Raw genomic sequence first — 144,179 nt, 5'->3', positions numbered from 1 at the left:
GCCTGCTGGAAGGGACAGATCAGCAACCTGCCAGCCAATGCAGTCCCTGGAGCCAAGTAAGTCTTCCCCTGCCAACGGGAGCCTGCAGTTAAGCCCCAACGACAGGGCCACTGAACTAGCAGGGCCATGCCCCAAACTAGAGAGACTTTAGTAGGAATTCAGGAGAGAGCTCCATCTCCCCTCTTTAGGACTTGAACTACACAGGGTCTTGGGCTTGGACCTGGGGGGAAGGGAAATCCTGGGTATCCCTACTACTCTATCTGATTAATGATCTAGCCACTTGGCTGCCCAGCCACAGAAGGCCCTATCACACCACCACCCCCTAGACATCCCAAATGCTCCCAGTGCCTGTGTACTCTTGGACTGTAATTCATACCATAGGAGCACAGAGTGTGAGAGGGGAAAAATTGTACCTGGGTAGAGAACCAGACCAGGTTCTTATCCAGATCAATGTTCATTGGGACATGGCTCATTTGAGTCACCCAGACAAGCCAGATACTCTCCAGAACCCTGTGGAGACAAACACACACAAGGCAGTCACTGATTCTCTCTTGCCAAATCCACTAACACACATATAGATCTACCTGAATACTACAGTACAGACAAGTGAAAATCCTATGGACCCAAGCCAGCAACTGTTGAGTTAAATGTCTGCCCAAACAGTCAGACTCCAGAAAAACATTTGCATACTCCAGCCAGCCAATGGTAAAAGGGATGGCACAAAGGGAGACCATGCATTTTTTGAGTCAGGGTCAGGGCCCATTGTACTAAGTTCTGTGCAAACACAGAAGTTACAATCCTACCCTGAAGAGTGTACAGTCTAATTGAGGACAAAACACAAGATGATGCATCAAACAAGCAGGGAGGATGAGGATAGGAGGAGACACAGAATAGGCATGTGCCCAATTTGCATAATGAAGGTTGTTTTGAAAAACCAATAGTTTGTCCTGCTGGTCCCCTGCCTTGCTGTTGGGAGCTGGTGATTTACTAAAATAATCCAAACAGATTTAGGGCCTGTAGAGGACCTTAAAACCAAGCTATTTTTGTCATGAACAGAGCATATTTTATCAAAGAATTGGATGTAGAAACTCTGCATCCAGGCCAGGTCCTGCCAGAGAGGAGATGAAGAATAACAAATCCATTCCCCTCCCCTGTCTCCACATAGGTTCTAGAAACTGCTGGATTCTGTTGAACTTTTTCTTCTCCTCTGGTGACTGAGGTATGACCAGTGGGTACTCACCCACAGCACACCTGAAAAGTGTATTGCTTAGGGTTGAGAAACAGTGGACTGCAGCTTTGCAGCCCGCCCCCTCCCCAACAGCATCCTATAGCAGCAGGCACCCTGCTTTGCTCCTCCCTATCTGCACATCCACTATATAGCTGATTTATTTACTAACATTTGTGCCTATCACCATGATCAAAGGGCACATCCGGATAACTAAAAGAGAGCAAACTGGTGCTGGTGAGTGATTCAGTTCAAAAAAGTGGCCCTGAAATGAGAGATTTCCAGAGCCAGAATTATCCGCTATTAGAAATGCCCTGACACCCACATCTCACTCTAGAGGTCTCCTCCCTCGGTACTGAGGGAAGGAGCTTTCCATCAGAATGAAGATGCCATGGCCACAGCATAGCAGGTGAGAGGCAGACTCAGGGACACTCAGCTCCCACTTAGTCAGAGCTTTTATAGAGGATAATGAATAGGGAGCAGTGCAGAGTTACTAGAGCGCAGTGCGCTGAACATCCTACACACAGGAGAAATTTGGTGGAGGGGCTGTGAAAACTTTCTTTAATTTGAAAGCTAATCACAACATTCACTGTGGAGAGAGAATTTAGTAATATCCATCTTCACACCACTACACAGAGAGTAAATACTCTATTATGAAACCGTTACAGTTGCTACACACTCAATATACCTGACACAAAAGCAAAAATAAAAAGGTAAGCCACCTGCCAGTTTATCATTGTTTATGGGCACACGCCTGGCCTCTACCACAACTCCTGTACCCCAAAGCAAGGTTCATTGTGCCCCCTCTAGGGATGCCAGGCTTCCAGCACCCTCTTCACCAAACTTCCCTCACCAAACACACTACACTATACCAGAGCCGCTCTTCTGCTATCCTCCCCCGCAACACTGCTCACTGTGCATGTTTAGTGTCATAGTCTGGGTGTTTGGAGGAAATAGCTTGATAAGAGAGGTCCGGGATGGTTGGCATCATTAGGGGATCAGAATGAAGGTTATGGTTTGTGTGGTCTGGGAGGATGGAGACCAGAAAACAGGGGACAATTACATTATTGTCATGGAGGCAATGAAACCTGGATTTCCACAAGAATCATTGTATACCCTGAATTAGTGATGTCACCCGAGTCAGAACAATAAATCTTAAGAACTCCAGGCCCAGTCCCAACAATAGCTCAGGCAGTAGAGTACTTAGGATTGTACCAGTATTCGTACATACTTTTACCTCAAAGTCATAAAACAGATGTCACTGTGAATCGAATGTTCTAAGGGTGCAACACCTCATGAGCTCCTGGGTCCTTCAAAGTTCTTTGTACATCCACAGTTGTGATTAGGCAGCACTTACCACCCAGTCTTTTCTCTGGATTGTCTTGGGGAATGCAAAGTACTGGAAGTAGACAGGAAACAGGAATGGGGGCATTTCTGGAAGAGGGTATGAGGAGAACATAGAGACATTATTAATCCCATCAGCTAATCATTGACACCAGCAACAAAGGAGGGGTCAGCTGCTGTTTACCATCCTCCCTATTTACTGTTGCAATATAATATGGTTTATTATCACAGTAAGATGTGAATACATCATCTTGCTTCTTTCCAAATCCAGACTGGAAATACACTTTGGCCTTCCTCATCATTATTGACAATTTTACCATCCCTGTCTGGTAATACAGCTCAACTCTTGCTAAGATTTCTCTTGTTCCTGATATATTTCAATAATTCCTTCTCATTGTCCTTAATCTGACTGGCGGTATATTTTTGTTCATTGATATCTTTAGCTTTCCTAATCAATTGTCATTTCACAACTGCTAATTTCAATTTATTATATATTGTTCTTATTTTTTATTTCTTCATTCACTTTCTTTCTTAACCAGGATGATTTTTTTTAATCTTAAGAAACTTTCTTTCATGAATGTGAAATTGTGGGGGTTTTGTGCATAGAATAATATTTTCTAACTCAACTTCCAGTTATTATTCACATTATTTTGTTTAATTTTCCTCCCAGTAAATTTTGTTTTCTACTTCATAAAATTGTCCAAGTCCTTCTATTACTGGGACTATAATCAGTTTGTACAAAATGAATATAATGAGGTCATGCTCATGTGCACTGAGGCAACTACTGATTCTTCTTTAAATATGTGTAAACATGGATCCCACTGTAGGTGCACATGTGCCTTGTGTTTATGAACTTTGAATTTGTTCTGAAGTAGTCGTGTCTGTTGTGGTCACACATGCTTCCTTGTGCTACCATGTGACAGCATAAAGGCTAGAGATATTGGGACCATTCCCTCAGTTCCTTCTTACTGTCCATGGCAGCGAGACAGAACTTGGACAGTGCCTGACCTGCTGTTAATTATTAGACTCACATTTCAGTGCTTACTGAATTCTGTGAAGTTCTATCTTCCTTTATCTCTTTTTGTTTTCTAATTGGATTTAAAAACAAAACAAAATACGCAAATCATCAGACCCCTGTACACCTTCCTGTATGGCAGGGTGAAGTTTCATCCCTGTTGATTGTACAATATTTTAATGTCCTTGATTGATAGGCATGGCAGATCTCTGTTCTGTGTCACTGAAGGACATAGCCCAACAAATGCTCAATCTGCCTCTCCTTATCCTACACCCAGAAATCCAGGGATGTGAGGCTCAAATTACATTTCCTTGGGCAATCTATGAAAGTCACATCTGATCCTGAAGAGGTAGGAACCACTAAGATGAAGTTGAGATGACTAATTCACGGCAAGTGTCCCCACAGGCAGGCATTATACCTTGAGTTTGAGCAAGGAGAAGAGGATGTACATAACGCATAAAAATCCACAACACTGGCCCTGGAATCCTCGATACCAACTTCATTAGTACCGGCACCCTCAACATGAGCAGGGGCTGACATCAGGGCAGGCAGGTCTGATGCTGTGCCTTCCGCTTTGAAAGGTGCCAAGGGGCAGACCTGCATCAATCATATGCACAGCTCTGGGTGTTCCATGGGGCCATATTGCAGGCAGGACTCAAAGTGAAGCTCCAGAGACAAACCATCCAAAAGCACATTGACATCAAGTGCTGCGATGAAGGCCCAGAAGACACATCTGGTACCAACTCCATTGCTGAGACTCAGACTGATACTGACTCCAGTACTCATAAGCAAGCCCATCTTGTTACTGAGATACATATTGCCAGAAGAACAGCCAACCCCTCTTCAGCATTAAGACTGGCACCACCTGGTACCAGGACAACATCCAATGGCACCTCTGTTCTAGATGCACTTTTTATCACCATCTCCTAGCTGCTCCTTCTGTCCTATACTGAGTGGAGAGCTTTGTCCCCTCAGGCTAGCAAGGCATGATACAGGGAGTTCCAGAGATGCCCTGTACAGTGTACTGCTACACAAATGGCAATGGGCTAGGCCAGCCCAACCTGGCCAGCATCCCTACAACTCACCTCCTTGGCCTCCTGGGCTTTACTGGGGTTCACCCTCCCATACATCTAGGAGCAGATCTCCACTACATGCCTTAAGGAAGATGAGGAGGTCTCAGTCACTGGTAGCTTCTGTGGTTAGGGCCTCTATGTCCAAAACTGAGGGGAACTCCATAACCAGGCAGAGAAGATTCTGGAGAAACAAAAAGAATCTTCATCTTCACCTGACAAGACATTCACATCAGCCCCAACATCTGCTGTCAAGGACTTCCAGGATTTGGTTACAAGAATAGCCTAAACTTTAAACACCAAGGCTTTGGGGATCCAAGAAAACACACAAACTGTTTGACATCCTTGGCTCCTTGGCCATAATGAATTGCTCTCCTGATGAACTAGGGTTACTGGAATCAGCAAAAGCATTTGGGGGCACTCCAGCTTTACTTCCCCCAACACTGAAGCAAGAAGAAAAATACTGATCAGATGGTGACCGAAGGATTCAAATGCTTTTACACTCATCCAGTCCCAGGGTTTCTGGTTGTGTCTGTGGTGCAAGAAAAGACCAGGTCCATCAAGGGGTGCTAAAGTATGAGGACCCCAAGAAACTGGACCTTTTCATCTTCCTTCTGCCAACTTTGGATCACAAACTACAAGGTCTTTTTAATGATTGCAGTTTTTTGACGTAAAAGGGCATTATAGTTCCCATCCAAACTCCCAGAGGAATGTAGAGAAGAGCTGAGGAACGTCATCAGACAAGGCCAGATGGTTGCAGAGACAGTACTGCAGGTATTGGATGCAGCCAGCAGGTCCATGGCCCTTGGTGTTACAGTACCGTGCCTCTTGGTTGCTGGAATCCAGTATTCTATAGAAGAAGCAGATAACTAGAGAATTTGCCCTTTGAGGAGATGTGGCTCTTCAGCAACAAGATGAGTGAAGTACTCCAGTCCCTCAAGGATTCAAGGGTGATGCTGAGTTCACCAGAGATCTATGTTGCAGCACTGTATTGTGTTTAGCCTAGAGAATAAGGCTGATTGGGGGTGGGCGGGGTGACATACCAGGGTACAATCCAGACTGAGTAGCTGTGTCATCTCTGTCCTCTATCTTCAGCCCTGTGTGAGATGGATGACACCAGACAGGAGATCAAAGTACTCTGCTATTGAATAGCAGAGTGCAAGTGCTGATGTTATAAGCATCTGGTCACTTGCACGCCAGGTTCAGCTGATCAGTTTTCTGAGCACGTTGTTCCGAGTGTTTACTTTGGCTGTTGTCTTCTCCAAGTGGTTGAGGTACGGCAATGACCTATACAAGGTCATGCTGAGGTAAACTGAGTTTGGGTTGTTGGAGAAAAACTCAGTTCTCGCTTTTTGTTTGGGTGCAGCAGAGTCAGATACTTTATTCTGTTTAGCAGCTACAACAGGGAGAGAGTGCACTAGGACATAGGGTCTCCCCTTCCTAGACAGATCTCTCAACAGGTAAACAATTACAGCAAGCATTTATACTTTTGTTATAGACAATAATAAGCAACAGCTGCATTTTGTTTATACATAGGTCATCTTGATATCTTGTTTTTCTCACTTAAGAGACGTCAGTTTACATATTGTATTATCTACACACGGTCGAAAAACAACTTCTCACACAGTTCTTTTCCACTTGCCTCACACAATCCTTGCTTTTACAAATCTCGCGTTATTAGGGTTACAGCTAGCCTGTGGCTAACAGAGACTGTCATGCATTAAGATGCCCTACAAATCCATGTCAGTTCTTTCTGTACTTCCACAGTGTCATGCTGCAGGCATTGGCCATTTAAGAAAATATTTAATTCGTGGCTTGAGCTTGCATTATGCAGATGGAATTCTCTAGAAACCATCTTGGAAAAGCCCAGCTGCTGGTGCCATCAACTACAATCATCTGCCATGAGCTTCATATCATCATTCAGGTCCATGTCAATTACTAAGAAGGATTGAGATTGATAGCTGTAGCAGACATCGGTATAGATAAACATGCATGAGAGTGTTGCTGGTAAGTCACTATGTGCACATTGAACAGTACTGGTGAAAGAACCTTGAGGAAGACTGTTAATCTGACACTTCCAGGAACTGCAACAGTTGCCCATATATACTCTGAACCACCTATTTTGGAGGAAGAGCTCTACTACTTCGATGATCCAATGCAGAGCAACTTAAGAGAGTTTACACAGAAGGCCTCTGGGCCAAACCGTGTCATAAGTGACTGTCAAATCCAGAAAGACGGCTCCTGTCTTTAGATCTTGTTGAAAACTGTTTTTGATAAACGTGGTCAAGGCCAAGACTAGGTCACAGCTGCTACATCCTTTCTTGAACCCAGCCTGCTCAACCTGAAAGACATAATCCAGTTTGGGAGTGATTTGTTGTATGATCAAACGCTCAAATACCTTGAAAAACACTGACAGTAAGGATATTGAGCAGTAATTTGCCATGTTGTTTGTGCCCTTACCTGGCTTAAGCATGGCAATAATCTTTGCTTGACGCCAAGTGTGTGGTAGCTTCTTCTCATTAATGACCCCCCCATATATAGAAATTAGTGAGCAACTGTGATGCCTTTTGACCAAGGTGGCTCCTTGGAATTGGTGGTAGTTTTCATCATCTGGCATACAATGTGATGGAATGGTAACCACACTACATTCCAGTGCATTGTAGAACTTTTCCCAATTTGTCTTACGAAAATTCCATCGATGCTTGATTGAACTTCAAATGATGGATAGCTGGAGCCTGACGAGGATGAGTGATGGTGGATGTTGGCTGGGAGGGAAGTTAGGAAGTACAATACAACGCACTGATTGTGGATGGCAGTCTAGCGAACTGACACAACAAAGATCCAAGTCGACTACTCTTTAGATCATCTGATTGACCACTCTTCCAAATGAAAAAAATTCTTCACATGTGCTACCGAACATGGCCTAGACCCAGTGCAGGCCCTGGCAAGAAAGATTCTCAACTATTTGCTGCAGTTAAAATGCTGTGGACTTTCCTTTAGCTCAATCAAGATCCACATAGCTGTAATATCAGTATGTTTTCCACTATTACAGCTGCTCTTTCTTCTCTCATTTGATGGTGTTGAAACTTCTCAAGGGCCTAATGTATACTTACACAGAGGAAGAGATTCCATGCCAGCATGCGACATCAACATCATCCTTCTGAAGCCCCATCATATGGAGCCCTACTATAATACCCCCTCAGAGTGATCCATCTACCATCTCACCCTAAAAAACAGTCTTTTTGGTGGCCATCACTGTGGCTAGGAAAGTGAATGAGTGGGATCTGCACAGACTACCACATCTTGAAGAACCAGTTACTGGAGGTTAAGGAACCATTCTCTTTTGCTAGTTTAGTAATCAATTTATCTTGTTCTGTTCGAATGAGGTTTAATAAAAATTACCCCAACTCTGGTGTTAGAAAATTATCATCTACAATTTTTAGAAACTCCAAGTAAGTTTTACTAGTGGCAGCATCTGTCCCCCCAAATTGAAATCCCCCATGGTGAAACTGTTTTGCTTTCTATACATTACAGATAGGGGTTTGAGCTGTTCATCCTGTTCTCTACTCTGACTGGGTGCATTTAAATAGACTCTCACCTATGTCCTGTATTGTGATTTGTCACTTTGAACATTGATCCATGAGTATTCCAGTTTCTGTGCTTCTGAACTGTCAATTAGTCTAAAGCAGGTCATGATATCTCCAATATAGAATGCCACCTCCACTTCCCTTTCACCCTCTCTGTGTTTAGAAATTGTGTGCATCCAGCAGTTACAACATTACAATATTATGAATCCTTCCACATGTTTCAGTATAACTTATGTCAAATATATTTTTATAAATTAGCATTGCTAATTCCTCCTGTTTATTTTCCAGACTTCTACCATTGCTGATGGGTAATTAAAGAATAATTTACATATTGCATATCGTGACACATTGATCCTTTATGTTCATGATACCTTGAACCTGAGATCTTTGTGTAAATTTTCTATGTTTACCCATAGCACTCTCCCCTTCTATTACTAGTTGAAGACTGACAAGGGAGTCTGAATTATAGAACAATGAAGTAGGGGAGGAGAGAAAAAGGGTTGCTTGTCAGGACCAGAAGAGATCATATACCAGAGAGGTGACAACAAAGGAGGACAAGAGGGATGAGAGAGGAGGATCCTGTGCCCCACGCTCTGTAGCTCACACATTGTAACCCATCAGACTGTACAGGGGAAGGGGAGTCCTGTCTCTGCCCCTTTCCCACTGAGAAGAATAATTCAGGCGCCTGTGGCAATTGCTGTGTGAATGCCCTAGGGGAAGTAGTGATACTCACTGACAAAGAAGTACTTGTGCTGGTGGTTGTAAGGCATGAACGTCTTCTTCTTCATCCCAAGCTGTGAAGGGAGAGAGGACCATGGCAGGTCAGCAGGGCTCAAGACACCTAGGCACATCCTTTCCAACCCTACCCCACCCTGAGACTTACCCATTGAGCCACTTCCCAAGGTAAATGACCTTACAGATAACGACAAGATGCACAATTGCAACCCAAATACAGTAACCTTAGGTGTTTGTCAGAGGTAAGTAGAAGACAATATGTACCTGCCTGGGATAGGGTTCCAAAGTGTGTAGGGTTTGTCTCTTGTTCATTCCTCAATATTCTCCTTTCATCCCTTAGCCTCTCTGCCAGAGGCACTAACCCATGCAGAATGGGCAGGCAATGGATTTGTCCAGAACTAATTAAACACAGGAGCAATCTCAGATGGGGAGAAATGGGAGATGGGATAGGTGCGTGCCCCTAGCAGGGAGAACCCTCTTGTTGTGGGAGTTGCCATAAAAGAAAGGACTTTACAGCTGTTCAGATCCCTGCTGTTGGTCCTTATTTGGACATGAAAACTGCTGCAGGATATGCCTACTGCAGCCTCCATGTTACACTGTATTTTAAAAAGAATGGCTCAGCTGTTTTTGCTCCAACTTTCCCAAAATATTCACCTTTGTGCAGAGACCATCTCTGAATAATACAGTTTGGAAGATGAACTTTTGAGAAGCTGTGATAAGCAATTTAAATGGAGTGTAAGAAAGGAAACATGAAGGCAACCTAAACTATTTGCATAAATATCGATGTGGAAGTAGAGAAAGAACTGACAGGGATTTGATGGGGATTTCAATGCAAACAGTCCCCTCTGTGAGCAATTGTCAGGCTAAACTGTAACCCTAATAATGTGAGATTTGTAGAAGCGAGAATTGTGTGAGGCAAGTGAGAAAGAATTTCATGAGAAGTTGTTGCAACCTTGAGTCAGATAAGTATGGAATGTAAACTATAGTCTAAATTGGTGAGAAAAATAAGATATCAGGATGACCTATGTATAAACAAAATGTAGCTGTTGCACATTATTGTTTGTAACAAAAGGTATAAATGCTTGCTGTAATTGTTTATCAGGGAGAGATCCGTTTAGCTCTCTCCCTCCACACAGTTGCTAGAGATAATAGAGTATCTGAGTTTGCTGCACCCAACCAGAGAATGAGAACTCTGTTTTTCTCTGACATCACTAACTTTCCAGGGGTTTCTCCTTTCCTCTCCTTTCCTCTCTTCTGCCCTCTTTTTCTCTCTGTTTCTGTTCTTTCTTCATGTATATCTGCATGCCCCACAGGAACAAATGAGATTTTAAATCACAAGGCCATGTACCCACCAGCCCTTTCCCAGAATGCCTGAGATGCAGGTAGCACAGCTTCTCTGAAGCCTTACAGAATAGACACTTTGTTTCTATCCATGTACAACATCTCAAATTTGGAATCTTTCTTTAACCCAAACTGTCCTTCATGTTCACCTCCACCAGAAGATACAAAAAAGGAATGATCTCATCCATTATTTCTTCTCCCCTCTTTGAGTTAGACCATGTTCCCCTCCTTGCTGTATATATAGAGCAGACCCTCAGCGAGACTTTTTCTGAAGTCAGGTGGATATTTCATATTAATCAGTCCTATTGAAGCTCCAGTTAGCACTCCTAGGATAAGGATCAGGTACTTACCAACAGTTGGCCTGTCACAAACTTTTGAACTACGTGGTTCCATTTGAACTTGCTGAATACCGAGAGGTGTCCAAAATCATGTTGCAGATACCCAGCTTGAGACTCAAGTATCAGAGGGGTAGCCGTGTTAGTCTGGATCTGCAACAAAGAATCCTGTGGCACCTTATAGACAAACAGACATTTTGGAGCGTGAGCTTTCGTGGGTGAATACCCACTTCCTCAGATGCATGTAGTGGAAATTTCCAGGGGCAGGTATATATATACTAGCAAGCAAGCTAGAGATAACGAGGTCAGTTCAATCAGGGAGGATGAGGCCCTGTTCTAGCAGTTGAGGTGTGAAAACCAAGAGAGGAGAAACTGGTTGGCTTGCCAACTACAGAACCAGTTTCTCCTCTCTTGGTTTTCACACTTCAACTGCTAGAACAGGGCCTCATCCTCCCTGACTGAACTGACCTCGTTATCTCTAGCTTGCTTGCTAGTATATATATACCTGCCCCTGGAAATTTCCACTACATGCGTCTGAGGAAGTGGGTATTCACCCACGAAAGCTCATGCTCCAAAACGTCTGTTAGTCTATAAGGTGCCACAGGATTCTTTGCAGCTTGAGACTGGAAGGGAAAAGGGATCACTGAGCAAACAAAAGCGAAGGTAGTGAAATGTCCATTTTCTACATGTTCATTCTAGAGACTCCTCTCTCATTGTCTTGTCAGCATTCCCTCACCCCACAGTCCTATCTGGGTGAGATATCTTCCGTCTGCTGATATTAGGGAAATATTTCCAGTTCTTGCACAGTCAGTGCTTGTTAGGTATGTAATTAGGCCAAAGGACACAGGAACTTGTAGACAAACTGACCAGTGGCTGAAGTTAAATTCAATCTGGCCATTGCATTTGCAGAAGTACCGAAAGACTCTGTCACTGTTTGATACCAAAAGCCAGACTCTGTTACCTTGCACCTTGTGTAGTATTTATACTAGTGCAAAGTGGGTATAAAATGTTATCAAATCAAATTTATTCACTCACTCACACCCATAGCAGGACTTACATTCAATGCAAACAGGTGTAAATGACTACTTAGGGCAGAGGAGAATCAGATCCCAAGGTGAGAAGGAGTTTTTCATTATAGAAGAACGTATGGAGCAAAATACATTAGTGATAGCAGGGTGCTTTGTGGCAAAGGCAGAAAATTGAAACATAACAACTTGGAGTACCCCTATTCCACTGCTAGTGAACCCTCCACCTCAAGCTCATAAACTGGCAGAGAACTGTTAGGTTGTTTTCATGAACAGAGGAATGAACAGGTGTCACCACACTAGCTGCTGTTATTTTCAGGTAAATGAGCTAACAGCCTGGGGTGAATGTACCAGGTTTATATACAAAAGCCCTAGGAGAGCTACTAGCAGGAGGAGCAGCTGTGGAATAGGAATACATAACTGGTGCTTAGAGTATGGAAGAACTGGCTTGTCCACAGCTATATACTGTAGAGTGGGGACTTTACCAGGGAGGTTGTTGCAGCACCGCAGAGATGAAGAAAGGTAGTAGCGAGGTTCCAAAGTACCAGAATGAACCAGCTGGCAGCCTCTAGCAGCAGAATTTGCAGGAAAATCAGGAAGAAGAGGCTGTTGGGGTTCAGAAGTCCCATCCTCTTGATGGTGGCACGTAGCTCACAGAAATCCTCTACCAGCAGTTTCTGGGGAAGACTCAACATTGCACACTCTGTGCTCTGGATGTGCTGCACAGAAGTCTCAGAGGTGGGGGCGTTTCTCTGCTTACTCTAGAAAAGCCTTTGAACTCTGCTCCCTTGGAGGGTGTGGCTGGACATTGTGAGATAAGATGCACCTGACAAATTGTGCTTCTTCATGGGATCTCTCCAGCTGTGGGAAAAGGTTATAGTTGATGAATGCAGCTCACTTACCAGGAGAGCAAGGGATGTGTGTGTGTGTCTGGGGTGGGGATGTCCCTGTATCACTGGGATTAGCCTATGACTAATGAGCTGAGTCCCTAACAATCCAGTTTACTTCAAGGCATACAGAAATCAACAACCAATGGGTCCCTCTCCCCCAGCAGGCTCCATGTGACTCCATGAAGCCATGAGCCCAGTGCTACAGTTGAGGGTCCTGGAAGCCAATAAATAACTAGAAACCCAGATTTGCATTATTTTACCCTGTACCTCCCTATTTGGGATCCCAACCTGCAGCCACCCTCAGGGCACTTACATTTTTGCTGGGCTCCATGCTGATTTGATCTGGTGCTTGCTCCCTGATCAGCAGTGAGCTCATGTATTTTCTCACCAGTGCCTTGTTGATGTGGAATGTGACAAAGGCCTCCTGTGGATACCAGAGGAAATAGGAGGAGAAAAGCACACACCTGGGATGAGCACAAGCCAGATACCATGTTAACCCTTTACTGAGGGAGATCACCATGGTTGCTAAGCGGCTCTGACTGGTCCCCTCCTCCTTTCTCTGCCTAAGCTCATGCTGACTATTTTTTTCTTCTTTTCTTTTGGCTTTTGTGGTGAACATTCCAACATGAAGAGTAGAGGGAAAATTCGCTCAGTGAAAGGAAATGCTGGAAAAATACAGAAAACAAACCATTCCTGCACAGTTCTAGTTGAAAGGGGATCATGGACCTGTTCCCTTTAACCTCCTGGAAAGCTGTTTCTTTGACTGGGTTCCCTTTTTATTGGAGACCACTGGTCTTGGTTTCTGCATTGTGAGTGATAGGTTGGTGGAAGGCAGTAGAATATGGGTATTAACATACTGACACAAATGTTGAGAAATTGAGAGTCCGTCTAGTTCCCAGTGAATCATTAGACAAACTCCTACCTTTTATACCACCTTTGCATTTCCCTAATCTTGATGCTCTGGGGGCTGGCGCAGACCATGGCTCAAGTAAGTAGAACAGTGTATGGCTGCAGTCTAGGATAGTATTGTGACCTCTCTCTCATCCACCTCCAGCCACAAGCCTACACTAGGAGCGATAGAGGAGGGCAGTGTAGGGCTTCAGGGCACCTTGGTCAATGATCTTCTCTCAATAAGCAAAGTTCACATGTACATGCTGGTCTTATTAGGACACATGAGTGTGGCCTCTGTAAAGTTGTGACTCTCCGGAAAACTTTCAGCTTCTCAACAAAATAGTGGATAAATGAGCCAGTTTATATATTTGATCTGCATTTTCAAAAAACCTTCGACTAAATCCTGCATGATTGGGCAGTAAGGAAACTAACTTGTTCTGGAGTGAGAGGTAAAGTCTAGTCATGGATTTAGGAACTGGCTAAAAATAACAGAGAACAAAGACTAGGGATAAGGATCCTTTTCAACATGGGACAAGGTTAACAGCAGGGACCCAGGCGCTTTTCCTTCTTCCCTCCACCACCAGTTCTCATTATGGCAGCCTGCCCTGCAGAATGTTTGATAATCTGGGTTCCCCCCACCCCTATATCTCACCAAGGCATCCTGTCCTGTGTAATGACTGATGATCTGGGCACCCCCCGGATGCTGCTGGTAGAACGGGCTGATGTCATAGACCTTCCTGTCAATCACCAGCAACTGCTTCTGCTGCGGGTGCCCCTGGCCTGTGTGAAGCTCAGTCTCCTCCCAGGTGAAGAGCTGCAGGTAGGAGCCCACACCAGATTCTGGGTTCTTTTTAGCCACCTTGCCTTCAGGTTTTGGCTGCAGCGCCATCACTACACTTCACATTTAGACCCACTGATCCTCCTCCTGCCTGCCTCATCTGACACTGCGTAGGCTCTGTCTTTTTACACTAGCTGTGTTTGGAGTAATCAGGCAGCCTGCCAAGCACCCTGACCTTCTGATTGCCAAATGGCTACAAGGCTCCATAAATCTTTCTCCCTTTGTTCACCTTCCTCCCACAGAGAGCACATTAACTTCCATAATCCCCCAAGAGCACTATGCTCCAACTGGGATGATACAGATCAAGATTCTAGCTATCAAGCCCTGGGAACAGAATATTGTCCCTATCAGAAAATAATCGGACTGAACTCAAGCCTTGAAATATTTTGATCACAAACTTAATCATACCTGCTCCCAGCCTGGCTGCTCCTGATTGAAAAAGAACCCTGCCCTCCTTCCCCCATGCCTAAAAAAAAGACCCAGCTAGTGAAGCACGGGGTGGACATGTCTGTCACCAGAATCTTAGTTGGTTTGGGGGATAGAAAAAGGACCCTTTGCATATTTTCTGAGGGCCTAACTGCCAACATAGGGACTGGATTACTCATGCAGGTAGGTGAACAAGCATGAAGAGGTCATGTCTGCTTGGACAATATACTGAGTGAAGTCAGACTTGGAAACATGCGGAAAGAAGGTTATTGCATGGAGGGACACTGGCGCACAAGTGTCAACTATCCACCAAACCCTAGTGAACCCTAAATTCATCAAACCAGAGGCTCCAGTGACAATTCAACCCTTCATGTCAAACTCTTTAAACTTGCCTACACCCAAGTTGCCTGTCCAGTACAAGGGCTGGTCAGGAGTGTGGACTTTTGCAGTCTATGAAGATTATCCCATCCCCATGCTTCTGGGGGAAGATTTGGCCAACCATGTGACGCTAGCTAAGAGGATGGGAATGGTCACCCGCAGCCAGGCTAAGCAAGCTTTCACACCTATCCCTGTACCTGAGCTTTCCACCAGGGCCCTGTCTGTGTTACCAGAGACCCAGACAGAGGTGGTGGAGCTGGATCTTCTGCCCACAAATGCTACAGCATAGTGGATCCAGTCCCAGAACTGGCGAAGCAACCAGAATCAGAACCATTACCAGCATTGAATACAGTTCTTGCAACCCCGTCGACAACTCCAACACCAGAGGGCACCAGCGAGCCTGAACTGGCAGAAGCCGCAGATAATCCTACCCAAGAGGCTCAGCCAGAGCCTGAAATACCACATAGTGCACCAGCGGAGAGCGGTTCACGGTCAATGGAAACAACCCCATCACCTGCATCGCTTCCAGAGGGACCAAGCCCAAGTCCACAGTCCAAGGAGGAGCTGATTTCTCCAGCATCAAGGGAACAGTTCCAGACTGAGCAGGAAGCAGATGACAGCCTTCAGAAAGCTTGGGTGGCGGCATGGAGCACCCCACCACCTCTCAGCTCTTCTAACCAATCCCGGTTTGTTGCAGAACAAGGACTTTTATATAAGGAGATTCTTTCTGGTGTACACCAGGAAGACTGGCATTCTCAAAGACAGTTGGTAGTTCCAACTAAATACAGGGTAAATCTCTTGAGCTTAGCCCATGATCATCCTACTGATCATTCTGGGGTTAACAGAACCAAAGACCAATTGGGGAAGTCCTTCCACTGGGAAGGAATGGGTAAGGACATTGCTAATTATGTCCGGTCTTGTGAGGTGTGCCAATGAGTGGGAAAACCCCAAGACCAGGTCAAAGCCCATCTCAGCCACTCCCTATAATTGAGGCACCCTTTCAGTGAGTAGCTGTGGATATTCTGGGTCCTTTTCCAAAAAAGATACCCAGAGGAAAGCAGTACATACTAACTTTCATGGATTTTGCCACCCGATGGCCAGAAGCAGTACCCTTAAGCAACACCAGGGCTAAAAGTGTGTGCCAGGCATTAGCAGACATTTTTGCCAGGGTAGGTTGGCCCTCCAACATCCTTACAGATTCGAGAACTAATTTCCTGGCAAGGACCATGAAAAACCTGTGGGAAACTCATGGGGTGAACCAATTGGTTGCCACCCCTTACCACCATCAAACCAATGGCCTGGTGGAGAGGTTTAATGGAACTTTGGGGGCCATGATATGTAAATTCATAAATGAGCACTCCAATGATTGGGACCTAGTGTTGCAGCAGTTGCTTTTTGCCTACAGGGCTGTACCACATCCCAGTTTGGGGTTTTCACCATTTGAACTTGTGTATAGCTGAAAGGTTAAAGAGCCATTACAGTTGGTGAAGCAGCAATGGGAGGGGTTTATGCCTTCTCCAGGAACTAACATTCTAGACTTTGTAAGCAACCTACAAAGCACCCTCCAACACTCTCTAGCCCTTGCTAAAGAAAATCTAAAGGATGCTCAGGAAGAGCAAAAGGCCTGGTATGATAAACATTCCAGAGAACCGTCCTTCAAAGTAGGAGACCAAGTCATGGTATTAAAGGCGCTCCAGGCCCATAAAATGGAAGCATTGTGGGAAGGGCCATTCACAGTCCAGGAGCACCTAGGAGCTGTTAACTATCTCATAGCATCCCCCATCTCCAAAATAAAGCCTAAGGTATACCATATTAATTCTCTTAAGCCCTTGTATTCCAGAGAATTAAAGGTTTTCCAGTTTACAGCCCAGGGAACAGATGACGTGGAGTGGCCTGAAGGTGTCTAACATGAAGGAAAAAGTGATGGTGGCGTCAAAGAGGTGAACCTCTCCATGACCCTTGGATGTCTGCAGTGACAGCATATCAAGGAGCTGTGCACTAGCTTCGCTCCAATGTTCTCAGCCACCCCAACACAGACCGAACAGGCATACCACTCCATTGACACAGGTAATGCTCATCCAATTAGAACCCCACCCTACCGGGTGTCTCCTCACGCCAAAACTGCTATAGGACGGGAGATCCAGGATATGCTACAGATGGGTATAATCCAACCCTCTACCAGTTCATGGGCATCTCCAGTGGTTCTAGTTCCCAAACCAGATGTGGAAATATGCTTTTGGGTGGACTACCGTAAGCTAAATGCTGTAACTCATCCCGACAACTATCCGATGCCATGCACAGATGAACTATTGGAGAAGTTGGGACATGCCCAATTCATCTCTACCTTAGACTTAACCCAGGGGTACTGGCAAGTACCACTAGATGAACCTGCCAAGGAAAGGTCAGCCTCTGTCACCCATGCCGGGGTGTATGAATTTAATGTGCTGCCATTTAGGCTGTGAAATGCACCTGCCACCTTCCAAAGACTTGTAGATGGTCTCCTATCGGGACTGGGAGAATCTGCAGTTGCCTACCTCGATGATGTGGCCATTTTTTCTGATTCATGGGTAGAACATTTGGAGCACCTGGAAAAAGTCTTCGAGAGCATCAGGCAGGCAGGATTAAGTGTTGAGGTTAAAAAGTGTCAAATAGGCCTAAACAGAAGGACTTACCTTGGACACCAGGTGGGTCAAGGAACTATAAACCCCCTACAGGCCAAGGTGGATGCTATACAAAAGTTGCCTATCCCAAAATCAAAGAAACAGGTCCAATCCTTCTTAGGCTTGGCCAAATATTATAGGCAATTTGTACCACACTACAGCCAAATCGCTGCCCCACTGACAGACCTCACCAAAAAGACACAGCCAAATGCAGTTCAGTGGACTGATGAGCATCTGAAGGCCTTTAACCATCTTAAGGTCACACTCATGTCTGACCCTGTGCTAAGGGCCCCAGACTTGGACAAACCATTCTTAGTAACCATAGATGCATCCAAGAATGGAGTGAGAGCAGTTTTAATGCAGGAAGGACCAGATCAAGAATTCCATCCTGTCGTGTTTCTCAGCAAGAAACTGTCTGAGAGGGAAAGCCAGTGGTCAATCAGCGAAAGAGAATGCTATGCCATTGTGTATGCGCTGGAAAAGCTAAGCCCATACATTTGGGGAGAGTGTTTCCAGCTACAAATCGACCATACTGAGCTGAAGTGGCTTCATACCACAAGGGAAATAACAAAAAACTTCTTTGGTGCAGTTTAGCTCGCCAAGATTTTGATTCTGAAATATAACACATTTCAGGAGCTTCTAACAAAGTGGCTGATGCACTCTCCCGTGAAAGTCTCCCAGAATGTCTTTGAAATGTGAAAAATCTTGTTAGTTTTTGCATAATCAGTAGTATATGTAAAGGTGTGTGTGTTTATTAATCTGTTTATTCTAAAGTTCTAGGAAGCAAATCACAGCCAGTGTGGTCCAGCACTGTCTATGATTTGGGGGGCGTGTCATAAACAGACAGTAAAGGGTTAAGAAGTTCACCTAGCCTAGCTTACACCTGATCAGAGGAACCAATGGATGGACAAGATATTTCAAAAGGAAGGAGGGAAGTTTTTCCTTTGTTCTGTTCTTTAAGTTCCGTGCCGGAATGAAAAGATCAAGGAATCACCCAGGGTAGTGAGTATTAGGGTATGTCTACACTACGGGATTATTCTGATTTTACATTAACAGGTTTTGTAAAACAGATTGTATAAAGTCGAGTGCACATGGACACACTAAGCACATTAATTCGGTGGTGTGTGTCCATGTACCGAGGCTAGCGTCAATTTCTGGAGCGTTGCACTGTGGGTAGCTATCCAGTAGCTATCCCATAGTTCTCACAGTCTCCCCTGCCCATTGGAATTCTGGGTTGAGATCGCAATGCATGAGGGTGCAAAAACAGAGTCGCGGGTAATTCTGGGCAAATGTTGTCACTCAATCCTTCCTCCGTAAAAGCAGTGGCAGACAATCATTTTGCGCACTTTTTCCCTGGATTGCCCTGGCAGACACCATAGCATGGCAACCATGGAGCCTGTTTTGCCTTTTGTCACTGTCACCGTATGTGTACTGGATGCTGCTGACAAAGGCGGTACTGCAGTGCTACACAGCAGCATTCATTTGCCTTTGCAAAGTAGCAGAGATGGTTACCATCCCTATTGCACAGTCTGCCATTGTAAATTGGCAATGAGATGAAGGTTATCAATCATTTTGTACTGTTAGCAATTGGAAATTGTCGAAGATGGTTATCAATCATTTTGTACCATCTGCTGCTGTCATGGGTGCTCCTGGCTGGCCTCGCTGAGGTCAGCAGGGGGCGCATGGAAAAAAATGGGAATGACTCCCCGGGTCATTCCCTTCTTTATGTTTTGTCTAAAAATAGAGTCACTCCTGCCTAGAATATGGGGCAGGTCTACTAGAGAGCCAGAGAGCACAGCCCCTTCGGGTCAGAGCCCCAGAGATCCCACAGAAATGATGAGCTGCATGCCATTCTAAAGGGTGCCCCTGTAACAACCCCACCTGTTGCTTCCCTCCCCCCACACCCCTCCTGGGCTACCATGGCAGTGTCCCCCCATTTGTGTGATGAAGTAATAAAGAATGCAGGAATAAGAAACACTGCGTGATAAAATGAGGGGGAGGCAGCCTCCAGCTGCTATGATAGTCCAGGCAGGACATTAAAGGGTCGGGGGGAGAGGAGCGCAGCCTCCTGTTGCTGTGATAGTCCAGGGAGTACAGAATCTTTTCTTTAGACACGAAAGGGGTGGGGGCTGATGGAGCTCAGGCTCCAGCTGCTATGATGAGGACAGTTACCCAGCATTTTTTACCATTTGCCAGGAATGACAGGGAGTCATTCCCATTTTTACCCAGGCGCCCCCAGCCGACCTTACCAAGGCCAAACAGGAGCACTCACGGGATGATGACGGTTTTCCACCATTTTGTACCATCTGCCATCAGGAAAGGAAAGGGAGGGGATGCTGCTGTTCAGCGCCGCAGCACCGCGTCTACCAGCAGCATGCAGTAGACATAAGGTGACATTTAAAAATGGCAAGAAACGATTTTTTTCCCTTTTCTTTCACGGTAGGGGAGTGGGGATAAATTGACAAGCTGTACCCTGAACCACCCCGGACAATGTTTTTGATCATTCAGGCATTGGGAGCTCAGCCAAGAATGCAAATGCTTTTCGGAGACTGCGGGGACTGTGGGATAGCTGGAGTCCTCAGTCCCCCCTCCCTCCCTCCATGAGCGTCCATTTGATTCTTTGGCTTTCCATTATGCTTGTCACGCAGCACTGTGCTGAGTCCCTGCTGTGGCATCTGTCTATCATAGCCTGGAGATTTTTTCAAATGCTTTGTCATTTCGTCTTCTGTAATGGAGCTCTGATAGAACAGATTTGTCTCCCCACGCAGCGATCAGATCCAGTATCTCCCGTATGGTCCATGCTGGAGCTCTTTTTGGATTTGGGACTGCATCACCACGCGTGCTGATCAGAGCTCCACGCTGGGCAAACAGGAAATGAAATTCAAAAGTTCGCGGGGCTTTTTCTGTCTACCTGGCCAGTGCATCCGAGTTCAGATTGTTTTCCAGAGCAGGCACAATGGTGCACTGTGGGATACCACCCAGAGGCCAATACCGTCGATTTGCGGCCACACTAACCCTAATCCGACATGGCAATATCGATTTCAGCGCTACTCCTTTCGTCGGGGAGGAGTACAGAAACTGGTTTAAAGAGCCCTTTAAATCGATATAAAGGGCCTCGTTGTGTGGATGGTTGCAGGGTTAAATGGGTTTAACTCTGCTAAATTCAGTTTAAATGCGTCGTGTAGACCAAGCCTCAGAGAACGAATGAATTAGTTTGTTTATTTCCTTTTATGACTTTGTCTTTTTGCATTAGAGGGATAATGAAATTGGGTTTTCTTTTGTGTAACTAAGGTTTTTGCCCAGGGGAACATCCTCTGTGTTTTGAATCTGTTGTCTGTGAGAGTAGCTTGTATGCTAATCTTGCAGAGGTATTTCTTTTATCCCTTTTCCTTAATTAAAAGTCTTCTTTTTAAGAACCTGATTGATTTTTTCCCCTTGTTTTAAGATCCAAGGGGTTTGGATCAGTGTTCACCAGGAAATTGGTGAAGTCTCTCAAGGTCACCCAGGGAAGGGTTACAGTACTTGGGAGGGAGAGATTTTTTTTTGGGCGGGGGGGGAAGACAGAGTTTCCCAAATGATTCATAAACAGCTGTTTTAAATGATTTGGGTGGTGGCAGCAACCAGATCTAAGCTGGTAATTAAGCTTAGGGGTTCTCATACAGGTCCCCACATCTGCACCCTAAAGTTCAGAGTGGGGGTGAAACCTATGACAGGGCCCCCTTACTTTTCTTCCATACAAAAGATCAAATGGGGAAAACCCTGTGAAATCTTGGGGTACCTCCCTGTATGCATACAACAGAAATGGCAATAACTCATCCCAATTTTGGATCCTTTTCTTAGTGTACATCCCTAGCATGGATTTTAAGGTTCCATTGAACCTTTCCACTAAGTCATTGGCCTGTGGGTGATATGGGGCAGTTGTAAGCTGTTTCACCCCACACAACTTCCACAGCTCGTTGAAAAGTTGTGACATGAAATTTGCCGCTCGATCAGATAAAATCTCTTTAGGGAAACCCACTCTGCTGAATATAGCGAGAAGGGTCCTTGCCACAGTCTCAGCTTCAATATAAGTCAGAGCAACTGCCTCAGGATACCTGGTGGCAAAATCCACTACTACTAAGATATACCTGTTCTCTCTCTGGGTGGGATGCTGCATAGGGACCACTATGTCCATGGCTACCCTTAGGAATGCTTCCTGTATCATGGGCAAGTGACACAGAGGAACTTTCTGAGGTCATACAGGTATCACAATACACAAGACCTGCAATAATGTTTTACACCAGTCTGTATTCCTGGCCAGTAGAAAATTCTCTTTAGCCTGTCATGTTCTCTGCACCCCCAAGTGAGGAGCAAAAGGACTATCATGTGCTAGCTGCATTAGTTCCCCACAGTGTGGATGGGTACAACCAACTGCTTAAAGGGCTGCCCAGTGCTTTTGTTCTTCCCCACAGGAGCCTCTCTATACAATTTCCCATGCTCCTCAAAAAACTTCTTATCCCCCTCGGCTGGGGTTCCCTCTAGAAGATATTTCTTTATGCTTTCTAGGGTGGGTCCAGGGTTTTGCAGTTGAGCAAAAGACAGACAGCTAACAACTAGGACAGCATCCTCAGTCAGACATTTCCTCCGCTCTTTGCCCTGAGGGTGTGCTGTCTTCCTCAGGCATGGAGGAGTTTGTCCCAGCCCCTCCTCCACCTGAAAGTAGGCTGCTGCCTTCTGTTGCAGGAGAAGCAGAGAGACTTTCTCCATTCCCCTCAGCAGTTTCTGAGGCCTCAACCCCTTCCTCCAGGAACCCAATATACTGGCATGATATATACCAGTATATTACCTGGCCAAAGGGTAGAGATTGTGGGGTGGGTGAAACCACATTCCCCGTATCACTAGCTAAAATCCACATGGCACAGGAAGGTCTGGTAAATTATCTGACTGTGGGAGTAATGGACATGCTACTGGAGAACGACTTCTTCCACAAGGCTAGGACTGTTAGTGTGGTGACCCATAGCAAGAAGGAATATTGTATTGGGTCCCCACAAAACTTGCTAGGTAAGATGTGGGTGTTCCTGTCTGGTTTCCCACCAGGGCCTCTGTGCTGAGGACAGCTGCACTAATATGAGCTAGTGGGAGCTTACTTTCCCTCAGCTTGAGCATCTATTCTTCAGCTACTCAGTGGAATTACAGAGGTAGCTCTTTCTGGGCTCCTCTGTCTTGATAGGAGGTTTGGGATAGGAATTATCAGTAATGGGATGTTTTTGGGGAGGGGAATGTCCAGACTCCTAACCCCTCTCCTTTTTGCTAGGGATAAAACGGGACCTGCCCTTCCCACCAGGTTTAAACCCCTCTTTTGGTGATTTGCTTTCAATAGATGCCTGTGTCTGTTCAAAGGTATCAGCTAGAGATGCCATCTCGTCCACAGACTTAACATTTTTGTCCCATAGACACCGCTTTACATCTGCCTTATATGCCTAGGAAATGCTCTTGAGCAACAAGATCAAACACTCCCTCACTGCTTGTAACACCTTTGCCCCTCACCCATTTTCCCATCAATTTTTTCATTTTGTTCACATATTCCCCATTATTCATGCCAATATCCCTCTTTCATGCCAATATCCCCTCATTACTCATGTCAATATCCCTGATACTTGACAATATCCCTCTTAAGATTCCTAAATTTAACTCTATATGTTTCAGGGCTAATCTAAAACCTTTGCAAAACAGTGTTTTTGAATTTATAATTGCCTAAAGCCTCCTCAATGGGCATTTCATTCAATACATTTAGAGCTTTATCAGTTAATTTCACAATCAAGGTAGAAACTCTCTTGGTGTAAGGGATTTCATGCACTTCACACAGCCTTTCAGAAGTAGTTAAATATTCAGAAACATCATCTGCTTCATTGTCTGCAGGACATAAATGGTCTCAATTGAGGATTTTTGGAGTGGTGGGAATCATTGGGATCAATGTGTTCTGGTTCTGCTTCTCTAAGTCCAGTTGGTGTTTTCTATCTCTTTCTTTCTCCTCAGATTCTCTAGCTCTTAGTTCTGGGGCCTTTAGATGCAGGGGCGGCTCTAGCCATTTCACCGCCCCAAGCACGGCGGAGCCGCGGGACCAGCAGACCCTCTGCAGGCACACCTGTGGGAGGTCCACCAGAGCCGCCTGCTGCCCTCCCAGCGACCGGCAGAGTGCCTCCCATGGCATACCACCCCAAGCACGTGCTTGGCGTGCTGAGGCCTGGAGGATGTGTTTGTTCTGGTTCTCAGATTCTCTCTCTCTTTTATCTTGAGATCCTTTAGCTCCAATATTCTCTGGGGCTCCCTTTCTTATTCTACAACCTGCAGTCTAAACAGCTCCAGCTTCATGGTGGCTTCACTGCTTTCACTTATTTTCCTGCTTTTCTGTCCCTCCTTCCCTTTCCCAAAATAAGCAAACAGAAAATAACAAACTGGTGCCTCCTCCTGACTGTCCTTAACCACCATATCTGTGTTGTGTGTTATACCCTTAGTCCCTGTGCTTGGAGAACATAAGTCCACCAGGAATATCTGGTGGGCATTGCTGAGCCGCAAGGTGAAGCAATATCCCAGTGTGTCTCCTGTGAGCGAGTCATTGAATTGTAACTCCTCTGATGGACAATGGCTGGGGATGTCTGTTTGGCACTTGCCCGGGCATTGGTTACCTCCCTTGCTATTGTCTTGGGGGGAGCTAGTATCTGGATCTTCCCAAACCCACAACATATTTTGGTGACAACCGTACAACACAATTCTCATAACTTCATATGCATTAATGATATACATATTTAGTTGGAACAGTGGGTTTCAAAGGATCATAACCTTTCTCATGATACCTTACAAGGCATGTTTTATATGCATGTGATGGGGTGGAAGAGACCCCATCCACCGCTCTTGGTCTCCAGGCCATGAGGCCTAAGGGCAAGAGTCCATAGAGATGCCCTGATCTGCAGGGTTTTAAGGCCTACTGGCTGGAGTCTATATAATTGCCTTGCTCCACAGGGCAATCAGGTCATGTGACCCACATCTGGGGGGCAGCCCTTCTCTGTGAGGCAGTAAGGCCTAGCATCCAGAGACCACAGGGGTACCCTGGGGTTTGCAAGGCAATAAGGCCTGATGGCCAGAGTCAATAGAGATACCCTGGGTCTACAGGGTGGTAAGGTGTAGCAGCCAAAGTCATTAATGATCCACTGGGTTCCTTGGTATCCAGGTCTAGTGGCCAAGTCGATGGAGATACTCCTGTGGGCACAGCTGTACGGCCCAGTGGCTAGAGTCAATAGGGTGGCCCTCTGGGTAGGGCTGTAGGGCCTAGCAGCAGGAGTCAATAAAGTCATTCTCTGGGCAGTGTTGCACAGGCTAGTGCCGGGATTCAATAAAATTGCCCTCTGAGTGGGGCTGCAGAGTCAAGCAGCTGCTTGGGGTGGGGGGAAGTGTGGGACGCCTCCCAGAAGGAGGGGGGCACAGGTACGGGGACCCAGGCCCTCCCTGCTCCACCAGGTCCCAACCCAGGGCCCTTGCAGTGGCGAGTGAGTCTGCTACTGGGTCAGTGGGTATCCAATCCAGCAACATGCTGACCAGCCTCAGGACAATGACTTGTCCCCCCTGCGCTACTTGCTATCTTGTCACTAACGTCTGTGATCTGTGCATCTTTGCCATCTCTGGGTTCTTCAGCCTGTGCAACTTCCTGTAGCCTGGACCTCCCTGGGGTGTCCACAGGTAGCTGGGCATCCGTGTGGGTCTCAGCGCCTCTGGCTTCTACAGTCCGGGGCTTCAGTCGTTCCTGGGCATGAGCCAGCAAGGAGCATCCTTCCTCTCTGGCACTCAGCCCAGACTGAGCTGGGTTGCTCCCTCTTATACTACTGCTACACCTGGAGCATGCCCTGTAGAGACTTGAGGGCGTGGCTTCCTCTACCCACAGTGAGGAGTTAACCCTTCCCCTCCAGTGCAGGGTGAGATCACTCCATCATACACCCTCTCCCTCAAGAGGGTATCTGCTGGGGGCTCTTTCTTTCTCCCCTCCCCTGTTATCCTAAAAAAAAAAAAAAATTGGCATTGGCATGTAGTTTCCCAGGGTGATGTGGTACCTGAAAGTCATGTAGTTGTAGGGCAAGATACCAGTGCATGATTCATGGGTTTGTACCCTTCATGCTCTTCAACCATCACAAGGGCGCATGGTCAGTGATCAGTCAGAATGTATTTCCTAACAGAAAATACCGCAGAGCTTCTATGGCTCACTTAATGGCCAAGGCTTCTTTCTCAATAGTTGAGTAGTGCGTATTTGGGGTCTCTGGGTTCCCTCTTATACTGCTGCTACACCTGGAGCATGCCTGGTAGGGACGTAGGTGTGTGGCTTCCTGTACCCACAGTGAGGAGTTAACCCTTCCCAGTCCAGTGTGGGGTGAGTTCACCCCGTCACAATGCAATATCATAATGATATGCAGGTGATTAACATGGGGGATACAGGGCATTCCCCTGAGGTATACAGTGCCACAAACACCAGATAAACCACTACATTACTAACTACACTAAATTAAGCAACAACTACAGACAATATGAGAATTCCTGAAGGCTGGTTAACCAAAACTCAAAGAGCGACAGTGAGCTCCAGCTCTTCCCCACAGTGGTCAGAAGGAACTGAGAAAGAGGCAGCAACCATGCACCTTTTTATCCTCGGCTTGGTGCATGAAGACAGAAGGGGCGCATATGCTGCTGCAGATGTAGCTGAAAGAATCTGACTTGAGTGCATTGGGTGCACATACACCTACAGTGGAATGTATAAGTGCTCAGTCATTTGAAGGAGAACATTCTTTTTTTTTTTAATCCCTTACATGTTTCTGGATGCAATATTTGCTAGTAATGAGTTCCACAGGTGATTTCTGTGTTTGAAACAAATACTTCCCCTTTGATCAGTTTAAATGTGCTGTTTTTCAGTGTCATTGAATGTCCTCTGGTTTTTGTATTATGAAGGAGGATTTGTGCATAATGAGAGCATGACAAAGGACCTATTGAGAGCAAAATATAGTGCTCAGCAGCTCTTAGGATTTGGCCTGATTTGAATCAAGTATTAAGGATGATCCTTGGATTGGGCTGAGTGGTGCTTGGGGCAGGACCAGTGCTGGATTAAGGAATAACATAACTGAGCTACAGCCTAGGGCCTCACAATATGAGAGGCCTCTAAAAGAGAAAAGAACTGACTCCATTTCAAATTTTATCAAAATCGGTTGATAAATAAAGGAGATATGAGAAAAAGAATATTCTTTCTATATAGAGACATTTTCATTCAAATATGACAGAAATATGCATATCTGGCTACACAAACACTCATACCCTTATCCTTCACTAATTGTTCATTATTGACAGGCGGGAGGCCAGGGCTGAGAAAAAAACAATAATTGCACTTGTAAAATTACTATTTCTACAACTAATTCTGCTATCAGTATCCCAAGGCAGCATTTTGTGGCCACCTGCTCCTGCTAAAATTCTGACTGTCTTTTCATAACTTATTTAAATAAATAAAAAAAATAATGTTCTCACTGCTGATAAAATCGGGAAAATTGTGAGATCAGAGAGGGCAGTGTCGTGAAGCAATCGTGCCAAGCTCCTACTCGTATGTTAATGTGTTCTTTCTCCTTTGGATCTGTACATATGTACAATTGTATATTTTAGTGCGCATGCTACTTTCTGCTTCATGAGCTACCCATGCTTCACATGATTGAGTTTGCAGGTGATCGTCTTATAGGCTTGAGTCAAGTGGATCTTGAGGAGGATAAATTTGTGTTGGCTTCCCTCTGTCAGTTTCGGGAACCTTCACAGTAAATGTCAGAGTGCTGATGAAAGGATAAATAGAGGGTTTTGAGTGAAGTGAAGGAAGATATACATATATATCAAAATACTCTGAGTACTTGGTGAGCAAGTTATTTCAAATTATGTGCATTTATGATTTATAAGCTATTAAAGCCTATAAATTTCATTTATATTTGCTTGAATATAGGCTAGTTTTTCTCACTTTCTCAATGCCTATCTAGAGATTACCAGTCTTTTTTCTGGTAAATTCTTTCCTTCTCTTTCATGCATATAGCTTGTTGTCACTCTCTGTGTCCAAGATGTTTACACAAAATTAATTAGTGGTCTTCAGGGAGACAGAGGATAGAGAAGCGAACATGAAGAGAGATGTCTGCCTAGAAAAAAGACTGGGATTTTCTGCTTGGCAGCAGGGCCGCCCAGAGGGCGGGGGGCAAGTGGGGCAATTTGCCCCAGGCCCTGGGCTCTGTAGGGGCCCCCATGAGAATGGCTGAGGCTCCTGCCCCGACCCTGGCCCTGGCCCTGGCCCTGCCACTGACCCAACCCCACCTCAGCCCCTCTCCTGGAGCCTCAACGCATCCAGGAGCGTCCCTGGACAGCTGCAGCATGGCTCGGGTGGGGCCTGTGTTCCTCCTGCTCAGAACTGTGTGGTAAGGGGGCGGGGCTGCCAGCTCCAGGCCGAGTGGATGGAGCTCAGGCCCCACTGGAGCTCGCAGCCCTGCCCCCTTACCATGCGACTCTGAGTGGGGAGTAGCTTAGGACCTGCCAGAGCCATGCTGCAGCTGTCCAGGGACCCTTCTGGATGCGCTGAGGGTCCAGGTGAAGGGGTACCTGGGGTAAGGGGCTGGGGGGGTTGGATAAGGGGCAGGGAGTCCCAAGGACATTCAGGGGACAGGGAGGGGGGGTCAGATTTGGGGGGGGCAGTCAGGGGACAGAGAATGGGAGGGTTGGATTGTGGGCATTCTGGGGGTCTGTCAGGACTCAGTGGGGGGGAGGATAGGGGTTGGGGCAGTCAGGGGACAGGGAGCAGGGTGGGTTTCTGGTAAATGTTGAGGGGACAATGTGCAGGATAGGTCAGGGATTCTGAGGGAGGGCAGGCAGTCGGGGACACGAAGTGGGTGGGGGTTAGATAGGGGTCAGGGCCAGGCTCATTCAGCAGTTTGAGGCTTGCAGAAGACCCAAGCTGTTAGCTTTTCCATTAGGGCTACCATCCTTTTCACTTCTCAAATGCCAAATTATCATCTATATTTAATTTCAGTGCCATAAGGAGATTCATGTCACAGGAGAGTAGCTTCATTTAAAATTAGCCAGTACGGGAGGGATCACATGAAAAGAGCAATATCCTACATCACCTACCTCCTTCCCAACCCTACCAAGGGAGACCCGTCCCCCCTGCATTCCCTGAGGCTTCAGAGGGGTTAATTCAGTGGTTCTCAAACTTTTGTACTGGTGACCCCTTTCACATACCAAACCTCTGAGTACAACCCCCCCCCCCCGCTTATAAATTAAAAATACTTTTTTATATATTTAACACTATTCTAAATGCTGGAGGCAAAGCGGGGTTTGAGGTGGAGGCTTACAGCTCGCAACCCCCAGTAATAACCTCGTGACCCCCTGAGGGGTCCTGACTCCCAGTTTGAGAACCCCTGGGTTAATTTAATTTTAACACCCTGTGTCCATTCACATGCATGCGCTATTTTGAGCATTTCAGTTTTCACAACATAGGCTCATCCCAGATTCTGGAACAAGCTCAAATGCTCAGTTCCTGGAATATGTACATAAGCTATACTAAAGACAAACCCACAGTAACCCTCTCCAGTTTGTGAGGGGCCTCATGGAGCCAGTCTCTAGGAAACAGATAAATGCATGGAGGTTAAGTCCATTAATGGCTATTAGCCAGGATGGGTAAAGAATGATGTCCCTAGCCTCTATTTGTCAGAGGGTGGAGATGGATGGCAGGAGAGCAATCGCTTGATCATTACCTGTTAGGTTCACTCCCGCTGTGGCACTTGGCATTGGCCATTGTCGGTAGACAGGATACTGGGCTGGATGGACCTTTGGTTTGACCCAGTAAGGCTGTTCTTATGTTCTAAGCTAAATGAATCCAAAGTTATGGAGACAGATATGAAGCAAGGAAGCCAGCAGAGTATCAGAAACCTGGGCTCAGGCATTTGGTCACAAGCTGAGGTGGTTCAAAAGTTTTAGATTTTTTTTATTGTTTCTTTAAACAATCAAACACAGCAAGCAGCAAATATTTGGCCACACGCTTCTGAAACCCAGGAGTGGCGTCAGGGTTTCTGACGCCCTAGGCGGACGGCCATTTCGCTGCCCCCCGTGGGTCTGTTGGACCTACCGCAGTCATGCCGGCGGTCGGTCAGCTGCTGGAAAGGCTCCGGTGGAGCTGCCGCAGGCATGACTGTGGTAGGTCCGCCGGAGCCTTTAGACCAGCACACTGTCCGTCGAAATGACTGCGGCAGCTCCACCGGAACCTTTCCAGCAGCGGACCGTCCACCGGCATGACTGCGGTAGGTCCACCAGACCCGCGCGCCGCCCCCCCGGCAAAATAGTGCCCCCCAAAAATTCTGGCGCCCTAGGCCATTGCCTAGGTTGCCTAAATGGTAGTGCTGGCCCTGCTGAAACCCCAAACCATGTTCAGATTTTGGCAGACTAATTTCAGCTTTTCAATTAAAAAAAACCTCAACAAATTTTGAAGGAAAGCAGACATTGGCCATGATTTTTTTCTGCTTTTTAAAAACCCCTAGTTTTCGATCCAAAAAAAGTTTTAATGGAAAATATTTGTCCAACCCTTTTAATGAGCTTTAGTACCTTTTAGCACTACCTGATTCTGAGGACCAGTGATAACTTGCAAAGAAATTTGCTCAAAACTGGGTTTGTGCTGAGCTGCGGAAGGTTTATTTTTCCCCAGGCCGCCCATGTGGGGGGAGTAAGTGGGGCAATTTGCCCTGGGACCCACAGGGGCCACCATGAGAATATAGTATTGTATAGTATTGCAATTTTTTTTATGGAAGGGGCCCCTGAAATTGCTTTGCCCCAGACCCCCTGAATCCTCTGGGTGGCCCTGCTTGGTGGGTTTGGAGCATGCAAGATAATATTTTATTATAGGCAGTATGTGATGTAAAAATTCTTATATAGACTTGTAAATCACATATCATATGCATAATACATTGCATTTTTATAGTATGGCAAAAGAAATATCCCAACAATTCATTGTTTTGTGGTGAAAATTAAATCAGACTAAACATTTGTAAATATATTTTATATATAATGTGGATAAACTTTGTATTTCCCTAATAAAATTAATCAATTTGTTTTTCATTTATTCACATGAAAAGAAGGATAATTTTCCTTATTTATGGTGAAAAAAAAGTATATATCCAAACGCACACAATTTGTTGTTGTATAGATATAGATTTTTTTTACTAGTTTCAATAAAAATTTTCTGATACTAATTTTAGTACCTATATTAGATAATTCAGCATAATTGTCTATAAAAAAACAAATCAATTTATTGGAAAAATACATCGTGCATACAATTTTCTGATGGTTTGCTTATTACCTAGGTGTAATTCATATCAATATAACTAATAGTTGAGCTTTAAGCTTGTGGGTTATTCGAATCCTATATCCTCTATTGCCTCTCATATCCTTTATTGCCCTCTTATATCCTCTAAGATAGGGGTGCCAACCTCTTCAGAAGTTAATATCCGGCTCCTTGTATAGGCACCGACTCTGGGGTTGGAGCTACTGGTGCCAACTTTCCAATGTGCTGGCGGTGCTCACTGCTCAGCCCCCGGCTCTGCCACAGGCTTTGAATCAGGAGAGAGGAACTAGTTCTAAGGAAGAACTTGCTGAAACCTCAGTGCAAACCCAATCTCTTTTTTAAACCTTTCAGATGTCAAGTAGTCAAATCCAAGTCACTGCTCTTATGTTTCAGTATGTATGACGTGTGGAGTGACACAGTCCTCCGAAATGCATTCCTCTGGCCTTCTGTGAAAGAGCCTAGAAAAGTGTACTCTGATCTGGGATGATATGGTCAGCACATTGAAACTCACGTGATCTATGGTATGGGAATTCCATCCCTTGCATAGATTACTTCTGCCCATGGCTAGAACAGTCTGTGCAGGGAGCTTTCCCTGGTTGGATCAGTATATACTCCCATAGTAATTCTGCTTTCACAGCATTGAAGTATACCCATTTTCACCTCACAAAAGGCTGGCATCTAAATTTAGACCATGGTGTCTGGGGCCTGCAGAGAGGCCAAAATTTCAAAATTGAGCCTTGGGCAATTGTGACCCAGAGAAGTCAGAGACTGCTAAATGCGAGGTTTCAGCATTCTAGATTCCTAACTGAGGGTAGTAAAAGAAACCTCTTGCATGTTGTTTGGCATTGGATCCATCCTTGAGTGTTTTTCTATCATATCCAGAACAGCATGAATCTCATGGTGGGGCTACAGACCTTGATAATGCTTCGCATTCAGTAACTAGCATTTTCCTATTGTGTTCATTTTCTGCAAACACTTTTTCCAGTGGAAATATTTCCAGTCACCCAAAAGTAACCCAGGTTGTCAGTGCACCACACTGGTGTTTAATTCCCATAGTCTGTGGACAGTTCAGTGCTCAGTTTGCTTTCATCTACGAGAAATAAATGTACTCAGAATGTTCCCTTTTGAATTGACAGCAACAGTCTGGGAAAAACTTCACGATAGATACTATCAAGGATTGTCTTGGCCGCCATCTACAGTTGCTGTGAAGAAAAACAATCTCACAGATTGTTAAATGGAGTGTAAGGAACCTTCTGTTCAGTGTTGATTCACCTTGCGGTTTCAGATCCCGCCTCTCTCAACTCCCCACCTATCATGCCTAGGTACCATGATGCTGGACATCTAGTAAAGAGTTTATAACATCTTATTATATTTTCCATTTATAGTGCATTATGCGCCTTTTCAAAATTAGGGGCACGATTCCCTTTGCACACTTGTGAGAATAATGAGTAAGTGGAATTAAACTGGGTAAGACTAGTGTAGGTGGGATGGGAATCAAGACATAGGTCATAATATACTAGAGAAGTAAGGTTTTTCACCCACAAAAGCTTATGCCCAAATAAATCTGTTAGTCTTTAAGGTGCCACCAGACTCCTTGTTTTTATACTAGAAGAAGGAATCCATGTAATATCTAATATAAAGAGAAGACACTTGTAACAGGTCATGGACACTTTCAGGTTCTACTGATCTAAAATCTATACCTTTGCCTTACCTTTGTAGGGACAAAACTCACCCATTTCCTGGGACTGAACTTTATCAAAACAAAGAAATAAGATTAAATCTCAACCAGTTCTCTTCCTCAGGATTGGCTCATTTTAGGGTTCTTAGTGCTTAGACTACTCCAGGTCTTTTCTGCCGCAGATACAAGACCTTTCCATCAGGGCCGAACATACTTTTTTCCCTTTTATTGCATCTAGGCTTCATATTGCTGGCAGGGTCTATTTCCAGGAGAGACCTGTGATGTTATCATAGAATCATAGAATATTAGGATTGGAAGAGACATTGGGAGGTGATCTAGTCCAACCCCCTGCTCAAAGCAGGACCATCCCCAACTAAATCATCCCAGCCAGGGCTTTGTCAAGCCTGACCTTAAAAACCTCTAAGGATGGTGTCATAAACAGATAGTTAAGGGTTAATGTCTCTTTTACCTGTAAAGGGTTAAGAAGATCAGTAAACCTGGCTGACACCTGACCAGAGGAGCAATAGGGGGACAAGATACTTTCAAATCTTGGTGGAGGGAAGTCTTTTGTTTGTGCTTTTTGTTTTGTTCGTTGTTCGCTCTCGGGACTGAGAGGGACGGGACATCAATCCAGGCTCTCCAAATCTTTCTGAATCAGTCTCTCATGTTTCAAACTTGTAAATAATTAGCCAGGCAAGGCGTGTTAGTCTTATGTTTGTTTTCTCAACTTGTAAATGTTTCTTTTTGCTGGAAGGATTTTACCTCTGTTTGCTGTAACTTTGAACCTAAGGCTAGAGGGGTTTTCTCTGGGCTATATAAATCTGAGTACCCTGTAAAGCATTTTCCATCCTGATTTTACAGAGATAATTTGGTACCTTTTCTTTCTTTAATTAAAAGCTTTCTTTTTAAGAACCTGATTGATTTTTCCTTGTTTTAAGATCCAAGGGGATTGGAACTGGACTCACCAGGGATTGGTGGGGGGAAAGGAGGGGGGATAGCTAATTTCTCCTTGTTTTAAGATCCAAGGGGATTGGATCTGGACTCACCAGGGATTGGTGGGGGGAAAGGAGGGGGATGGTTAATTTCTCCTTGTTTTAAGATCCAAGGGGTTTGGATCTGTGTTCACCAGAGAACTGGTAAAGTCCCTCAAGGCAACCCAGGGAGGGGACGAAGTTTTGGGGGGACAGAGAGTGCCCCAGACACTGGAATTCTGGGTGGTGGCAGTGTATACCAGATCTAAGCTAGTAATTAGGCTTAGAAGTGTCCATGCAGGTCCCCACATTTGTACCTTAAAGTTCAGAGTGGGGAAAGAAACCTTGACAGATGGAGATTCCACCACCTCCCTAGGTAACCCATTCCAGTGCTTAACCACCCTCCCAATGAAAAAGATTTTCCTAATATCCAACCTAGACCTCCCCCACTGCAACTTAAGACCATTGTTCCTTGTTCTGTCATCTGCCACCACTGAGAACAGCTGAGCTTCATCCTCTTTGGAACCCCCATTCAGGTAGTTGAAGGCTGCTATTAAATCCCCCCACTCTTCTCTTCTGCAGACTAAATAACCCCAGTTCCCTCAGCCTCTCCTCATAAGTCATATGCTGCAGCCCCCTAATCATTTTTGTTGCCCTCTGCTGGACTTTCTCCAATTTGTCCACATCCTTTCTGTAGCGGGGGGACCAAAACTGGACGCAATACTCCAGATGTGGCCACACCAGTGCCAAATGGAGGGGAATAATCACTTCCCTCGATCTGCTGGCAAAGCTCCTATTAATACAGCCCAATATGCCGTTGGCCTTCTCAGCAATGAGGGCACGCTGCTGACTCATATCCAGCTTCTCGTTCACTGTAATCCCGAGGTCCTTTTCTGCAGAACTGCTGCTTAGACAGTTGTCCTCAGCCTGTAGCGGTGTATGAGATTCTTCCTTCCTAAGTGCAGGACTCTGCACTTGTCCTTATTGAACCTCATCTGATTTCTTTTGGCCCAATCCTCCAGTTTGTCTAGGTCACTCTGGATCCTATCCCTACTCTCAAGCATATGTACTTCTCCCCCTATCTTAGTGTCATCTGCGAACTTGCTGAGGGTGCAATTAATCCCATCATCCAGATCATTGATAAAGATAATTGATGAAGAAAACTCGCCCCAGGATGACCCCTGGGGCACAACTCTTGATACTGGCTGCCAACTAGACATAGAGTCGTTGGTCACTACTCGTTGAGCCCGACAATCTAGCCAGCTTTCTATCCACCTTATAGTCCATTCATCCAATCCATACTTTTTTAACTTGCTGGCAAGAATACTGCATGAGGGCTGATTTGAACACAGGCTGATTTTAGTCTTGGTGGTGACAGATCAATATAAGGAAAGTGGCCTCTTTCCATACTCTGCCATTACAATATTTCCATCACTTTAAAATAACATGTTCCTGTGATATTAACAAACTGGCTACCAGTTTCACAGTGTTTTGAGATACGATGAAATTACCTCCTCTCATCTTTACCATACATTGAAAAAAACCCCTCAGTGTTATTAGGAGGCTACAAATCTTCATGTTTATGCACAAAAGTTTGAGCTTTAAGATAAAATCATTCCTGTGATGCTCACAGGCTCCTCTCTTCTACAAATCTAATACAGATTTTGCAATACTAGTTAATAACGGGAGTTTGCCAGAAGGAATCTAGTGCCCTGCAGATACTAATAGCTATGTCCATCCAAAGTGTTGGACTATCACAGCCTGGAAACCTCCATCTGTCTCACCTCTTCCTCTGTCCCTTTACAAAGAGAAGTGAAAGTGAATAATTCACACTTTCCCCATCCATCTTTCGACACAGCTGATCCAACCTCCTTCAGTCTAACCTCCAAAACATGTTCAACTCTCTTGTCCTAACACTTTGTCAAGGCCTAATCGCCCTGTGGCGTTTTCACATGGAAGTGGTCTCAGTTCTAGTTTTCTGAGTCTTCCAAGTTTTTTCAGGCTGATCCATTCAAGACTTTGGCTTCCCAGGCCCAGATGTGCCCCAGGAGGCATTACTCACATTTTTGACCCTGGAGAAGCCCTCATGGTCACCACAAGATTTGCAGATTGCCTGCGCAGTCGAGACAGGCTAGTTTGAAAAATCCCAAGATAGGTTTTTTTGTTTGTTTTGGTTTTTATTAAAGGAAAGTGCTTGTTGGGGAAAGAAGTGGGGGCTGTACTCCAAATTTCAAACAACAGCTCAAATTTGATTCAAAATTGAACTTCAGTTCAAACCATCTATTTTTCTCCTCTGGTTCACTCCTCCTTAGCATATGGAGTCTGTGAAGTATACTTAAATGCAATGTAGAGCAAAAATTGGATCTTTAAGTTATTATCATTGTGATGGAGTATCCTCTGGATTCTGAGAACTATGTGGGTTTTAGAGTTGATTGCAGACATGTTTAACATTTTTTGAAATATGTGGGACAACCCACACACTTAGAATTAAACGTAAGTGTTTGCAGGATAGGGTTCTTAATATGAAAGTGTGAGGTGGGAGGGAGCACCTGTGAATTTATAAGTAATTTCTAATGAGGAAAAAGAAGTACCCCAAGTATAACACTGAGTCTGAGCAACGCTTGTAGAACAGAAAGAGAAGGTAAGTAGTACACTTTTCAAGGAGTTCAAGAAGGAAGAGAAAATACCTAGACCCTGCTGTGCTTAGAATAGCAGAAAGCCCACATCTACCTATCCAGAACCTTGAGTGATGCCCTATTTAATCAAGCTTCCCCAACAAATATTGTCAGATATTTACTGACATAGAAATTACCATACTTGATCAGAGCAGTGGTCCCGCTAGTCCATCATCCTGCCTCTTAGTGGCCAGTCAGGTAGAAGGTAGAAGAAACCCCATAGTAGGACAATTACTGAATAACTTGCTCGTAAGGGAAGTTTCATCCCAACCATATCAATTAGTGGTTGGCTAATGTGCTGAAGCTTGGGGGTTTCCATCCTCTTTTGAACACTATTCCCTTTTATGAAGCCAGCGAGGGAGCCGGTTCAGTAGCATAAAACATGCTGAATAAATCATTCAATGGGAAATAGTTACAATGTCATGAATAATGTAGTACATGACTATAGTGGGAAAGGGAGCGGGCTCTTGTATCTTATGAAGAAAGCTCTGGTACGTGTCTCCCTCTTTTACTAGTTTATTACTGTGAACACTCCTGAACTCTGCAGCTAAGACCTGATGCCTTTGTTAAGGAGCTATAACAATGATCAGCGCAGTCCTCAGGGAAAAAATGCACCTGCACTTTTAAGGATTATTTCTTCTCATTTCTACAATTTAACACTTTTTCCTGCTTCTTAAAACAATAGGGCATTCATGTATTTTTGTCAAATGCAGAATAAATTAGTTAGAAGTTAGGCCGTGCTAGTTGTGTCTCGCAGTTCACTTCAGTGATTGATTGTGGAACCTGTGTGTAGAGGGAAGGGGAGTTTGGGCCTGAGTCTGAGCCTGGGCTTACAGTGCAGTGCAGACAGGCCCTAAGTTCCTTTTTCATGGTCACACAGGAAGATGTCGACTGAGCAAGAAATTGAAACTGGGGTCTCCAGAATCATGGTCGAATCCCTCCACTGTTAGACCATCCTTACTCTACTGCTTGAGCTAATTTCTCACCTTCAGCTGACGTGTCTGGTGCCAGTGAGACAGAGATGGCGCCAGAGTCTTGAGCAAAGCAATAAAAAAGGGGTGGCTCCCCCTACCACAGCAGAGCAGGCTAGAAAATGCAGGCATCAATCCCATCACCGCTCTGATACAAAGCAAGCACTCTATCATTTGAGCTAATCCACCTTAAAAAAAAAAAGGCCCTAATCTGATGTCATCTCATTGCAGCCTGTTGCTTGTATCTGAAATGGCTGTAGGAGGTGTCTTTCTCTAGGGCTGGCTAACTGAGACTGTGGTGCTACTAACATCAATATTGTAGGTTTGAGTCTCTATGCTGGTTACTATCTACCTGATCTGTAGACAGGCTTTGGCTTCTAGTTCTTGCTCTTGTCCATGACTGCTATGGGCAAAGGGCCAAAAGAAGGAGGTGGCCCAAGTGAGAGCTGTTCCCCAGCTCCTAGAGAGCCCTGACCTGCCCATGTTGTTCCAGAGGCCATATAGTACCCTCAGCGGCCTGTTGCTCCTCTCCAAAATGACCAAGAGAGCAGCACTTCTGGTGGGCCAGCTACTTCAGTAGAGTGTGGTTCTAGTGACCCTTGCAAAATCCCACTGCCTCCAGTCTTGTTCTCCATGACCTCCAAGGAAATGGTGACGACATCCAGCTTTGCTCTCTATGACACTGTATAACCCCACTGCCTCCAGATTCACCCTTATTGACCCCTTCCATGACTGTAGCTTTCTCCAAATATTTATTTGTTGACCCATTTTTTGGTTCCCACTACATAAAGCTTCACCATCAGTCTGTAAGCAAGGATTGGCCTGTCTCCCAAGGTCTGCTCCCAAGGTCTGTGAGAATGAGGGATCGTCCTTCAGGAAAGGTTGTACAGTCCTTGCTTACAGACAGCCTCCCAACCTGAAGCAAATACTCAACAGCAACTACACACCACACAACAAAAACACCAACCCAGGAACCAAACCCTGCTACAAACCCTAGTGCCAACTCTGTCCACATATCTATTCAAGGGACGCCATCACAGGACTAACCACATCAGTGACACCATCAGGGGCTCATTCACCTGCACATCTACCAATGTTATATATGCTATCACATGCCAGCAATGCCCCTCTGCCATGTACATTGCCCAAACCGGATAGTCTCTATGCAAAAGAATAAATGGCCACAGATCAGACATCAAGAATTATAACATTCAAAAACCAGTCAGAAAACACTTCAACCTCCCTGGACACTCAATAACAGACTTAGAAGTGGCAATTCTTCAACCAAAAAAACTTCAAAAACAGACTCCAATGAGAAATTGCAAAACTGGAATTAATTTGCAAACTGGACACCATCAAATTGGGCCTGAATAAAGACTGGGGGTGGATGAGTCACTACAAAAACTAAAACCTAATTTCCACATGCTAATTTCCCCCTACTCACACCTTCTTATCAACTGTTTGAAATGAGCCACCATGATTACCACTACAAAAGTGATTTTTTTGTCCTTTTCATGTACTGTTATATATTTCTTCCTACTATATTTTCCACTCCGTGCATCTGATGAACTGGGTTTTAGCCTACAAAAGCTTATGCCCAAATAAATTTATTTGTCTCTAAGGTGCCATAAGTACTCCTCATTGTTTTTTCTGATACAGACTAACATGGCTACCACTCTGAAATGTAGGCATAGTTAATGAGGCCATTGTCAGCAACTTGCATTGGTGTACTAAGGACCTCTGCTTATTTATTCTGAGTAGTGGTGGAGGTCATTTGAAAAGTGAAATTAACACACACAAATTCATTTGGAGTTTACCTAATGTAAAGTAAAGATCATATTTTATTTGACTTCACAGAGTGCAAATAAGTCTGGTCCTGACTACCCTAAGGCCTGGTTTACACTTGCAAGTTTTTTTTGCCAAAAGACAGCTTTTGGCAATGAAACAGCAGAGGAGTACACACTGCAAAGTCACTTTTTGCCATGAAACTCCTCAGTTGCATCGCTATAATAAAACCACCTTGAGGAAAGTGATAAGACTTTTTATGCAAAGGTTTTAACAAAACCACCTCAAGGAGAGTGATAAGGCTTTTTGTGCAAAGGTTTTATCGCCAAAGTGCCAGTGTAAATACCTTGCTTGCTTTTATCTTTGTAACTGGCATCCAGGGGTTCCCACATGCCTGCAGTGACAACTCTGCTCATTGTTTTGAACTCAGCAGTCCTGCAGGCATGCACTCCTCCCCTTTCAAAGCTCCATTCTGACAGCCAATGCTGTGCTGCTCTGCTCCGGAAAACAAAGAGCTATCAGGGGTTGATGTCTGGGTTTCCCCCTGCCCTGCCTCAGGACTGGTTGCTTTTGGCAGCTGTCTGAACTTAGGAGACAGCATGCTGCTCTCCTCGAACACACACTGTCTGTCTCTGCCCCTCTCTCCCTTACACACACGTTCCCTGTCGTACACTCTTCCCCCCATCCCATATCAGTTGAAAAGCAGATGACAATCTAGTAGGATGCCCATGGAACCATGGGATTGAGAAACCTGCATCATGTGACACTGGCCTTGCCCCATGAGGCACTGCAAACCCTTCCCAAAACACCCTGCTGCCATTTGTATGGTGGGATAGCTACCACAGTGCACTGCTTTCTGAGTTGTTGCTAGTGTGGATGCGCTCTAGTGACACAAGGAGCTGGTAAGCACACGCAACAATCATTTTAATTAAAGCTCTTTAATAAAAATGGTATAACTTTTGGCAAAAAAACTTGGCAGTGTAGATGTAGCCTTAGGATCTTCCACACTGGAAAAGAGAAAGAAAAACTCCCGCCTACCATCTCATAGCTACTTTGATCTTAATTCAGCAAGGTACTTAAGCACCTTTGAAGTCAATGGGATTTTAGCATATTCTTATGTGCTTTCTTGAATCAAGAGTTCTGTTTTCAGGGAGTCTTGAAAAGAAGCAGTCAGTGCAGAAGAAGTCTATATTTACTAGCTAATCTAACTGCACCAAAGAGAGTCTCTCTGAGAACTGATCTGTCCCTTCCCCTGGATATTTCCTGAAACAAGCAGCAAAGAAGACTCTCTCAGAATGCCGAGGGAATTGGCTGATGTGATTGCAGAGCCATTGGCCATTATCTTTGAAAACTTGTGGGGATCAGGGAAAGTCACGGACAATTGGAAAAAGGCAAATATAGTGCCCACCTTTAAAAAAGGAAAGAAGGAGAACCTGGGGAACAACAGACCAGTCAGCCTCACCTAAGTCCCCGGAAAAATCATGGAGCAGGTCCTCAAGGAAACCATTTTGAAACTTGGAGGAGAGGAAGGTGATCAGGAACAGTCAACATGGATTAACCAAGGGCACGTCATGCCTGACCAACCTGATTGCCTTCTATGATGAGATAATTGGCTCTGTGGATATGGGGAAAGCAGTGGACATAATATATCTTGACTTCAACAAAGCTTTTGATACGGTCTCCCACAGTATTCTTGCCAGCAAGTTAAAAAAGTATGGATTGGATGAATGGACTATAAGGTGGATAGAAAACTGGCTAGATTGTTGGGCTCAATGTCTAGGGATCAATGGCTAGTTGGCAGCCAGTATCAAGTGGAGTGCCCCAGGGCTTGGTCCTAGGGCTGGTTTTGTTCAACAACAGGATGGATGGCTGAAGAGAGATCACTTGATCATCACCTGTTAGGGTCACTCCCTCTGGGATACCTGGCATTGGTCACTGTCAGTAGATGGGATACTGGGCTGGATGGACCTTTGGTCTGACCCAGTATTGTCATTCTTATGTTCTTAACAGCTTTATTGATGATCAGGATGATGGGATGGATTGCACTCTCAGCAAATTTGCAGATGACACTAAGCTGGGGGGAGAGGTAGATGTGCTGGGGGGTAGGGATAGGGTCCAGAGTGACCTAGGCAAATTGGAGGACTAGGCCAAAAGAAATCTGATGAGGTTCAACAAGGACAAGTGCAGAGTTCTGCACTTAGGAAGGAAGAATCCCATGAACGCTACAGGCTGGGGACTGACTGGCTAAGCAGCAGTTCTGCAGAAAAGGACTTGGGGATTACAGTGAATGAGAAGCTGGATATGAGTCAGTAGCATGCCCTTGTTGCCAAGAACGCTAACGGCATATTGGGCTGCATTAGTAGGAGCATTGCTAGCAGATCGAGGGAAGTGATTATTCCCTTCTATTTGGCACTGGTGTGGCCACATCTGGAGAATTGCATCCGGTTTTGGGGCCCCCACTACACAAAGGATGTGCACATATTGGAGAGAATCCAGCAGAGGGCAATGAAAATAATCAAGGGGGCTGGGGCACATGACTTATGAGGAGAGGCTGAGGCAACTGGGCTTGTTTAGTCTGCGGAAGAGAAGGGTGAGGGGGGATTTGATAGCAGCCTTCAGCTACCTGAAAGGGGTGTGACGTTGCAGTCTATATGATTTTATAAAAATATGCTAATGAGTGAATATAATGTAACTGGAATATGCTTCATGCAAAAGGTCTCTTGTGAGGTATCATTACAAAGCTTATGATTTACTGAGTGTGATTATCCTATATGTATAAATGTACCACCACTCTTGTATCTGAACCTAAAAATATGAACTATAACTCTGAGGGCCTATTATAATTATGCAAAGTGTGGGCCATTAATGGTGGTTTGGAATCTTGATGACTCCCATTAACCAGGACAATTGACTGCAGATGGCTCTGTTTTATCTGTAAGACTTCCTGTATATGTGTGTGCTGGCAAGTGAGTAATGAAGTCTTGCAGTGACATGTGATCATGTCACCTGAACTGGAATCCATCTATAACCTAGTGCTTTTCCATTGAGAAGGGGCAGGAGGGGAGGAACCCAGAGGGACAAAGGATTCCTGCCTTATGCAAAAGATATATAAATGGGTGGAACAGAACAAAGGGGGGGCATCATGAAGAATCCCCTAGATACTACCTGAGCTGGAACAAGAGCTGTACCAGGGGAAAGAATTGTGCCCAGGTCTGGAAGGTGTCCAGTGTGAGGAAAAAACTTACTGAAGCATCTCTAAGAGTGAGATTATCTGTATTCAACTTGATTAGACATGGATTTGCGTGTGTTATTTTATTTTGCTTGGTAATTCACTTTGTTCTGTCTGTTGCTACTTGGAACCACTTAAATCCTGCTTTCTGTATTTAATAAAATCACATTTTACTTATTAACTCAGAGTATGTGTTAATACCTGGGTGGGCAAACAGCTGTGCATATCTCTCTATCAGTGTTATAGAGGGCAAACAAAGAGGGAAAGGGATAACTCAGTGCAGGGGTCAGCAACCTATGGCATGCGTGCCAAAGGTGGCACAGGAGCCAATTTTTCATGGCATGTGGGGCGAGCTGGGCTGCTCAGCCCGCTGCTGCTCTGGGATTCCCACTTGCCAGCCAGGGTCCCTTCTGCCACAGCCCCACTCAGGACCTGCTGCTGGCCTGGTGGAAAGAACCCCATGCTAGCAGTGGGCTGAGACCCCAGCTGGCAAGGAGCTGGTGGTGTAAACCCCAGAGCGGTGGAGGTCAGCCCACGGCTGCTCTGGGGTTCTGGCTGCTGGCCGCTTGCCAGGCAGGGTCCCCTCCGCAGCCCCACTCACCTTGCTTCCAGTTGGAGTTCCAGTGCAGCCTTCCTGCCAGACAGGGTCCAGGCTTCTGGCCCTGCTCAGCCCTACCACCGCCAGCTCCACTCACCTCAGCTGCTGATCTGGGGTTCCAGCCGCTGACCTCCTGCCAGCTGGTTATCAGCTTATAACTCAGAAGCCTGTGTGCAGCTTAAAGTATCTAAATAGGTGCCACCAGACATTGGAAAACTCAGCAAGGAAAAGCAAGGGCAAGGATCACACTAAACTAATAAGATCTGCATTTTAATTTAATTTTAAATAAAGCTTCTGAAACGTTTTGAAAACCTTGTTTACTTTATATATAACAGTAGTTTGGTTATACAGTATAGACTTATAGAAAGACCTTCTAAAAAACGTTCAAATGTATTACTGGCACCCGAAGCCTTAAATTAGAGTGTATACATGAAGACTTGGCATACCACTGCTGAAAGGTTGCCGACCCCTGGTTCAGTGGTTTGAGCATTAGTCTGCTAAACTCAGTGTTGTGAGTTCAATCTTTGAGGGGGCCATTTAGGGAACTGGGGAAAAAAATCTGTACTTGGTCCTGCTGCAAAGGCAGGGGACTAGACTTGATGAACTTTCAAGATCCTTTCCAGTTCTATGAGATCAGTATATCTCCATTAAAAAAAAATTATAAGTTTACCTTGTATAAGCTTTATACTAGGTAAAACAGCTTTATTTGGGTTTAGACCCCACTGGGAGTTGGGCATCTGAGTGTTAAAGAAAAGGACACTTCTGTTAGCTGCTTTCAGGTAAGCCTACAGCTGTTAGGGGACATGGTTCAGACCTGGGTCTGTGTTTGCAGCAGGCTTGAGAGTCTGGCTCAAATCAGGCAGGGCACTGAAGTCCTAAGCAAACAGGGCAGGGGCAGAAGTGGTCTTGGCACATCAGGTGGCAGTTCCCAAGGGGGGTTCTGTGATCCAACCCATCACAGGCGGGTTCCAAAGAGGATGGAGCTCAATTGTAGTCAGTGGTGGTAGATAACAGAACGAGGAGGAATGATCTCAAGTTGCAGTGGGGGAAGTCTAGGTTGGATATTAGGAAAATCTATTTCACTAGGATTGTGGTGAAGCACTGGAATGGGTTACCTAGGGAGGTGGTGGAATATCCATCCTTAGAGGTTTTAGAGGCCCTGCTTGACAAAGCCCTGGCTGGGATGATTTAGTTGGTGTTGGTTTTGATTTGAGAAGGGTTGGACTAGATGACCTCCTAAGGTCTCTTCCAACCCTAATCTTCTATGATTTCTTGTAGAACAAAGTGGGAACGTGATACTTATCCCCATCAATGTCTCAGCATGGAGCCTTGGTACTGAATTTAAGGCCTTGTCGACACTACAAAGCTTTGTCGGCAAACATTATGCCGCTTTAATTAAAATTGCTGTTGCATGTCCACACTATGATCCTTGTGTTGGCAAAGTGCATCCAGAGTAGCAGCTCTTGCATCGACACAGAGAGCAGTGCTCTGTGGTAGATATCCCACTATGCAACTGGCTGCAGGGTGCTTTGAGAAGGGTTTGCAATGCCTCATGGGGAAGCCACAGTGTTACATGCTGAAGGTTTCTCAATCCCATCATTCCATGGGCATCCTAGTAGATTGTCAGCCCCTTTTTCTACTGAAGCATCGGGGGGTGGGGGAGGGGAGAATGGAGTGGGGTGTATGTTGGGGGGGGAAGACAGCAAGCTGACCAACCTATCCTGAGGCAAGTGGAGGGGGACTCCTCTCCCCACCTCTGCCTCTGGTTCTGCTTGGCACAGCAGTGTCTCCCAAAGCAGCACGCTCTGCCTGCCTATGGTTCTGTGATTCCCTCTGAGTTTTCCCACAGCCTCCTCAGCTGCCAGGAGTAGCACCCTGAGCAGCTCTGTGAGCTCTCCATGCTGAGCAATGTCAAAGCACCACAGCAGTCTCCCCCCGCCCCGCCCCACCCACAGCAGCAGGCTGTCTGCTGCTGTGTGTCTAGTGCAGGGCAGAACAGGAGCATTCCAATGATTTGCTCTTTGTTCGCCAAAGGGAGCAACACACTCAGCTGTCAGATACTTCCCGGAGCTTTGAAAGGGGAGGGGTGCATGCCTGCTGGGCAGCAGAGATCAAAACAGTGAGCAAAGCAGTCAGGGCAGGCATTGCGGGATGCTGGCAGAAGCCAGTTCTGTCGATGAAACAAACAGCAGTGTCTATACTGATGCTTTGTTGCTTGAACTTTGCTGCAGACGTCTTTATGCCTCTCAGAAAGGTGGTTTTATTTTGTCAGTAAAAGAGCAGACTTTTGCCCCCGAAAGTAGCTCTGCAGTGTGTACTCCTCCGGTTTTGTCAGCAAAAGGCAGCTTTTCCCACCAAAACTCTGTAGTGTAGACAAGGCCCTAGGTCTAACATGCCAGAGAATACATGGAGCTTTGACTATGACCCAAAGGAAATAGGGCATTTCTTATCTGTTGAGTCATTCATTCCCTTCCCTCCTACATCCCTGTCCTCCATTTATGTTTCTCCAGCCTGCTTTCCTCTTTCTCATCATGCATCTTTACTATGCCACTTGCCACTGTCAGAAGACAGGATACTGGGATAATAAATGGACCTTTGGTCTGACCCAGTATGGCTGTTCTTATGTTCTTATCTGCAGTAAGGGAGATTTAGGTTAGCTATTAGGGAAAACTTTCTATCAGCATACTTAATTTCTGCAATAGGCTTCCAAGAAAGGTTGTGGAATTCCCATCACCAGTGGTTTTTAAGAACAGGTTGGACAAACACCTGTCAGGGATGGGCTAGGTTTACTTGGTCCTGCCTCAGTGCAGGGGCCTGGATCTCATGACCTCTTGAGGCTCCTTCCAGCTCTAAATTACTAAGATCAACTACCTGATATAGTGTTTTCCCTTTGTTGTCCTCACTTGTGTTGTGTGGACCTTCTACTGACCATTCACTAACTGGACTATACAGGAGACATTTAACTAGATGGCTACTGGGTTTGGCAGGCACAAGGGCCTTTTACTGGGAGTTGCTGGTTTAAGCTCATCACCCACTGACAGCCCTGCTGATCAGTTCCTTCCTCTGCCCCCACAGAGCCTCCCACCTGCTGGAATGATCACCGCCTCTCCCTCCTTTCCAACATCTCCTGGCCACCATGATGAGCTGTTCAGCAGCATGCAGGAGGCGCTAGTTGGGGGAGGGGAAGGAGCAAGGACAGGAGACTGCAACTGCTCATTAGCAAAGGCTTTTGTGAAGGGCTGGGTACACTTACCACCCACAGTTTGCATTGAATTGCAAAATACAGTGAATACAATGTGAAGAATGGAAGCAGAAGCATGATTATGACTGAAGAATGACCCAGGAGAACACAAAGCATTAATGGCATTATCCAATCACAAAGTCACTCACAAAACCAAAAACAAAGGATGAATCAGTGTAACTGTAGGAAGGTCTTGAGGTTAAGGTACTAGACTGGAACCCAGGAGATCTGGGTTTACTTTCTGGTTCTGCCACAAACTTCTTGGGCAAGTCATTTAGTTTCTCTATGCTTCAATTCCCCATCTGTAAAATGGAAATAAATAATATTTCTCTGTCTTGAAGGGGTGTTGTGAGGCTCAATTCATACAAACTCAGTAGGTGTTCATATATGTTCAGGATGGTCTAGGTTTAACTTGGCCCTGCTTCAGTGCAGGGGGGCTGGATTTGATGACTTCTTGAGGTTCTTTCCAGCCCTACGTTTATATGATTCTATACTGCAATGAATGGGGGATGCTATCTGTTACTTGACACCAAGCCATGCTCATAGGGGAGCTTCCTCCCTACTTCATCTTCCCCTTTTCTCTCATCATCATCATCATCATCATCATCATCATCATCATCATCATCATCATCATCATCATCTCACCCTTGCTGTCCTTTCACTCTGAGGTTGGAAACAGCTGATAGGCACCCATATCCTATACTGGCACTTCTCTGAAACTATTGTCTTGTTCTCTGGAATTGAAGCTAGCTAGCTATCTTTCTCTCTCAGGCATGTATCTAACTGCTGTGGCTGTGAAGAAACACTCAGTTCACTTTTTGGAGGTTAACTGGCATAGAGCGGAGTCAGCAGAGAGCTTGGAGCAATAATTTTGAGATATACAATCTGCCTCATTCATCTCATTGAGGGTCAGCTCAGATGGCCAGTAACTATTACATTCCTCATGTCAGAAAAGAGAGGCAGGGTCACAGAGCGACATAATTTACTGTGAGTGATGTTATATTTTGGTGCCACAAGTGGGGTAGCATTTGGGAATCTCACCTTTTTCCCCCTTGTTCAAGAAGAAGCCAAGACCAAGGAGCCCTGCAGGGCCTGTGGGTATATTGAAGCCCCAATGAGAAGGAGCCAAACTCAAGGAAACTAGTTGAGCCAACAGCACACATGATCATATTTTGAATGTCTGCATAATTTACTTTGAGAGGTGTCTCATTTTGGCAAATCTCATGGGCACGCCATCACCATTTTTTCTCAGTCAGCTTTCGCCCCACTATCTGTTGTACTTGTAACATATTGACTCTGCCCTTTTAGCACGAGCTCATATTTCTTCAGATACATCCTGTGATGGGTTCAGTCACAGAGACTCCCTTGTGACTGTCACCTGATGTGCTGAAATTACCTCTGAGCCTGTTTTTCCTGCCAGCTTGGGACTCCCAGAACCCTGCCTTGTTGAGCCAGACATGCTAACCTGCTTCAACACAGATCCAGGTTCTGGGCCATGCCCCCAAAGCTGCAGGCTTTAAGTAAAAACAGCTCTGCAGGTTACCTGACTCCAGCACCCAGACACCCAGCTCCCAATGGGATCCAAACCCCAAATAAATTCGTTTTACTCTGTATAACGCTTATACAGGGTAAATTCATTAATTGTCTGTCCCCTATAACACTGATAGAGGGATATTCACAGCTGTTTGCTCCCCCAGGTATTAATCACTTACTCTGGGTTCATTAATAAACAAAAGTGATTTTATTAAGTATAAAAAGTAGGATTTAAGTGGTTTCAAGTAATAACAGAACAAAATAAGTTACTAAGCAAAATAAAGCAAAAACATGCAAGTCGAAGCCTAATACATTAAGAAACTGATTAGGTAATATCTCACTCTCAGAGATGTTCCATTAAGCTTATTTCACAGACTAGACTCCTTCCTAGTCTGGGCCCAATCCTTTCCCCGGTACAGTCCTTGTTAATTCGAGCAGCCATCTCAGGAGGTAACTAGGGGTTTTCACATGACTGGAAGCCCTTTTGTCCTGCTCCACCCCCTATACATAGCTTTTGCACAAGGTGGGGAGTCCTTTGTCTGTGCTTGGCCCCCACCCCTCCCTGAATGGAAAAGTACAGGGATTAAGATGGATTCCAGTATCAGGTGACATGATCACATGTCCTGTGAGACCCCACCCTCCATTCTTCCTGGCCTGGCCCACACGTATACAGAAAGATTTTCAAGTAAACTGAGCCATTTACAGTTCATTGATTCTGAAGCACCCTTAATGGCTTCCACTTAATATGTTTACATCAGTGATACAAGTTTATATCTTATTATCCTAACTTCAGACATAGAAATAATACATGCAAACAATTACGATGAACACACTCAGTAGATTATAAGCTTTGTAATGACACCTTACAAGAAACCTTTTGCATAAAGCATATTCCAGTTACATCATATTCAAATTCATAAGCATATTTTCATAAAGCATATGGAGTGCAACATCACACATCCCATCTGAAGCTCCTGTAGATGTGGTACATCCTATACAGCAGTACAATCTTCTTCCTCATGTATTTAAATATCCCACCAGGCTAGGAGGAAAAGTCCTCTCTGTCTGCTTTCTTGGAGGAATTAAACTGGGAGGCTGTGGCAATTGCTAGGTGTGAACTCGCTCATTCCACATGCACATGCCAGCTGTGTTGAAGGCCACCCTTACGGGAACTGGCTTGCTTGGTTGAAAGGCTGTGAGGAAACCTCACCACTGACTTCTTGCTGCCATCCTGCCTCTCACTGGGGGAGGGGAATGCCATTCCAGAGGGGAAACTCAGCCCTTCCCAAAGAGGGACAAGGGATTCATTGTCAACCACCTGGTTGGCTCTGGTCTAACTGCCTGGCATGGAAACAGGGCTGGGAGAGAGCCATAGACTTGGGCAGTGAGCATTTATTGCTGCTGAAGGCAGCAGGCTCAAATGCAGCTTGAACCCAAAGCTAGGAAATTTGCTCAGGGGGAGGCCACACCCCAATTTCAGCTGGGCTAGAAGAGTGAGCCAGACCCTGCAGTGGAACCATGACCAACATAGCATCACAAGGGTGGATGCCTGGTGATGCAGCAGAAACTGGGATTCAGGACTCCAAGCTCACACTATGCCTAAGCAGCTTGGGTTAGATAGTATTGCTCTGTATCTTTAAGCGTTAGAGACCCGGTATATTGTACTATGCTAGGTGGTACATGTAATTACATGCAAGGACCTTGAATGGTCCCTTTTATTAGTTCAGGTTTTGTCCCTGCCCAGATAAATGCACTGATAATTAAATCAGAAACCAGCATTTATCTGAGGTTAATTCCTGCCTCTCCAAAGGTTGTGGAAGGGAACCAAGAGACTTGGGGGTAGTGGGAGGCAACTGGAGTTCTCTACTCTGCCTCCAGACACATGGCTTGGAATGTGAGGCCTACACAACAAATGAGGGTGTCCCTACCACACTAGGTGAGGGCCTGATGGTTGTGCAGGAAAGAGGAAATACTCACTGATGAAGTATTTGTGCTGATGGTATCAATTTCTTCTTCATCATCCCAAGCCGTGAAGGTGAGAAGACCACAACAGGTCAGCTGGGCTATAGAGATCTCCTATCCTTCCCTGAGAAACACCCACAGAGGCACTTCCCCACTTCTATTTCCTCCTTGAGATGCACCTTTTTAGACAGCTCCTAACTCTCCCATTCCTCAATCAAATAAAAAACTGTATTGCCATGACAAATGAAACTGATGCTACCAAAGTGTAAGAGGGATTTAGAAGCCTCTGATTTCTCTCAGAGGAAGATATGGTCTAAAACTTCTCACCAGGTTAAGGCGTGATAGTGAGTTTGGGGTCCCTGTGCTCATTTGTTGTTTCCCCATTCGTGATTTACTGGCAGGTTGCTTCATGATGTGATGCTGTCTCTGCTCCTGCTTTCCTTTCTCCAGGGGTGAGGAACAGTTTTTTCCTCACCAATCTTTTTCTTTAAATATATTTTAGCATCTCTGATAGTTTGAGGAAGCAACTGTCTTACTTTCTGTGGAGTAAAAATACCTTTGTTTTAGTCTGTCACCTTAGCTAGACAGTCCAGTTTCCATGGGTTTCCACGTTACTTTGCTCCTCCCACTTTACTATTCAGTTTGTGATTCCTGATTCTGAATTTGGTGAAAGTCTGCCTGTTATTTGCATATTTCACAATAGTAATGTGGTTCGCGTCTGTGAAATTTCTGTTTGGGGATCTGTACCAGCCTAAAGCAGCAAAGAATCCTGTGGCACCTTATAGACTAACAGACGTTTTGGAGCATGAGCTTTCGTGAGTGAATACCCACTTCGTCAGATGCATGCCAGTAAATCATGAATGCATGCATCTGATGAAGTGGGTATTCACTCATGAAAGCTCATGCTCCAAAACGTCTGTTAGTCTAGAAGGTGTCACAGGATTCTTTGCTGCTTTTACAGATCCAGACTAACACGGCTACCCCTCTGATACTTGCACCAGCCTAGCTATTTAATATCTTTTAAAATCTGTTCTTCCTTACGGTTTGCCTACTGATTTTTCTTCTCCCAGTCCCTAACTATCATTCAGGTTTGGGTGTGGTTTTTGGTTTGTTGTTCAGAAGGTTAGTGGTATAGAGTGACACCTGAGAGTACTGCTATGAGGACGAAGTGGGTTTCATCAGGTTGGCTTGGGTTCTTGCTGGTTTGATTGAGACGCCTCTTATTTTGGTACCTAAGTAGAAACTAAGCACTTTCCAAAATCTGGCCTTTAATGCACCAGTGATGAAGAAGGATTTCTAGGATGTTAGGTATATTTCTATTACTGTCCCAAACCAGGCTCTTGGGAACACTGATTTCTTATGGAACAGTTTTGAATTTCTGAATCACATAAAGTTATATAAAATAATCATAGCCCTGACTAAGCTACTGGACACTTTCCCCTGCAAACTATACTCCCCGTGCTGAATGATTAATACACCCACACTGAACAAACAAGGTGAAACTCTTTGTTTCTCCAGGGAACCACTAGTGTTCCAAGCAGCAAGTATGTCTCAGCACCAGCCCTTTTCCAGAATGGCTGCAATCCTGCAGTGACTCAGAAGCTCCAAAATCACACACACTGGACAAGTTACTTCCAATACACTACAGCTTCCTGACTGCTAGGTCTTTTAGCACTATATCCTTTCAGAAACCAAGTTTGTTCAAAACCATTCCCTCACACTCACCTCCACAGAGAGTGTCTTTCCCAAGGCAAAAGGGGAGGGATGTAGTAGAATATCAGGGTCCTTCGGGAAGCAGTTGGTTTTGGTGTGATGCTGGTTATGTTGGCAATTCCGCCACATGGATGACAATCCCTGCAGGAATCAAAACACACTGCTGCTAAATATAAATGGCATCATTTATTATTATTTTATCATTTGAACTCTGGTAGTGCCTAGAAACCCCAACTGAGATCAGGCCCCTGTTGTGCTAAGCACTGGACAAACAGTCCCTACACTGAAAGGCTTACATTTTAAATAGACAAGACAAAGGGGTAGGGATGGGGGAGTAAGAAATCTAATATACAAGCAGAGTGAATAATATAATGGCTGCAAACGTATTAGTTCCACAAAATAAATAAATAAAAATGAGTTCTGAGTGAGGTTTTGTTGGGGAGAATTAGGTGCACAAAGGAAGTGAAAAGTGACTTAGAAAGAAAGGGGATAAAAGAAAAAAAGGGAAAGAAAAAAGGAGTGAAGAGGGAGAACAGGGAGGGCCATCTGAGTGAGACTGAAGTGAACTGCCAATAAACATAAAGGAAGAGCATCTGAAGGTCTCTGCTGTGGTGCCTTGCATCTACTCCTGTTGGATGAGTTTTTGAGTGGTCCTTCTAGCAGTTTTTCTTCCATGAGCTCACATGGCTGGGGCATGTGGGAGCCTGCATGAGCCTTATCATTATTTGTTCACCCTTTCCTTGAGAATTGTGTCATGTTCTCCTCTCTGCTACATTTATGGGGCAGACTATCCATGAGAGACTTTCTGAATAGAAGGGGCTCACTCTTTTAACCTACCCTGCTGAAGTTCCAAAGGGTACCCTTAGGCACTTACCTTTAGATTGAACACCACACACTCATGACACAAGTGGTTCCATTTGGACTTGGTGAAGACTGAAAGGTGCCCCAAATCATGCTGGAACCACCAGCCCTGGAACTGGAAGAGAAAATGCATCACTGATAAAATAGGGCCAGGGTTCCTTGAACTTCTGTAACAGGGCCAGGGCAGGGCTATGTCGTCTTTGCACAATCAGTTCTAGATGATGTGGTGGTCACTTCTCGCTTTAAACTCTATAAAACCAGCCTCTGTCAATTAACCCCAGCTCCAACAGGATGGCAATACCTCCTGATGATACCAGGAATCAATTTCTACCCTCCACACTCACAGTGCAGGGTAAAAGATGTCCCTAGAACTATCATTTAAACAACCTAACTTGATGAATGTGCCCTTTGCTATTATGGGTGACATCTTTTGTATCCACTATACACTCAGTCCTAAAGAACACCCCAACCTTATTATCAGTGCATCCCAAGCCCATATTGGGGAGAGCACAGTGAAAGGACCAGTAACACATTTGTCTCTACCCATGAATTCCTGGGGACTCCTCTTTTCAGTGCACTCTAACCTCAACCTGGTGAAGGTACAGAGCACTACCTGACTTGGCTGACACACACGGCTTGTCTACATGTGAAAAGAGGTTGTCATTGGTCAGCTAACCTCAATTTAACTGCAGCCTTTTTCTGAGTGTAGATGCAAAGTAACACATTTAATCTTGAGTGATTTATTCGAGGGATGACCTCAACCAGCTCAACTCAGTTGAGAAAAAGTATGTTCTCTATGTCTACAGATGGGGAAAGCTTGTGATTAGGTGGAGTTCAGGTAACACACTTGAACCTAATCAGTTCCACCCGTAAAGTGTCTCTAGGTTCAGACACAAAAGATTACACACAGGCAATGCCATGTCCAGTGTGGGAAGAAGACTGGGAAGAGGAGAGGACCCAGTAAACTATAGATAGGAGAAATGTGAGCTGCTAGTTCTAGCTACACTCACCCAAAAAGCACATTACAGACGGCTGAGTTCACTTCATGCAGTACTTCTCTTGTATGTGCGTTCTGAGACAGATAGGGACTGGAGTTGGTCTGAGCTCCCTACAGCCACTGTTTCTCTTCAGAACCTTTTTCTGAGTCAGGGTGGCAACTTAAGAGGTATGAGTTTCCCACATCCATAGCTTTTACAAGACAGTTCCTCCTGCAGATTAAAAAAGCTGTGAGCTCTCTGTTCCCAGCAGTATTACAGTATTTTTAGTTGTTCTGAACAACTTTGCCTGAACCATCCAATAAACCATCATTGCTGGACACTGCAGACACTCCATTGGAGAAGCTCACCTTATGAAACAGGGCAAAGGGCCATAGCAGAGTCAGCAGCTGAGGAAGTGACTACAGTAGGACTATATAATATGTGTCCCTCACAACAGTGGTTGGGCAGTTTACCTGAGCTGCTGTTAGCAGCAATGATGCAGTGAGAAAGGGCATGAAGGATGTTCCAATGTACTAGAGGGTGAACCAGCCAGCAGCCTCTAGCTCAGAACTTGAAGGAAATTCAGGAAGAAACAAAGGGCTTGGCTACACTCGAAACTCCAAAGCGCTGCCGCGGGAGCGCTCCTGCGGCAGCACTTTGAAGTGCAAGTGTGGCCGCGGTGTCAGCACTGGGAAAGAGCTCTCCCTGCGCTGCAGGTACTCCACCTTCCTTTTGGAAATCTTGCTGAGGGCAGGCAGTATTATGGCGGAGCAGTAGTGACTTCTACAGTTAAGGTTGTATAGAGCTTTGTGTTTACTTTAAAAAATTGGCTACTAATCTAAAATCCACATGTATGGGGAGACTGTTTTGAAAACTGGTATTTCACACAGATTATTATGTATAGTAGGGTCATTTAGTCAAGGAGGATCTGCTTTTAAGTTTCAAAGTGCTCTAAATTCCATGTGCATGGCAAGATGGTCTTGAACATCATATATTTTTTGTGGTGCAAATTTGATGTCATTAGTGCAAGTGGTTCCTGAGATGCAGCCTTCCTCCCATTTAAAAGGGGGGGAAAAAGCTTCTTTTAACAATTTTAAATTGTTATACCTTCTTTTCACAGAGCCATGGAAAAAAACTATAGCTTCAACTCCCATAAAATGTATGTCACTGAACTGCCCCTGAGTTCAGCTATACAAGAGTACCAATGACCAATTTAGAAATATTTTGAAATAGATTGCAGTACAAAAGTTTTAGCATTTCTGTTTACCACAGTTCACACCTCTGCAAATTAGTGTTTTCTCAGAAACAACCTATTGAGTGACACATACTGAATAACATGCTCACAGGATGGGTTAAGGGAATGGGTCCTGATCCTTACATCCCAACAGCGTGCATTCAAATTCTTTCCTGAGGAAGTCTAAAAGGCGTGTATGTTTGTGTGCTCTGCTGCCCAACATCTGGCCACAACGGAGCCCCTTTTGGAAGTGAGAGAGGTGTGCAATTATGAGGAAGCTCCGCACCTTACAAGTGAACCCTCCCCCCCCGGTATCTACCTATCTGCCTAGCTCAGGAGTGGGCAAACTTTTTGGCCTGAGGGCCACATCGGGTTTCCAAAATTGTATGGAGGGCCAGTTAGTGGAGGCTGTGCCTCCCCAAACAGCCAGGTGTGGCCCGGTTCATTTCAGAAGGCTGAAAAATAGTTTCCCACCCACCTCTATTCTTAATCCCTAAAAACTGTGACCACAGCTGTGCCACAGCTGAAAACATTTATGCTATGTGCAGTGGCAGCCAAAAAGGCTAACGGAATGTTAGGAACCTTAGGAAAGGGATAGATAATAAGACAGAAAATATCATATCGCCTCTATATAAATCCATGGTACACCTGCACCTGGAATACTGGATGCAGTTCTGGTCATCCCATCTCAAAAAAGATATATTAGAGTTGGAAAAAGTACAGAGAAGGGCAGCATAAATGATGAAGGGTTTGGAACATCTTCCATATGAGGAGAGATTAAAAAGACTGGGACTGTTCAGCTTGGAAAAGAGACGACTAAGCGGGGATATGATAGAAGTCTATAAAATCACAACTGGTGTGGAGAAAGTGAATGAGGACGTGTTATTTACTCCTTCACATAACACAAGAACCAGGTTCACCCAATGAAATTAATAGGCAGCAGGTTTAAATGAAAAGAAGGAAGTATTTCTTGACACAACACACAATCGACCTGTGCAGCTAGTTGACAGAGATTGTTGTGAAGGCCAAAAGTATAACTGGTTAAAAAAAGAATTAGATAAATTCATGGAGCTTAGGTTCCTCAATGGCTATTAGTCATGCTGGTCAGGGACACAGTCCCATGCCCTGAGCGTCCGTAGCCTTGCATTGCCAGAAGCTGGGAGGGGATGACAGGGAATGGACCACTCAGTAATTGCCCTGTTCTGTTCATTCCCTTTGAAGCACACAGCATTGGCCACTGTTGGAAGACAGGATACTGGGCTTTATGGACCATTGGTCTGACCCAATATGGCTGTTCTTATGTTCTTAGCTCTTCTCAGGGCAGCTTGGGCTGGGGTGGAGGACAAGGGAGCTGTAAGTCCTTGTATTCCCCTGCACGTCTGCACTGTTAAGGGCCAGGCCAGTCCCAGACATAATTTAGACCTCCTTTAGGCTGCTCTACATTATGGCTGGCTGCAGTAGCCTCAATGAGGCATTCCACAGTGTGACCAGAAGCAATCGTGTATTCACGAACTACCCACTCTGTAATAATCTTTGTACAAGATATGCCTTGTGAGGTATTATTTGAAAACTGCTGGTCAATAATATAGTGAAATATATGTAGCAATATTATATGTAAAGTTATGAAATCTCCCTTATGATGTTATTAGTATATGTTCAAAATCACACAGCCCTGCCTCTGGGAAAAAGTTGTTAAACAGATCTGTCCTAAACAAAGAAACGTGTGTGTGTGTGTACTTCAGTTTACATACGTAGTACACAGAGTCCTCATGACAGCAAAGGCAGGAGACCAGGGAAATCTGCATTTCAGCAAACAGAAGAGGTGAGAAGAAAGAGCATGGAGCCACCTTCACCACCAGTGCCTTCTTCACTGTTTGAATAAACTTTGCTTTGAGGGATAATCATCAGAAGAATCCACTTCAAAGGGTGACTCGACTATAAAAATGATGGGCAAAAACACCCCAAGTCATCTTTCTTTCCATCTCTCTCTTTCACAACAAGGGAACCAGCCCTTTGATTTTGGGGAAAGGGGAGAATCCCGACCTGAGAATTTGGTCAGTCATGTTGCTGGAAACACCTGGTAAGGACTTAACAAGCTAGATTTGGTTCAAAGTAAAGTTTTAGCTATTAGAAAGTGTTTTATCTGTATTTGTCTTGTAATCATTGCTGACTTTAATACTTTATACTTGTACTCACTTAAAATCCTATCTTCTATTGTTAATAAACTTGTTTTCCAGTGTTGTCTTTAAACCAAAATGTTTGGTAACTCCGGTTAAAGTTGAATATTGACCCACTTACAGGGGCAAGGGACCTCTGTTCTCCAAACTACCCAGGAGAGGACTGGACAGTAAAGAACACAGTTTTGGGAAAATCCAGGACTGGGAGTGTGTTATTGTCACCCTGCAAGTAGTAACCAAGGCTGGTGGGAGCCAGAGTGGGATTGGTGCTTGCTGATAGGCTGCTGGACCAGGACTGCTGCTATTCACAGACATTTCAGTGTGACCTGCACAATGGCAGGCTATTTGTGAGCCACCCAGGTGGGGAGCTACAACAGCAAAGCATTGTGAGGCACCCAAGGTTGCAGGGCAGGCAATGACACAACCCTTCACTAGTCTAGATTGTACCTAGGCATGTGACATACCATTAGGGGTCATTCAAGTCCAGTCAGTCCAGCCCTGTCCTATTCCACTTGATTCACTTGCAAATAGCCTCCTAAGATCTGGGGAAGGGGTGGGGAAGGCATAGAGCTGACCATAACATCTCTGTAGTATTTCCCTTGGATTCATTCATGACACAAGAAATCCCAGCTGGCATTTTAAGCCAGTTTTCCAGCCCTTGATTGGTTGGTCAGGTCACACCTTGACAAATCTCCTGGGCCTCACCATGGTATCCTGTCCCACATAGTAGTTGACAAGCAACATGATCCTTCCCTTCTTCTCAGTTCTTACCATGGCATCTTGCCCTGCACACTGATACCTTCTGCTACATGTCCCCTACTCCCCCTCCTGGCTCATACCGGGGCATCTTGCCCTGCATAGAGACTGATAAGCCATGCGTTGCCTGGGTGCCACCAATAGAACTGGTTGATGTAATAGACCTTCCTGTCAATCACCAGCCACCGCTCCTGCTGCGGGTGCCCCCAGCCCGTGCGGAGCCCTATCGCCTCCCTGGTGAAGAGCTGCAGGAGCCTGCCTCCTCCACTGTATCCCTCAAATGCACTTTAGGAGGCCTTGACTCTGAAGCTATCCCCAGCTGCCTCAGCACTGAGCAACTTCACTCTTCTTTCTGCTGCCGTCACACTCCTGAGCTGGTACTGAGCTAGCTGCCCTCTCTGCACTAGCCATATTGAAAGTGACCTCATCCAGTCTTGCCCACCCAAGAGCCAATTGGCTACTGCATTCCTCTCAGTTCAGCTCTCCCAGGGCCCTGAAAACCCACTGGTCCTGCCAAACTTTCCCCTGTTCTACCCCTATTAGAACTCCCTTTGCCATTGACCTCTCTCCCTTGGTAGTTTGGTAGTTAACTCCAAAAAGGATGATGCAACTGGATAAACACAGATTCTGACTCAGGTTCTGGGAACAGAACATTCTTGGCAGCATGATCTCAGCTGTCAAATGCCATGCCAGAACAAATTAGATTAAGAAAAAGCCTGACTGCCCATGTTTTGTCAATAAAGCCTTCCACTGGGATGAAAAACAGAACAGCAACGAATTCTACAACCTTAAGTTTTGGCTGTCCTGCACTACCTGTAAAAACAGAGATGAACAAATTATGAAGCAATAAATCTGTAAGCACCTAGAGGACAATAGGGTTATAAATAATAACTAACATGGATTTGTCAAAACAAATCATGCCAAACCAGCCTAATGTCCTTTCTTTGACAGGGTTACTGGCCTAGAGGATGGGGGGATGGTGTCGACATGTTGCAGCTTGATTCTAGTAAGGTTTTTGACACAGTCCCATATGACATTCCCATAAGAAAACTAGAGAAATGTGGCCTAGAGGGAGTTACCAAAAGATGGGTGTCCTACTGGTTGAAAGACTGTATTCCAGAGTAATCACCAATGGTTTGCTGTAAAAGTTGGGGCATAGCTGTAGTGTGCCCCCCCCCCAGGGGTCTGTCCTGGGTCTGGGTATGATTCAGTATTTTCTTTGGAGACCTGGATCATGGGGTGGAGTCTGCTTATAAAATGTGCAGAGGACACCAAGCTGGGAAGGGTTGCTAGCACTATGGAGGATAGGATTACAATTCAAAATGACTTTGACCAGCATCCCCACATGAGAACAACCTGACTTCTTCGATTCCCCTCCCATACACACTTCTGGCAGTCTATTGGCTCGCACCCTCTCAGGAGCCCTTTGGATGCTGAATACCCCAGGTGCTGCCTACGTCATGCCCCTTCCCTTACATGTGCTCTGTTCCCTCCAGGCCACTAGTCTCACCATCAATTAATTATCCTTGGGGGAGCAGGTCCCACGTCCCTAGTCCATTTTAAAACTTGGCACTTTAACAGGAAGAGGTTTTTAATTATTATTTTTAAATGGCTCCCACCTCTAGCCACAGGGGAGATGGTTTATTTGTATTCCCTTTGTTTTAAAATTCCATTGGTCCTTCCCTAATGTCTACAGTTACCTATTGTCTCACTCACTGTTAGAATGGCAAACAGTGCTCTCCATAACAAAGAGAAGAAATCAATATCCCAGATTACCCCCCGGTCCTAATGCAAGGAAGGGTTACAGAAGGAAAGTGTTATTAGAGCATTGTGAAATACTGTTATCAGGGCTTGTCTACACCACACATGCATTGCTGAGCCCCCTGGTAGAAACATGGCTTAAACAAGCAGGAGTTTTTCTGCAGGCATAGCTAAACCACCTCCCTGGAAGACATTAGCTTTGCTGAGTTGCACCGACACTGGGGGTAATGCCAGAATAGCTACTTTGGCAAAGAGTGTGATTCTCCCCCCACCCCCCGCCTCAGCTGACATAACTATGCCAGTGAGACTTTGTAGTGTAGACAGTGGGTATAAGTACTCTAGAAATGCTGTAGCAGAGACATTTATGCTGGGTCTGCACTAGTGAGTTTACAGTGGCACAGCTGTACTGATGCAGCTGTGCTGCTGTAAGATTGCTTGTGTAGCTGCCCTATGCTGACAAGAGAGAGTTCTCTCGTCGACATAATAAAACCGCCTCAATGAGTGGCAGTACCTATGTTGGCGAGAGAGGATTTCCCACCGACATAGTGCGTGCACACCGATGAAACTTATATCACTCAGGAGGGGTGTTTTTCTTCACACCCCTGAGTGACATAAGCTTTGCTGGCATAAATGGTAGTGTAGACATGATTTTATACAGCAACAGAAGGAGTTCTTCCATCGCTATAGTAAATCCACCTTCAGTTCCTTCTCTGCCATTAAGTTCTATAGCCGAGAACTCCAGAGCAGAGGGGAAGGAGGGAGGGAGGGTAGTGGAGCACCCATAAGGACACACATTTTGAAGAACTGCAGATACTGTACAGGGGGAGTAACCTCTTCTTCTTCGAGTAGTACCACTATGGATGCTCCATTCTGGATGACTATTGAGCAGTTCACACTAAGGAGGAGGGAGCTTTGGAGTCAAGTCCAAAACTGAAGATAAAACAGCAGAGCCAAACATAGCATGGGAAGCTGAGATCTGGGTTACTGCATAATGTTCCGAAAATGGTATGTATAGAGGTCCAAGTCCCGGACCTTTACATTTCAGTAACAGGAACATTTTTCAGAAAGGCTATCCAAGTAAAAAGATCTCATTGAGTGCACTTGTACACCTGAAGGAAGTTGGAGACCCCAAGATTGATAGTGACAATTCATGCAGCCCTATATCTGCCTAGTGTCTCTGCTTGGAGACAGCAGACCCTTTAGATCTGTCTACAACAGAGAAACAATTTGAAAGACTTTCTAAAAGATTTAGTCCTCTCAAGTTAAAAGGTCAAAGCCCTCCTATCACTATGCCTCAGTGAGTCACAGCTGAAGATGCCAGATTCAAGATAAACTGCTGAGAATTAGGGCAAACTCACACCAAACTGGTGGTTATTCTCTCATTAGATTATACAAAGCCAGTAACAAAAGTAAGTTTCTGTCTCACTACATTGGTTAACAAGAAGTCAAAAAATGTAGTCTCTGGGCATTCCAGCTCTTCCTTCACCACCCAGACATTGGATTCTATGATGAGTGGTTACTGAAGACCAATTTCATCAAACGGTCCTTCTGATCTCAAGAGATCAGCCATGTAGCCAGAACATAGAGACTGGGGGGAAGGATTTGCCTGGCTTCTCGAGAGAAAAGATGAGAGATGGTCTGGAAGGTGATCAGAGAGCAAACAGCCAGCTGGATGAGGTTAGAGAATGTCTGTCTGTCTTGGCCACATCAGGACTACTAGGATATCCCTGGCCTTGTCTTTCCTTATCTTGATCAGAACCAGGAGTGGCAGAAGCGCCCTGAAAGTGGGGGAGTAGGACCACAGATGCCCAAATCATGGCCATGCTCCCATTGTGCTGCCTAGCCATAGGATTCCCAACTTTGGATGTATTCCTGAAGGTTTCATCACATGACAATTTTTAATTAAGGATGAATCTTTAATTCCTAGAGACTCCAAGGCAATCCTGGAGGGTTGGCAAACCTACCCCCCACAAGGTCCCGTTCCTGCACCACCCCTTCTCCCCAAATACCCACCTTCATGCTGCCCATCCCCCTCTGAACCTCCACCCCACACCGCTTCTTCCCCTGAAGCCCCACTCCTGTGTCACCTCTTCCGCTCAAGATCCCACCCTCCATTTGCTCCTTTCTGCCACTTCCCCCTCATCACTCACCCTTATGGCCAGTAAAAATGGGGGGCATGGTCTCCTGACCCCCCTGTTCTGCTGCCCTGGATCAGAACTTTTGATATTAAATGCTTTACATCTTTTAGGAAACTTGTAATTATAGAAACCATTGTTTTTGTTATAGCTCTAGTGCGGGAGCCGTTCTCTGGCACTTGCAAAGCTTAGGTTTCCATTGAGATGAATAGTCCTTTTTATTTTGCTTTAATCTTGCTGTTTATATAATGTTGTTATATAAATCAATGGCTCACCCTTCCTGGAATACTGTGTTCCATTCTGGCACCCTATCTCAAGAAAGATATAACAGAAATAGGAGTTCAGAAACAGGGGATGAGAATATTTGGAAGAGTGCAGAAATTTCCATATGAGGGGACATGAAAAGATTGGATCCATTTAGCTGAGAAAGGAGTTCAGTAAGAGGAAACATAATAGAGATATGCAAAATAACGTATAGCATATGGACAGTAAAGGGGGTGCTCCTGTTTATCCTCTTCAATAATACAAGAACAAGAGGACTGTCCCAGCTTACCTCAGCCAGGAGTGTCTTCCAAAGTGAGCTCACCTAGTTTTCAATAGTCCAGCCAACATCCAACTTGCACAAAATGAATCTAAAAGGGGTCTCCATGACCTAAAACAAAGTGTGGTCAGTAATAGCCCCTGACTTGACCTGACTTCTTGGATTGTGGTAGAGGGAAGATCCATCCTTCCTCCCCTGGCTTCTTTATCTGTAATTGCATCAGAGACCAAGCACTGGTGATTATTTTTTCTATTTTGTGCTGTTTCTGATTTATCCAGGCTGATTCTGATCTAATTAATACTGATGCAAGAAATAGCATGGACTATTCAGAAACAGTCACAGAGGGATGGGGCTGGATAGAGATTGACTAGACGGCTGTTCTAACCCTAAGGGGCAGATAGAGTTAAGGAAGGCACAAAGTTAAGAGTAAGGGAAAGTTAGGTGTAGGTATGAGCACTGGGGGCTGAGGGAGACTCATTGCCTGCCACCTCTAAATTTTTGTTGATTGAATTCTTCCATATGGCTTTACATCTCATGAATTCTCAAATTGGACTCCCTAAGTATTCTTAGGTGGTTGAACCTAGGACCCTAATCTTCCCTTCCTTCCTTTGCCAGGAGAGTAGCTGCAGGAGGTCGGAGCAATGACTTACCAACAGGAGGAGAGGCCATTTTCTCAAACTTGCTGCCCCTGCAATTGCCTTATTACTGACATTTACATGGAACTCATTATCTAGTTAATCACCTTTTTTGCGATATGTAGTTAGTGATGCAGTGTCTTGTGGGCCAGGAAGAGAAGAAACTAAAGAGGGGGTGGGAAAATTAAGGCGGGGACATGGCAGGAAGTTACAGTTGGTCAAAATGGAAATAAAAGGGGTGGGCTCAAAATAAGTAGGGGAAGGGATCAAATAGAAAAGGTTTCAAACTAAAAATGGAGCAAATAGGTTAAAAAAACCCAACACCCTCATGTTTAATCCCTTTCCTGTCCCTAGTCATCTATCCTTTCTCTATGTAGCCCTTCTGCTAGGTGCAGTTGGCAGCAAGAAGGGCTGGGTTCAGTATCTAGGGTTTCCTCTTAGCAATACAATACAGAACCAGCTCAAGCCTCCACTCTGTTATCTGGGAAAACTGACCACCACCTCTGGGCACCTCTAAGAAGGAATACTTCCTCTTGCAAACACTGAGTCCCCATATAGCAAAGAAAACTTTGAATAAAAAAGAGAAAAATAACCTGACTTTAATTCGGGAAAAAACCATAGCCATGATTCAAAAGCATATGACCACGTGTAAAACACCTACCCCAGAGTATGTTGGGCAGTGTCCTTTGCCTCAGTTTCTCTCCTTGTGGTGTGAAAATCTGACAAATGTTCCTTTAACATGCCACTCCCTGCTCCTACACTGCACCCCATTCACACTTGCTGTCCTTGGCCAGCGAAGACCCAGAATTCAGAAGTACATTCATGTGTGTTTACCTCCCATTGAGGAGGTGAAGGAGGGGGGAAGGGAGCAAGGCATCAAGCAATGCCTCAGATGCTGCTGCCAGGCCATTTATTCTGCGTCACTGTCCATTGTCATGCAATCGTTCACTCTGCCGCTGACCACTGTGCTGTCGTTCACTTCACTGCCATTGGCTGCTTGTGCCATCACTTTTTCTGCTGCCACCAGCCTCTCTACTGCAACCTCTGCAAAGTCTTGAGGTCCCACCACTTAATATAGTTCTCATGGATTTCAGCAATTATTGGGGGAATCGCACTGTTTGTGCTGGCTGAGTAGGTTCTTTCACTGAAAATGCTGTCCCAAAGCAGATCCAAGGGTTAGTACCTCGTTATCAGCAATTTCAGTTCTAGGGATCACTGAACAGGGCAGTACTGTGGAGCCCTTATTTCACTGAGGGACAAATTCAGACTACACTTCCACATCTGTATAAATTCTCTGTTTCACCCTGCTTTCAGCCCTGAGGCTTTGGAGGCTATTTTTTGTAGTTCTTGTTGCACAATGATTTTATGGCTGAAGTACAGTTTTATTTCATTGCTAAATTTATTCACCATAAGGCTGGTTACACAACTGTAATCTCTCGCTGTTCAGTGAAGTTGAGCTTTTGCCAACAACTCCACCCACTTGTACTGCACCCACCATGCAGGTTTTCATTATCGGTGGCTGGGTAACAGTTTCTGTTTGTCTGGCATTTATTTCATTGCCTCGAGTTTGAGGTTGTATCAGAAGTGAAAGAATTAAGTTTAAAGTACCATGCATACCTTAATCAGGAATTTAGCCATTTAGGTGAGTGGTAAAGGCTTGAATGGTGGCTTGAGCTGAATTAAGAACAAGAATAAAAACTTCTAGTGGTCCATCATTGTTTTCCATGGAGGGGTGTTTTAATAAATGATCACTGATGCAGAACTGTGCAAAACAACCCTTGTTATGTACTTTAAAGTCACTGGAAGCTGTTAAAATTTCAGCGTGGAAGGCATGGCTAGCTAGTTTGGTATTATTTATTTGTAGTTTAAATGCTTGCAACTGGTGTGATCCAAGAACTATCCAGTTGGGACTAGTAACACCATGAAAGGAAATGCAAGTCACTGCCTGTAGTGAGTGTGTGTGTGAATGTGAGTCAGTGAGAGAGAGTGGGGGAATCTGAATGAATGAACCAGAATGGTTTTTCATATTGTTGGCCAGCAGATACTTCATGTATATGGAAGTAAATCTGAAACAAACAAGCCTGGCCCTGTGGCAAAGAAATGTTTTAAAGACACTGTCCTTTTAAATGTTATTTTCTGTCTCTGGGAGGGAAGATTGTTAAAAGACTGATTATACAATTATGCAGCCCAAACAGGGCTGCACAAAACTTGGCAGCTGTGGTAGGTGTATGGGTACTCAAAAACATCTGGGGAAGCTAATTTTGTGGGGTTGTCTAGACATAAACTAGGAGGCTGGGTAGACAGAAGTGGTGGGGGAAGCTGGGGGTCAGTTACGAGAAGCTGGGTTTGTGAGGTTGACAAGGGGCAGCTTGGTGGAGGAGGAGGCTTGGAAAAACTGAGGGTGTACTTAGACTTGTGGGGGGAGAATTTGAGGGTGGTGTAGGGGTGCGTGTGTAGGGGAACACTGGGTGACTGGGGAGGGAATTTTGAGGAAGCTGGAAAGGGTCTGGGGTGGCTGGGTCCCGTGGACCTCCCTTCACTTGCTCTTGCTTGCTTGATTCTCCCCACTGCTCTACCCCTGCACAGATCCAGCAGAGAGAGCAGTGAGACAGATGCTGCAGGACTGCAGTCACCACAGTGGCCTCTAGTGGCTGTGAGCTGAAATTGCAGGCTATTCCATGTGACTGGGGGACATAGAGTTTGGTCTATGCCAGAGGGGGGCAAACTACAGCCCATAAGACTCATAGACTCATAGACTCATAGGTCAGAAGGGACCAATCTGATCATCTAGTCTGACCTCCTGCACAAGGCAGGCCACAGAACCCCACCCATCCAATTTTATAACAACCCCTAACCCAGGACAGAGTTATTGAAATCCTCAAAATTGGTTTGAAGACCTCAAGCTGCAGAGAAACCACCAGCAAGCGACCCGTGTCCCACGCTGCAGGGGAAGGCGAAAAACCTCCAGGGCCCCTGCCAATCCGCCCTGGAGGAAAATTCCTTCCTGACCCCAAATATGGCGATCAGCTAAACCCTGAGCATGTGGGCAAGAGTCACCAGCCAGCACCCAAGAAGGAATTCTCTGCAGTAACTCAGTTCCCATTCCATCCAACATCTCCCCGCAGACCATTGAGCAGACCTATCTGGTGGTAATCCAAGATCAATTGCCCAAATTAACAATCCTATCATAACATCCCCTCCATATACTTATCAAGCTTTCTCTTAAAGCCAGGAAAGTCTTTTGCCCCCACTACTTCCCTCGGAAGGCTGTTCCAGAACTTCACTCCCCTAATGGTTAGAAACCTTCGTCTAATTTCAAGTCTAAACTTCCTAATATCCAGTTTATACCCATTCGTCCTCGTGCCTACATTAGTACTAAACTTAAATAATTCCTCTCCCTCCCTAACGTTAACCCCCCTGATATATTTATATAGAGCAAGCATATCCCCCCGCAGCCTTCTTTTGGCCAGGCTAAACAAGCCAAGCTCTTTGAGTCTCCTTTCATAAGGCAGGTTTTCCATTCCTCGGATCATCCTAGTAGCCCGTCTCTGGACCTGTTCCAGTTTGAATTCATCCTTCTTGAACATGGGACACCAGAACTGCACACAGTATTCCAGATGGGGTCTCACCAACGCCTTGTATAACGGTACTAACACTTCCACCCTCCTGCCTGGCCCCTGAGCTCCTGCCCCAGGAGGCTAGAGGTATCAAACTTACACAGAGCAAAGAACATGCCTGGCTGTTTGGGGAGGCACAGCCTCCGCTAACCGGCCCTCCATACAATTTTGGAAACCCATGTGGCCCTCAGGCCAAAAAGTCTGCCCACCCCTGGTCTATGCAAATGAAGAGGCTGGTTTGGAGTGGCACTACTAGGCATAAGACAGACTAAGTAATTGCTTAAGGCCCCCACACAGCTCAAGAGGGCCCTAATTTGTGGAGATAATGCAGTTAGAATTCTCAGGGTGTGGGTAGGGACCATTCATCCCCCATTATTCCTGCGTAGGGCTCCCAATGGGCTAGCACCGACTCTGGTGGCTTGCATGTATCAGTGGCTTACAAGGTGCATGAGATGTAGAAGATCTGCTCTTCGGGTAGGTTTCAGTTTCTGCTAGAGTTAATAGGAGTGCAATATAAAAGCCTGTAGGCCAGAAATATTAATGCTTGTTTTATGTTGTAGTTTAACAGACTATGGTAGCTCTTTAAAGTAGGAGTAGATGATGGCTTATAATATTTTGCTATTTTTTTCCCCATTATAAATTCTGAAATAAAAAGCTGCAAGCACATTTTCCTCACTTCATGGCATCCTTAACTAGTTCAGTTGTTTTCAGGATATAATTACCCTGCAATCATTATAGATTCAAAGCGGTATCAAACTTACACAGAGCAAAGAACAGTTATTTATTGATACTGAAAGTTACATACAGTAAGAATTAAAACTTTATGCTATATATTGTATGCTTGTCCTCCACAAATAAGTCAATTTAGATCCATCCTATGTCTTTGCTGTGGGTGGTGGTGGTGGTATATTTTCTTGTATATCACAATAAAATATTAAAAGTGTGTGGGTGTTGGGGGGGGGGAGTAGAATTCTTATTTTCTGCCTGAAGAAAAGGTTACTCACTCTGTGCAGTAACTGAGGTTCTTTGAGATGTGTGTCCCTGTGGGTGCTCCACTTCAGGTGTTGATGTGTCCCAGTGCCCCTGATTGGAGATTTTTGGTAGCAGTGCCTGGTTGGGATGTGTGTGCACAATAGCCATCTCATGGTGCCACTGGCACTTCATCTAGTGCTCGCACATCTTGATCCCCTCAGTTCCGTCTCTACCATACAGTCCTCAAAGCGAACTCTGAAGTAGAGGGGAGGAGGGTGGGTAATGGCACACCCACAAGGACATACATCTCGAAGAACCTCAGTTACTGCACAAGGTCAGTAACCTTCTCTTCTTTAAGTGCTGTCCCTATGGGTGCCCCACTTCAGGTGAATGTAGAGCAGTGCCCTCATAAGGATGGAAGGGACTTTGGATTGTGGTTCATTGCTGAGGCTAGTACCATGAGGCCTCATCTTGTGTCTGAGCTTGACCTGAGATTAATGCATAGTTGTTTGTGAATGTGTGTTTGGAGGTGCAGATAGCTGCCCTGCATATGTCTAGAATGGAACTGTTGTGTAGGAATGCTATGGAGGCAGATAAAGCTCTTGTTGACTGGGTTCTGATGGCCGGCGGGGCTTCAGAGTTGTGTAGTGAATAGCACATGTGGATACAGATGGATATCCATTTGGATAATCTTTGCGTGGATATGGTAGAGCCTTTAGACCATTCTGTTGTTGATACAAAGAGTTGGGGTGATTTTTAAAAGGGTTTCATTCTGTCCAGGTGAAAAGCTAAGGCACAGCACACATCCAATATGTGAAGGGTCACCTCTTCTGTGTTAGTATGTGGTTTTGGATGAAATGCAGGTACATGGATCGGTTGGTTGGGGTGGAACAAATATGAAATGTTTGGCCTAAATTTAGGGTGTGTTCTAATGCTTGAAGAATATTGTGTATGGGGAGTGAGCCATGAGAACCCTTATCTTGCTGACTGTCCATGCTGATGTAATGGCAACCAGAAAGGTCACTTTCATAAATAAATGAAGTAATGAGCATGTGGCTAAAGGTTCAAATGGGGCTCTGGTTAGCCTTTGGAGCACAAGGTTTAAGTCCCTGGCTGGTGTGTGTTCTCACATGTCTGGGTACATGTTCTGTATGCCCATTAGAAATAGTTTAGTAATGAGCAAATATTGAGGTCCCGTCTACCTCTTGATGGAAGCCCGTGATGGCAGCAAGATGAACGTTAAGTGAGCTCATAGCAAGTCTTGAGTTCTTTAGGGATAATAAGTATTCCAGGATTAGTGGAAGCGGTGCCCGTCTTGCAGATATTTGTTTGGTCTGGCACCATAAGAAGAACTTTTCCATTTTTGGAAAAAAGTAATATGTGTCTTCCTGCTGTTTATTAACACTTGTTTTACTTGTTCTGAGCAGGTTAGTTCATCGCATTGGAGCCATGCCTTCAGGTGAAGTCTCTCCAGGTCTAGATGGAAGACTTGACTGTCATGCTGAAAGAGAAGATTCTATAGGCAAGGGAGTGTGAATGGTGTGCAGATCACCATGTGTGACAGGCAAGGGAACCAAGTCTGTCTGGGCCATGTCGATACTATGGAGGATTATTTTGGCCCTGTTGGTTCATATTTTGTGTATTACCCTGGAGATCAGAGGTATCAGTGGGAATGCATATAGGAGGGGAGCATTCCATTTGATGAGAAAGGCATCTCCTAGGAATCATGCTCCCAGTCCTGCTTGTGAGCAAAACTTTGAGCACTTTGTATTTATTGTCATGAACAGATCTCTGTGCAGGGATCCCACACATGAAATATGTGTTGTAATATTTCGTTCATTTCCCATTTGTGTTCTTGGGGAAACAGTCTGTTAATGTGTCCGCCATTATGTTCAGTCGACCTGGGAGGTATGCTGTGGTAATAGTGATGTTTTGTTTTATGCACTAGTTCCATAGTTTTAAGGCCTCTGTGCATAAGGAAAGGGATGTGCTCCACCCTGGCAGTTTATATAGAACATACATGCAATGTTATCCGTCAGGACGCTTATCGTTTTGCCACATATAATAGGGAGAAAATGTAGGCACATGTTGCGGACCGTGTGAGATTCGAGCAGATTGATGTGTAAGTGTGTTTCTGTGGGGGAAAATTTGCCTTGGATTGTATGTTGGTTCAGGGGAGCTCCTCATCAGATCAGTGAAGCATCTGTTGTGATTTGTACGGATGGAGGATCTTATTGAAATGGGATGCCTGAGCAAAGTTTTACTGGGTTTGTCCACTATCGGGGTGGCCTCTGGGGTCGGTGTGAGTCTTTTGTTTAGAACGTGCTTTCGTGGGATGTATTCCAAGCTCAGTAGTACTTGCAGGAAGCACATGTGTAGTCTGGCGTGTGTTACAATGAAAGTGGAGGCTGCCGTACATCCCAAGAGTTGAAGGCAGGTGCATGTAGACACCCATGGGCTGTCTGAGACCACTCATATGAGGGAGGTCATTGCTGTGAATTGAAGCATTGACAGTTATGCTTTTGCCTCCACTGAGTCCAGTGCTTCTATGAAGTCAATTGTTATATACTGGAGTTAGAGTAGATGGATGGTAATGTAAAAATATGCATTTTGTAGGTCCATAGCTGAGAACCAGTCCCCCTCGTGCAGCATTCACTTTGTGGCTTACATACTTAGTTTATAGATTTTAAGTGTATATTGTAGCCTTTAAAGGCTCTTCCTTTTCTTTCTCAGCACTGGCTTTTCTCCTTATTTCTCCACATTCTTCCTCTCCCCAGAATTTACACTGTCCCCATTTTCACTTTGACTCTTTCACACTAGGAAGAAGTTGGATAGGATTCACTGCCACGTACACAGCAAGGGAAATGTCAGCAGAGAGAAGGGCTGCTGTTCCTACTGCTAAAGCCACCTTCCCATAGTAAGGTTAATCCCTAGTGGTCCCCATATACCCATACCAAACCTTACAGAGGTAGAATAGGAGAAAAAGTATATCATAAAACCCCACACTCACACTGAAACTAAGCCCACCAACTCTCCCACTGCAGCAACTAGGCCCACTCATCTCTCTGAACCTGCTTGCCCTCCACTGCTGTGTACTACATCTTCATGGCAGTAAATACCAGGTAACTCCTCCATAGGAGCTGCTGCTGCTTATCCATGCAGATAGGCATCAAGCCAGAGTTCCCCCGAATCCTTCAGAGAGCTGCAGAAGGGAGAGAGTTGGAGCCCAATTAGTCAGCAAAGGAGACTGAATATAAAATCAAGAGAAAAAAAATACAGGGGTGAGACAGAAAGCAAGAATCTAGTGTGAAGCCCCATCTCCCCTGTTCAACTCTGGAAGGACAAGAGATGATGGGCTCAGAGCATGCGTGACAGCATTCGGCCTCTGGACTACCTGAGAATGCTGCCTCACAATATGAAGCTCCTTTTGAGGTCTCTACAGAGCTTTCTAGGCCATTTTGCCACTGTGCTGACCAAGAGGTACTGATTAGGGAAGCACATATACCAAAGTGACCACAGGAAATAAAGCATCAGAGCTCTGACACTCTCCAGTGAGAGAGATGGGGCAGGAAGAAGAAATAAAATTTCATTACTGCCTAGAAACAAACCCAAACATGTAAAATAAAGTTAAAATCAATACAGGCAAAAAGAGGCCTGAACCTCAGCTTTTTCCACAGGGAGACAGAACTCTGCTGAGCTGTTTTGAATACCCACACAGACCAAAGTACAGACCAACAGCGATAGGGGCTGATATCAAGATCCAGAGAATTCACACTCCTTCTCTGAGGGATTAGGTGAATTCTAATAGATAACCCATATACAAAACAAATCCAAGTAAATTTAAAAGACCAGTGATAAATCGAGTACAAACTTATTCAATAGTAGCACATTATTGCACATCTAAATGGTTTGCCTAAGGTCAAATCCTTGTGTAGTAATTATGAAACCAAAACTATATGGCAGGACCCTTAATTCTGTTCCTTTGTTTCTCCATCTTAGGCATTGAATGAGGCAAGGGTCAGGGGGGAGGGGGAAGATGGGACGTGGGACGACCGTATGTGATCATACAATTAAAGACTTTATCATAATGCATATGGAAAAGATTAGAGAACTATGGTTGTACATTCAACTGCAAATTTGGTATTTCCTAACTTTCAAGTTCTTGACTTTGCAAACTAAATGACCTTTTCGTGTGTGTGTGTGTGTGTGTGTGTGTGTGTGTGTGTGTGTGTGTGTGTGTGTGTGTGTGTGTGTGACTGATTTCCTAGATTTTTCTTTAAAAGAAAGTAAAAACCAAATTCCATTATGTGCAACTCTGATCATCTACATCCCTCCCCCAAAACCCATCATGAATGATCAACAGGATTTGAGCCCTAAACCTTCACAGGGCAACACAGCATATGATTACTCAAGTTACCAGACTAACAACATTAACTGGCAGCAGGAGAATGTAGTTTTCCCAGAAGAGGGAATAGGGAGACAAACCTGTCTCTCTCCCCCACTTCCCCAAAGAAGAAGTAGCTCCTGACATATGTATTCCCTCACAGGAAGGACTGGCCACTGGCACCCTGTGCTGGGTACAGGATAATGTTTGGCGAGAGCCCAGCCTCTCCCTTCCTGCCCATAGGGGGAGTTGGGGGAGCTTCTGGCCCATGTGGGACCTCAGTAAGTGTAAATAGGCCACTGTGGCCTTACACTGGCCCAAGGGACAACACAGGGGAAGCCAGGCTATCTTCACTGCACACCACTACCACCACTTCAAAAGCTCCAGCTGTTCCCAATGCACAGCAGGTGAGAACCTAATCTTGGAATGTTCAGTGATTTTGGCAGGCTGCCAACATTTCATGAGGAAGACCAGTGAGAAAAGGGAACTTTATATCTGAATGGAATTTATGAGACAAAGAAACGGCATTTCTGTAGCTCAAGATGATTCCTTCTGCTGAACATTAAAAGTCTGATGCAAAAAAAAAATGGAGGTGTGAAAGCTTCTTAATGAAAAAGTTGAAAGAATCCTTTATAACAGAGATTCTCAAACTGGGGGGGGCACACCCCTGGGAGGCACACAAGTATTCTGAGGGGGAGGGTGAGAAGCTTAAGGAGAGTGGCAGCTGCTGGCTGGCTGGCCATACCATGACACTCTTACTTCTGTGCTGCTGCTGGCAGCAGCGCTGCCTTCAGAGCTGGGCACCCGCCCAGCAGTTGCCACTCTCTCTGCTCTGCCTTCAGAGCTGGTCAGCAGTATACGAACTTGTGCAGTGGGAGCTGTGGGGGAGGGAAGGAAGAGCATAAATGACTACAGACAAAGAAGGGGAGCATGATAAAATAAGCTTGAGAATCACTGGAACAGGCTGGGCAATGTAAGAAGAGAGATCACTACCAACTCACTCATATAATTATTCACATGCAATACGCACACACACACACACACACACACACACACTCCTTTTATACAGAATGCTTGTAACAAGAGGTGTTTGTTCTCACTGTTTAGTGATCTTCCTCTCTGTCTCTTAATGTTCTTTTAAGGGCAGCAGCATGGTACCAGGCAGAGGAAACCCAATAAGCTCCCCTTATGGAGAAACACAGAAGAAACAGACAGACAGAGAAGAAGGATGCAAAGATAGGTGGAAAGAGCTGGAGGAGGGTAAAACAATGGACATTCTGTAGATTTATGCAACATGCACACACAAAGGGACTTGCATAATGTCATTTGCTGCTATTTGCACAGCTGCCTAGTTGTATCATACAGACCTAGGCCTAGACTGGAAGCTATGATCTAGAACTGAAAGACTCAGTATCCCATTCTAAGGCAGTGGTTCCCAAACTCTTTGCCGCCCCATGACTCCATTTTAATTATTTATTATTATTTATTTCCAGGGCCGGTGCAAGGAAGTTTCACGCCCTAGATGAAACTTCCACCTTGTGCCCCCTTCCCCCTCAGCCCTGCGGCAGCTCCCCGCCACCCCCTCCACCCTGAAGCGCCCCCCCCCTCAGCAGCTCTCTGCCCTGCCCTGAGGCCCCCCCGCACCCATGGCAGCTCCCCCTACCCCCTGGGGAGCCATGCGGTACCTCCCGACCCCAGCTCATCTCTGCTCCGCATCCTCCCCGAGCACGCTGCCCCCACTCTAATTCTCCTCCCAGGCTTGCGTTGCCTGGAAGGCGGGAAAAGCAGAGCAGCGACCGTGTGCTCGGGGAGGAACCGGTTAAAAAAAAAATTGGGGGCACTGCTTTTTCGCACCCCCAAATCTTGGTGCCCTAGGCAACCACCTCATTCGCCTTCATGGTAGCACCGGCCCTGTTTATTTCCTTCCAGGACCCCAGACAACATGGAGGATGCTATTTTGAAAAGCAAAATGGTGTCCTCTAAACAGCATGACCTTGCACGCATGGTACATGTAAGGTCATGCCACATGGGGAATGTCATTTCACTCTACAAAATTGCATTTTCTGCATTGCATGACCCTGTATGTATGGTGCATGCATGGTCACACTGTGCAGACTAAAATGGCGTCCTCCACACACTAGGATCGCTGCAAACTCATCTGCTGATGGTGTGATTGACACAATCTTTAATGTATTTGTTCTTAATATACTCCTGAGAGGTAGGGCAGTCCTATTATCCTATATTACAAATGGGGAACTGAGACACAGAAAGGCCAAGTGACTTGCCCAAGGTCACTGAGGAAATCTGGCAAGATAAAAATTGAATCTGGTTCTCCCAAGACTTAGGCTAGTGCCCTAAACACTGGACCATCTTTACTGTGAGTCATTCACTATCTTGCGTCATCCAGTCCCAGCTCACATATATCCTGCATCCCTCTGTCTCAACACCTGACCCCATTTTGCCAGCAACTATTGCACTAATCCTTTCTGTTCATACTTACCGCAAAATATCTCCAAAGCCAGTGAGCAGAGGCTTGCTCTGGTACTCGATGCCATGTTTGGCACATAGTGACTTCACCAGGGGAGTCACTTTCCAGTAGTTGTGTCGTGGCATCCTAGGAAAAAGACTGTGGAGAAATAATGAGGCAGTTTTAGTGGGATCTAAACTCTTCAGAGCTCTGTAGAAATCCCATCCCTCCCTCAGGGGCCAGTACTCACTGGTGCTCCATTGAGAATTCCTGCCCTTTCTGCTGGATGCATTACCCAGTGGTGCCCCTGGGAGTTCCTTCCCCCTCCTGCTGAGACCTATTGCCACCAGTGCCCTCTGGGAATTTCCTCTCCTCCTGAGGTGCCTATACTCACTGATGCTCAATTTGGAAGTTCAGGTGCCCAGTTAACCAGTCATTGAACAGGGACTGATCCACGTTGCATGTCGCCTGGAGCTAGGAGAGAAAAATAGAGAGAAATGGAGTGTGGATCTACGGAAGTGGATTAATTGGTACCAACCCTTGACCTCCACTTTCTTCTAACTTGAGCAAAGTTGCCTGGGGGTGGTGTGGGGACTACAGTTCCTTGTTCATTAGAACAGGGAGACCAGGCCTGGGTGAGAATGGCATGCTATGATATGGAGTAGTTACTACATTAATCAGGCCCTCACTCGATTGGAGTGACATGGCCTTGTCAGTTGGACTGGCATAGGCTTGTTCTCCCACTCCTTATCTCATATCTTCTGTTGGGGAAAAATGGCCACAGGGTCAAGGAAGCAGAAAGGAGAAGAATATCAGAGCCTCTTATGCAAGGATAACTGTATGTGAGTGCCCTGGATCAGGCAGCTTTTACCTGCCATTCTCATTCTGGTTTTTACATCAATGCAGTCTCCATGTAACCCCCAATCAGTCCAGGCTTCATTCCCAACCACCCCACACAGATGATCACAAGTCTCCCAATATCTCATCATGCAGGGGCTCCTGGTTGACCTTTATCCCACTGCAAAATTTCATGTATGCTCCCAGTGTCCCTGCCCTGGGATTCATACTCACAGACCCTGGTAAAAGAGAGTCTCTTACCTGTGTAGAGAACCAGTCCATATTGTTATCATAATCAATGTGCATAGGGATGTGGTTCAATTGTGATATCCAGGTAAACAAGATACTCTCTAGGACGCTGTGCAGATACAGACAAAGCAGTCATTGCCACATATAGTCACAGTAGATGGAGACCCACACATGAAGTCAGCCCAAGAACTGCTCAGTAACTTGCACCCAAGCCAAAAGTTGCCAGATAAGATCCCCAGTCCAAACTGGCAACAGATAAGTAACTGGCCACCACACCCAAAGCACTGACTGCTAAGTAAAATGCCCATGCAAACTGGCAATGGCCAGTAAGAGGCCTGCAATCCCAAACCAATGTCTGTGTGGTAAAGCGCTTTCTGGCTAGTAAAAGGCCCCCTCAGACCCACCACAATGAGTGGCTACCAAGTATAACTTCTCTCTTATGTTCCACCCAGTGAGTCGTCAGTAAAAGGCCCCCACAAAAGTGAGGGCAATGTATGGAAAACATAATTTGTACTCTTATTAGAGAAATCAATGATGGGAAAGGAGAAAAGCAGAGTGGCTAGAAGCAATCACAGATGGGAAGGAATGAGCAATGAGGGCCGAGAAGAGGGGTCAGTCAGTCAGGTGTGAATACCAGTAGGCAGAGGGAGTCATGCCTAAAGTGAGGATTACTTGAGCAGCAGGAGGAATCCCAGGACACCCGTTACTCCCAGTAAGGGCTCGAAGAAAAGAAAGAATCGGATGAAGTAGGTCAGAGTCCAGGCAAGTTCCTGTGAGACAGAAAGAGAGAAACCTTCATCAGGACAGCAGTTTACAGCAGAACAGTACTGCTCCACCATCCCGCAATGGGAGGAATAGAAGTCCCAAATCCCCCCAGGTAAGGGTCCCTCTGTGTCTATCCTTTGCAGCTCCCCTCAATTCTCCACATCAGTGAGGACACAACTTGGGAAATTTCCTTGTAACCTGCACTAATGGTCTGTGTATTGTGGATTTCCCCCATTACCTCAAACCAGAGAGTGCCCAGGTGAAAAAAACCTCACCCAGAAAGGCCCACTCACTGTTCTTGCACTGAAACTTCCCTCAACTACAGTGGAGTAACAGGAATCCAGCTCAAGAAATCAAGTCTCTAAGCCCCGCTGGCTGCTCCTGCATTCTAGTTCCCTTTCATCACCTCACAGCAACATGAATCCAGCCCCAGAAGATGCCTTGGATCCATATGCTGTAATTCTCCTTCACCATTCTAGCCAAACAAGGGCCCGGTCCTAAAACCTCCTCAGTTAGAAGAGCAGCTGTCCGTTTGCAAAGGTTTGTGGGAAATACTGAGTGCACTTACCCTCCATAGTTTGCGCTGGAATATGAAGTACAAGGAGTACAACTGGAACACTGGAACCACAAGCAGGGGCATAGCTGGAGAAGAAAACAAGAAGAGCAGAGAAATTAACAGTCTCACCTAGTTAACGAACACCCTGGAAACCAGAATGAAAGGAGAGCTCTGTGCAGCTCCGGGGCTTTCTAGTGCTCATCACTGAACTATGCTTCCCAAGAGATTTCGCTCCTCATCTTCCTTCCTTACTCTCCTCTTTACTCCCCTTCCTTTCTCCCTTCATTTTATAGATTCAGAGGCCAGCAATACATAGACGACTCTCAACTCTGCACCTGCTTCCAACTAAATGCAAATTATACCATCTCCCTGCACCTGAGAGTCAGTAGGTGAACCTGATGCTACACACCATCTTTCTGAACTCGTCAATGCTTCTGAATACCCAAATAGCTACAGCAGTGAAATTGCTCTCTTCTACCCACTGGTAGCCTGGAGAGTGCACTCCTTTCTGTCAGATTTGGACTTGATCATGATGATCCACATTTTCATGACCTCCAGGCTTGACTCCTGTAATGCAATATATCAGAATGAGAGCAATATCTTGTAAAGTATTCCCACTGGCTCAAAATGCAGCAACACACACACACATATCAACACAGATCATGGACAGTGCATGACTCTGGGATTACACTGTATGCCATCTGCCTGTCAGATACTGAATGAAGTTCAAGGTTTTGATCCTGATCTTTAAAGCCCTCCATTGTATTGTTCCTATCTCCCTGACAGACCACCTCACTCTCCATAATCGCCATCTTGCATTAGGGCTACATTTGTCTGTAATAATGGAATTATCAATCACCTTGGCAGCACCTCTTCACCTCTGGACAGAGACAAAGGCTCTTCTGATTTATAAAATTTGCATCAATAAGGTGCTCAGATAGCATAGTGATGGTAGGGAATAGATGGATTCTCCCTCCATCCCCCTCATCTCCTCTCCTCCATAACTACTCCTCAGTTTCCTTTCATCTGTCCCTCTCATCTTATCTCCTTCTCATCTCTCCTCTCTTTCCTTTCACCTTTTTGCCATTGCTTTGTGTCAGCTGCTTTAGTAAATGAGGTGACAATTTCAGCCATAGATTGTGTACCCCAAACACTGTAATCTCCTATAAGACTGTCATGGGAGAGAAGTCCTCTCAGCCCCTGGGATTATTTAATAAAGGAGTCGGTGGTGAGTGTTAGACAAGGACCTGTTGGGCAAAGTAGGTATACTCACTGACGAAGAAATACTTGTGCTGATGATTGTAAGGCATAAACTTCTTCTTCTTCATGCCGAGCTGTTAAAAAAGAGGGGATCAGCCGGTCAGCTGAGCTAGAGAAACACTCACTCAAATAAATTTCATTGCCTCCTCCTTCTCGAGATACACCTGCTCAGACATCTAAATCCACTGAATTACAACAGCGTAAGGGAGATCAGAAGAGGCCTCATTACATTATAATATACTATTTCACAAACAATGCAATCTAATAAACATTTTCCATACAATCTCAAATACATACATGTAGCATCTTGTAATTTTTTCCCCCACTCTTGCATACTTAATGTCAGTGAAATACCAGTCCAGAAACTTTACACCCAAAATTGTCTTCTGTCTAAAGAGTATATTCTAGTAGAAGACCTTCCAGATACAAGACCAAATGTTTTCCTACAGAAAAACCTGAAGGAGGGCCTCCAATTGGGAGGAATACTCCACAAGATTCCAGTTGAGGAACCTTCTCCAAATTCTTCTCTTGTGATGCAGGGTTCACCACCCTCCAGAAGAAACTGGAGGTTCAGAAATTGCGGATATTGGAGATCTGCTGGCAGCCATCACCATTTGTGCTAAGGCCCTGTGCCTCCACATTAGCTGTGGGGCACCTGCCCCAACTCCACCCAAGTTTTCTAGAAGAAAGACCACCATTTCTGCACAGAGGGGGCTCCATGAATAAGTTAATGCAGTATCTGCCCACCACTTTCCCTGCAAAATTGCTAGCACAATGCTGTACCTGACCTCACCTACTGATCTCAGGACCCATGTGGAGGGACACGTAGCTGCAGAGGTGGCTGACTTCCCCACTCTTCCATGTGAAGTAAGTGAGAATCAAATGTGAAGGGGACCCTCCATGTGCAAATCTCAGATGGCTCATCATGATTAAAGGCAATAGTGGGTATTGGCAGATCTTTCCTCCTGCTGCTAAGAATACACTCTTGATCTTCTTTTGGGTTAATATGGGTACCTCTACATTGCGGCTGGGTGTGAGCTTCTCAATGCGGGCAGACAGACATGCACTAGCTCTGCTCAAGCAGCAAGCTAAAAATAGCAATGTTGCTGTGTGCAGCTTGGATGGTGGCTCAGGCAAGCTACCCAAGTACCCAGGGGGTTCAGGTGGGTTTGTACTCAGGCAGCTGCTGCCTGGGCTACACTGACTACACTGCTATTTTTCATGCACTAGTTCAAGCAGAGTTAACGCATGTCTGTCAGCCCATGCTGGGAAGCATGTAGATGTCCCTTTGTCTCTAAAAATGTCAGTGATATAGGAAATATATAAAACATAGTTCTGTCACAGTGAAGTGATAATAATATCACTCCAGCAGTTAATGAAGTTAGGCTGGAATTGTTAGATAGGTTTATAAGAGGGAAAGGTAGCAATAAGTAGCATTGTGCAAAGCTCTAATACAGTGGGTGTTAGATTGTGGCGCATGGAACACAACCAGGTGATCCACAGAGCTGCTTTTGTCACAGTGGTGAAGCACCAGGAGGTGTCACTGCTTGAATACTATCTGTCTTGATTTTTATACTAAGCCCATATTTTTATGGACTTCTTTTTATTGTGGGAAGGCTAAGCCATATAACTGAGTGCTGCACTTTGTCCTGAAGATAGTGAGATTTGTCATCCTCACATGTTCCAGGGCTGAGAGTTCTGTCTCCAATGGTCAATAATCTCATCCTTGAAGCTGACAGTTCCACTGTATCACAGGAACATAGCAGTAGTGAGTAGTTAGTCTCACAGAAAGAAACAGGGCTAATCCCTGGAGAGCTTTGAATATTGGGACCAAAACTCCACAAATCATTCTATATTACCTGGAGAGCCAACACAGAGAGAGGAGCACAGGGGCAATGTGCTCTCAGAGGCCTTGGCTGATGAGTAGGCAGCTTCTGCATCCTGAACCAAGTGGAGCTTTTTGCGGGGTCTGTGGTTTATTCATAGATACGATGAATTGCAATAATCAAGCGTGAAGTTCATAAATGTATGGATCACTATGGACAAACCAGTGTATTATACGTCTGGGTACACATTCTGACCAGTCATATAGACAGAAGAGGGCATTTTTAGCAGTCAGTTATTTGAGTTTCTCAAAGTAGTGGGTGGGTCTTTGCTTACTAGGTGGCTGTTCATTGGCAGGAAGGGAACATGGGCAAGGGTCTGCATCTTAGCAAAGAAACAACAAAGTTCCTGTCCAAGGAGAGTGCCTGATGCCCTGTTCCCAGCTGGAGAAGCTTCTCAAAGGAAGGAGAGGACTATAAAAAGAAAAGCGGGATGCCCCAAATGATCTTTCCCCTTGCTCTGCCCACGGCATTCACATCATCTGAAGAACAAAGGAAGCAGCATTGGACAGTGGGAGGGATCCTAACTGAAAGAAGTTCAGCCAATAGAACTGCTGAAGCATGTGGTGAGAGAGACTTTGCTTTGAATTTACTCATTTGTTAAGTTAGGCATCAGTTGCATTTTACCTTTATTTTACTTGTAACCAATTCTGACCTTTATGCCTTGTTACTTGTGTTCACTTAAAATCTCTTTGTATTTAATAAACTTGTTTTATTGTTTTATCTACACCAGCGTGTTTGGATTGATGTGTTTGGGAAACTCCATTTGTGATAACAGGCTTTGTGCACATCATTTTCTAGTAATAAAATGACAGACCTTCTATGAACTTGTGTTGTCCAGGAGAAAGCTGGGCAGTACAAGATGTACATTTCTGGGAAAAGCCTGGGATTGGGAGTGTGCTAGTGTCACACTGCAGTGTGGTTCAAGAGTGCCTGCTGCAGCACTCACACTATATAGCTGGGATTGACTTACATTCTGAAGGCTGTGTCAGAGCACATGGGGAGTGGTAACTACTGCAGGAAAACAGTCTGAAGGGTACCCTAGGAGAGAGGGCTTAGGTGACATAGCTGTTCATCAGTCTAGATTGTACCCTGGGCATGTCACAGCAAGGAAGTGGGAAAGGAAAATTAATCTGGTGTCTTAAGGGGACCGGGGTGAGAATCAGGTGTACCACATATCAGGATGGGCTATTTGATATAGGCAAATGTAGGCCACAACAAAAGCTCTCCCTCATTTGCTTGTTGCCTTTTGCTCTCACTGTTTTTCTTTCATCTTCTATTCTCTGTTTCACTCTTCCTTTTTCTGTTTCTGATAGAACCCAAAGAGATTTCAGGCAGCAGATCTGTATCCAATCCTTGCCCCTTGCACGATCCAGGGATTAGCTTTTTCCCAAACATACAGTCTCCTCATTTCTTTTAGCATCATATCTTTTCAGTGGTCTAAATAATTCCTAGCCCATCCCCACACTCACCTCCACAGAGAGTATCTTTCCCAAAGCAAACAAGGAAGGATGCATTGCAATATCAGGGTCTTTATGGAAGCAGTTGGGCTTGGCATGGTGCTGGGAATGGTGGAGAGTCCACCACTGTGCTGAAAGCCCCTGCAATAAACAAGGAGACCACAGGAATCAGACCACAACACTACTAAATATTAAAATCACCTCATCTGTCATATATTGATCATCTTTCCAATGCTGCACCACATTCTTCTAATTATATGTAGAGTGCAGAATGTCAGTGTAATGCTTTCTGAACTGAAAGGGGACCCCACCATGCTTGATCAGTTCTGCCAAAGCTGGGTGAACATCCCCAGTATCAGGCACTTACCTTCAGATGGCTCATCACAAACTCGTGAACCAAGTGGTTCCATTTGGTACTGCTGAAAACTGAAAGGTGCCCCAAATCATGCTGCAGGAAACCAGCCTGGGACTGAAAAAGAATAGAGATCATTCAACAAACAGGGCCAGGTTTTAGTACACAGCTGCATCAGGGCCAGGGTGGTGGTATGCTCAGTTCTACTGATTCCATGAAAATTGGGAGGTCTGTGCTCCCCAACTCAATGAGACTTCTCTTCCTAGTACCTGGGAGATGTCCATTCTCTAGAGGGATGTCCTCTCCCTGTACAGTCAGTGCAAGCCAACCTGATGAAAATGCCCTCTACTGGTATGAAGGAAACCTTTGTATTGTCAATATACTCTGTCCTAAGGTACCCCTTCGTGTGCAGTGTCCCCTGCCTGCAATCTGTTGAGACTCCATTCAGTGAACTCTAGGGCAATTGCTCCATTTTCACTATAAGAGCATTCGACTCCAGATTGGTAAAAACATGTGTTCCTGTAATCAGTAAAGGATTTTTTTCATGCTACCAGCTACTTTGGTGGGAAGAGAGTAGTGGGTGAAGCGAGGGTTGTGAACTAAGACTGGAGCTAAATCTATAGGAGTAGTCTGAACTCTGTAGACGAGTACCCTTCCTTTGAGAAGAAACCTCCTCTGGTTTGCTGCCATCTCCTCTGAGCATTAGTAACGCCAAAGGACCAACCAGGCAACTGTGTCTTTCAGTGCTTCTGTGTCCTCTGCTCTGGGGCACCTCATGCTCCCATTTGGGACACAAGAAAAAGCTTGGTTCATACACAGAATGTGTCTTTAAGTTCAGACTCAAAAGATCAAAGATCAGAAGCAACCTTTTTTTTTTCTTCTTTTTTTAAATAAGACGACGACCGTGTGGAGTGAGGTTGTCTAGCAGATTATGGGAAGGAGATGTACTGACAGTCCTGACTTCATTCACTCAGTCAGAATAAAACAAACATTCCATGGGGTTGAGTTTACTAGATGCAGCATCTCTACCTTAGGCTAACTTCTTTACACAAACTTCTGGGAGAAGCTGTGACTAGAACTGCTGTGAGCCCCTTAGAAACTGTGTTTCTGCATCATTGCCTACTGTACTTCCACCAGCTGGATGAGGCTGAGGACTTGAGAAATTGTGAGCTCCCCACATCCATCATTCCTATAACATTTTCTAAGGTTCCTCTGGCTGGGCAAAACAAGAACTCCAGTAACTGAACTCCCCGCAAATCAGTATTCCAACAGTCCTCTGACTACCTCTACCTGAACCTTTTATCTTTGGTACTGATACAACCTGAGGTGAAGAAAGAGCATCCTGCCAGTCACACCAAAGATAAGAGGGATGGCCATGTAATAGGAATATGTAACTGGCCCCGAGTGTAAGGAAGGGTAAGCTGGTCCCAAACTACATTCTGTGGGGTGAGGAATTTACCTGAGAAATGGTCAGCAGCACTGTAGAGATGAGGAAAGGCACTAAAGATGTCCCAAAATACCAAAGAACAAACCATCCAGCAACATCCAGCATCAGAATGTGCAGGAGAAGCAGGAAGAAGAAGAGGTGGTTGGGGTTGAGAAGTCCCATCCCTTCAACAGTGGTGTGCAGCTCCCGGAAGTCCTCCACCAGCAATTTCTGTGGGGAGACCCACAGAACCACTCTTCACTCTGGATCTGGCAAAACAACAGCCTAAGGAGCTGGCAGGGTTACTCTGCTCCTGCTCTGCAGAGGAGCCACCATGGCAGTGAAGGAAACATTTTACCAACAGGTTCTATTCCTTCTGAAAGGAGACATTGCAACTCTAGGGAACTGCTGACAGGCTCTGTCAACCCCATTGACAGTCTTTGTACCACAGGGAAGATCCTGTGGCTGACATATTCTTCTCTACTGTCACTGCTACGTGGGATTCACTGTGGGAACTGTGCATTGGGCAGAAGTCTGTGAGAGACTGGACCTGCCATTCCCAGTGTGGGTCACTATGACACCAGGGGAAGCTCTCAGCCAATGTTTCTTCAGCCCTTCTCCACCAAAAAACTCTGGTTTCAATATGCAATGTGAAGTATACTGGAGGTTCTGACAGACGGTACATGAATGGAAATGTGGATTTGCATTTTCCTAGAGAATCCTTCCAATTCCAGATCCAGTTGTGTTTCTGGCCTTTTGTACAAACTCACATTTTTGGTGGGCTCACAGCTTGGTTGATCCAGGGCCAGCTCCCCGATCTGCAATGAGCTCATGTACTTTCTCACCAGCCCCTTATCAATGTGAAATGCCTGAAAGGGATCCTGAAAAAACATATAAGTGAATGGAGTGAGAAAAATCCCAGAAGATATTAAACTAACATCTTATAAAGACGATATTAAGCTAGCTGAAGAAAATTAGGTCCCATCTCAGCAGGAAGCAACTCTGGATTAAAGTTCAGTACAATACTGTATGTTTCCTGTTCTATTCTGCATCTGAAATCAAAGCATTAAAATACTCATTAAAAAAAGTTTAACTTTTATAATATGCTAAATAGAGTATGCCTGCAACATTTAATTACAAATGTATACTTTCATATAAAACTCAATTTATTTCAACATATTAAATCATGTTAGATCTGTTTCAAGCATGAAAAAAAAAATCACAAAAAATATCAACATTGTTCCCCTTTCACTGGGTTCAAAACAGACCCCTTTTCCTTCCTTCCTTCCTTCCTTCCTTCCTTCCTTCCTTCCTTCCTTCCTTCCTTCCTTCCTTCAATTATTTGTGAATTTTTAAATCTAAACATTTATCCAAAACATTTTAAAAATGGTACCAGTGTTTCTGAAATGTTGTAAATAAAAATTCTATTATTTACAATAATGATTTGTATGAAATAAAAGTTTTGATAACCATTTCCATCATGTTTTTTGGTAACCCTTTTAATAATAAAAAAAATCCTGAAAAAAATCATAAAACATTCTGCAAAAAATGAAAAGTTTAAAAAAAGTGACTTTTTTGGGACAAATTTCATTTTCAAAACCAGGTAATATTTTCCGTGAAGGTCTTTTGGTTCAAAAACATTTCAGTCAGGACTATGTGCTGTATTTAAAAATAGCAGCAAGAAAAAATTCCATATGATAAATCTGTGCTCATACATGTACTCTTGAGAGTATTGGAGATGTAGCAATAAAGGGGTATAAAAATTGGTAAGAAAGAGTCATTCTTGGTAGTTTGTACAATATTAGATGGATTCAAAACATCTTGCTTCATATCTGGGTCATCTGAAAGAGATGCTCCTATTACAGAAAAAATAATCCTTGAAAATTTGAAAGACCTTGAAAGACCTCCTGAGGTCTCTTTCAACCCTAATATAATATAATAAAATATTTTGAGAGAAATGATCATTTTGTTTCATTTTAAAAGTATCTTTTAGTATCTAGAGCTGGGCAAATATATACCTATTTGCATAATCTAGTTGAAAATATTTGTAAAACATTTCTGGTAATTTATTCAACGGACACTGTAAGTGCCTTAAGGCGGGAACTGTCTGTACGTACAGTACATAGCACAATGAGGTCCCGGTCTATAACTGGGACTGGTACTACTATAATATAAATTAATTGTTAATGTTATCAGTACTAACACTATTTGACAAGCTCTAATGGGACTTGATCCTGCTGCCATTTAAGTCAATGGAAAAACTCCCATTCATTTGAATGGTGAAGGATTAAGCCCTTGGTATGCATCAACTGTCTTACTAATAAAGCTTTAGATGACTCAATTACTGAGACAGAGAGAAGATGAGTGAGGTAATATCTTTTATTAGACCAACTTCTTAGAAAATCTCTGTGCAGCTCAAATGTTTGTCTCTTCTACCAACAGAAGCTGGCCCAATAAAAAGTATTACCTCACCCACCTTGTCTCTTTCATATCCTGGGACCAACACCACTACAACACTGCAAACAACTTGTTAATTGCCAGTTTTACAACATTTCAGTTGGCAAAATGTTGTTAGAGCTAACAGGTTCCACATGCCCTCAAGATCCAGACACAAATCATTTGAACAAACCCAGTCATGAGCTCCCATGCTCTTTGACCTTAGTGACATTTTATATATACGTATCTCCTAGAATGGATCCTGAAAGGTCATTGAGTCCAGCCCCCTGCCTTCATTAGCAGGACCAAGTGCTGATTTTGCCCTAGATCCCTAAATGGCCCCCTCAAGGACTGAGTTTACAACCCTGGGGTTAGCAGGCCAATGCTCAAACCACTGAGCTATCCCTCCCCTTCAATCTTTGGGATCCATTACAAAATACAGAGGAACAAAAAAGTAGGATAGCAGAATATAATTTTTTTTTTTAAAAATGAACCTGCTCCTTTGTTATTTGTATTTTAATGATAGTTTCTCTTTGGAGAAGAAAATGTAATTTTCTTTCTCCTGTCCTGAATCTCACAAATATAGATAGATTAGATAGACAGATATTAATGAATGAATCAAACAAACAAACTGAAGGTCAGGAACAATATCTAGCTAGGCTGTGCCTTTCTGGCCCTGATCTTTAAGTCAATACTCACAGACATTGAAATTCTGCCTAGCTTCAGGTAGCCACTGACAAAGAGGCACCCGCTGATCCTCAAGAAACCCCAATTCCTAGCATCACTTGAGTGGAAGCCACCAAGTAGCACAACCTCCAGAGGATGCTGTGATAGTTGGAACCTGCAGGTGGTGTTTTGAATCAAAGATGCCATTAGCACCACAGTGTATTAGGCACATTTATCAACTATAAATCTATGCTAGTGATGCTGAAGTCAGGACTTGTGGTTGCACATTAACAAGCTGAGTGCTTTAAGAGAGACGGTATACTCAGAACCAGAAATATGTAACCTCACTTTGCCATCATAATCCAAGCCAAAGTCAACACCATCTGGCAGGACCTTTCCATTTCTTCATTCTCCTTCCCTCCTGAATTTCTGTCTTGGAATCCAATTTCTTTTATTCTGTTCCTCTCCAGCCTCCAGTTCCATAATGTGTGTCCTCAGCCTTGTCCACTCCCAGTCATTTTCTTATCCTAAATCTCTCCTCTGGTTTTCTCCCCTCTATCGCCAATCCCAAAATATCCTTTTGAGACCACCTGTCTCTTTAATACCCATATCCCTCCTCTCCTTCACCTCTAATATCATGTGAGCCCTCCATTTCCCTTCCTCCAGTTCTCTCTTTGACCCTCTACAGTATGAGCTTCACTCACTTCAGAGTAAATCTCTGTCACCTATATCCCTAACTACTCTTTCCTTTAGCCATTTCTAATGGGTCTCTTCTCCATCATCATTATCCTTGGCCTCTGCCATTTCAGAAACATTAGAACAAGATATAAAAAATTCCAATGGCGGAGGATGAAGCTAGACAAACTTGGACTAGAAGTAAGGCACATGTTTTTAACAGTGAGGGTAGTTTACCATTGGAATAACTCTGGCTTTGGTGGATTTTCCATCAATGGAAATGTTTACATCAAGATTGGATGTTTTTCAAAAAGATATGGTCTAGTTCAAATAGGAATTAATTCAAGAAACCTTATTGCCTGTAATATACAGGAGATCGGACTAGTTGATCACAGTGGTCCCTTCTGCCTTTAGATATTACAAATCTATGAAACAGGGCTTCCATTGTTCTCCACTTTCTTGGTATCCTCTTACATTTTTTACTTCTCCATCTTGGCCCTTCACATACTCCTTTCTCTGTCAGAGTCCTCCAGGTCTCTCTTATTTTCTCTTTACAGTCTCTCCTTTAGATAACTGTATTCAATGACTCTCCTGAGTTTGGTATCACCTCCACACTGTTTCCCAAATTTACCTCTCAATCCCAAACTATTACCGTCAGTCCAGTTCCACTTCTCCACCTATTGCCTATATTCTCCCCTTGGAAATCTCATAGCCACTAGAAAGTCAATGGGATAAATGGATTTTTGATCCAAGATCACTGACTTGGTGGCGTTTCACCAGGACTAATTTGGTCCGAACACAGAATTTATTTTGCCTTTCAAAACCATTAATATGTTTCCTGTCTTCCAAGTTCACATCATTGGCATCATCTTTGACTCTTCTTGCCTTTCCTCACATACAGATTCTGCAAATCCAGCCACTTATTTCTCAACAACAAACTAAGATTTCTGAGCAAAGGAAAGATTGGGAAAAAAGTACTTCCCCTCCCTCTGACCTTTTCTTGAATCACTTTACAGCCAAAATGGCAGAGGATTGAAAGCTGAAATTAGCAGGGAAACAACCCATATTGAAGGGCTTTTGAGACTACATCTACACTGCAGCAGGGTGGTGTAATTCTCAGCTTAGACAGATACATGTGAGCTCCGCTCAAGATAGTGCCCTAAATATAGCAGCATGGCCATGGCAGCACACTCAAATACAACCCCATCCTGACCCCATTTGAGTGGTCCAAAGAAAATTGCTTTTGATTTGACTGAGTCATGGGGCTTCAAAAAACATTTGCTGCATGTGCCCAATCTAGTTTGTATGAGTCTTCCTGCTAGACTCACACGAGGCACAGCTAAGGAAGACAACATCATGCATGAAGGTACAGCTAATGAAACTGCACAGTAAAAAGTGTTGACCGGGGTGTAAGGGCTGAGACAGGGGCTCCTCTCCTCCCTTTCTGTACACTAATTCCCTCCAACCCAAGACCTCTTACATCTGGGTATATAAATCTTATTATATAGGTCACTCTGTGCTCTAGACCCACAGTTCATAAAAATTAACAGAAGGGAGAAGGAGAGGAACTGCTATACTGGCCACCTAGTCAGGTAGGGAATGGATGTTAAACACAAACTGGTCAGGGGGCATTCAAACCCCTGGGCCACAAGTCAAAGAGTCACAGACCCTAGGACTTGTCCACATCAAGCAGCCACTCAAATATCCTCCACCCTCACTGGTGAGGCAGTCATTCAAAACACCCTCCCTTCTCAGTGCAGGGAGAAGGAATAATTCAGTCACTTCTCCCCCAAGTCACTTCTCCCTTCTCCATCAGTTTCTCTTTCTCACTGTGATTGAATGCACACCCTACTGTAATAATCTTTGTACAAAATATGCCTTGTAAGGTATCATTTGAAAACTAATAACTTACTGGTACATAATATCATGATAGAATGTATATAGCAATGTTATATGTAAAGTTATGAATTCCCCTCCAAATAATGTTGATAGAACCAAGGAAAATCTGCATTTCAGCAAACAGACATGAGAACAAACAGCATGAAACTTCTTTCACCACCCGATACCTGCTTACCTTCTTTACTGTTTGAATGAACTTTAACTAGGGGTAACCCCCAAGAAAATACATTTCAAAGGGTAACTGAACTATAGATGTGAGGGGCAAAAGACACCCCAAGTTCTCTCTCCTTGTCCATCTCTCTCTTTTTACTTAAGACAACAAAAGAAACAGCTGTTGGACTCTGGGAACAGATCCTGGCTTGAAAGTTTGGTCACCAATGTACTGAAAAACATGTGGTAAGAGATTTTACCTTGAACCAACTCTAGTTTAAGTTTAGAAAGCGTTTTATCTTTATTTTTGTAACCATTTCTGACTTTAATGCCTTCTTACTTGTACTCACTTAAAATCTCTCTTTGTAGTTAAAGAAACTTATTTTATTCTTCAATTAAAACTAATACAGTGTTGTGAATTGTTTGGGTAACCTCCATTTATGGTAGCAGACTGTTGTATGTTGATCCCCTTAGAGGGGAAATAGTCTGTCCAGGAGAGGGCTGGACTGTGGAGAACACATTTTTTGCAGGGTGGAAATCTGGGACTGGAAGTCTGTTAGGGTCACCTTGCAAGTAGTAACCAAAGCTGGTGGGAGCCAGAGTGTAGCTGGTGTTTTCTGGCAGGCTGCTGGGGTCAGAGCTGCTGCACCAGGGCTATGACTATACACAGAGACTCAGGGTGTGACCTGCAGGCTGACTGTGAGGAGCTTAGGTTTGGAGGCACCTCAGGTTGCAAGGTAAGTGGTGACACAGCCCCTCACTGGTCTGGATCACACCCCATAATATCCTACTTGCCCCTTTCCACCTGGGACAGGTGGTGTCTCTCATTCTCTCCCTCTCATGTTCATGACCCTACTCCCCAGCAGCTCACTCCCACCATTCCTCTGCTTGTTCCCATCTCTCCAGGTAGCTCCTAGCTCCTTCAACTGCCCATCCCAAGTGCTATAGAATCTGCTGGCCCCAATATTCTGCCCCATCCCCTGCTAATGGAGCATCACCCAGAAGATTCTGGTGCCTGTTTGAGCAACTGGAGGGAGGGGGGATTCCCCAGTTTACCTGTGCTACACAGATTGACCAGTGCCCAGTGTTGGTACCTGTCCCGATGTTTGTGGGACAGAGCCTGAGTTCAAAGGACTGCCCCATGTCCCTCTGTGCTGTTCTGTTAACAGCCCACTTTTTTCCTACTATACCCATGCATGGTGCTGGTCTTGAGGCAGAGCTGACGCTGATGCATACTTACAGTGGCAGTCAGGTGGCCATACCTCCCCCCCAGAGGACTGGAGCCTCCACCATTGCACTGCAGAACTGACAGCAGGGGCAGCACTTTGTGGGTCACCTACAAGCAGCTGTGACCACAGCCTGGAGACCAGACACCCCTGCAGTGCCTCATATCTATCCGTAGAAGGGACTGTGCAGGGGCCCCGACACAGTCAGCCATAGAGATTAGAAAAGAGCAACAGAAAGATCCCTGATCACACGTAGCTCTGTTGCCTGCACACACCAAGCAGCGGAGCTGAAGGTAACAGAGACCTGGAGAAGGGGTCTTGTGTCTGCACTGGCCTGGACCTGCCATCACATTCCTTCCAAGCCCCTGTATAGCAGATGACAGCACCAACTTGGCCCATTCATCCCTGATCAAGCCATTACTCAAGGTTAATGCCAGTCCAGGGCCAAGAAGTTGAATGTGCAAGTGATCACTCATGCTGGTGTTTGGACAGGGTTGGGGGGGATCATTTGTATATGTATATTGGGGATTATTTTTTCCAACATGTATTACTTTGAGCATTGGGCAACAAAAGAGTAAATGAAATTCAATCAGCTAGTTTTATAAGAGCCCTCTGCAACTCTTTTGTAAGAGCCCTCTTCCAATCAGCTTTGGATTTATCTATCTTGTAAAGTCTGCAAATAATACAACTTCACCATTCACCTCCTTTTCCCGATCATTAATGAATATGTTAAACAGCACAGGTCTCAGTACAGATCCTTTGGTTCTGTCCACCTCTCTCCATTGTGAAAACTGACCATTTATTCCTGTCCTTTGTTTCTTATCTTTCGACCAGTTACTGATCCACGAGTGGATCTTCCCTCTTATCCCATTTCTACTTATTTCCTTCACAGCCATTAGTGCCAAATATCACAAGACTCATGATAAAAATCACTAGGGTAGGCAACACTATTGTAGGCCTGCAACTTGTCTTAACTGAGGTAGCCAACATGTTTAGTCAGTACAATACAGGCCTGGGAGTCAGGAGAACCCAGACTAGTTCTTGTGTTTGTCACAGACTTGCTATGTGTCTTTGCACATCACTTAAGTTGTCTGTACTCAGTTTCTTTGCCTAAAAATATGGATAATAATCCTTACCCGCACTTGTAAAATGCTGCAAGATCTCCAGATGAAAGGTAATGTGTTAACCTAAAGTATAATTATTATATTTTCATCATAATCTCGGGGCTAGATTTTTACTTTAGGCATAGCCCTGACAAAGCTGCACCACTTCAGCTGTAGTGTTGGGATGCATTGTGACTCTGAGCCACAATTCTTTCCTCCATGCTCATGAGACCTATACCAACAGTAAACTACTTCCTCCTCCTGCTGGCTCAGTTACTCTGGCCCATTCACTTGCTTAGGGTGGTAGTAAGCAGGTGAGTAGCCACACTTACTCCTTTATAAATGAACCACATGTCCAGGTAGTTTAGTCATGGATGTATGAGAATTTCTTACTCCCTTTTAGAAGTGCGCAGTGCAGGTAACAATCTAACCCTATGTTTACAAAGCACAATATATAGGCAAACTGTATTTCTTAATAATTGTTTTGGTGTATAAATACTATGGTGATAGACACGTTACAAAGAGCTATAGTAGGATACACTTTAATGCCACCCACACCTCATCTGGTTACAAGGAACACAACAATAAAGCAGGAATGGAAGGTGAAAGCAGGTGATGGCTAGCTTTTGGTAATGGGCTGATCAGGGAAGGAAGAGAGAAGTGAAGATGGGGACCTAGAGCAGAAAAAACCTGCAGAACATCAGCAGTTCTTTTACTGGAGCTGACAGCTCTTTGGTATCATGGCACGAGGTAGTAAGACACCTTATGTAACTGAGTAGGTTGGATACACCTAAGGCTACTAGTTTCTCCATTTGTGTGTACCTGTTGGAGGGCCTGGATACACAGACAAAGCAGGAATGATGACATTATAGTTTAGACTAGACATTGTATCTTTCAAGGTGCTTCTATAGCCATTACCATAGTATCACAGTGCCTTAATCTTTTGTTCTATGGATCTGTACAACACCTCGATAAGTTAAGAAAGTGCTATTATCCCCATTTAACAGATGAGAAACTTCAGTACAGAGAGATTAAGGGTTTGGCTACACTTGCAGGTGTGCAGTGCTAGGAGTTACAGCTGTCTTCGTACAGCTGTGTAGGGAAAGCGCTGCAGTGTGGCCACACTGACAGCTACCAGCGCTGCAGTGTGGCCACATTTGCAGCATTTGCAGCGGTGTTGGGAGTGGTGCATTATGGGCAGCTATCCCACAGAGCACTTCTTCCCATTCTGGCGCCGTGGGTTGTGGGAAGGGGGCGGGTCATTCTGATTCCTGTCCCAACACCCCGTGATGCATCACTTCACATCCCAGCAATCCCTGTTTTTCCATCCACGTTTGGCGCCATCTTGCCTCTTTCAACGGTTTCTGTGCAGCTCGATTTCTGTGGGAAATGGAACCCAAACTGCTGAGGAGTACGCTGATGAGTCTCATGAGCACATCACGTTTGGCAGTTGAGCTATCCCTTAAGATCCAAGTGACAGTGAGGAGTCTGATGATGATAGCGAGTCACGTAATGCGTAAGACACAAAATTGCTTGTGGCATGCACGGACATGCTCAGCACTGTGGAACGCCACTTTTGGGCTCGGGAAACAAGCACTGAGTGGTGGGAGCACATCGTCATCAAAGTCTGGGATGACGAGCAGTGGCTGCAGAACTTTCGGATGAGAAAAGCCACTTTCATGGGACTGTGTGCTGAGCTTGCCCCCACCCTGCGGCACAAGGACACGAGATTGAGAGCTGCCCTGCCGGTGGAGAAGCGGGTGACTATTGCAATCTGGAAGCTGGCAACTCCAGACAGCTACCGATCAGTCAGGAACCAGTTTGGAGTGGGAAAGCCGACTGTTCGAAGCGTGTTGATGCAAGTTTGCAGGGCCATTAATCACATCCTGCTAAGAACAACTGTGACTCTGGGAAACATGCAGGACATTGGGATGGCTTTGCCCAAATGGGTTTCCCTAACTGTGGAGGGGTGATAGATGGGACACATATTCCTATTCTGGCACCACCCCACCTAGCATCTGAGTATGTTAATCAGAAGGGGTATTTCTCCATGGTTCTCCAGCCACTTGTGGATCACCATGGGCGTTTCATTGACATTAACACAGGCTGGCCCGGAAAGGTACATGATGCACGCATAGAATCATAGATTATTAGGGTTGGAAGGGATCTCAAGAAATCATCTAGTCCAACCCCCTGCTCAAAGCAGGACCAATCCCCAAATGGCACCCTCAAGGCTTGAACTCACAACCCTGGGTTTAACAGGCTAATGCTCAAACCACTGAGCTATCACACTTCCCCAACAGTGGCCTGTTCAGGAAGATGCAGGCTGGGACTTTTTTCCCAGACCAGAAGATCACAGTAGGGGACGTCGAAATGCCCATTGTGATTCTTGGAGACCCCGCTTACCCATTAATGCCGTGGCTCATGAAACCGTACACAGGGAGCCTTGACAGCAGCAAGGAACGGTTCAACTACAGGCTGAGCTGGTGCCGAATGACTGTGGAGTGTGCTGCTGGCCGTTTAAAGGGGCGCTTGTGATCTCTGTATGGGAAGCTGGACTTGGGGAAAGCAGCAGCCCTGCGGTTATATCTGCATGCTGTACCCTCCATAATATTTGTGAAGGGAAGGGTGAAAGATTCAGTCAGGCATGGACTTCTGAGGTTCAATGCCTGGATGCTGAATTTGCACAGCCAGAAAGCAGCACTACTAGAGAGGCCCAGCACAGGGCTGCAAGGATTAGGGATGCCTTGAGAGAGGAATTTGAGGCTGAAAACCAACAGTAATGTTTGGTGCCTTGCAGGGGAGTGAAGTGAAGTGGTTACAATGTTAATAGGAATCTGTGTTTGCTAAGCTGATTTGCAGTGCCTATTTTTTTCCTGGGCTAAGGTATCTTTGACTTTCTGCAATAATAAAGACTCTTTTCAAAGCCAAGAATTCATTTATTGAAAGGAAAATAACTTTATTGACAAACACAAGTTTTTGGGAACCTAAAAGGGCAGCAGGGTGGGGTGGGGAACTGTACAGTCACAGGTTTGAATATATCCTGTTTGGAGTGCTGTGCAAAGACTGCTGCACTTCAGGATGGCTACACTGCATGGTGAGGGGAGTTGAGTGCAGAGGGTAATGGTCGTAGTTCTCAGGGCTGCCTGGTGAACGTACAAGTGTTGGAGGCAGCTGGTGGTGGTGGTAAGAACCTGGATGCTGGGGAAAGGGATTTTGAGCTGACATGGGGACACAAGGGAAAGAGCTTTGGGACAAGGGTGGCAGTGGAGGCGGGCACGGTAGTGCTGCGCCTGCATGGCTACAAGTGCCTGGATAGAGTCTGCTTGGTGCTCCAGGACGCTTATCAGCTGCTTTGTGCTTTTCTTCCTGTCCGCTGCATTTCTCTGGCGGATCTTGCTTTCCCTTTCCCTCCAGTCCTGCACTTTTTGATTCTCTGTGACAGAGTGCTGCTTGCAGCATGTCTTCTTTGCGGCTTCTTCCGGAGGTTTTGAAGTCTCTCAGCTGATGATAACACAGGCAGCCAAGATGTCAAGGTTGCATCTGTAAAGGCAAAAATGGAACACTTAACAGAGGCAGCATTGTTTATACCAGACAGTTATTCCCCCGCAGTTAAGGAGGGTAACAGTCTTCACAATAGCATAATTTTCCCATCCCAAAGAGAGCGCACATAACTCACGAGAGCCCCGAAATGGTGAGTAAGGGGGACTGATTGCTTCAGGGCTCTACTGTCCTCAGGGTTTCTGTGCGTTGAGGAAAGCAAACAGCAGCAGGGGGCAATTACACTGAACACTATCCCAATGTTTTCCACAGGAGTTTATTCTGGAAGATATCTCGCTGTTGCGGGTCACCTGGGAAGCATGGGAGGGTATTCTACTGCAATGCGGATTCCACCCTGGCCCCTATGCAGCTTGCCTGTGTCTTATAATGGTCCCCCCACCCCTCGCAGCACAGTGGCACGGACATGTTAGCCTGACTGGGACAAGGACCACAGTGGCTCTCCCAAGAAACCTGCGCAAGTGAATTGCCCACGCTCTGGCTGAAACTTTTGAAGAGATTACAGAGGCCGATTGCAGTGACATGATATACCACATCAATGCGTTGTTCCGCATCTAGGCATGAATGCATGCAGCCCTAACCCTCCCTCCTTTCGCAAAAAATTTCAATCCTGAAAATTAAAGCCGCTTACCGGTAACCCACTCCTCTGCTTGTCCTCCACCAAGTACCGGCTGCTGTGACTGGCTACCTTTCTCTTGGCTTGAGAAAAGCTCCTGGCCGCATGCCTCCTGGGACTCCAGGGTGTCTCCTCCACCCCAGTCCCTCACTCTCACTTTCCTCCTCCTCCTCCTGCCCCTGCTTTGAAGTGTCCATTGTGGTCCTTGGAGTGGAGGTCGAGTCACCCCCAATATCACGTCCAGCTCTTTGTAAAAACGGCAGGTCATGGGGGCAGCACCGGAGCAGCAGTTTCCCTCACGGGCTTTGCAGTAGGCACTCCGCAGCTCCTTCACTTTAACCCTGCACTACAGCGTGTCCTGGTCATGGCCCCTTTCCAGCATGGCCCTCGATATCTGCCCATAGGTATCGTAATTTCTACAGCTGGAGCGCAGCTGGGACTGCCCAGCTTCCTCCCCCCAAACACTGATGAGATTCAGCAACTTGCCATTGCTCCATGCTGTGGCTCGTTTGCCACGTGGAGTCATGGTCACCTGGAAAGATTCACTGATTGCACTCTACACCTGGCTGAGCAAACAGGAAAGTGATTTTTAAAATTCTTGGGGCATTTAAAGGGCAGGTCTGATGCTTGGTCACCTGAGGCCAGGACAGTAGAGTTCGAACTGATGAGCAGAGTGGCTGAACAGGCATTCTGGGATACTGCCGAATACCTCTGGAGGCAAGTAACAGCGCTTTTGATGGCCACACTGGCGGAGCAGCGCTGCATCAGCAGCGCTATAGTCATTATTCTCCAAGTCGAGGTGGAGTACAACCAGCACTGTAGCCAGGGAGATACAGCACTGTATGCGCCTTGCAAGTATGGACAGTGAGTGAGTTGCAGCGCTGTAAAGCCACCACCGGCGCTGCAACTCTCCAGTGTAGCCAAGCCCTAAGTAACTTGCTCCATGTCTCACAGGGAGTCTGAGACAGCAGGAACTTGAACTAGTGTTCCCAAGTCCATTCTACTGCCCTAGCCATTGGGATAACTCCTTTCATTCACCTGGCGGCTGTAGAGTGGCAGTAACCTCTAATGGAGGCAAAGTCTCTAATGCACATTTTGGAAACGATAGTACTAACAAAGAAGAATCATGCGCCACAGTCTTAAAGGGACCATGTACTTTTTTTGTGAAATAATTTTATTTTAGATTTCCTTATTACCTCTGGCCAGCAATACTAGTGTTACTGTAGAGAAAGTAATTGTGCTATTAAGCAAGTACATTCAGATCAGTCTCCTTTTGTAAAAAACACAAAACAAAAACAAACAAACAAAACCACACACACACACCACACAGTTGAGCACACAGTCTGATCACAATGAGAAAAAAACAGCCTCCTCTGAATGCCAATCTCCACTACATCCCTTGGAGAAAGCCCACCCTCTGAGAAGAAGGCAGTCAGCATATCACAAAGCCACCCAGCTTCCTCACAAGCTGATTAGCTGACTGCTGGTTACCTCTTTCTTCTTCATTCCACTTCCGCTATCTGAGAGTAAGCAGGGAGTTCCCTGCACACATCCCTCCATGGGGAGAGCTTCCAGATCTTGTATGAAAATGACAAGGGAAGGAAACACACATGATCCCTTCTATCCCCTCACCCTTCTTCAGTGAGCCCCAGTTCCTTTTATTTCCTGCTTCTATTCCCACAGGCAAAAATCAAACAAATAAATACAGGATTGGTGGTGAAGAGGTGACATCCAGTTCTGAAGTAAGTCTGATATTTACCAGTATGTCCTGACTTGTATTTTATCACTTTTTCTAAGGAATATTTCTTTAAATCAATAGTGCCCCTCTTCCTTCTTATATTTCTCATGCTACCCTCAATGTAATTCCAGGGATGGTGAAGCAATTTTTAAGAGTGGGGGTGCTGAGAGCCATTTAACCAAACTGTAAGCTATATTATATATATAAAATGGAAACCACTTCAAGCCAGGAGGTGCTGCCACACCCCCGCCAGCACCCCAGTTCCAGCACCTATGTATGATTCCCACCTGTCAGCTATTCGATGTGAAACCAGCTGGGAGCAGTGCACAGCTAATAACATTAAGGGTGTATGGATCAGCTTTCAGGGTAGGCAAGTACAAACAGTGTTCTAAAATGCTTCAAAATTGGAGGAGGTTTAGATTCTGAAATTTATCTACCAAAAATGATATCCTAGCCCTCTGGATTGGCTAAAATATCCCAAACACCAGATGTGATTTATATGAAGGAGATCAATGTGCAACAGCAGTGATTTTTTAAATTAATTATTATTATTATTTTAGGAAGGTTGGAAAGTGAAGCAGGAAGAACACCATTTTTACCTGTTAGTTTTGTCTCCCAAAACACAATTAAGAGGCAGAAGAACCAATGAAACTGCAGACATCTTTAGCACCTTTCTAAACATCATTTTTTCTTTCACAAGTCCCCCAGCATCTGCAGGAGGGATAGCTCAGTGGGTTGAGCACTGGCCTGCTAAACCCAGCATTGTGAGCCCAATCCTTAAGGGGGCCATTTAGGGAACTGGGGTAAAAATCTGTCTGGGCATTGGTCCCCCTCTGAGCAGGGGGTTGGACTAGATGACCTCTTGAGGTCTCTTCCAACCTGATATTCTATGATCTGGTACTGTACCACTTAGCAACAAAAATGAATGATGAACCATTTAAGAAAAGGGTAATAGAGGAGTTCTCTGTATTAAAGAGCCACTAGGAGAAAGCAACAACAACAACAAAAAAAAGATAGCCACTCCAAAGGTGAACAAGAAATAAACCTTTATATGAAGAAAGTTGAGCAGAAATACAAAGAATTTAAATGCAACCCAGCCATAATGTAGCCCAAAGATTTCAGTGGGACTGTAGGTTGTAAGATGCAGCTGCATTTTCAGTCACAGGTGGATGCAGGGGCGGCTCTAGGCATTTGCTGCCCCAAGCACAGCAGGCAGGCTGCCTTCAGCGGTTTGCCTGCAGGAGGTCCCCGGTCCCACGAATTCAGTGGCAACCTGCAGGAGGTCCGCCGAAGCTGCGGGACCAGCGGACCCTCCACAGGCAGGCTGCCTTCGGCAGCATGCCTGCTGCCCACGCGGTGACCGGCAGAGGGCCCCCCGTGGCTTGCCGCCCCAAGCATGTGCTTGGTGTGCTCGTGCCTGGAGCCGCCCCTGGGTCGATGAATCAGAAACAATTTAGAAAAATACCTTTTGCTAGTAAAAACCATCTTGCTCGGATTGTTTCAGGTTGGGTACTAGCCAGCTGCCCAAGTCAGAGAGGGTGACATAAGACTGGAGGCCCCTGAAACAGGGAGTTACAAGGATATTTTTGTGGTCTGCACTGATGATAAGATGTCAGATAATTGAATGTCTGACACTGATTTAAAGAGGCTTATAACGGGACATCTACAGCTGGGCAGCAGGGACTGAGAGCAGGAAGCACTGCCTATGGAATATTGGGCTTTGGCTTTGTTTGTCTGCTCAGTGATATCTTTTCACATCTACATAATGTGCCAAGAGTTAACAGATTCTTTTCCACCCACAGAAACAGGAAACTCATCTCTAAGCAACCTGTGACACCTAGTTCCCCAAAACAGCAGAATGTTTTACCAGCCAGTTATTATTTCTCCCACAAGAATCCTTGACACTGAGGAGGGAGAGATCTGAGTGAAAAGAACATTTGTTGCTATCCATGAGTATTAGGAGAGGTAGTTTCCTCTGCCACTCAACTATCAGCATAAACCATCTCAAGTGACACATCTGTCACACTCCAGTGCAGATTGAATAGGGAAGTTCAGTCGGCTAGAAGTCACTTGAAGTCACCAACCTATCAGTGATATAAAGGATTAAATAAACGTGAAGTTTAGTGCGACTGCAGGCACAAATCTCTCTCGTATGACAAATACCTTTCTCCTCAGCCTGCCGCTAAGTCCTTGCCCGTCCTGTAACCTTGATAAATCAATCACTGTCTATAGCGCTCCAACAGCTGTCCTGACCGTACAGAGGCCTATTACTTGGGCTCTCCCCTCTGCTGCCACCAGCTGTGGCATCCTGTCCCACACAATGATTGATAACCCAACGATCCCATCCCCTGCCCGCCTGGGTCCCAGTTTTGCCCCCTGTCCTGCCCACGCTGATAAACCGGACGCCGCTGCCCCTCACCGTGGCGTCCTGCCCCGCGTAGCTGCTGATGACTCGGGCGCCCCCCGGGTGCCGCCGGTAGAACTGGCTGATGTCATAGACCTTCCTGTCGATCACCAGCCACCGCTCCTGCTGCGGGTGCCCCCGGCCCGTGCGGAGCCCGATCTCCTCCCAGGTGAAGCGCCGCGGGGAGAAGCCCGCACCTGACTCCAGCTTCTCCATCCTCGCCTTAGGGCCCCGCAGCGTAGCCATTCCCCCGCCCGCTGTCTCAGCGCTGAGACCCGCTAAGCCAGCCAGCTACTGAGCCGCGCCCGCTCTGCTCTATCATAACCAAACTGCGTATTGCGAGCGAACCGACCCGCCTCTGGCGCGCCCTTCCCTTAATCTATCCGCCGGGACGTGCCCTGGGGAAGCCATTGGCTCACGAAGGGCCACCCACAACTTCACTTCCCTAAACTACAGCCCATCCTTCAAGAGCCCATTGACTGCCCCGCTCTCTTCGGTCCTAAGCCAACTCACTGGCTATCCCAGCAGTCAATCAAATCCCAGCCGGACAATTTACTACTTTATTCTTAAAGGGGCCCACGTTGCTAAAATCACTCCCATTGGTCTTTTCCCGCAGCCTGTGGGAGCAGGGGAGAATAGCTGGAATCCCTAGCCTGAAGCTGCTTGTAGAGGGACAGGCTCAGGCTGTCAAGTGAGACTATCCTGCTGCCACCAGTTGTGGCACCCGGTAAATTCCCCTCTGAGCTTCACTAGCTGGGACAATACATAATGAAGGAGAGACAAGGTGGGCGAGGTAATCATTTGCTAGGCCAACTTCTGTTGGGGAAAGAGGTAAGAGTTCCAGTGAAACAGAGCTCTTCCTCAGAGTCTGTGTAAGCTCCAAAGCTTGTCTGTTTCATAGCAGTTTGTCGAGTAAAAGATACAGTATTATCTCCCTGGCCTTATTTCTATTTCTACTCAGATATGTTAATGTAAACCGCTGAAGATAATGGGGTTTACGCATCAGTCACTGAGAGCATTCTCTAATGATACACAGGCTGCAGAGATCAACTAATGATTTGACTAACCTGCAGAACTTTTACTTCTAGTGATGATGCACAAAATAGAAAGAGCCGGGACAGGGCTGTCACAGTCTAGACTTAGTTTTCTGGGCTGGCAATTAAAAATGTAGTGTAACTCATGTTACATTTGATACAAAAGTCACTGAAAGACAATAAATATGAAACCCCATGATGCCATCTTTACAGACCCTTTTTCAGAGTAGAACTACACTTTACCCAGACCATGATGTTTTAAAGATTGTTATTAACACCTTGAATTGTACCTGAAGTGAACAGTGACCAGCAGAGTGCATGGAGCATGGTGTACAATATCGTATAAACCAGAGGTGGGCAAACTACAGCCCAAGGGCCACATCCAGCCTGCAGGACCCTCCTGCCCAGCCTCTAAGCTCCTGTCCCAGGAGGCTAGCCCCTGGCCCCTCCGCTGCTGTTCCCCATTCCCTGCAGCCTCAGCTCACTGTGCCACCAGCGCAATACTCTGGGTGGCAGGGCTGCAAGCTCCTGGGGCAGCGCAGCTGCACAGCCGTGGCCTGACCCGATGCTATGAGCTGCACAGTGGCATGGCTGGCTCCCACCACATGGCGCAGCTGCCTGTCCTGGTGCTCTGCCTGTCCTGGTGCTCCAGCCATCCAGCACCGCCAGCTCTCCAGGCAGTGTGGTAAGGGGGCAGGGAAGGTTGGATAGAGGACAGGGGAGTTTGGGGTGGTGGTCAGGGGGTGGAGGTGTGGATAGGGTCAGGACGGTCAGAGTGTTGGGAACAGGGGTGTTGGATGGGGCAGGAGTCCCCAGGGGGCAGTCAGGAAGGAGAGAGGGGGCTGGATGGGGTGGTGGTGATTCCGGGGGCTGTCAAGGGACAGGGAACAGGGGGAGTTGGATGGGGCAGGAGTCCCGGGGGAGCGGTCAGGAGGCGAGAAGCAGGAGCGGTCAGATGGGGGTGGGGATGGGCCATGCCTGGCTGTTTGGGGAGGCACAGCCTCCACTTACCGGCCCACCACACAATTTTGGAAACTCAATGTGGCCCTCAGGCCAAAAAGTTTGCCCACCCTGGTATAGACGTATAGTCTAATATACAGTAATGTGGTATGTAGGTCCTAGTCCCAAGATGCAGGCAGGGTGGGTGTTTTTGAATATTTAATAGACATTTTGAAATGGCAATTGGCAAGTTAATACTGAAAAGCGACAGAAAAAATACATGTTTTAAAGGAGCATCTGAGTGAGAATAGAGCACATGGCTGGCACACAAGAAGAGGAAGGGTGCTCTAAACTTAAGGAGCAGCATGGAAGAAAGGGCAAATACAAGAATGGGTGGAGAATGTGACAAGGAGGACACTAAGGAAGGTATTATTGATTGAATGTCAGCAATGAGAAAGGAGCTCAGCAAACATAATGTATGACAAATGCTATGTTATAGGACAGTGGCTTTCAACCTGTGGTACATGGCCCCTGGGGGTTCACAGACTATGTTGAAGCGGCCAGTGAAAGGGGACTATGAAAATAGAGTTTCAGATCCCAGAAAAGGCATTCCATTTTTCTGACCAATCAAAAGTATGTGAATACTCCCACCTTCAGGTCAAACCCCAGAAATGTTGTTACCATAGAAGCCCACAGTTTAGCACCCTCTCTCACACTGCATGAAATGCCGTACCAAGCATATGCAACATTTATAGTTTAATTCTGTTCAGTCAGTTTTCAGTCTAAGACTTCTATGGTAGGAGTTCATGGACCATAGACAGAATTTCCAAAGTTGTCCACACCTCCCTCTGAAATTTTTTAGGGGTCCGCAAATGAAAAAGGTTGAAAACCACTGTTATAGGACATCGACATCTATAGAGTTGGTGGCTGTGAGCAGTCAGACAAAGGAACAATCACAGAGTGGTGGGAGAATCCATCACATAGAGTAGTGTTTATTAACCTTTCTGAATCCAGGGTTTGCTGCCTTCCTAAACTGTCATGGACTGTTTGAGAGAGCAGGAGGAAAAAAACAAAAAGCAAACAGTGTTTCACTGGTGTTTATTGCTGTTTTTTCAGTATTGCCAGGAGTTGCCTTTTTGTACTATCTGCATGTAAGATACTTCTTACTTGCTTACCAACAGTTCAACTAGTTATGTGATATGAAAAATGTTACCCTTCATTTGAAACAATGTTTAAAAATCAGGTTACCAATAATTTTGTCTATAACTGTATACCTCATTTTGTACATTAGAGATAATTCAATTGATTTAGTTTTAAAAAATAATAATAAACAATCAGATGGATTCACTCACCATACTGATAACAAGATGTTTATACCTGTCTTGAAGACACAAATCTTTCAATCCGGGGATGAATGTTTGACAAGGACACTTGGAGCATCTTTCCACTGCTCAGCCAGTTGCTGTATTTTGTTTTTGTTGCAGTCATCACTGAAAATCCAGTTTTGCAGAGATATGTGGAATGGAACATGAGCAAAATTTTGACATCTTGTTCATTGAGTTGTGAGTATTCACTCCTGATTTTGATCCAGAAAACAGATAGAGTCACTTAATAAAAGTGTAACTTCAGACCCTCATGACTTGACATTTCCAGCAACTTGTCCTCCAGTGATAGTGACAAAGAGGTCTCAGTTTCTAGAGAGGAGTATGGATCATGAACCCATTGTTTTCCTTTTTGTGGATCAGAGTCTGATGGGAAATAGTCCTTGAACCTTTGAAGAGTTGATTTTAGGTGGAATGCAATTATTTTGCATAGGCGAGGCAGATCCACATCTTTACTGTCATCAATATCTGAAAATGCAAAAGATGGGAACATGTCATAACAATCACTCCTGACTCTCTCTTTCCAGACTTGGAGAGTTTTTTTTAAAGGCCATGATCTTGTCATCCAATACAAAGACACTCAACATAGAGAGATTGAACTGATTGAAGTGATAAAATATATCTGCCAAATATGCAAGTTTGGCAAGCCATTGTAAATCCTGAAAGTATGCTGCCAGAGGATACTTCTTTTGAGACAGAAAGGCTTCAAGTTCACGTCACAGTTCACATACTCGGTTTAATACTTTGCCATGGGATAATCACTGCACTTCAGCATATAAGAATAAGTTCTGACCCCATTTCTCAACACATTGTAGCAAATATGTGACAATTGAGTCCATTTGATTTAACAAAATTCACAATTTTAACAACTGTACTGAGGACATCATTAAGCTCTGGAGACAATTTCTTGGCTGCCAAGACCTCTCAATGAATAAAGCAGTGTTGCTTGAGCAGTTAGTGCAATTTCCCTCACTCTTGCCTCTACACCAGAATGTCTGCCTGTCACTGCAGCCACTCTGTCAGTGCAAATTCCAACACAACGGTCCCACCAAAGTCCGTGTCCTGTCACATACTCATTTAGGACCCAGAAGATTTCTGCACCTGTTGTGTTTTGAGGCAATTCTTTACAGCAGAGTAGATCTTCATGAAATGAGCATTCATAGGCATAGGCGCTGCCTTTTGTTTTTGCTGGTGTGTCCTGTCAAAGAGGTATGTGTGTTGGGGTGAAGGGAGAAAGAGGCACTCTGCCAGCTGGGAGGAAGGCTATTTTCAGCATATTTATACACTTCTTTTATATTCTAGTTACTGAATGTGGGTATCATTGGTATCTTTACTATTTTAATGATCAAATTGTTATGAACTAAATAATTACATTATCATGAATTATAGTATATTAAAATCATTGCAGTCACCTACAAGCTGTCTTCGCTAATGTCCTAGTTAAAGACATTATGTCTCACCGTAGCTTTCTGGATGAAACAGTCAGCAATCTTATTTACATCTAGTTCCCTGGTATAGTCTTGATGCACGTTAAGGACAGCTACATTATTCAGTTGTGTCTGACCCACTGATAACTGGAGATAATTTTTAAGTCTTCTGAAGCTGTAGAATAAGCATTCTGCAGTTCAGGATGATACAGGCACAGTGAGAAGGATTCTTATAAATTTGCAGTGCTCTGGAAGGGTTAGGGTGAGGGTTCGGGTCCCAATGCCAGCTACAAAAATGCCATGCAAATACCTGTTCTCATTCTCTGATGACATTATAGACTCATAGACTCTAGGACTGGAAGGGACCTCGAGAGGTCATCGAGTCCAGTCCCCTGCCCTCATTGCAGGACCAAATACTGTCTAGACCATCCCATTGTAAATAAGAAGAGGGCAGCATTATCTTCTGTAAATATAAACACTTTTTTTTGTCTTAGCGATTGGCTGAACAAGAAGTAGGACTGAATGGACTCTTCCAGGCTCTGAAGTTTTATATTGTTTTGTTTTTGAGTGCAGGTATGTAATCAAAAAAATCTACATTTGTAAATTGCACTTTTATGACAAAGATTGCACTTGTACGAGGTGAATTGAAAATACTATTTGTTTATCATTTTTATAGTGCAAATATTTATAATAAAAATAATATACACTTTGATTTCAATTACAACACAGAATATGATATATATGAAAATGTAGAAAAACATCCAAAATATTTAATACATTTCAATTGGTATTCTATTGTTTAACAGTGCAATTAAAATTGTGATTAAATACAATTAGTTTTTTTGAGTTAATTGTGTAAGTTAATGGTGATTAATCAACAGCCCTACTTGCAACAAACCCACACTTAATTAAGACTAATCATATTTTTGATTGAAGGCTGAATGTTTCCTTTTCTTTTCTAATCCTTCTTCCTTATCATGTTCAGAGACACTCACATCTCTATTCTGTTTTTCTGAACTTTTGTTAGTTCTGAAAAATAGATTCAGAGGTAACTGCTTTGACAATGACATTATCTGATTTAGCTAAGTAAACACTTTACTAGAACTTAAATTTTGCTTGCTGCTTTCTGTTAATTACTTCCTTTCAACAAATGTGAACTAATGTGCTTTTCATATCAGCACCATGGCAACCAATGTCAGCTCAATCAGTTTATTTTTTAATGTTCAGAAATAACTGAATGAATACAGTCATCTAAAATGCAATACAAAAAACCTTTACATTTTAAATATTAATATTCTGTGTCAGGAAACTCTCAGGCACTGGCAAGGAGGCTGCACAGACTGGCACTGGTCCACTGACCAGTCATTGAGAAACTGACAGTATAGTGTGCCAGTGATCACCCACTATATCAAAATAACGTGTTTCTGACGAAGTGGGTATTTACCCAAGAAAGCTCATGCTCCAAAACGTCTGTTAGTCTGTAAGGTGGCACAGGATTCTTTGCTGCTTTTACAGATCCAGACTAACATGGCTACCCTCTGATACTTGATGTTTCTGTTACTCTCACACACACAGGTCAGTATGATATACAGTCTCAGAGCCATAAACACAACCCATCCCAAGAGGTAAATAAAATAGATCGCAAATACCCTGATTGGGAACCAGAAGAGAACACAAACTGAGCAATCCACATTTGTTTATACAAAATGACTGCATATGTAACTGTCTACAATGGAAAACTTGCCCACGTACAAATACAAACAAATACTAGCATCAGCAGCCTATAGGTTTTCTAAGCATATTCTTGATTTGCATGGGATTGCCAGAACAGAGTGTTCAGACTCTGGGTGTGTCTACACTTTTAACTTGGCACACATTTTGTTTTTCTGTATTAAGTGATCTGCAACAACCATTGCTCAATCAGCTCATACACACCACATTGTTATCTTGTGACCAAGTTAATGTTGCGTTATATCTATGTGGCCATGCAGCACAGCACAATGAGTGCTCAGCATTCTGGTCAGGTTTCCCATGGTATATTGTTCTGCAGCTCTGCTGCATGCCTTCTGAGATGTTTTGAGCTCTGCATTCTGATATTTTTACTGGAAAGTAATGGAATTATGGAGTTTGTAGTCAAACAAAATAATTTCCGTGACTCCTTGTTTCACTATGTGGTACGGCAGATCCCCACTTCACCCCAGTCAGAAAGGCATTAGAGCATCTCTGGGCACAATCTGCCTCAATCCAATGCACTTGTATGCCTGAGATGGGTGGATACCTAAAAGGGAGCCTGCTCAGGATGTGTGTGGGGGGAGGGGCACTCTGAAGAAGCAGGTCTGTAACTCTGAGCTCCCTGGCTCCTGGAAAAAGAGATTGCTGACTGGGGAAATGGCTGGAGAGCCTTGACTGTCCAGGCCTTCTCAGAAAGGAGAAGAGCTGATACTTCCATCCTTGGCTTCCTGAAGCTGTAGGACTCTGTTTTTTTGCGGGCTGCAGAAGCATATTGACTTTTTTTATTTGTTTTACTCTGACTGCAAGGAGGCACACACCAAAAGGAATACTAGAGATGGATAGCCTGCCTACCTCACCTAATCATCCTGCCTGTTTCTATGATTGAGTGCCATTTTTAAGGCACTGTCAGGCAGCATGGAAGAAATGCAGATGATCACTGTAATCCTCACATACTCATGAATATAAACAGACTACTGGTAGACTATCTAAAGACATGCAGTGACCGTAGAACCAGGGTGATAAGACCCCCTAAGGATGCAACAACAGACACTTCTCTTACTTACATCTTTTCCTGGAACAGTGTCTCATGGTGGAGCACTGCATTTGGCTCAGTCAGCTAATAATGACTGGTGGGACAGGATAGTAATCTAGACCTCCGATGACCAGCAGTGGGAGGCAGAACTTCAGGATCTTAAAAGCCACTTTCTTAGAACTCTGTGCAGATCTTACCCTTTAGCTGCAGCAGCAGACCTCCACACATGACAGCCCTCAGTGTGGAGAAATGCATTGCTATTGCCATTTGGAAACTTGCCACTCCTGATTGCTACCAGTCAGTTGCTAACCAGTTTGGTGGCAGTAGAATCAACTGTCAGGGCTGTTGTAATGAAGGTATATGCTGGTATCAAGAAGATGCTGTCCTCCCATGTCATAAGATTAGGCAATATGCAGGCAGCTATTAATGACTGCATGGTTAAGGTTCCCTTATTGCAGAGGGTTCATTGATGAGATTCATGTGCCTACTCTTTACCCCCCACCCCCAACACCAGGCCTTGGAGTTCATCAACAGAAATGGGTATTTCTCCATGATACTGCAAGGCCTTGTTGATCGTCAGGAAAGGTTCACCAATATTTATGTGGGGCTACCTGGAAAAGTCCATGATGACAGGAAGGATCTTTTTCAGTCATTCTAGGGGATGCAGCTTACCCTCCGCTCTCCTGGCTTATGAAGCTTTCACTGGACAACTGGATAGGTAAAAAAATATAAAACAAATTTATTAACTACAGAAAGATAGATTTTAAGTGATTATAAGTAGTGAGTATACAGATCAAAGCAGATTGCCTAAGAAATAAACAGAACTTCCTCCTCCTGGTGTGATGAATGGCCATTTTGGTCAGCACCCAGAGGAAGTTGATGAGGAGGTTCTGGAGGAGTCAGAGTAGGGATGCAACCTGACACACCCTATATAGATGTGTGCCAAGGTCGTCTTCTGAAAAAGGGGCAGGTGTCAGGAGAGTTCATGAACTACACCAGGTACACACCAGTGCTCACAACTTTATGGAGAAGCCACCTGCTAATATCACCAGCAAGCCATGGAACCAGAGTGGAGTACAGGGTGCCCCAATGCGCCTTTTCACCTTCCTCAGGTAGCAAGTTGACGTCAGGGTGGGAAACAAGGGTGAGCAAGTGAATGGTATGAAGCACAAGCATGTACAGATGTTCTCTGGGTGTGGTTTGGAGGCAGACTGGCTGGATATTATGCTGCTAACACAGATAGTGCATCAGGGATGGCCAGGCAAGATCACACTGCAGGGGCCTAAACACAAATTCCTCAGGACTTGGGGTGAGGAGTGGGCAGAAAGCACTTTCCTGCAGTTCCTGTTCAAGGAAAGGAAAAGAAACAGGAGGCAAGGCTGTCCTCATCTCCTGGAACATGCTAGGGAGCCCTTGGTGTGGACAAACACATGCACTGGCTGAGTGCCACAGAGTCCACCCAGTCCCTCTGACTGTAGTCCAGGAGGTCTCAGATTCTCGTGCCATCAGACAGGACTAACCTCCAGCACACCAAGAGGGATTCTACCACCTACATATATAAATGGGGTTGTGTAGCAGGGGTTCTTCCAGGAAGTTGTCCCTCTCAGTGGCTGCCATGGACGGGGTTGTTGAAACTAGTTCCAGGTCTTCAGGCAGTCCTGGTAAAAAACCAGCAGCTCAAAGAAGTCTTGGGAGACCTTGGGAGATAAAAGAGCTGCCAGTCATATTGGAGCCCTGAAAGTTGGTGGAGGAAGGTGTGCACCAGTATGCTCCATGCCAGACTACCTGCACTATAAAGGAAACTCTGAAGGATATGGAGGTGGAATGAATGGACCTGGCTGTGGCTGAAGACCAGGTCTTGTTTTCCCTCTCTCAGGGGGAAGCTCAAAATACCTGCAGAGACCCAGTGCAGCCCTGGCCAAAAAAACTCCAGGACCTTCATCGGAGGTTGTTCAGGAGTCCTAAGGGTGGGCTCAAGTTGTTGAACTGTTGCCAGAGCATGGACTGAACCAGCTTGTTGAGTACCAGTGCCCTCCCTTGAAAGGAAGGCAGAGGAGCAGCCCCATCCACCTCTGCAATAGGTCAGACACCCTGGCTTCTACACTGGTCCACGTCTCCAGTGGGGAGGGATTGGTGGCAGAAAGATATACATCCAGATAGAGCAATGGATCCACACCATACAGAATGGTACAAAGCATGGGTGGGAGGGAGTCTGCATGTCATCCATCCCAGACCATCAGACCAGAGTTCTTGACTCAGTTGACCTGGGCAGAGGAGGCCACTGAATAGATGGCTTGTCAAGCTTCCACACATGCCAGGTCCACCACCATGAAGGGAGAGCAAGCCTCACTGAGTGGGTGTGGGTTACATAACCTAATCCTGAGACCTACCTTCCTTCTCTCCCCCTGCTGCCACTAGGTAATGACCTGTGTTGTTTTCTCTTTTTCAGTGTATTTGAGCAGTATTGTCAATTCTAGATATTTTATCATGAGTCTCACAACATTTTATATTTTGGTTGCTGTTTAATGGAATCATTTATGCAATAAACTACTACAAATTAATAGATAAGCTACAATGCAAGGTACACAAGAAAACCATAATTTTCCATAGCCTTTTACTAAAGTGTAAAAGCATAGCCAAGATAAAATAAGGAGTGGCAAAATTTTCCCCTTCTACATCCCATAAAACAACTGCAATGCTTATGATCCAATCCACTGCACAACCCTCAATAACAGCTGGATATACAGTTGCACATTTTCAGGTTTCAGACTCAAGAACAAAAGGCATTGTAACACTACACCCCATATCCTTCACGGGAATATTGTTATAATATAATTATAGCATATCTAAGATGTATTTTGATACACAAGATGGGTCTTGTGAGGTAACATTGGAAAGGTTATAATTTACTGAATACGATTTTCATATTTGTATGCATGTATCATTTCTGTATCTGAAGTTAGAAATATTGACTGTATCAATTACAAGTGGGTCTACACCTGGGGAATGCCCACCAGACAGAATGCAATCAGTCTGGATGGGCCATTAGGGAGAACAATAGGTCTTTGAAGATACTATTCTCCCACCTTCCTGAGAAGTTTCCTGGGATGCCACAAACAACCATTAACTTATGGCTGCTTTGACACTGCAGAATCATGTGATCATGTCATCTGGTACTGGATTCCATGATAGAATACCAGTATTTTTCCACTGAGGGCAGGGGAAACAAAGGGTTCTTGCCGTATGTAAAACCTATTTAAGGCCAGGGAGTGATTTAATCAGGGTTCATTTTTCTCTGAATCCCCACCCAGGGTGACTGCTGGAAACATCTAAGGGCTTGTCTACATCAGAAAGTTGCAGCGCTGGTGAGGGAGTTACAGCGCTGCAACTTTGAAGGTGTACACATCTGCAGGGCATCACCAGCGCTGCAACTCCCTGTTTGCAGCGCTGGCCGTACTCCCGTTTTGTCTCGGGTGTAGAGGATCCAGCGCTGGTGATCCAGCGCTGGTAATCCAATGTAGACACTTACCAGTGCTTTTCTTGACCTCCGTGGAAGGAGGAAGCCTCTGGTAATCAAGCTGGTCTCCTTCCCCGGCTTGCTCTCGCATTCCCGGAACCCCGAGCAAGCAGGTCTCCTTCCCTGCGGTTTGCAGGGTGGTTGGGGGAACGCGAGAGCAAACCGCTGCGAAGCTGGTCTCCTTTCCCGGTTTGCTCTCGCGTTCCCCGAACCACCCTGCAAACCGCAGGGAGACCTGCTTGCTCGGGGGTTCGGGGAACGCGAGAGCAAACCGCGGCAAAGCTGGTCTCCTTTCCCGGTTTGCTCTCGCGTTCCCCGAACCACCCTGCAAACCGCAGGGAGACCTGCTTGCTCGGGGGTTCGGGGAACGCGAGAGCAAACCGCGGCGAAGCTGGTCTCCTTTCCCGGTTTGCTCTCGCGTTCCCCGAACCAACCTGCAAACCGCAGGGAAGGAGACCTGCTTGCTCGGGGAACGCGAGAGCAAACCGCGGCGAAGCTGGTCTCCTTTCCCGGTTTGCTCTCGCGTTCCCCGAACCACCCTGCAAACCGCAGGGAGACCTGCTTGCTCGGGGGTTCGGGGAACGCGAGAGCAAACCGCGGCGAAGCTGGTCTCCTTTCCCGGTTTGCTCTCGCGTTCCCCGAACCACCCTGCAAACCGCAGGGAGACCTGCTTGCTCGGGGGTTCGGGGACCGCGAGAGCAAACCGCGGCGAAGCTGGTCTCCTTTCCCGGTTTGCTCTCGCGTTCCCCGAACCACCCTGCAAACCGCAGGGAGACCTGCTTGCTCGGGGGTTCGGGGAACGCGAGAGCAAACCGCGGCGAAGCTGGTCTCCTTTCCCGGTTTGCTCTCTCGTTCCCCGAACCCCTGAGCAAGCAGGTCTCCTTCCCTGCGGTTTGCAGGGGGGTTCGGGGAACGCGAGAGCAAACCGCGGCGAAGCTGGTCTCCCCGAACCCCCCTTGAAGCCGCCCAACAGCGCTGCAGTGTGGCCACATCTAACACCACTTGCAGCGCTGGTTGCTGTAAGTGTGGCCACTCTGCAGCGCTGGCCCTATACAGCTGTACTAATACAGCTGTAACAACCAGCGCTGTAAAATTTTAGATGTAGACATGGCCTAAGAAACAAAGACAAAAGGGGGGAGAAGAGCTGATCCCAGGCTGGAAAAAGTGTCTGGCCTGTGAAAGAAATGTTTAAAACAACATTTAAGGTGAGAAATTACTACTTGTAACCAGTTTCTTTAGTGTATTAAGCTTAGGGAACGTCTACACTACGGGATTATTACGATTTTACATAAACTGGTTTTGTAAAACAGATTGTATAAAGTCGAGTGCACTCGGCCACACTAAGCACATTAATTCGGCGGTGTGCGTCCATGTATCAAGGCTAGTGTTGATTTCCGGAGCGTTGCACTGTGGGTAGCTATCCTGTAGCTATCCCATAGTTCCTGCAGTCTCCCCCGCCCCTTGGAATTCTGGGTTGAGATCCCAGTGCATGATGGGGCAAAAAACATTGTTGCGGGTGATTCTGGGTACAGCCTCACCCTTCCCTCCATGAAAGCAGCAGACAACCATTTTGCACCTTTTTTCCTGGGTGAACTGTGCAAACGCCATAGCACAGCAAGCATGGACCCTGCTCAGATCAAGACCGCAATCGTGGACATTGTAAACACCTTGCGCATTCTCGTGCAGTCTATGCTGAACCAGGACCTGCAAAGCCAGGCGAGGAGGAGGTGGCTACGGCAGAACGGTGACGAGAGTGATGAGGACATGGGCACAGAATTCTCTCAAACTGCGGGCCCCTGCGCTTTGGAGATCCTGCTGGTAATGGGGCAGGTTCTAGCCATTGAACGCCAATTTTGGGAAACAAGCACAGACTGGTGGGACCGCATAGTTTTGTAGGTTTGGGACGATTCACAGTGGTTGCAAAACTTTCACATGTGTAAGGGCACTTTCATGGAACTTTGTGGTTTGCTTTCCCCTGCCCTGAAATGCCATAATACCAAGATGAGAGCAGCCCTCACAGTTGAGAAGTGAGTGGCAATAGCCCTCTGGAAGCTTGCAATGCCAGACAGTTACTGGTCAGTCGGGAATCAATTTGGAGTGGGAAAATCTACTGTGGGGGCCGCTGTGATGCAAGTAGCCAAAGCAATCATTAAGCTGCTGCTACAAAAGGCTGTGACTCTGGGAAACATGCAGGTCATAGTGGATGGCTTTGCTGCAATGGGATTCCCTAACTGTGGGGGGGGCGATAGAAGGAACCCATATCCCTATCTTGACACCAGAGCACCAGGGCACCCAGTACGTAAACTGCAAGAGGTACTTTTCAATGGTGCTGCAAGCACTGGTGGATCACAAGGGACGTTTCACCAACATCCACGTGGGATGGCCAGGAAGGGTTCATGACGCTCACGTCTTCAGGAACACTACTCTGTTTAAACGGCTGCAGCAAGGGAATTACTTTCCAGACCAGGAAATAACAGTTGGGGATGTTGAAATGCCTGTAGTTATTCTGGTTGACCCAGCCTACCCCTTGATGCCATGGCTCATGAAGCCATACACAGGCAGCCTGGACAGTAGTCAGGAGCTGTTCAACTACAGGCTGAGCAAGTGCAGAATGGTGGTAGAATGTGCATTTGGCCATTTAAAGGTGCGCTGGTGCACATTACTGACTTGCTCAGACCTCAGCCAAGCCAATGTCCCCTTTGTTATTGCTGCTTGCTGTGTGCTCCACAATCTCTGTGAGAGTAAGGGGGAGACCTTTATGGTGGATGGAAGGCTGAGGCAAATCACCTGGCCGCTGATTATGCGCAGCCAGACACCAGGGAGATTAGAAGAGCACACCACGAAGCGGTGCGCATCAGAGAAGCTTTGAAAACGAGTTTCATCACGGGTCAGGGTACGGTGTGACTGTTGTGTTTGTTTCCCCTTGATGAATCCCCCCCTTGATTGACTCATTCCCTGTAAGCAACCCACCCTCCCCCTTCGATTACAGCTTGCTTAAGGAAATAAAGTCACTATCATTTAAAAATCATGTATTCTTTATTTAAAAGTCATTATAAAAAGAGGGAGAGAACTGACAAGGTATCCCGGATGTGGTTTGGGAGGAGGATAGGAGGGAAGGAAAAGTCCACTAAAAATATTTCAAAGTAATGACAGCCTTTTGGTTGGGCTGTCCACGGGGGTGGAGTGGGCAGGTACACAAAGTCTTCCCCCACACGTTCTTACACGTCTGGGTGAGGAAGATATGGAACATGGTGAGTGGTGAGGGTGGTTACGCAGGGGCTGCAGTGGCACTCTGTGACCGTGCTGCTGTTCCTGAAGCTCCACCAGACATCGGAGGATGTCAGTTTGATCACGCAGCAGCCCCAGAGTTGCATCCCGCCACCGCATATCTTCCTGCCTACACCTCTGATCTTCCTGGCGCCACCTCTCTTTTTGAGCGTCCCTCCTGTCCTCACGTTCACTGGCATCTTTCCTGTAATTCGATACCACGTCCTTCCACTCATTCAGATTAGCTCTTTCATTGCGGGTTACTTCCATGATTTCTGAGAACATTTAGTCCCGTCTTTGTTTTCCTCCGCCTTATCTGAGATAGCCTTTGGGTTGGAGTAGGGAGGCTTGAAAAATTTGCAGCTGCATGAGGGAGGTAAAAGAGGGAGAGAAGTATTTAAAAAGATACATTTTACAGAACAATGGTTATACTCTTTCACAGTGAACAACACTATTCACCTTACATAGCACATGTGATTTCACTACAAGGTCGGATTTTGCATCTTAATATTGAGTGCCTGCGGCTCTGGTGTTAGAGATCTCACAGACACAGGTCCGGGCAGCAGAATTCAGCTTGCATGTGGCCATGGTAAGCCATTGTCTTTCGGCTTCTGCAGCCTTCATATACACAGTGCCCTCCTTTCCCAAATACCAAGCAAAGCCCATTCAGTGCTGCTTCTTTCCTGTTAACATGCAGAAGCAGAAACCACCCCCCCCATCCAATTCTCTGGGATGATCGCTTTACCCCTCCCACCACCATGTGGCTGGTATCATGGAAGATCACTGCTAATCACCCCCCTTCCCCACCACCACCGCATGGCTGGTAGCAGGGAAGATCCCTGCTAGCCAAACGCGAAAAATCTCAGTGCCATTCCCCCCCTTCCCTCCCCCCACTGGGCTACCTGCAAGGAAGGATTTCTTTTAAGCAACAGGCAAACAGCCCAGTAGGAATGGCCATCTCTGTCCCCTTAATTAAATTCCTGAATTTCAACCAGGTTACCATGAACGATATCACTCTCCTGAGGACAACACAGCGAGATAAAGAACGGATGTTGCTTGAATGCCAGCAATCACTGGGACCATACCCAGCTAGGCTTTGTCATGCAATGATACCAGATTACTTGCTACATGCATGGCATGGTCAAGTGCCCGACCATGGTGGACGGAATAAGGCTGCCTTGCCCAGAAACCTTCTGCAAAGGCTTTTGGAGTACCTCCAGGAGAGCTTCATGGAGATGTCCCTGGAGGATTTCCGCTCCATCCCCCAACATGTTAACAAAACTTTTCCAATAACTGTACTGCCTGCGAATGCATCCCAAGTCCTCAGGGCAAATCAATCATTAAAAAATGCTTGCTTTTAAATCATGTTTTATATTTACAAAGGTACACTCACTAGAGGTTGCTTCCATGGCTTCATTGTCTGGGCTAGTGGCTTGGGAGGACTGGGAGGGTAATTCCGTCTGGGTGAGAAAAAGCTCCTGGCTGTTGGGGAGAATGGAGTGCTGTGTGCTCTCTGCAAGCTCGTCCTCCTCTTCCTCCTCCTCATCTTCCCCGTCCTCAGAATCCTCAGGCATGGCTGAGATTACCAACCCCACCTCGGAATCCACGGACAGGGGTGAGGTAGTGGTGGCGGACCCCCCTAGAATTGCATGCAGCTCAGCGTAGAAGCAGCATGTTTTCGGCCCTGCCCTGGACCTTCCGTTTGCTTCTTTGGTTTTCTGGTAGGCTTGTGTGAGCTCCTTAACTTTCACTCTGCACTGCATTGAGTCCCTGGTGTGGCCCTTCTCCAACATAGCCTTGGAAATTTTTTCAAATGTTTTTTCATTTCGTCTTTTGGAACGGAGTTCTGTTAGCACAGAATCCTCTCCCCATATAGCGATCAGATCCAGTACCTCCCGTGCGGTCCCTGCTGGAGCTCTTTTTCAGTTCTCAGGAGACTGCATTGTTACCTGTGCTGATGAGCTCTGCGTGGTCACCTGTGCTGGTGAGCTCTCCATGCTGGGCAAACAGGAAATGAAATTCAAAAGTTCGCAGGGCTTTTCCTGTCTACCTGGCCAGTGCATCTGAGTTCAGATTGCTGTCCAGAGTGGTCACAGTGGTGCACTGTGGGATACCGCCCGGAGGCCAATATCGTCAATTTGTGGCCACACTAACCCAAATGCGATATGGTAATACCGATTTCAGCGCTATTCTTCTCGTCAGGGAGGAGTACAGAAACCAGTTTAAAGAGCCCTTTATTTCGATATAAAGGGCCTCGTTGTATGGATGGGTGCAGCATTAAATCAGTTTAACTCTGCTAAAATCGGTATAAACGCGTAGTGTAGACCAGGCCTTAGTTTGCATGTTTATTTTATTTGTTCAGTAATCTGCTTTGATTTGTTTGGAATCACTTATAATCCCTTAAAATCTATCTTGTGTAGTTAATAAGCTTGTTTTTGTTTTCTCTAAAACCAGCTTGTGAAATTCATAACTGGGAGGCAAAAAGCTGTGCATATCTTCCTCCATGCTGAGGGAGGAGGCGAATTTCAATAAGCTTGCACTGTACAGTTCTCTGTTCAGTGCAAGACAATACAGTTTTGGGTTTGCACCCCAGAGGGGGTGTGCACTTGAGTCTTGGGCAATTCCCTTTCTTAGTCTTCCCATCTAGAGCTGATTTCAGTGTCTGTCTCTTTCTGCAGCTGGGTGTGTCCCTATCTGTGTATGTGCTGGAGAAAGCTTGGTGGCCTGGCTCAGCAAGACAGTGTAAGGGAGCATAGGCTGGTGGAATAGGTGGACTCAGTGGTACCCCAGTACATCAGATGGCACTCCTCAGAATGGCAGGTTACCTATCACAGGCATACCTGAGAATATTGGGCGGGGGCGGGGGGGGGTTATACTTTATAGTGGATGATCCCTGAGTAAGTCTCTGCACTTCAGGCTCCCACCCATTTTTTCTCCCTTACTCATGAATATTGTGCAAAGTACAACATGCAGCTATAATCCCAGGAAAGTTTTGTTCTTCAGCTTCTAACCCAGCCCTAAAACATCACCTTCTTGCTTTCAGACAGCCAAATGAACACTGCACTGTGTGGAAGTAGAGAAAGAACTGACAGGGATTTGTAGGGGGTTTCAATGCATGACAGTCTCTGTTAGCAAGAGTTAGGCTAGCTGTAACCCTACTAACGTGAGATTTGTAGAAGCGAGGATTGTTTGAGGTGAGTGGGAAAGAACTGTATGAGAAGTTGTTGCGACCTTGTGTCGATAATAAGGAATGTAAATTGGCATCTAAATAGAAGTGAGAAAAATAAGATATCAAGATGGCCTATGCATAAACAAAATGCAGCTGTCGCTTATTATTGTTTGTAACAAAAAGTATAAATGCTTGCTGTAATTGTTTACCTGTGGAGAGACCTGCCTAGGACTGGGGCAACCCTGTGTCCTAGGGCACTCCCTCCCTCTATACAATTGTAAAGAGAAAATAAAGTATCTGACTCTGCTGCACCCAGCCAAAAAGTGAGAACTAAGTTTTTCTCTGACAATTGTCATTCTGCGACTACGGAGGTGATAGTTAAACAGTTCCTATCTTTTGTCCAAGTGGCCTGTAAATGGCTTCATAGTCCAGGGAACAGAAGACAAGACAGGTCCCCAGGATAACAGGAGCAATGTTCACACCATTAATAATGAGCGGTCCTGGGGGCTGTTGTAATAATTTAGTCTACACATTTACTCTACCTGTAAACTTAACTGTAAGAAAAAACGGTTACTCACTTTCTCATAACTGTTGTTCTTTGAGATGTGGTGTTCACGTCCATTCCAATCAGGTGTGCACGCTCTGTGTATAGAACTGATGAATGAAATCGTTTTTATTGTTCACTTTATCAATATAACTTCTGTTTACGGTTTGCCATCCACTACACTTGTCTATATTGTAACTTCTGTTCACTGTTTTCCATATTGAATTCAAACCCCATTTTAAAACGCTCACTCCATTTTGTGAAAGCTTCCTCTAACCTTCATTTTGCAAATCCTGCTGTACTCTTATTAGTTAGTTTAGATGTGTGAATGAGGTACGTATGGATGATGGAATCAACCTCCAGCCCCAGCCTGTCCCGATGAAATAAAGTTCAAACACCAACGGCTGAAGATGCAGACAAGAGCCCTAACAAAATAAGAAGAGTCCACCCTAAAAAGAAAAGGTACAATAGAAGGAAGATCAAAGCCAGGTCTGAGCCTGAAAGTCATGCCTGCAATTGACGGGTGATCAATCACCAAACCCAGAGGCAGCGTGACACAGCAAAACCTGTAGACTTGAATTCAAACAAAAGCTTAGAAAAAGGATGAGTGAGATGGAAGACTTTGGAGGGTAACATTCTGCTGCCAACATGGACGGGCATCAGTGCATGCCCAACAGAGACCCAGCTCGTCCTTGTGCCCGGCTTTCCTGGCCAGTTAGCCACCCAAGCTACGAACCCAAGCTGCAAAATCAAACCACGAACTCAAGCTATCTGCAGGACTGGTAACTATGCAGCAGCTGCAGAACATGTGATGGATATGAATGTGTGTGTGTGTGTGTGTATAGGTATTAGGTATAATGCATGTGTAGAAAGATTAACATATTAATTATTGGTCATAAATCAAATTATCAGAGGGGTAGCTGTGTTAGTGTGGATCTGTAAAAGCAGCAAAGAATCCTGTGGCACCTTATAGACTAACAGACGTTTTGGAGCATGAGCTTTCGTGGGTGAATACTCACTTTGTCGGATGCATGTAGTGGAAATTTCCAGGGGCAGGTATATATATGCAAACAAGAAGCAAGCTAGAGATAATGAGGTTAGTTCAATCAGGGAGGATGAGGCCCTGTTCTAGCAGTTGAGGTGTGAAAACCAAGGGAGGAGAAACTGGTTTTGTAGCTGGCAAGCCGTTCACAGTCTTTGTTTAATCCTGAGCTGATGGTGTCAAATTTGCAGATGAACTGAAGCTCAGCGGTTTCTCTTTGAAGTTTGGTCCTGAAGTTTTTTTGCTGCAGTATGGCCACCTTAAGATCTGCTATTGTGTGGCCAGGGAGGTTGAAGTGTTCTCCTACAGGTTTTTGTATATTGCCATTCCTAATATCTGATTTGTGTCCATTTATCCTTTTCCGTAGAGACTGTCCAGTTTGGCCGATGTACATAGCAGAGGGGCATTGCTGGCATATGATGGCGTATATTACATTGGTGGACATGCGGGTGAATGAAACGGTGATGGTGTGGCTGATCTAGTTAGGTCCTGTGATGCTGTCACTGGTGTAGATATTTGAGTAGAGTTGGCATTGACGTTTGTTGCATGGATTGGTTCCTGAACTAGAGTTACTATGGTGCGGTGTGCAGTTACTGGTGAGAACATGCTTCTCACAATAGCTGACTATGCTGAATATGCTGGCCACACAATAGCAGATCTTAAGGTTAACATTGCTTAACACGGTTTTATGTTGGACAGTGACAGGGTCATATTAACACTTTTGACTCTCTGGGCCCATTTAGTCCATCAAATTAATAAAACAGGACAAAGTCTTCATGATTCATTAAAGTAAACAGGTATGCACGAGTTCCAAAAGATCCTAGCATCATGGACTTTTCCAGAACTCCCTGCATTTATGTTTGTGAACTTGCCATGATAGTCTCTGGAGCACCATGTAGAAATATCCCTCTGTTTATAAACTTTGAGCTCTGGTGCAGGGGGCAAATGATGGGACAAATTGATGGGACCCATAATCCTAATACATTTCAGGAATCCGAGGCATGCAGAGCCATAAGTAATGTCCCAAGCATTACAACCCAGCGGAACAATATCTTCTGCAAAGCAGCACATACCTCTATGACAATCCCAACAGTCAATCTCCCTATACTAAATTGGTTGGCTACCGATCAGTAACATTTGAGGGTGGCCAGCTTCCAAATGCCAATGGCGACCCACTTCTCAACAGGTGTGAGACACTGAATGTTGGTACACTGCTGCTGCAGCTCCAAGGCTAGTTCAGAATAGAGCTAAAAAAAAAAAAAGAGTAACATCTTGCTCCATGAGCAAAAAATCTCAATTTGTCAATGATTTTCGCTTCAGCATCTATTTCCCAAGCTGCATGCTACTGTTCCAGCTGCTGCCTGTTTAGTTTGGAGTAAGATTCTTGCTTACTCATTATGCACTGCTCTGTATTAGTTCTTTTGTCCAAAATAACCAAACAAAATAACAGACCATAACCTTTTTCTTTACTTGTTTCCAACCTTCTCACTTGTGAATCTCTCAGTAACTATATTATCTGGTGTATAAGTGCCTGAAGTGTGATCTTTAGCTGAACAGCCAACTGGTGTAGATACCACCATCTGCGCCATTGTGACCCTTCTTGGGGATATTGTGAGCACCTCAGTGTGAGGGAGCCTTGTCTGTGCCTACCAGAGGTCAGCATCGCAACAGTCCCTGCCACAGTACTCCCCTCTTAGTCCATGTGGGCTCCACTATCCTTCATCCAGGTTAGCAACAGATACTCTCCAATCCAAAGAGTCCTTTTGAAGTGTCCAACCCCTTATCCACTGGGCACTCACAGAATTACCAAATCCTCTATTTCCAAAGGAACAATACACCACAGCTTACTAGCTACACCTTAGAACAACTCTGCTTAATATTAGACCACTGTGACACAGGCTTTCAGTAGAAACCATACATGACATTCTTTGGTGAACTAGAATGTAAACACCAGACCCAGGGGATCCCTCTTATACACTCCTGTACCCTCTGCCAGCTGGCATCAGGAGGTCCTTGGGTCACATTTGAGTTCAAATCCCTGTTAGTAGTAATAAGCTCGATAGTATTCATCACCATGCAATTTTGATAGGTTTCCACGCCCCTTTTAGGGCTTATGTCCCGCCTTCCCACCCCCCATTTCCGTTGGCGTGAGAGTATGGTGCCGTCGGCCATTTTGAAAAAAGTGTGCGTGTATGTGCTTGACTAGGGGAAGTGTTGTGTATCTCTGTGCTTGGTGACATGAATAAAAAGTGTATTAAATATCAGGGTGGATTAAGAAAAAAGTTAAATAATATTGAAAGCTAGGTTTTTAAAGGGAATTTTCTAAGGCAAAACCTGTTTGGTAAGCACAGGATAAAAGGCATTGAAACTAGTCAATATCAATGTAGGTTAAGAAAAAAACATTAAAAACTAAGTTTAAAAGGATAATTAACTGAAGCAAAACCTGTTTAGTAAGCACATACCCAAAAACTATAAAGAAATACTAAAAAAGCATTTAAAAATTAGGTTTAAAAAAACTTGACAAAGCCAAAGCCTGTTTGGGAGGCCCAGGGTAAAAAAGTAAATAAAAAGGCATTAAAACTATTGACTACCCATGTAGGTTAAAAAAAAAGCTTTTTAATATTATTAAATAATATTAAAAACAATACAGCTAGGTTTAAAAGGGGAATTGACTGAAGCAAAACCTGTTTAGTAAGCACATGGCCAAAAACTATAAAGGGGTACTAAAAAAGGCATTTAAAAAACATTAAAAACTAGGTTTAAAAGAAAATGTACTAAGGCAGTGTAATAAAAGTAAATAAAAAAGCATTAAAACGATTTAATATCAGCGTAGATTAAGAAAAAAATAAAAAGCTCAGGGTAAAATTTAAAAAAAAGAGAGAAAGAAAATGTTTACCTTTGCAGCCTTTTGGTAAAACGAGGCAACTTTTTTGGTTTAGACCCTAGTAAATAAAACATATTAAAACTGTTTAATACCAGCGTAGGTTAAGAAATACAATTAAAACTATTTAATACCGGTGTAGGTTAAAAACTAGGTTTAAAAGAAAATGTACTAAGGCAGTGTAATAAAAGTGAATAAAAAAGCATTAAAACTAGTTAATACCAATGTAGGTTAAAAAAAAACAAGGTTAAAAGGAAAATTGACAAAGGCAAAGCCTGTCTGGTAAGCACAGCATAAAAACTCTATAAAAAAGTGGCTAAGAAAAATACAATAAAGCTTAGGGTAAAATCAAAAAAATGTTTACCTTTGCAGTCTTTTTGTAAAACGAGGTAGCTTTTTTGGTTTAACCCTAGTAAATAAAACACATTAAAACTAGTTAATACCAATGTAGGTTAAGAAAAAACGAGGTTTAAAAGGAAAATTGACAAAGGCAAAGCCTGTTTGGTAAGCACGGGGTAAAAAAGCATTAAAACTATTCAATATCAGTGTAGATTAAGAAAAAAGAGCAAAGATAGAGAGCACATGGCGGAATCAGAATGTAAAAGAGAGAAGCAGGCAGAGTCTGTTTAGTAAGCACAGGGTAAAAAAGCATTCAGGTTACAAGACAAGAAAAGCGAAGAGAGAGTCCACTTTGCAAAGAGCAAAGATAGAGAGCACAGGGTAGGATTAAAGAGAAAGAGAGAGAATTGTTACCCTTGCCCATCTTTCTGTAGAATGAGGCAGATTTCCTGGTTCAAACCCTCTCAGGCTTGTTATCTCCGCCTTTGGATCGGACCAATCAGAGGTGGTTTTACAACAGCATCATAGAATTTATTTTCCTGAACCAATCCTAGTGTCCCAAGATTTTAAGCAAGAGCCAACTCCGCCCTTCTTTTACCCACCCCCTTTTTTCTTTTTTCCTCCCTTCCTTGTAACTGTTTTTTTCTTATCTAAAGAAACAGACCCGCAGCATTTTCCCGCCACGTAGCCCTTTTACAAAGGGCTTTTTAAATAAAAGTTAAAACCATAAGCTTTTAGTAATACACCATTTTTAACACGTTAAGGTTACCTCAAGTTTTGCAAAGGAATAAGACACAATTTTGTATCTGTTGTAATAAAAAAAAGCAGGCAGAAGCACCCCAAATTTTTAGTAACAAACAATTTATAAACCCCTTATTTTGTAAACCAGTAAATTAGAAAGACAAAGAAGCAAAGCGCCTGTTAGCAAAGCAGACTTTTTGCGAGTGAGCGGATTAGAGATAAGAAGGCTGCTGCTGACCCATGCTTTTTAACAAGTTACATTAAGTTTTACAAAGGGATAAGGACTGAAAAGACAACCCTTTTGTATGTGTTGTAAAATAAAAAAAACAGGCTTAAAACCCCAGGTTTTTAGTAACAGAGGGTTTATATTCCCCTTATTTTGTAAACCACTGGATTAGAGAGAAGAAGATTGCTTTTTTTCCCATTTAACAACAAAGAGAGGTAAAAGACATGCCAAAATGAAGGCACAGTCCTTTGGTATAGGTGTTTTGTTAAAAAAAGAGCATGCACAAACAGTCTAGGGTTATAAAAGTAATGTATAGTGACAAAAAAAATTTTTTCCCCCTAGGTTTTAGACTAGCACTGCTTATTTTTTAGTAAAAACTGTGAAGCTGCAGCAGAGCCCTGTTCTGCTCTTATCTAAACAACCAGGACCCTGTAACAATAGCTGATCAACACATACTATAAACCATTTTAAAACATGTTTTTTTGAAGTAATGTCTAAAACCTCCTTTTTTTAACGTATTAAATACATGAAATAACAAACCTACCTGAAGACACACTTTTTTATTTACCATCCCCTTAACACCAGTGTTTTAGTAAAAAAAGAGCCGGCAAAAACACCCTGGGGTTTTTTAGTAACGAACAGTTTATAAACCCCTTATTTTGTAAACCACTGAATTAGAAAGACAAAGAAGCAAAGCGCCTGTTAGCAAAGCAGACTTTTTGTGAGTTAGTGGATTAGAGATAAGAAGGCTGCTGCTGATCCATGCTTTTTAACAAGTTACATTAAGTTTTACAAAGAGCAGGCAGAAGCATCCTAGGTTTTTAAGTAACAGATGATTTATAGTCCCCTTATTTTGTAAAACAGTGGATTAGAGAGAAGAAGATTGCTTTTTTTCCCCACTTTTTAACAAATAAAGGTGAAAAGGAATAAAACCCTTGAAAAGACAAGCCAACCTGAAGACCCATAGCCTTTATTTAGGCATAGGTGTTTTAATAACATGTAAGTGTGCAAAAACAGTTTAGGGCTATAAAACTAATGTGTTGTAACAAAAAAGTTTTTTTTTTTTTAATTTTAGGCTAACCCGGGCCATTTTAAAGTAAAAACAGCAGGCTTTTGCAGCAGCTGTTAGCAAAAACAGCCTCTGTAAGTCAGTAAATTAAAAATAAAACATAACAAGGTCTTATTTTAAAGCAAAAGAATGCCAAAAATTGGTATTAAAAAGCATAGTAACTTACTTACTATCAAAACTAAGCTTTTTAACCATTAAAGTTTAAAGGCTAAAGTGTGTAGCCAAAAACCTTCCCGCCTTTTTTAAAAACCAACTAAGACAAACCCCCCTCTGCTCTTATCTAAACAGCCAGAACCTTTGGCTTTTTTTTTTACCCTGTAACAAAAGCTAAATACCGTTTTAAAATGTGTTTTTTAAAGTAAGACCTAAATTTTTAACTTACTAACAATGTAAAATAAGTTTTGTAAAAGTTTAACGTGGTTTATTTTTAAATTAGCAATTTTGTTTTAAAAACCAAGGCCATAAAACAAATTAAAAAAATACAGGTTGCAGTTTTTAAAAACTTTTTGGTTACAAAGGTGTAAATGGGTATATTACCATTTAAAAAGGCTTTTTATTAACTGTTTAAACACATTTACTATTAAAAAATAACATTTTAGCCATTAAAGCTAAAGTATATAGGCACCCCCCAACCCACACCCGCCTTTTTTCCTAGAAAAATGCCTTTTACACACCCTGTTTTTTTAAAGAAACGCCTTTTTAAATATTAATTTTGGGGGGTGGGGGGCAAAAACTTTTTTTAAAAAAAAACAAGTTTAAACCTATAAATAGGGGGACAAAAAAACTGAACAAGGCTGTTAAAGAAATATTGCTAATACAAGACTTCTACCGTTATGGGGAGCAACAACATGATATGAAATGTTACTATGATTTGTGTGGGCCGCCAAGGTATTACACCAGCGTTATGCTTAGTTAAAAGGCAATATTTTTTCTTTTAAATAGGACGAGGCCTTTTTTCTTGACATTCCAGATGCCGCGCTAGAAGCTTTAAATTTTGGTAAGCTAATTAATATGCTACACAATTATAATTTATTTTTAAGAAAAAAGGTTTTAAAAAATTTTATTTTTTTAATTTAGAACAAGATGGAAGTCAAAACCACCCAATAGGTTTTCCTGAAATTACAGAAGAAGGTGTGAACTGTTTTTTAAATATGTGTTTAAAAAAAAAAAAAGCTGTTGTTGGAAATAGTGTGCATTTTTAGAGGCTTGTTTGTTATTGTTAGGAAAAAAACCCTTAAAGGTTTTACTGTACAAAAGTTGCCATTGTACCGCCCCAGGGTGGTGTAAGCTAAAAGAGCGCTTTATTTTGTACATTGTATTTAAATGCGTTTTTTAGACCCCCATACTGCAAAAACGTTTTTAAAATATATATATTTGGGGAACATGTTAGTAAAAAAACCCGTGCTAAAAAACATTTTGTTTATGTGTATTGGCAGACTTATCAAGTGTTATTCCTCAAGAAGAAATGTTGAAGGGGAGCACGCTTAAAGGGACCAAGAAATTTCCCTCTGAGGCAGCGGCAGTTAGAAGCAAGGGTATTAAGCACACCGATTTTGAACAGCCCTGCACGTCCAAATCCCTTATTGCACAAAACCAGCCGGCCTTAAAAAAGCCCAAAAAGTCTACCTCTAAAACAGCATCCGTTTTCAGGGCGGGGGGAAAGGGGCTCAGGCCCCCCGATTTTGAACCGCCCAAAGCTACCTCTACAACTTCCAGGAACCATGGTAAGTGAGGCAGAGGAGTTAAAGCCCCTAGTTTTCAACAGACCTATGCCTCCCCGACCCAAAATAAATTAGCTTTAAAAACAAACAACTCTGTAGAAGCAACCGTGTTTAGGGGTGGGTTTGAGCAGGGTGAAGAAGTTAACCCCCCCGGCTTTTGGAACCCGCAAAACCCTTGCTACAAATAACAATCTTCCTGTGGGGCTGGCCGCATCAGTTGCTGCTTGTAACGAGCTGTTTAGTGTTTGTACGTCTCTAAAGCGTTTAATAGATAAAAGTTTTCAAAGCTACTTCTTGAGGTGTTTCAAAAACAAAATTTTCCAGAAGAAAGGGTGGTTTTAGACCAAAAAATAGCAGATACCCGGGCACTAATTGAAAAGGTGGAAAGCGCATTGAAGGGGGAAGGAAGAGTGTGACTAAACATGAAACCTAAAAATGTAAAGAGAGGTTGGAAAAAAAATGGAAAAAATCTAAAATATTAAGAAGGCTTTTGGCCAAAAAAATAAAAAAAGCCAAATCTATTTTAAAAAAACAACCCCCCAACCAAGAAAGGGAAATAGACCCTCCCACCCCTTCTTCTTCTGAAGGTCCAGATTCCCCCGCTCCTGATACATCACCACAGGTGTATTTGGAGCGTGTAAGACACTGGATAAGACCCCGAAGAGAGTTTAACGCTTATGAATATTTTCAAGAATTTCGTTTTGCTAATTTGGACAGAGTAACGGGATTCACAGAAGCCATGGCGGCCATCGACATCGCTATTCAAAATTTGCTAGATGATATTAATAATCAGGTGGGCCCTTAAGATTCTGTACAGCTACGCTTAGATGCCCCGGGGCTAAATCACCTGCTCTTTTCTTTACGGAGGCCTTGGGAAAATTTAAATGCCGTAGATTTTTTAAATAACATCGTTAATGTGTTGCAAAGTAACGCAGAGATTATGGGGTCCAGAACTTTACACCTGGTTGTTACAATTATTAGAAACAGGGTTGGTGGATTTGGGTCTGTAAGACCCCTAAAAATTATTACGTACAGTAAAATTATTGAAAAAAAAAGAAAACATTTAATTGATTTAAATAACCAGGGTAACAACCTGTGTTTTGCCGGTAGCGTGCTGGGTCTTTTATCAGATAAAAAACTTACAGATGCCCAGCTGTTAGAGGGGGCCAAACACCTTCATCAGGAGTTGGGGTTTTTGGACCAAAAAATGATTAGCTTGACAGACGTGAGCTCTTTCGAAGAGCGCTTGGGGGTAGCTATTACCGTTATGTATTATGAAAATGGAAATTGGTGTTTTTTTACAACGGGGAGTGTACAGCGTTCCCAAACTGTTTTTGTTTTGTTACATAACAAACATTATTACGGCATTTTAAATATTAAAGCCTTTATAGGCGCCCCGTATTTGTGCAACTACTGTTACGCTCCCTATAGCCACAAACACCAGCACGCCTGTAAAATCCACTGCTGTACATGTAATAGCGCCGAGTGCCTCGAAGTGGCCGGTGAAAAAAAGAGATGCCCCAGCTGTAAGCTATTTTGCAGGTCTGACGCCTGTTTAGAAAGGCACAGCGCTTTGGCGACCAGCGGTAAAGTTGATTGTAAAAACAGAAGTTTTTGCTATAAGTGCGGCTTCTACATGGTTAAAAATCACAAGTGTACAAGCAAAAGTGTCCCCAGTGCTATCAAAAAACCAACAACATAGAGGGTCACGAGTGTTATATGCATAATATTTGGTCTCCAGAAGAGGGAAAGGATTATGTGTTTTATGATTTTGAATGTATGCAAGAAACGGGGGTACACGTGCCAAATTATGTTTATGCTTTGCATTTAAATAAAGAAACTAGCTGGGAATTTAAGGGGGAAGAATGCATTAGCGAGTTTGTTTTAACCTTTGTAGACAAGCGCTTTAAGGGATACACTTTTATTGCTCATAACGCTAAAGGTTACAATAGTTATTTTATTCTTAGGCAGTTAATTAAAGAAAAAATGGCTGTTAGCACCGTAACGCAAGGGGGAAAACTTATTTGCGTGACGGTGGTAAACTTAGACATTAAATTTATAGATTCTTTAAATTTTCTCCCCATGAAACTTAGCAAGTTACCCAAAGCTATGGGGTTTGAGGAAGCGAAGGGGTACTTTCCGCACTTTTTTAACACCGTTAAAAATCAAAACTATGTGGGACCTATGCCCGAAATAGAGTACTTTGGAGTAGACTACATGATGCCTGAAGAAAAAAAGGAATTTTTAAACTGGTACCAGCACAATCGCCAAAACAGCTTTGATCTTCAAAAAGAACTACGCTATTATTGTCAAAAAGATGTTGAAATTTTGCGAGAGGCTTGCGACCGGTTCAGAAACGAAGTTATAAAAATGACAGAAAAGCAAATTGTTAAAAACCCCGGAAAGGATAATGAGGAGGTGGTTACTAAGTGTATAGATCCCTTTCAGCACCTCACATTAGCCTCGATTTGCATGGCCATGTACCGGTTTAATTTTTTAAAACCGCAAACCATAGCCCTTTTGCCGTTAGACAATTACCACAAACAGCAGAAGAGATATTCCACGCCGGCCATTCAGTGGTTGATGTACGTAGCCCACACTGAGAATATTTACATTCAACATGCTTTGCAGGGTGGCGAGTTTAAAACGGGGTCCTATTTTTTGGATGGTTACGCCATTATAGCTGGTAAACCTACGGCCTTTGAATTTAACGGGTGTTTTTTTCACGGGTGCCCCATCTGCTATTGCGAAAATGATTACAACCCGTTGCTTAAGGCAACCTATGGACAGCTGTACAACCAAACCATCATTAAGGCTGAATTTTTAAAAAGCCAGGGGTTTGAGGTAAGGACCATGTGGGAACACGAGTGGCAGGCCATGCTAGCAAACGATAACCGGGTGGAAAATTTTTTACGAGAAAAAAAGCTGCCACAGCCTTTGGTTCCTAGAGACGCCCTTTACGGTGGTAGAACAAACGCCATTTGCCTTTATTACAAACCGCAGCCCGGGGAGCAGGTTCATTACTACGATTTTACCAGCCTCTACCCTTTTGTTAACAAAACTAAACAAAACCCTGTGGGACACCCCGTTATTGTGTATGAGGGTTTTGGGGATATCTGCCAGTACTTTGGCATTGCCAAGGTTAAAGTGTACCCTCCAAGAGGTTTGTATTTTCCTGTGTTACCATACAGGGTTGATGGTAAACTAATGTTTCCCCTGTGCGCCCTTTGTGCAGAAACAAAACAAAAGGACCCCTGCAGGCACAGTCAGGAGGAGAGGGCTTTAACAGGGACTTGGTGCACAATAGAGTTGGTGGAGGCTTTAAACAAAGGGTACAGAATCGCTGAAATTTATGAAGTCTGGCATTTTAACCGCTCTTCAGATGCCCTGTTTTCAGACTACATTAAAACACACCTAAGACAAAAACAAGAGGCCTCGGGGTTCCCTCACTGATGTACGGACAAGTTTAAAAAAGAACAGTACGTTAAAGAGTACCATGAAAAAGAAGGTGTGTGTCTGCGTCTAAACAAAATTAAGGTAAACCCCGCAAAAAGACAAATCTCAAAGCTGTTTTTAAATTCCTTGTGGGGAAAATTTGGTCAGCGAACAAATTTGACTAACACTAGTATAGTAACGGACCCCGACGAGCTCTTCAGGTACATTTTTGTACCTTATTACGATGTGTCATTGTGCGAGTTTATCGATGATGACACAGCCGTAGTGTCTTGGAAGTACGCAAAAGAACACTGCACCCATTCCAGCAACACTAACGTGTTTATAGTGTGCTTTACCACCACTTATGCCCAGCTAAAGCTCTACCGCTTGTTAGATCGTTTACAGCAGCGGTGTCTTTATCATGATACGGATTCTGTAATTTTTGTAAGTAAAGAAGGGGAGTGGAATCCACCCCTAGGGGATTATTTAGGAGATTTAACTAGCGAAATACCCCCAGATGAACACATTGTGGAGTTTGTGTCTGTGGGACCTAAAACATACGGGTACAAACTGTCCAGGGGTAAAACCTGTATGAAATTAAAAGGAATCACACTTAACTCAGGAAACAGTGAAAAAATTAATTTTGAAAGCTTAAAAGAACTCGTCTGGGATTACCCCGCGGGAGAGGACCCAAAAGAAATCGTAATACAGCAGCCAGGAATCGTAAGGGTAAAAAAATACTGGTTAATAGAAACAAGAACTCTAAAAAACCCCCAAAAAGTCATTTACGACAAAAGAGCCCTCGAGGAGGCTTTTAAAACTTTGCCGTATGGGTATTAATTATTATGAAAAACCACGTTCAGTTTGTTCATCCCTTTTCCTGTTTGCTTTGTGGTCCCTCAAATTCTGGAAAGTCATATTTTATAAAGCAGTTGTTAGAAAATGGTCATAAACTGTTATCATGTATGCCTGAAAATATTGTGTGGTGTTATAGCTGTTGGCAACCACTGTATACAGAGTTGCTGCAAAAATTTTCATGTATTACATTTTTGGAAGGCTTACCTAATACTTTTAATGATGAACATTTATTTCCTAGTAATAAAGTGAATATGGTTATTATAGATGATCTAATGGAGTCTGCTTCTGAAAGTGGTGAAATTGAAAAAGCCTTTACAAAATACGTACACCACAAAAACATAAGTATTATGTACATTGTGCAAAATATGTTTTGTCAGGGAAAAAAAAGCCGTACAATTAATTTAAATACTAAATATATGGTTCTTTTTAACCCCCCCCCCCCCCGCGATAAACTACAAATTACCACTTTGGCCTGGCAAATGTACCCTGGTAAAACACAGGTTTTTTTGGAGGCTTTTGAGGACGCTACCAAAAACCCCTACGGGTATCTGCTGGTGGATTTAAACACTTCAACGCCCGAAAACCTCAGGTTAAGAACAGGTCTTTTCCCCCCAGACTGGCCCTGTGCATACATCTTTAAAAAACCCATAAAAAATAGTTATTTTTTATTAATCTTTCATTTTAAAAAAAAATCGCCACCCGAACAAACATATCTAACCGTGTGCAAAAAAACCTGGCTCTTTTAAAATTTCTTATCAAAACCAAGCCGCCTCAAAGAAAGGCTATTCTCTGTACGGCTTCTGACGACCTAGTAGCGGCCATCTCAGAAATAGCGCTTAACACTTTAAAAGGAAACGTTCCTCTAAAACCTCGACAAATAAGCATCCTTAAAAAAACCCGAAAAATTATTAAAAAGCTAAGCGATAAAAAGCTATCCCTGAAAAGAAAAAAGCTTATTGTAAAACAAACCGGTGGCTTTATTGGCCCTTTGTTAAGCTTTGCACTCCCCTTGCTGTCAAGCCTTTTAATTAACAGATAATGGAACACGCTGAAAAAATGTACCTCATTCCTAGCCACCAGTTGGAACAAATAAAGCGGGCTTCTAGCGGTGAAGAAAATATCAGAACCACAATCACTCACCAGTTGGATTCAGAAATGAAAGACATTCTTCAAAGAACCGGTTTATCCGACTACGAAAAGGCTAAACTCTACGAGGGGGTCCTGCAAAGATACCTGGTATTGGCCAAGCGTGGTGAAATGGAAAAGACTAAAATAAACCTCTTTTTTTCCCCCGAGCAAGAGGAGCTTCAACCTCCTAAAGTTCAGGGGGGTTTATCGGACTTTGTTATTCAGGAGGTGTTGGAGGGGGTAAATCCTCGCTATAAAAAAAAGCTGAAATATTGTTAAATAAGCTTAAACAACGTAAAGATGTTTCTTCTTGGGCTGATAACGGCCGTTTTGTGTACCGGGGGAAAGCGATTGAGGGGTCTCACATGCTTGATTTAGTCAGGGGGGTAACCGGCTCTTATTCTTTTGCTAACAAGAGGACTCCTAAAGGGTGGCATGTTTTTATGAAAGCCTTGGCGGAGCTAAACGTGCCTATGGCCGTCGTAGAGCATGTTACCAATAAACAATTTTTAGAGCGTCTAAAAATAGGGCTAGAGCCGGTCATGGCCACAAGTAGCACCACCCCTTTTAAAAATGTCCCTGTTAAAAAACGAAAAATCAACTGGTTAACAATGTAAAATAAAAGACGTAAACAAAATTAAAAATTGTGTTTTATTGGTGCACCTCTTTAAACACACGACAAGACAAACACGTTTGAACATGTTGAAACATGTTTAAAACAGGTCTGGGCATGCCGGGTCTTTTTCCTTTTACAAATTGCACCACCAAGTGATCATTTTCTGGTAAATCATCGGTGTACAATTTTAAAATACAATCAAAAGATAAACCCTTACTACGTTGTTTTAAAAAAAAAATACAATGATAACCGCAGGTTACAGCTAGGGGTCCTGTAGTTGTCTCTGATGAAACACAACATTATCACAGTTACGGTTTAAAAAAGTTATAATAGACTTAGGAAAAAAGTTACTGTCTGGGGAAAAGCCGTAGGAGTCAAAAAACTCGCCGGGCCCCCGTTTTGGTAAATAAAGGGCCAGCCAATGTTCCCCGGGTAACTTATAGGGGTGGGTGTTAACAATAAGCCCCAAAGGTCTTCCGGACACAAAACCTTTCGGAAGCAAGTCACTAGAAAAAATATCTAAAAAAGAAGGGTCCTTTGATAAAATATCTCGTAGCTGCACGGTGTTCATGATTACCTATAGTCAAACAGAACATTTCTTCTATGATTTACTTCGAGCACGTTATCAAAAACCCCGTACACTATCATGTTAACTGTAGAGGGCAAAGCCGTTGCAAACCGAATTTCAGCTCTCAGGTTTCTAGTTTTAATTAAAGAATAATGATCGGCGCACTCCTGATCCGGGGTCAAATCAAAGGCGTACAGCGTATAGCCCTGGGCAAATTCATCACGGTTAATTAAAAGCGATCGGTCTTTTACATATTTTCCAGTAGCCTGCACGAGCTGCATGTACTCCCTCACGCAGTTTCCATTTTCAAAATCGGGTTGTAGGGGTTTTGCTGGCACCTGTTCGCCATCCACATACAAGGCCACAAAATTAATGTTATAATTTTTAAAGTTAAAAGGGTTTTTAACGTAGCTGCCGCTGAAGGCATCGTTATCTATAAAACCGATTACTAGCTGCTTGGGTAGCTGTCCCAAAAAAAAAGTTTTCTTGGTTACTGACACGACCGCCGGCCGGTATGCTAAACACCTTTATGCTTACCCGGTCTACGGGGTACTTAGCGTTGGCGGTCATTAAAGCTTCAGCGTGCCCCAAACGAACCCCCGGGGTTACTTTTACACGTTTTACAAACAGGGACACCAAAATAATGTGTACTTTATAATTCTGGTTGGCAGTCCCGCTCATGAGGCAAAAAACATCTTTGCTACATGTTAGTTTAATTTTTAAATCCACGCCGTTTAGCAGTAGTTTTTCTTGAAAAAAACAAATCGCTGTGTAAAGGTCCCAACAAATCCAGCTTCCTGCTGCTGGCCGTTAGTCCGGCCCTGTGTATAAACCTCTCATTGGCCTGGCCGACCAAAAGGGTGCTTTCGTGGTCCCCCGCCGTGTCTTTATAAAATCCGCCTGTCGAAAACTGCGTAGCGAGGGTGTCGTGGCTGTAGTTTAAAATTAGCTCTATTAAGGCTCTGTAAGGGTAACAATTGTTGCTCTGGCTAATAAGACGATCGCCTAAAGTAACATCCAGCTGGTTAAAAAGAGTGGCGATAGGGTAGTTTGTTAGGGCCACCCGGGCATCATCATCAATGTCTGAACCGTCTTCTTTTCTCATCTTGCAGCACACGTACAGCAGCGTGTTGTTAAGGTCTAAGTAATGATACCCATGTCCCGAAATAAAAAATTCAAGAGGTGTGTTTACCGTTAAAGCGGCCAAAGGAGGCACCTCTACATAAAAGCTATTTTCGATACTGGTTTGTGTGGGGGCTATTTGAAATAAATCCAGTTCCGATTTGGTGCATTCGTCAGAACCGCAATGAATAAAAGCCATTTTAAAATATATCCCTTTTACCGCGGGTAACGCGACGCTTCCTCTTCTTAGAACGCCTTTTAGGTATATGGCTAAGACATCTTCTGACAGCTTTTTTTTTTTTTAAGGGTCTAGGTGGTCCTTTAAATGGCTGGCGCAACGCTGCTCTTTTTCTTCTCATTACCACTAAACCGGAACCTTCCTGTGGCATGTGTGCTCCTATTTTGTTTATAACCGCGCTAGACACGTGGTTTACGACGTCTTTGGTTATATTTTTTGCGGCTGTTTTCATGTGGGGTTTAATAATGTCAAAACTTCTTTTTAAAAGTGGCACGGCTTTTCTAAAAAGACTGCGAAATATCCCTCCTAAACCTGCCCCGTACATAACGGGATATCCTTGATATCCTGGTAAGCCATAGCAAGCCTGGGCCTTGTAGTAGTTTCTATACAAAAAGGGGTCCCCGTAGTTTTTCATAGTCACCGTTCTTCAGCTTTTTTGGGGGCGCAGATGTAGTTTAACAATTACCTTTCCAAAACTAAATGAAACGTGTTTATTTTGATCCGTCTTTATTTCAATAATAATGGTTCCGATGTGCTGCTTACTTATGGGGACGTAATGCAGTTTGTCATACGTTATGGTAACAAATTCGTTGTTGCTATCGCGGATGGGAACGCAGCGCAACAGCGGCACATAGTAGTCCCCCACTAACTGATGTTCCACTATGTCCGTTTACACGTATAAAGAGTTAAAACCCCCCGTAATGTCTGCGGGGTACGGTGCTATCTTACATGGATGATTTGAAAGCATTCCCAATATTGTTGCCAATTTACCCCCTGTAGAAAAAAAGTACTTTCCATCGTTTGGTTTTAACTGAACTGTTCTAGTCACAGGGTTGTAAATAATGTAGGCATTTGGTTTTTCGGCATCTTTGTCTATATTCTTGTTGATGATTTCTATTAAATGGTGAATGCTTGAATAGTAGCCGGCATCCATGTTGTAGGTTCGAATTTTTTTTTCCGATGCTAACGTAAATGCTGTATTGTAAAGAAGCGTGTTCCAAGAGTGACAATAATGAATTTCCGATAAAGCGACATCCCACCGCCCTATTAAATTTAAAGGCTTGGCTAGTTGTATTGTAAAATTGGAACTAGTATTTTGAGGAAAAGCCCCCGCTGAGGTGTTGCTTGGTAAGGTCATGTAAAAACTTTGTTCAGTCATTTTTTTTCATTAAAGGTCGTGCACTTGAGATGCTTTAACCCAACTATTAAATTTTTTAGGCCAGCCTTTCCATTTTACAAAAAAAATTTGTTTTTTCCCCGACCTTTTTTTGCTAAAATTTTTTCTACCCTGTAAACATGGTCCTGGTTAGGGTTTACTTTTTGTAATTCTTCAGGGTAAAAAGACCCCGCGACTTCCTCCCCTTCATAATCTTGTAATGCATACACCGGTCTTTGTCCTCTTAATAAAACCCCTGACACGATAAATATTTCATCGGTAAAGGTTTGCTGATAGCCCTTTTCAAAAGTACCCTTCGTTTTTGATACTCTTACGTGATCCCCTTTTTTAAAAATTACACGTTGCATCTTTATTTTAAAACTACCCCCCGTAAACGGTTTTCCACACGCTTAGCGCATTAGCTTGTGTCACGTCAATTGGGCGCCCTCTGATAGTTCTGTGATAACTTCTGTTGTAACCCTCTATGAAGGCCTGCAGCACATCAATGTAGCGAAAGGTGTTACGGGTGGTAAAATACCTCCACATCTTTGATTTTAAAGTTCTGTTAAACCTCTCCACGATTCCCGCTTTAACTTCGTTATTGGTAACAAAATGGTGTACCCCATATTGCTTAAACAAATTCTTTAAAGCTTTGTTTAAAAACTCTTTTCCTCGGTCTGTTTGTAATTTTTGAGGCACGCTCCCCTTTGTAAAAATAGCTTTAAATGCCTCTGCCACCTCTTTCCCTGTTTTATTTTTTAGGGTTACCTCCCAGGCGTATTCAGACAAAATATCTATCACTGTTAAAATATATTTACGGTCGTCATTGTCTTTAGAATAGGCAGCCATATCAACCAAATCTGCCTGCCATTGCGTATCCACATTAGACACCACTGTTTTATTTCTTTTAAATTTAAGCCTTGCTGGTTTATGTAAAGCGTAAGCATCTTGATCCGCAAGCCTGGCGGAAACCTGCTTTCTGCTTAAGGTTTTACGGTGTCTTTTAGCGGCCTGAAAGAAGGGTGTTATGCCACCAAAACTACCAACTTTTTCGGGTGAGTAATAAATTTTCTTTAGCAACTTTGCCATGCTTACCCCGTCTTGCTTTAAAACACACGTATACACAAAAGTTTGTTTCTGCTTTTGTTTTTATTTAACACAACAACGTCTATACACATTTGACTTTTAAAGCAGCAGCAAAGTAATATACGGTACAATTACATACATTTTTAATGCATAAGGAAATTAATATATATTTTTAAGCCTCTAGGGTCACAAGCTTGTATGTAAAAACTTTTATAATCCAGTTTACAAACCCTGCTACACACCAATCGGCCAAGTAATATACGGTACAATCACATACATTTTTAACATATAAGCAAAATAATATAAAAACTGTAATACAAATTTTTACAATGCATCTTAATTAATATATATTTTTTAAGCCTCTAGGGTCACAAGCTTGCATGTAAAAAGTTTTATAATCCATTTGACGAACCCTGCTACACACCAATCGGCCAATATCGGGGGCCACCTCTTTTGACAGGTCTACCAGCAAGGCCACCGGGTCAGATGTTTTTGCAACCTCCCTAATCATTTTAACAACTTTGGTTATAGTTTCAGTGGTTATGTTAAGCTTTTTCAGTTTGTAGCCTTCAGCTATAATTATATTTACAAGTTGGGCCACGTTCAGTTTAGAAGAAATACGTCTAAGCTGGTAAAATACTTCTGAGCGATCCCAAAAAAATACAAGGGTGACTAAAAGGTTTGGACTTATTTACAGCGCAGCCTGCACAGTTTTCCAAAAGTTGTTTTTTCAAACAGTGGTAAAAGGCTTTTACTACAACAGCTCTAATAATATCAACCATAACGGCATCTTCTTCTTCTTCACAGCTTTTCTGGTCACTCTCCTTACTTTTTACAGACTTTTTTTTAACATCTTGCTTCACACAAAAACAACAGGTACATATTACGGTTGTTCTGCTTAAAGGTCGCCTCTCTTCATCCTCTGAAGATGTCTGTTAAAAACATTGTAAAAACATATTTTAAATTTTTTGTTGCAAAAATTTTAAAATAAAAAAGCCTACAGTTTATTTGTGCTACCTCAGTCGTACCCTCGTCTGATTCTGAATTATCATCATCCACAGCTGACACGCCGTCGGACCCCGTAGCACCTTCCTGTTATTAAACACAAAACATATAGTTTTATTTTACTGCTCTTATATATGTTTATAATTATATTTTTTAAAAATTATTTAAGTAACTTTTATCTCGCCGTCTTCTTTGGGTTTTACCATTGACACCCCGTTTGTATCCTTTGTTTCTGAATCACCTCCGGCAATTATAGTTTCAGCAGCCTATTATTAAACCAACGGTATAATAACGCTTAATTAGTGTCATACACAAATATATATATATATATATATTTCAAATAAGTTAAGCTGTCTTTACCTCCACAGGTGTTTCTGTCTCTGCAACTGTTGGCCTTTTGTCGCACACCAAAGCAGTAATCTTGTATGGCCCCTGCTTGGTTATCTGTTAAAAAATCAAAAGTCATTTTTTTAAAGTGTAAATACAATAATTTTTTTATTTTATTTTTTTACAATGAGTAAAGCTTTTACCGTAACAATATCACCATCTTTCCATAACTCGGGGTCTATCGGCTGGTTTTCAACACTGCTATCCTGCGGCGGTTCCTCGGTTGCCATGTCCTCATATATAGGCTCTTCTTCCATTCCCCCCTATAAAAACAAAAATATTTAACCCTTTATTTTTATAAAACATTTTGTAATTTGTTATTAAAAAAAGGTTTACCTCTGCCTTTAATTCTGTTTTTTCCAAATCTGACAACAATTTTTTTCGCACTTGATCTTTTTTCTCTTTTACAAACGGCTGTGGCTCCTCTTTTTTCAGTTCTATTTCAGAATAAAATGCAGGGCTCGGCAACAACCCTTTCTCATTGGCAAAATAACTGTAAAGGAGCCTTCTCTTCTGAACACGGACTGGTGCACCCAGGGGCAATTCCGGCTTCTTGGCTTCTGTAGGTGTTTTGTACAGGGACATGCCTTTGTGTTTAGTTTCTCTGTGTTAAAAAACCCGCTCGCAAAACCACGTGTTTTTATACACAAAAACACGTGCTCATTGGTAGACAATAGCTGGTTTTTAAAAGGCTCTTGCTTAAAATCTTGGGACACTAGGATTGGTTCAGGAAAATAAATTCTATGATGCTGTTGTAAAACCACCTCTGACTGGTCCGATCCAAAGGCGGAGATAACAAGCCTGAGAAGGTTTGAACCAGGAAAGCTGCCTCATTCTACAGAAAGATGGGCAAAGGTAACAATTCTCTCTCTTTCTCTTTAATCCTACCCTGTGCTCTCTATCTTTGCTCTTTGCAAAGTGGACTCTCTCTTCGCTTTTCTTGTCTTGTAACCTGAATGCTTTTTTACCCTGTGCTTACTAAACAGACTCTGCCTGCTTCTCTCTTTTTCATTCTGATTCCGCCATGTGCTCTCTATCTTTGCTCTTTTTTCTTAATCTACACTGATATTGAATAGTTTTAATGCTTTTTTACCCCGTGCTTACCAAACAGGCTTTGCCTTTGTCAATTTTCCTTTTAAACCTCGTTTTTTCTTAACCTACATTGGTATTAACTAGTTTTAATGTGTTTTATTTACTAGGGTTAAACCAAAAAAGCTACCTCGTTTTACAAAAAGACTGCAAAGGTAAACATTTTTTTGATTTTACCCTAAGCTTTATTGTATTTTTCTTAGCCACTTTTTTATAGAGTTTTTATGCTGTGCTTACCAGACAGGCTTTGCCTTTGTCAATTTTCCTTTTAACCTTGTTTTTTTTTAACCTACATTGGTATTAACTAGTTTTAATGCTTTTTTATTCACTTTTATTACACTGCCTTAGTACATTTTCTTTTAAACCTAGTTTTTAACCTACACCGGTATTAAATAGTTTTAATTGTATTTCTTAACCTACGCTGGTATTAAACAGTTTTAATATGTTTTATTTACTAGGGTCTAAACCAAAAAAGTTGCCTCGTTTTACAAAAAGACTGCAAAGGTAAAAATTTTCTTTCTCTTTTTTTTTTTTTAAATTTTACCCTGAGCTTTTTATTTTTTTCTTAATCTACGCTGATATTAAATCGTTTTAATGCTTTTTTATTTACTTTTATTACACTGCCTTAGTACATTTTCTTTTAAACCTAGCTTTTAATGTTTTTTAAATGCCTTTTTTAGTACCCCTTTATAGTTTTTGGCCATGTGCTTACTAAACAGGTTTTGCTTCAGTCAATTCCCCTTTTAAACCTAGCTATATTGTTTTTAATATTATTTAATAATATTAAAAAGCTTTTTTTTAACCTGCATGGGTAGTCAATAGTTTTAATGCCTTTTTATTTACTTTTTTACCCTGGGCCTCCCAAACAGGCTTTGGCTTTGTCAATTTTTTTAAACCTAGTTTTTAAATGCTTTTTTAGTATTTCTTTATAGTTTTTGGGTATGTGCTTACTAAACAGGTTTTGTTTCAGTTAATTATCCTTTTAAATTTAGTTTTTAATGTTTTTTTCTTAACCTACATTGATATTGACTAGTTTCAATGCCTTTTTATCCTGTGCTTACCAAACAGGTTTTGCCTTAGAAAATTCCCTTTATAAACCTAGCTTTCAATATTATTTAACTTTTTTCTTAATCCACCCTGATATTTAATACACTTTTTATTCATGTCACCAAGCACAGACATACACAACACTTCCCCTAGTCAAGCACATACACGCACACTTTTTTTCAAAATGGCCGACGGTGCCATACTCTCACGCCAACGGAAACGGGGGGTGGGAAGGTGGGACATAAGCCCTAAAAGGGGCGTGGAAACCTGTCAAAATTGCATGGTGATGAATACTATCGAGCTTATTACTACGCCTGTTCTACATCAGGTAAACAGGGATTTGAATCTGAGTTTCCCTCCTCTCAGGTGAGTGCTCTAACCAGTGGTCTAAATGTTACAAGGAAAAGAGGGGTAACACCGTCTCATTTTTTTGTGAGTGAGAGTTAGGTGCCTAACTCCAGGAGTGGGTTCCTCACTGTGAATCCCAAACAGAGGGGAGTGTTTCCCTCCAGACAATGGAAACCTGCCTGAAAGGCTGAGTTCTGTCAGAAGCCTGCCTGGGTTCCTTCAGAACGTTGGGAAAATCAAACTGTCTCCACAAAACATTTAGACAAATCAGTAAAATTCTGATAAAAAAAAATGTTTTGTCATAATTTTTCCAACCAGCTCTACTCAAGAGCTCTTCTGCTATCAGCAAATAGCTGTGAAACCCACTGACAAAGTGCATCTCATCCCTCCTGTAGCACATGATACACGTGGAAGATAATAGCTTAGTACTACCAGTTACTCTATTAGCTCTGGTAGAGAACTGTGCTGTGGATCTACATGTCTCAGCCCTGACAATGACCCAAGTGGGGGTCAACATGGTTCCACAGAATGGAATTATTCTTTTTTTTCCAGTTTCATTAAAAAAAATCCATGAAAAGAAAGATAAGGTTGCAAAGTCAAGCTTTCAGAAGTTAGAAAACATCAGAATTCAGGTTATTGTTGCAATTCCAATTTCTTCAAGTTGAATCAAAACTGCCCTTGGGACATGTGTTTGGGAGTTTTGTATGTACATCAAATCAGTCAGGTGATGCGTCAGTCCTGAAAAAGCTTCTAAGGAAATCTAATTTAAAGTAGATTTTGTAACGTATGTGTTTGTACATGCTCACAATAGCCTCCCAGTTGGACACAGATATACACAATAAGCGATTGCAGCTAATACTTTCAGGACTGAAGCTGTGAATCTATGTTTAGTCTGAGTGGTGATCTCCTGGCTGTGGGTTTGCCAGGAATACACCCTCAGCTAATTTGATTATACCTTTACTAAGGAGATTGCAGCAGCAGACTTAATTTTAGGCAGATTAATGAAGAGCTTTTTGTCCCTAGGTACAAATATGTCTTAATAGAAATTCCCATTTTACCATTATCACAACCTGATAAACCAGGTCAGAAAAAGTTTCAGAGCTCTTTAAACTTTGCAAAGTTGTTTTTATTTGTGGTTTTGCTGGGGTGGGTGGTTGTTTCGTTTTTTAAAAACATAAGAATCCATGAAGTTAGAACTGCATTTATGCTTACTTGCTTAATTCTGGGAAGCTTAGCTGCAAGTCTGAGGAATATCGCTGAAACTCCCAGTTTTAAAGATTTCTGCTCTTTAGAGGATGTAGAGGGGAGACACTTTCATAAGAGATTAAGACTTTGCTCACAAGCTGTGTCCCTGTAAGAGGGAAAACATGTTGCTAGGAAGATTTATAGGACAGTCTACAGATACATATCCTATATGTCTCAGTGAGGAAAACAGCATCTACTCCATGACCGCCTGAAAAGGGAGGGGAGGTAGATCCATGCTCCCTGATGTTGTGTCCAGGCTGAGTAAGGACCAACCACACAGAATGAGCAGTGAGCCAGAGTCACTGGAGACAAATGACTTGTGTATCAAAGAAATTGTAGGAGCTGGGAGAATTCTGCACCAGTGCATGTGCACCGAATTCATGTGCCCTGCAGATTTCTTTGCTTCCCCACAGAAAAATGATGGGGAAGCAAAGGGAAGCCACAAGAGTAGTCACGTCCCCTCCACAGCAACACAGGCATGTCATTTTGGGTGCCTGGAGCAGCAGGTGGAGAGGTAAGTCAGCACAGGAGGGGGCTGAGGGAGAGACTGGGGATACCCTGGCTAGTGGCTCCTACCCTGAGCTGAGTTGAGAAGGGTGGGACATCCTCTTCCCCTGCAAGAAGCAGTCTGGGCCAGGGCCAGCCCATCCTAAGAAACCTCCCCCAGTGTGCAGGAAGCTGTTCCCCCATCTGCCCAACCTTGTGCATCCGGAGACCTCCTGCACCCAGATCCCCCCACTGATCCCCACCCCCCTACAGCTGCAGAACCCCGATAAGACCACCCGAAGCCTGGACCTCCACCCTACCATGCCCCACTCCCTCAGCACCCGGACCCACTGCTGAGCCCCAACCAACTTCACCTGGAATTCCCTGCAGAATCCCATTCCCCCTGCACCTGGATTCCACAAACAAGGTCCTGTGCATCCAGATCCTCCCCTGCACCTGTGCATCCAGATCCCCCACGAGCCACCTACACCCAGATTGCCCCACACAGAATCCTCTCACTGCACACTAAACCTCTCTATACTTGGCTCCTACAGGGCTGAGTCTGCCTGCTCCACACCTGGATTAGGGGCCCGGGCTGGGCATGCATGTGAGATGCTGATCCTCTTGCTTGCTATCTTGGTACATCTGGCATGGAGTGGCAGAGCCCCAGGGTTCTTTCTGGGACACACCCAGCCCTTATGCTGTGTCAGGGTTGGGTGCAGCCTCACTGCTGAGTCTGTGTTCCAGGGGGTGGGGGGCTGCAGGGTGATTTCAGACCTCTGTTCAGCCAGTGGCTGTGCTCCCCACTACCATGCTGGAGCCTCCATATTTATTTATTGGCAAATAAAATATGCAGAATTTTAAAATATTGTGCACAGAATATTTTTTTTTTTGGCACAGAATTCCTGCAGGAGTAATAACACTGATTCTGGCCTGGTCACAGTGAAAGAAGTTTCCATTTGGCCTCCTGAGCTGTCTCAGTGTGTACCTCGCCCTCATGCTGGCAAGAGCCAGGTGTTCCCAGGGCCGCCCGGGGGGGGGGGCAATTTGCCCAGTCCCTGGGCCCTGCAGGGGCTCCCATCAGAGTTTTTTGGGGACCCTGGAGCGGGGTCCTTCACTCGCTCTGGGGGCCCTGGAAAACTCTCACGGGACCCGGGCCCCCAAAGCTTCTTCCATTCTGGGTCTTTGCGGAAGGACCCTCACCGCCGAATTACCGCCGAAGCAGGACCCGCAGCCGAAGTGCCAGGTCTTCGGCTGCACTTTGGTGGTGGGGGGCCCCTGCCACGGGTCTTTGGGGCACTTCAGCAGTGGGTCCTGGAGCGGAAGGACCACCATCGCTGAATTACCACCAAAGCGGGGGTCCCTCGCCGCCGAAGACCCCAGGCCCCCTGAATCCTCTGGGCAGCCCTGGGTGTTCCTGCAGGCTGTTCAATTCTAGGCATGGACCTCACTCTCATGCAGGCAAAAGCCATGTTTCCCTACAGGCTGTGCAACTTTCTTGATGTGGACTTCGCCCATGTGCTGGTAACAGCCAGGTTTCCCTGAAAGCTAGTTGACTCTTCCATTCACATGACGGCTGGGAGCTGGGTTTCTGCATCCTGCTGTCTATCTTGTATTCCTGACTGGGGAGGGGAAGTTAGGGCTGTCCTTCAAACCTTCCCAATAAAAAAAAATAAGTTTTTTTTATTTTTTGTTTAGTGGTTTTGAGAAGGGAGAGCCTACAAGCCAATCATGAAACAGAGAAATGTAATTAAAAATATTTTTAAAATCCTGTGAAAGCTCTGCTACAAAAGGACACTGGGAATCTTCCCAGTGCTGCTTGGAGGCAGAGAATTCTGCAGAGTTCATCCTGCTCTACACTACACAGTCAGGTTGACACAGGGCAACTTATGCTGACATAACTGTAGATATGCCTTCACTTAAATTTGGCTCCTGCCGTTGTAAGTGTCTTGCTACTCTGACTTAATAACACTATCTTCCCAAGCACTATAGAGTTATGATTGATGTAGTTAGGTTGACGCAGTGAGGGTGTAGACACTGTTACTCACTTTGATCATTAATGGCCTCCAGCTTGGGTTGCTAACCCTCTAGGATTTGTCCTGAACTCTCCAGGAATTAAAGATTAAACTTTAATAAAGGATTATGTCATGTGATGAAACCTCCAGGAATATGTCCAACCAAAATTGGCAATCCTACCTCCAGCAGCTGTCCAACAATGTCCCACAATGACTGCTCTGGTCACCATTGTGAACTCCAGTGCTCAGGGAGCCACTGCACATTTAGAGCCCCATGAATTTTTAAAATTTCTTTTCCTGGTTGCCCAGCTTGGCGAACACCTAAGCAGCTTTCCATTGTTGAGTGTAATGCCCAGCTGACTGTGCCAGCTACAGGCTCCTGCCTGGAATAGACAGTAGATATTGGATCTCCTGTTCCTGTGGGGAGAAGAGGCTGTCCAGGCATAGCTTTGATGCAGCTGAAGAAACAGACATCTATGAGCAACTGCTTGGGGGATGCAGAAGAAAGGCTACAACAGGGACTAGCAGCAGTGCTGCTTGAAAGCCAAGCAGTTGTGGCAGGCATACCAGAAGGCCAGGAAGGCCAACAATAGTTCCGGTGCTGAGCTGCAAACCTGCCACTTTTACATAGAGCTACACGCCATCCTTGGCAGAGACACCACCACCTTTCCAATACCACCGTGGATACTTCTGAGGAGCCTGCCATGAACAGCTAGGAGGAGGAGTATGGGGGACAGGCGACTTAGGGACCTAGCTCCAAAGCAACCCAAGATCTGTTTTTGATTCCACTTTAGTCCCACCAGTCAAGCATGGGAGGACCTGATGCAGGGGCAGGAACCTCTGATAAGTATACAGTTTACTTTGAAATTACAGTGATGGCACTCCCAAAGTAGCAGGACACATCTACTCATTTTTACTTATGCTAGAAGAGGTAGGGGAACAACCAAGAGAGGTAGAGTTCCTATCTGCTTTTCATTCCCTTCTAGAGCTAGGTGGGGCAGCCAAGCAGAGTAGTTTGTTTATGTGCATGAGATTG

The 144,179-nt window shown here is 44.4% G+C and overlaps 2 protein-coding genes and 2 long non-coding RNA genes across 21 annotated transcripts; 2 read left to right on the top strand and 2 right to left on the bottom strand.

Moving 5' to 3' along the window:
• Positions 1-447: 447 nt before the first annotated feature.
• LOC115651214 (acyl-CoA (8-3)-desaturase-like) lies at positions 448-14,347 on the bottom strand. The gene is given in 9 exon segments (XM_030562167.1): positions 448-510; positions 989-1,108; positions 2,583-2,659; positions 8,975-9,035; positions 10,668-10,805; positions 12,183-12,231; positions 12,233-12,354; positions 12,881-12,991; positions 14,111-14,347. Coding segments are annotated over 9 exon segments (978 nt in total).
• Positions 14,348-27,440: 13,093 nt separating this feature from the next.
• Positions 27,441-123,230, bottom strand: LOC115650614 (acyl-CoA (8-3)-desaturase-like). 18 transcript variants are annotated; one of them, XM_030560824.1, is made up of 17 exons: positions 123,069-123,230; positions 121,972-122,040; positions 121,583-121,627; positions 107,410-107,508; positions 102,603-103,075; positions 83,552-83,662; positions 82,815-83,012; positions 81,371-81,472; positions 81,016-81,144; positions 77,674-77,734; positions 76,413-76,486; positions 75,752-75,849; positions 75,092-75,188; positions 74,388-74,467; positions 74,027-74,152; positions 52,351-52,452; positions 50,731-51,617 (listed from the first exon to the last, which is right to left on the bottom strand). In XM_030560824.1, the coding sequence occupies exons 5-16, from the start codon at positions 102,753-102,755 to the stop codon at positions 52,353-52,355; spliced, it is 1,329 nt and encodes a 442-aa protein (XP_030416684.1). In that variant the 5' UTR covers positions 102,756-103,075; positions 107,410-107,508; positions 121,583-121,627; positions 121,972-122,040; positions 123,069-123,230; the 3' UTR covers positions 50,731-51,617; positions 52,351-52,352. The 18 variants fall into 18 exon arrangements, 14 of the variants coding, with proteins under 14 accessions (XP_030416684.1, XP_030416686.1, XP_030416682.1 ...); XM_030560826.1 differs by lacking the exon at positions 107,410-107,508; XM_030560822.1 differs by lacking the exons at positions 121,583-121,627; positions 121,972-122,040; positions 123,069-123,230 and adding exons at positions 108,352-108,495; positions 117,330-117,682.
• A 1,161-nt stretch (positions 123,231-124,391) lies between these two features.
• Positions 124,392-125,592, top strand: LOC115650623. Its single transcript, XR_004000144.1, has 3 exons — positions 124,392-124,590; positions 124,671-124,724; positions 125,030-125,592. It is a non-coding gene; the product is annotated as an uncharacterized LOC115650623 (long non-coding RNA).
• Positions 125,593-137,638: 12,046 nt separating this feature from the next.
• Positions 137,639-138,566, top strand: LOC115650619. The gene is made up of 3 exons (XR_004000139.1): positions 137,639-137,768; positions 138,113-138,157; positions 138,461-138,566. It is a non-coding gene; the product is annotated as an uncharacterized LOC115650619 (long non-coding RNA).
• The last annotated feature ends 5,613 nt before the right edge of the window (positions 138,567-144,179 follow it).

This window comes from Gopherus evgoodei, chromosome 4 (assembly GCF_007399415.2).
Source record: "Gopherus evgoodei ecotype Sinaloan lineage chromosome 4, rGopEvg1_v1.p, whole genome shotgun sequence".
Lineage (NCBI taxonomy): Eukaryota > Metazoa > Chordata > Testudines > Testudinidae > Gopherus > Gopherus evgoodei.
Note: the sequence above shows the minus strand (reverse complement) of the source record. Positions and strands in the feature narration are given on the sequence as shown.

Bases quoted from the DNA above. Each gene is read 5' to 3' on its own strand.
- LOC115650614 (XM_030560814.1), bottom strand. From the start codon at position 99,498: ATGGCTACGCTGCGGGGCCCTAAGGCGAGGATGGAGAAGCTGGAGTCA. The intron at 81,473-82,814 runs GTAAATTCCTCA...ATTCTTTTTCAG, and splicing joins TGCTGCTGACCATTTCTCAG to TCCCAGGCTGGTTTCCTGCA. The intron at 77,735-81,015 runs GTGAGTGTGGGG...CTTTTTTAACAG, and splicing joins GAAAGATACTCTCTGTGGAG to CTCGGCATGAAGAAGAAGAA.